The sequence below is a fragment of the Lytechinus variegatus genome, chromosome 7 (genome assembly GCF_018143015.1).
Source record: "Lytechinus variegatus isolate NC3 chromosome 7, Lvar_3.0, whole genome shotgun sequence".
Taxonomy (NCBI): domain Eukaryota; kingdom Metazoa; phylum Echinodermata; class Echinoidea; order Temnopleuroida; family Toxopneustidae; genus Lytechinus; species Lytechinus variegatus.
Window position 1 is genome coordinate 3,320,729 of NC_054746.1, and position 144,179 is coordinate 3,464,907.

A 144,179-nucleotide genomic window follows, 5' to 3' on the forward strand; every position below is an offset into this window, starting at 1 on the left:
GAAATTAGGCTTTATTAGTAACATTTTAAAACTTTAATAAGTATGTCCGATTTTAAGGCTGTATGATATAGATGTTAAGTGCATTAGAGACATTGTCCCAATGTGAAAAGTACTATATAAAAGTGGATTTTTATTATTCAGGATATTTCAAATGTTCAACATGACTTGATTCAGTGCAGATTTTTTTCCCATAACCCTAGTCAGAGGTTTACTGGGTCAAAAGTTAATTCTACTGGAATTGATATCCAGAAGTTAGTTGATTTCTTTAAAATTCCAAGCCATAAAAATGGATTGTATTCAGAAAACCATTTTCACACTGTATTCATAGGATATATACTTTAGTCCCTGATTTCCCATGAAAAGTCAGCCTTTTTTAATTAAAATGTAAGAAATTATAAGAAAAGTCTTTTGAAATTTAAGAATAGGAGCTGACATCAGTACACAGAGACATACAGCAATGGCTTCCAGTTGTATATAATAAAAGCATGTCCTCAACTTTTCCCCCATAAGATATTACACCTTTGAGATTCGGTGTCTTCAAATACCATTTTTAAACTGAGGGGAGTTTGTAGCTCCAAACAAAAGAAATATCTAAATACCTCATTTTATACTGAATTTCAAACTGCTGTAAAAATGGCACCTGTGATTGTGTGATGTATTTTTTTATATGTTGTGCAAAAAATATGGATTTTAGAGTATTCATTGCTTCTTTATTGTATTCACATCAGCAAAATATCTTGGAATATTAATCAGTAGATGCACAGGGAAACCCATAATGATGAAGGTATGCTTAGCTTGGATTTTGAGGGTGTAAAATGCAAATATCACTCTAAATTTCAAGGATTTAAAATAAATCCGGGGCCCAATTTGATTTTTAAAAAAGTTGCTGTTAGCAAGTCTGGTTGGAATGTCGGCTATTATGACAACAGTGAAAATTCTGCCTTGTGATTGGTTCTTCCACTGAAAGGTGATATTTCAGCAAGAGTTGTTATCACAGCATCTTTTTATGAAATTGGGCCTTGATTGGTTGTAAATAGTGGCGAGCATCATGAAATTTGTTTTTAATCCTAAGGATTTATTTTGAAATTTCAAAAGATTCATTTTCAAATCTCTTAGCTGTAAATTCAAATCTGCAAGGTCTGAGTCTTAATCCAGTGTTTGGCTGACCACTATTCACAGCCGATCTGGATTTTTTAATCTTAAAAATCCCTAAATTCAGAGTGTTGATAAGATTTCCCCTCTCTCCATATCAATTCAGTGCTCATTATTGCTTTTCTGAAAATGGTGCAATAGAAAATTTGTTTTATAATTTGCATTGGTTATTTAGGCAGTAAAATCAAAGTTCTAAAGGGAAGGGTCTTAGTTCCATCAGGTCCTAATTTTAAATAGCTATAATTGTGAAAACTTCTATTGAAACTTGATTTTAATGGGCTGTTGAGCCCTGTTACCATGGTAATGAAACTGGTCCCAGATGTTGAAAGTGACTATTTTCACATTGAAATTAAATTGTATATGAGAAGAAAGATATATTCATGATCATACAGATTTTCTAACAATTCAGAATTAAGAGGAAAATCAATTTTTACTTTTCCATGCTCTTCTTTCAAAATGAATTTCCTAAGTGATAAATTTATGACAATATTTGAGAATTACAGCTCATTTCCTATTTTGTCCATTTGAAAAAAAAATGGAAGTAAAGGTCTCTTATATAAATCAGTGATTAGATAAAAAAAAATCATTTAATATGTAGAAAAACTTAATTATTCCAAATATACATGAGATGCATCAATAGTTTGGCATAATTTTAGTTGGGTTGGGGGTTGCATAGGGGCAAGATTGCCCCTAAGTGATCATCACTAAGTAAAGTGACCATCAGTAATGTACATGTAGTATTACATTGGATCCACACACTTTTCACACATTTTGCTGACCTGTCATTTTTTTAAAGAGGTTGTGTGCTTTAGACTTTAGAAACCACTTCTTTTTACAAGATAGCCGTACCCATTGTTGTATTGGATTGAAGAACTTGATATTTTCAATTAATATTCATTTCCAAGTCTACTCCCTTTTATTGCTGAGCTGCATATGTATGCAAAATTTCCCTTGTTTTCTCAATTTTCTTGCCTTGTGGTTGTTATTAAATTATGGACACAATGCTTGTGTGATATTGAAAGTTCAGTTATGGTGTTCAATGTGTCATTATTTATTTTGTTTGGAGATCATTCTTTGTTGTAGGGAGCATTTCATAAAAACATATGGTTCTTTTCAATTACTGAAAATCCTTGCATCTGGTTGGCTCAAAGCAAATTATTCATAAATATCAATGATAAAACTTATCATGAAATTTTCCCTCTATGCATATAATTTTGCTCATGGTTTTCAATCCGCTTTACCCTTTCCATGACCAAATTCATTGCCTAAGAAACCAAAACTTATCTCACTCATTAATTTAGCATAACACCCTTAGCTTTGCAAGTTTGAAAGGACTCGCCACTGAAAAAATTGCAAGGTTAATTCCTGCCCAGCCTAGCCGAGCTTAGTCTCTCAGGAGGAGAGAAATGGGGGGGGGGTTGAGGTGGAGGGAGGGGTTGCTAAACGTTCTGTTGGCGCCTTTATCCCATGAACATACTTCAATTCAATTTATTGACCATTAAAGTCCTATTTATCCCCTATTCTCCTGACTCTCATGAGCACATAGCCTATAATGTAGGCGGAGGGGGGGGGCATAACACCCTTAGCTTCGAAAGGACTAACCACTCAAAAAACTATAAGGCTAATTCCAGCCTAGCCGAGCTTAGTCTCTCAGGAGGAGAGAAATGGGGGGGGGGTAGAGGTGGAGGGAGGGGTTGCTAAATGTTCTGTTGGCCTTTATCCCATCAACATACCTCGCCTACTTAAAGGGGAATGAAACCTTTGGAATATGTAGGCTTGTGCCGAAACAGAAAAATCAAAGAATAAAAACAAAGAAAGAGAAAAATCGGACAAATAATGAGAAAGTTATGAGCATTTGAATATTGCAATCATTAATGCTATGGAGATCCTCCTATTGGCAATGCGATAAGGATGTGTGATGTCACATGTGAACAACTTTCCCTTTGATGGACTATAAATTACCCTCAAAATGTCTCTTTCTGCTTTTTCTTGTGGTGATACAACTCTTTGTCCATGATGTATTCTTTAAAAATCTGTATTACATGCCCTCCTATAGAAAGAACACATGATCTACTGATAGATGTGATAAAAGAGGCAATTTAAGTGAAATATGTACTAAAGTAATGGGGAGAGTTGTTAACAAGTGGCATCATACATCTTTGTCGCATTGCCAATTTGAGGATCTCCATAGCATTAGTGCTTGCAATATTCAGATGCTCATAACTTTCTCATTATTTGTCCGATTTTTCTCAAACTTTCTTGGATCTGTCCTTTGATTTTTTTTCACACAAGCTATCTTGTTCCAAAGGTTTCTATTTATCCCCTATTCTCCCGACTCTCATGAACACATAGCCTATAATCTAGGCAGACGGGGGGATCAAAGCGAATTAAATGCCCATACTATGAAATAGCATTGGAAATAATTGCTCTTGAAATGTGTCAGCTTTCAAATTTATTGATAAAATTACAGTGCCGAGAATTTGATATTTTTAAGGGAAGTGCTTATCATAAGTTATGGCGCCATCTAGTGTTGTAGTAAGGTTTTCACTGCATAAAATCCTGAAATGGGGTTGATTTTTACATCAAGTGACCATAAATAATGATATAAAGTACATTTGATATATTCCTCTGTTATTGGATAGTATAAAAACAATACATATTAATTTCATTTTGTAATCCTTTTTGTCCTAATTCTAGTGCCAAAAAAGGGGGAAATAACATTTTAAGGGTAATGTTTTACCATTTTGGGGCATTTTTCGTAAAGTCCGCCCCCATATTGTAAAAGTGAAACAACATTGACATCAAAACATCATCAAATATTTATTCTTATACACCTCAGACAACTTTAGAATAAAATTGGCGAAGAAAAGTGAGATATGAGGTTGAAACCCAGGGGGCCACTTACATTGGCGAGTGGATACCATGCGCGACCCAAAAAACACGTAAAAAGGGATGTCTTTTTCAAGATAGGGCACGTTACGTACGTAAGGTGATAAGGGTGTCAAAAACACAAAAATAATGAAAAAGGGGTATCTATTTCGCTAGGAAAGCTACGTGTTCAGGGTCAAATTTGCGGGGATGATAAAACAAAATTAAAATGTTTTATAAATGATGTTCTTTTTGCCCAACGCTAGAGTCCGTTCTTTCACGAGGTGTGGAAGGTGGGGCCGTATACTAAACCAAAATTAATGTGTAAAGGTAAAAACCGACGACCAAAGGACCCGTGACATAACAATGTAATATTCCTGTACTTGTTTAGGGGTTCATTTCAAGGAATATTTGCCAAGCGTATATCGTCTTGTTTCCAATACTTTTTAAGGTAGGGTTTCACACGCCAATACTTGTTAAGGGGCGCATTTTCGGAATATAGAAACCAGGCGCGTAGCCAGGGGGGGCGGTGGGGGCGGTCGCCCCCCCCAAAACGTCCCCAAAAAGAAAAAAAAAGAAGGGAAAAAGAGAGGAGAGAAGGAAAAGGGAAGGGAGGAAAGGGAAGAAATGTAGCTTTGTGTTTTTTCTTTTTATTCTTTATTTTTTTCTCAAAAGAGAAACTCCTTCACTCTTCTTGCTCTAAATTATTATATGAATTTTGCTTCCGTGCTGCGCGCGGTTAAATGACAATATTGAAGTTCTCCATTGTTCCCCCACCTTAACCCTGTTTTTCCACCTCAGCTATGTGCTTCTTGCCAGTTAAAGTTAAAATTGTATACATAAGGGCATGAATTTGAGTAAAGTTAGGCCGAAGTAAATATATGAAGTTATTTTTTTTCAATTGATCGCGCAACTTCTGGTCTGGTCGGCTCCGAGCGGGTAAAATCTTTATATCAGTTTCTGCCGTCACCTCCATAAAGTCAGCTTCTCCGCTTTTCAGCTCATTACTATAAACAACCATAATTTGGGGGCAAACAGGTTCCTAATTTAAAAAGAGGAAGGTATGGAATTCGTGTCGTATTAAATAAAAAAGTACAATATTTTTTTATCAAATTGTATTAAACTTCATGTCATTTCCCTGTATACATTCATCTCCTGTCCTGTTTTGCGCCCTCAGTTTGAAATTTTGAATGACACTTAAGTTTCTTTATATTCAAAATGAAGCGCTTCAGGATAAGTAAAAAAAAAAATAATCATCCTTTATTATATAGATAGATAATTTCAATAAATCACAGAAGTTTCAACTTTATGCGCACTATTTTCCTTGTAATGAAGTTCAATAATCTTAGAAAATCAATTGCATAAGAGACGATTGGGTATTAGAGATATTTACATTTGATGAAACGTCCGCCCTTTGAAATTTCAGAGTTTCATTGCTCTGCGCGGGGAGGAATATCTTCCTCTACCAATCTTCTCCTCTGTTTTGCGAGTTAAAAGTATGCACTGATGCTAAATTGTTTGTAATCAAATCTGATCTTTCCAAAGAAAGTTTCAATATATCTTTGAGAATACCCTTTTCTCGGGACCCTTTTTATGGCAAGAAAAATTGATAAAACACTTTAGCTTCCGCGCTACGCGCGGAGTTATTATCATTTTAAGTTCCTCCATTGTATACCTCTTTTGTGTGTTCACAATCACTTTTGAAAACAAGGTTCAAAATCGCAATAGAGTCAACCGAATTGGAGGTACTAGAGACAAGAGAAACGGCTCCTTTTCATTTTAATTTATGAAACACTAAAAGCTTCGCGCTTCGCGCGGGAGGGGGAAACTCCCCCTCCCTGCACCCACCCCCTAGGGAGCGCGCTTCGCGCGCTCTGTAAGTGTTGGCACGCTTCGCGTGCATTTACCGCCCCCTCCAAAATGAAATCCTGGCTACGCGGTTGATAGAAACTACGTGTTAAGGGGGCTTTTCGAGACCCGATGGTCGCGCATGGTATCCACTCGTTAATGGAAGTGCCCCCCCCCCGGGGTTGAAAACAATGGATTATCATATTTGGCTTTGTACAAGCCAATATGGCGCCAAAAAGAACCCCAAGAAGGGAAGGAGGGGTCTGAAAATTTGAAACCCATCATTTTTGGTCTAAAGGGATCCTATTGAAGCAACAACAACCAAAAAAAAATCATTTTTGGCATAACAATTTTTACCATACCACACTAACTTTGTGAATAGTGTTTGACATATTGGGGAGCCGGCACCTTCGCATATTGCACTATAGATTAACAGATTAACTATAGATTAACAGATTAAAAAAAGCTATACACAGCAAACTACAAGACAGATACATTAAATCATGGAAAGACGCTCTCTGCAATGAACAAAGTACCGAATACTCCACCAAACTGCAAACATATAAAACCTTTAAACTAGAATACAAAATGGAAAATTACTTATCACTAGACATAGAAAAGTCACATGTAACTAAATTCACTAAACTCAGAATAAGTAATAGCAATCTTATGATTGAAGAAGGAAGATATAAGAAACTAAAACCAGAAGAAAGAATATGTCCTCTATGCAAGGCCGGTATAGAGGATGAACCTCACTTCCTTGTCACCTGCTCATGTTTAAAAGAGCCCAGGTTAGAACTATACTCTAAATTGAATGAAATATTACCGGATTTCCAAAGCTTAAACAATAATGATAAATTTAAACTAATGATGTCGAATTAATAGTTAAGGAAATAAGTGCAATGTTTGATAAACGTCTGGAGCTCTTGCAACATAATAAGTAATGTATTCATAATAAAAATAATGACAATAATAATAGTGATAATAATAATAGTGATAATAATAATAACAATAATAATAATAATAATAACAATAACAATAACAATACTAATAAATAATAATAATAATATAACTTTTTATAGCGCCTAATACTCAAGGTTTTTAAGTGCTTTACATTGTAATTATTTACCCTTACCTATACCCTTTTATTTTTATTTTTTTCACCTGAATATGGCTAATAGATAAAAGTAGAAAAATTTTGTTATTATTGATCTGCTTATGTTTTAATATTGTTGTTGTCATTATTATTGTTGTTATTATTGTTACCATTCTCCTCAAGCTCCCCTTCTTCCTTTAAATATCACAATGTACTTATTATAATTTGTATTAATTCATTATGATGTAAATATGTATTATTTCAGTAGGTCATGTGACCTAAGACTCCACATACTGTATTATGTTTATGTTTATTATGTATATTATTATGTAAAAAATTGTGCTATATCATATTATGTATCATATTAGGTATATGCCTATTATGTATTTTTATGTATGTTTTATTATAATATTATGTATATCATTTAAATTATTTTGTTTCTGTTTGTGTTTCATTGTATAATTTTGAGAACAATCCAACATGTTTGTGATTATAATCAATAAATTTTGAATTTGAATTTGAATTCTATAGAAATCTTGTTCATCATCAGCCTCCCCCCCCCCTAATCAGTAAAATCATTTATTTAATGATAAAGGCCATATTTTTTTATTTGAGGGGCGCGTCCTTAATTCCCATGCCTTTGTGCTTTATGACTGCTCCCTCCCATACAATGATTGTTATTACTATGAAACATTATTGTTAATTCATTTTATTCTGTATGTGGTCAATTATTCTATGGAAATAAAATAATCAATGATTATTATCATCATCAACGTCGTCATCATTGTCGTCGCCATATCATCAATCGTCGGGGCACTAGATTTCCACTAAATTGTTCGCGTGCGTGCGCATGCGCCGCGCGGCTGATTTGCTTTTGAAGTCGGGTGTTGTTGACGGTTAGCAGCGAACCAGCGAGTGACTCGGTACCAGACTGTAAGTTGAATAATGGATTAAGACAAAATCTTGAATTGTAGAAGATGAATTGATAGTATGAATTCGTATTGTGTGCGAATTGAGTCGATACAACTCCTCCAAATAAAAAAGAAGAAGAGATAACGTTAGCTTTAATCAGGAGTAGTAGCCGTTTGACAGAACAGGGTAAGGGGCCGGCTGATTCCCATCCATTGAGTTTTGTGTGTGGTGTGGATTGAACAGATGCGAACAGAAGAAAAGCTAAGCGATGCGGGCGCGGTCGGTCTTGCCTTATAATATGCATGTAAACTAACAACTGTAGTTGAAGTTTTACTTTTTTTATATATGTTTTATTAATTTTCAAAGGTTTACAGACATGGCCTTAATATCCTGATCAAATTTTCAGCAATTCAAATCGCGCTCTAGCCGTCTAGGCCTCTAGATCTAGGCCTATATCCCAAAATAATTGCTTATTTAGGCCTAAAATTGTTGATAAAAAATATAGTAGGCCTAGGCCCTAATTTATTTTACTTTTCAAATTTCAGCTGCGTGAATGCCAATTTTGATGATATGATAATTTTGATATAGATATCGGTAATAATGATAATTTACTTACCAAACGGACCTCTACTACTAGCTCTTTCGGCTCTGAACAAACATCAGACTAAAAAAGAAGGTCATTTTGTCAATCGTAATATTTGGCAAGCCCCCGACCCCCCCCCCCCATAAAAAGGTTGTTACTAAAATTTGACAAGCAAAAAACAAGGCCAAAAAGAGAAAAGAATATTAATGAAATATCCCCATGTCTGAACAAAAATAAACATTTTCACCAAATGACATAGTATTTATGCAGTTTTGGCAGTATCTCTATATTATTTGTTGGTTTTCTTCTATAAGTTGTTACAGCCGAAACAATTTACAGCGCCTTGCATTGTGGAATTTCCAGCAATCATTTGGGTAAAATTGCCTTCTTTTTTTCTGGAAATTTTCACAGTGAAAATGTGCTTCATGTAAACTTATTCATCATCATAATCATAATGATTATTATCACCATTTTAATGATTAGTTTTGTCAGGATCAAAATGTATTCCCATGATTTCTATGATAAATGCAATCAAGACCTTAAAAAAATCCATATTGCATCCATCAACATTAAATGAAAAGTTACGACAGACCAACTTATTTGTCCTCATGACAAATAAAGATATCAATATCATTAAAATTATTTAACTTTATTTATTCAGTGACACTGTCACTGTATACAGATAAGGTGGGAATAAACTTGCTGAACATTTGTATTAAACACTGCCACCATGACAAACAGTTGTTACAATATAGGAAGATTGGTCTACAAGACAATTGAATTTGAAACCATGTGGTGTTTTACATTTAGCATGCACTGCCACCTAGTGAGTCTGGAAATATTCAAAATCTTTGCACGCCTCAAATTTCTTGTCTTAACATATAGTCTGATTTTGTCATTTTCAATATAAAGGCCTGGTCACACCGCCCGAGCGTTGGAGCGGTCGTGGCGCGGAGAGAAAAAATCATCACCGCTCGCTCCTGTTCATCATTTTCGATTTCAATTTTTTTTTTTTTTTTTTCAATATTTTTCCCCAATTTTGTGAGCGAAATTCGACCCTCTCTCCTTACCACTCCACAGACCAGGCCTTTAATGTTTTTTTTTCTCTCTATTCAAATCAACTTGTTGAGCTGGACTTGGCAATTATGGCCAGCCCTATTGAGTGCCTAAAATTGATTCGTATTTTCTGATCAATATTTTTTATTCACAGCACAATGGCTAGTAGGAAAAGGAAATCTCTGTCTTCTGTAAGTATCTATTGCCTTCCAATCATTTTTCTTAGAAAGTGTTTGGAAATGGATCTACCGGAGGTGTTTCACAAAGATTTAACTATGACTTAGAATCACCCTTAAATGTCTATTTGCATGTGTTATAAGTAAAAAAAAAAAGCCTTATTGCAATACTGCAATTGGTTAGATCATGCCAAGAGGACGAATAATTATCAATAAGATTGCTCATTGCATATCGTATATGCATTGCCATTTAAGTGCGATTTAAGTCGTACTTAAATCCTTGTGGAACACCCCCCTGTATGTCTACTTAGGTCGGATATAGTTTGTACGACCATGTAACAGCAAGGAATAGTGTTTACTTTCCAAAAAGTGATCTTGAACAACATGGATCTGCTATTCTACTCTTATTAGGGAATGTATATAGTAAAATATACTTGAATTATGGTAAGTAATAATTTATGTGTTTATTTTTTCCAAATTTTGCATGCAGTAGAAAGTGATTACTCTCATTTTATTCCCTTTACAAGTTTCCACACTAGTACTTGTTATTCAGGGATTTTAAATAATACATGTACACGGCGACAGCCATGAATGAATATCTTTTTGATTGGCCATGGTGACTTGCTGTGCCCGCTTTATTTTTCCCCCAATTTTACTGAATGTGCCCAATAGAAAAATGCCCTTGCCCTAACTATAGAAAGTTGAGAAATTAAAATGTCTCATTAAAGTGATAAGATGATCCAGCTCCTTTTGCATGTAGATAATCATAATATACATGCCTCTCTGTTTAAACCCTTATGTAACAGGAGGGGGGTGGGCTCAATTTGCCCAGAGTGCCAATTTTTTTTTTACTTTGCTGCTTGCCGACTTTTTACTTTTAAAATCTTTTGCATCTTTTGAGACAACATTGTGTGGCTAATTTGAAGTTCATATCGGACCAGTAATTGCTAAAAATTTGATTTTGTGTACAAAATCAATTTATATTGTGTTTTCAACCAAAAATCCTAAATACATGATTATATTTACTTTTTCTGGTTTAAATGGAGATATTTCATGCTGTTTATCAGTGCAAAAGAGTTCCCGACAAAGTTAAGTGGAAAGTTCAGTAAACATCAAAAGGTTGAAAAAACAATGAAATGCATTCATACAATAAACGAAACAGTACTGTAACATACATAGTAAACTAATTATGAAGGGAGGTCAATTCACCACCCCCCCCCACCCCCAGAAAAAACCTGGTCTGAAATAGCACAGTTAATCTTAGGGTTAAGAGAGCAAATGGTAATCTGTACATGTAGTTGTGAAGAACAAGCTTGTACCAGTTATGCAAGTTTTTGTCATCATGATATGCAGTTCTTTTTTCACCCGTCTGCTTTCATATAGATACTGAAGACAGTGTCACCATCAAGGACTGCATTGTCGGATTTGAACCCGAATGTGAACGAACTACCGACTGATGAAACAACCCATCTAGATCTGTAAGTTTATGACTATGCTATGACCATAATATTTTCAATATTTTCTTGTAAAATGACTAAAGAGGATTTGAGACCACCATAGGACACCAAGCAACTCACTCCTGATGACAGTCTTCTGTATTACCAATTTTCATGATTTAATTTGTTTGATAAAATTTCCAATACTGTTTGTTTTTTATATTACAAATTATTTCAGCTTTTAATACACCTAAAGGGCACATGGGCGACCAATACCTGTTGTGTTATGAAATGAAAATGTTGGTCTTGATTAAGTGCTCTTGAATTGAAAAAGGGAAGAAATATTTCTTATCACTAAGGGCAGAGAATTCTTAAGAATTTTACCTCTTTGATTGCAAACGTAGCAAGTGTAAGGGGTACATGTAAGGGGGAGCTTGAGATAGTAATATGTGTGAACAAATTTACATTTATTCACATGACTATGTTGTAATAAACATTATTATTTTATTCTCATCAGGATAGAGAAAAAGAAGCGGAGGTCCTCTAGGAGAGTGAGTTTTGCAGAGACCTACCAAGTCAAGTAAGTATTCATTTGAGTTTAAATAGAGTCATTGTGTATAGACCAGTTCGTAGTTACTTCATGGGCAATTTTGGTCAAATGACCTTTCATTTCTTTCATCATGATAGGCAGATTTCAAAGCAAGATATTACGTAAGCTTGCCTTACATAGCAGGATGAAGAAATTGAATAGACCAGGTGACTAGAATAGCACACCAATGAACACTTATGAAGGTATTTGTTGCATTCCTACTTTGAATGCATATCTTAGCATGTTGCACAATGTACTTGACAAACTGTGAAATACCAGTCGTTCGTGGAAGCATTGTTGTTTTTTTGTGGATGTAAATGAAAACGACAATTCAAAAGAATATATGAATAATCAAGACATCAAAGTTGGTGCTTATCTCATTAGATTTTAAAGGACCATGTCACTTTAGTACAAATGACCTTCTGATCATGCGTAGAATCTTTTGATCATGCGCAGAAAGGAACTACGAACTGGCTTATTCCAAGATTATATCATTATCATCATATCAGCCATATTTAGCCCACTACAAGGCTAAGGCCTCCTCAAGTTGGTGCCAAAGGTGCTTGTCTTGTGCTGATGCAATCCACTTTGTGTCAATTAACTTTTTTTTTTATAATTCTGTTTTATTGAGAGAAAAATCAAGAAAATCACAATATTTACAAGAATTATTGCACAATTAGAGTACAAAATCAAGGAAACAAGAAAAGAAAATGAAAATAATGAAACATTGCAGAACAAAGACTAAAAAACATCTCTTATTCAAGGGTGAATTCCATATTGGATTTAAGCCCTTTGTGCCAATGAACTCTGTAAGCTTGGCACTCCATCTCAATTTTTGTTTCCCCTGATTTTGTGATCCTCGCCATGGTCTCCGTTCTGTGATGCGTTGGGTCCATCTATTGTCAAGTGACCTGGCAAGGTGGCCCACCCATTTCCATTATATAATTGTACATAATCTAATTCTTAGCGCTTGGGCCTGATTCAGAGCTGCCAAGTAGTATGGATTTTCAGTATAGTACTGAAAAAAGAGAAGAATACTGATGTTGTCATGCAAAATACTGATTTCTCAAGTTTTGGTTATATGTGTTGTCCTATGTATTTCTTTGAAAATACTGATTTCCTTGCCAAAATACTGATTTTCAGCTTTAAAAATACTGAAATGTTCTTGTTCAGGTTGGCAGCTCTGCTGATTGGAAAATCACAGTATAAGTAATAATAACAATGATGATAAGTTTGGGAAGCATAGTATCGTATTACATGCAGTGCATCAAAGAAAGCAACAAATTCAATGTACTTTTTTGCTATCATGATCATAAAGATAAGCTTCTCTTCTTTCATCTGAAACCCATCTCAACATTCATTCATTATGCATGCATGACTGAGTAAAAACAATGGAAACTGTTGCTACCAAATTATCATTTGCATGAGCAAATTATGATTTTGAGTGATTTTTTTTTGTACTGCTATCTATTAAAGAAAACAATGTTCATATTTAAAAATATCCATCTTCTCTTCTTTCATATGAGATACGTAAAATGTGAATATACATGGTCAAGAAAAAGTTGTGTGAAAGCTTGCTTGATTTCTACCTATTTGACTGATTGTTGAAAAACATGGAAGGAAAGCCCTTTATTGTTGGAATTATTTGGAATAAGCTGGAGTCTGACTATGGGAATTCAATGTTACAATACAGTCAGTCGGAAAGCCCTGAAAAAGTAGCTTCTTTTATCCAAGTGATATTCATGACTAGAGGGGTTTTGCATAGTTAATGAGCTTGGTGCGAACCAAAACACCTCTTTTTATTTGGCCATTGCTGCTCTAAATATTGACCAAATTTCATGTTTTTGGTATCTTTGTAAAGAAGAAGAATCATTCTTTCAGGTCATGTGTTTGGATTTTTATAAGAATGTTGTAATATAGGGAAAACTTTTGATCTTTTTTTTTCATGCAACACACTTAATTTCTGTTTGAGCACAAATAATTTTTAGATCATGATAAAGCTAAAGATCTAAGCTTTAATATGATATGATTTTTATAAGAAGATGTATTTTAGATGGGTCAGCAGCCAGCTTTTCATAGGTCAAGTACATTTAGCAGCTCAAAAACAAGAATACTGCGCTCTGATTGGTCACGGAGACCACACACCCACGCAAATTCCAATGTTCCCCACACTGGGCCTCTGCAAGGTCACACTCACCATGTGGAAATCTCTTCAAATTAGATGCGCCTGTTGTTCTGAAATGATTTTTCAGCCAATCAGAACTCTGGATTTTATGTTACTCAGAAATCTCGTCTTGCTTCTTGATGGAAAAAGCTGGCTGCTGACCCATCTAAAAGATGCCACATATCAAGAGTGACATTGTAAGAAAGTATAGAGTTTGAGCTTTCTGATGATATAAATAATGTTGGTGCCTAAAATGCAAAATGTTGCACAATTTGCAAGTGAAAACAGAGGAAGAAAATTCTGTTTGATGCATCTTTTCAGGTAAAAAAATCACTTATTTATCAAAATATTTCATTCAAAAGAAATGACCAATATAAAAGAGTAACATTTACTCTTGCCCATGGTACAAAAATAATCAATATTACTCAAGGAGAAAGTGGTTAAATTCTTTGAGAAAGAAAGTCTCACAATTCACGAGATTTTGCAGGGACATGAATTCAGCCACGAGAGGACTTGGATAAATCTTGCTCATTTGCTCATTAACACAGGGGCTTGCTGACTGACTGAATAGTGATAATTTGTATCTTAAACTTCTCTCAGTTATTTCATCTCTTGCTAAATTTAACAGGGGGTGGCGAAAATATGTTTGAAGGGGGTCAGTAAAACAGGCAGAAAAGGCGTACCACACTTTGTACAAGTGCAGAAGAGAAAGCCCCATTTGTTTTGTTTTAAGTGGGTCATCTCCTCCCCCCCCCAACATTCCGCTGCCTCTGCTTCAATCATTTCAAGCAAATTTTTTTCAAGTTAGGATGAATCCAAACATAACATTCAAACCTACTGCAAGATCACACTTGCCTTGCATTTACCAACAGCCCATTTTCCGTCGCTTTGTTGTGAAAACAAAGTGCTTGTTTTTCAACGAACTGTCAAATAGGTAGAAATTAAGCATGTTTTCATTCACCTTTTCCTCAAACATACCTTACTCATATCTCATGCATAAAGTCTCATATGAAAAAAGAATAATATAAGTATTTAATTTATGAACTTTCCAAATAGATAGCAGTAAAAGCCAGAAAAAAACTCACTCAAAATTGTAATTTGCTTATACAAATGAAAATTTGGTAGCACCACTTTCCATTGTGTTGTGTGTGCATTATGAACATTTGGCACCGAATCTGTTTTGGATTGTTACACAGATGCAATGATGCATAGGCTACACAAAGTTTGATCACAATTGTTTTAAATGATATACTGTATTGGAGTGTCTGTGTGGAGCATTGTGGCCCAGTGGATTAGTCTTCGGACTTTGAAACAGGGTCGTGGGTTCGAATCCCAGCCATGACGTAATTTCCTTCAGCAAGAAATTTATCCACATTGTGCTGCACTTGACGACCCAGGTGAGGTGAATGGGTTCCCGGTAGGAAGAAATTCCTTGAATGCTCGAGCGCCCGATCAAGGTAGCCGTGCTAAAGCCGGGGTAATAATAGCAGGGCCTGATGGGAGAACAGTTTTCGGAACTGAAGTGGCTACCCTGGGTAAATATGCCACTATTATTGTTCTGTTGTGTTTCCAGAGAATTTCTGAAAGATTCTGACAGGAAAGAATTAGGCCTATGGAATGATTCTCAAGATGGTACGACACACCAGGAATTGCCAGCCAGTGAACAGTAAGTATATATCACTTACATTAAATCTAAAGGCTGGGGACATGACAGCATCAGTTTACCTATAGATTGCATATTCATCATAAATATATTCCAAATATTGCTTAATTTTTCAATGAATTATTTTTCATCAGATTTTGATGAAATTTACATTGTTTTGCTCATTTAATTTCATTATAATTTTTTGGGTATTAATTTTAGTGAACTGGATTTTTTTTATTTAAGAAATTACAAAGATTTCAGTTAATGTACGTATGTAAGACTTGGTTATTTTGACGCTGAAGAAGATGGAGAGTGGGGTTGTTACGATCTTGGTTGTCTACCACACGACCATGACACAAATCGGCATGCATTTTAGTATTACCCATGACATAATCTACAGAACTGTTGGATTAACTTCTTCAGAAAAAAAACTGCTTCCTATTTGTGTTAATTTATGCATGAAATAAGAAAAAAGCTCAAATTCATTTAATGAGGCCCCCTAACTGATCATTTTTGATTGAGCATTCTGATCAAATGCAATTCAATATCACAATTTTGTCTTTATAGGAGTGGGCTATAAATGGGTGATTTTTGGTTTTACTGTGGGAACAGTTTTTATGTGTTCCTTTTACCTTATCTCAACATGAAATGACAATATTTTTTGTCTCTGGTCGGAGAAAAAAGTGTGCCGGGCCAAAATCCAAAATGGCCGCCAAAACCCCCCAAAATCACAGTTTGGGCCACAACTTCTCTATTCGGTGGTCTTTTTCTTTGTTTTTGGTGTCTATTCATGTGTTTGGGGGAAGGCAATTTGTTTTTCCTATAATTAGCACTTTTAAACCATTATTTGTAGAATTAAAAGGTAATTATACCTAAATTTTCCAATTTTTTATTGCCTTTTTTCAGCCAAATGTAGGTTTTATCGTCCAAGACTTCCTGGGGTGGTATTCTGGAACACTGTCATAACTTTTGTCATAAATTTTGTCATTTCTTTCCGAGATGTGACACCGCTATGATTGTCACAAATCGGTATTCTGAACATTGTCTTTTCCCTGTCATATCTCTCAAAGTTCCCGCCCATCTTTTCGGAAGCAATCCAATCAAATCATCGTTAGTTCCCAGTTGGAGCCCTTCTAGCCAATAGGAATGCCCCGTGACAGGTAGGGGATATCCCCAATTCTGTTGCTGGCATCGCGCAACTACGCGAATATTGATGCGCTTAATTACAAAGAGAGACAGGGAGCTGTGAAGGATTTTAGAGGAGAGTAGAAAAATAAGGAAAACAGAGAAAAAAAGGAGAAATTAATATGTAGGGCCTAACTAATTGTAGCATGACAAAATAATTCTAAAAATTGTCGTGGATGATGAGTGAAACTTATGCCACAATCTAATCTAAATGATATCGTTATATGCTTGACATTCAGTCGGCAGGGTATCGGGATATTTGGTATTAAAAGATATGACAAAATTTATGACTGCTACCCCCTGTCATAACTTTTGTCATATCTTTTGCTTGTATAAAAGGATTACGCGCATTAAAGCCGCGTATTTTTGGTGCGCGCCAAAGAGATAAGACAAAATTTATGACAATTTTTGTGACAAAAGTTATGACATCCACCAGAATACCGATTTTGTCATATCTCTGAGATAAGATAAAATATGGAGATAAGACAATGTTCAGAATACCGCCCCTGGATATTAGATGGTACAAGGTCAACAAAAGCAAGCAGCTTCATAGGGCTATATTGCTCTTATTCCTCTTCTGTGGGTTTTACGGATATTTGTGAAATCTAGATGTTAATTATCCATAGGGGCTATACAGTATACAATGTACTGTTACTGTACATACTACACTGGATATATATCCATGCATTGACCACCATGACATATGACAAGGCCTGTATATAAACTATAGTGTCATACATTAGAAATAAGCTCATAAGGTTTAAAATTAGATTTTGAATTGTGAATTTGATTGCTTGTCAGCTGATATACATGATGAAACCAGCAACGTTAATTGCACATGAAAATATCACATATATATCAGATACGTACATCACATATCTAGCCATATCTTCTTCATTTGGAAGCTTTTTAAAATCTGGTTGTGGTGTCTAACTGGCCTGTGTTTATGGGGTCAGGTAACTATCATGGTAACTTTGATCAACAGCCAATCAGATCAGAACCAAGGATTCCATGCAAGTTACCATTAAGTTAAGTTAACATAATGGTAAATTTTTATGCAACGGGGCCCAGAATAGCTACATGTACAGTGTATTTGCCATGATGTGGGGTTAATTACCTTCTCTGCCCCCTGAATTACTGTGGAATATTTCACAAAACATATCCTCAGTTTCTGAGACAAAACATATCTTCAGTATCTGAGGCATCTAATTCTAAACCTAAGAGCTCATTTCTACAAATGTACATGTATAACACTATAGTTTATGCAAGCCTTGTCATGCCGGCCAATGCATTTATGCAGTGCAGTATGTACAGTACATTGTATACTGTATAGCCCCTTTGGATAATTAACATTTTTTTTATTTAATAAGATATATTTCACAAATATCCGCAAAACTCATATTAGAGGAATAAAAGCGATATAGCTCAATGAAGCTGTTTCCTATTGTTGACCTCGTACCATCTTATATCCAAGAACCCCAGGACGATAAAACCTGCTTTTTGGCTGAAAAAAGGCTATAAAAATTGGAAAATTTAAGCATAATTACCCTTTAACTCTACAAATAATGGTTTAAAGTTACTAATTTGGGGGTTTGGGCAGCCATTTTGGATTTTGACCTGGCACACTTTTTTCTTGGACCCGAGAGAAAAAATATTGTCTTTTCATGTTGAGATACATTACAACCTGGAATAAAAAAAAACTGTTCCCATATTGAAATTACTAAAAAAGTATTTTTGACCCATGTATAGCCCACTCCTTTTAATATGTGTTTTATTGTTTTAAAAAATTCTTGTGTATTCTGTGTTTATCAACTTTCTGTTTATTATTTTTTCTGCAAAATTTATTTTAATTTGACCAAAATGAGATGAAGTCAGTTGAGTTTAATCAAATTTAGAAATAATGAAACATTTACAAATTTTGGTTAAAACTCAATCTGCATTTGATTTGTACACGAATTCACGAGATTGGTTCTGACGTGCACTTATAAAATGTGCTTTCAAAAGTTGTCAAGCCCTGAAAGAAAAAAATCACAGCATTTTGTTACATATTAATTGCAAAACTGTTAAAAAAATGTCTAGTCTAGGTTTATTAGAATTAAGCATAATATCTCATACATACATATTTATCGTAATGTAAAGCTGTTACTGCATCATCACAATACTTATTTTGCAAAATGTCTTAATCTTCATTATTTTACATAATTTTATTTTAATAGTAAGATCAATGATGCAGTTTGTTGAGGTCCAAAGCATGTTTTGTTTCCAATTTTTTCACCTATTTAATAGTTTGTTCACTAGTTTGAAGTTGACCAAGTCACTTTGTTTTTTATACAAACATAACGTGATAACATGCTGTTGTTTTTTAATGATTTGTTTCTTTAGAGCAAATGTTCAATCCGACCATGCTGGACCGAGTGGGAGTCATCATGATCAAGCCCCTTGTATTACAGGTATAGTATTTCTATTGCTATTATTTATTTTTGTCTCACCTGCATATCAGTGCGAGACTATAGGCGCCGTTTTTCCGACGGTGTTTAAGTTTTTGAAATGACATCATAACTTAGAAAGTATATGGACCTAGTTCATGAAACTTGGACGCAAGGGTAATCAAGTATTACTGAATATCCTGTGCGAGTTTCAGGTCACATGACTAAGGTCAATGGTCATTTAGGGTCAATGAACTTAGACCATGTTCGATCAATATTGAAATCTTAACCTAAGATTAAATTTTTGAAATGTTGTCATAACTATGTGGACCTAGCTCATGAAACTTACACATAAGAATAACAAAGTATTGCTGAACATCCTCTATGAGTTTTAGGTCACATGACCAAGGTTAAAGGTCATTTAGGGTCAATGAACTTTGGGCATGTTAGAGGTATTTGTTAGATTTCCATCGTAACTTTAAATTTGAATAGAGCTAGTTCAAAGAACTTGAACATAACTGTAATCAAGTATCACCGAACATCCTGTGTGAGTTTCAAGTCACATGATTGAGGTCAAAGGTCATTAAGGTTCAATGGGGGCGGCGGGCGAATTCGACCCGGAAATGCCTAGAGTCGCCCTCGAAATCACCCCAAATCATGCTTTTGGGGGCAACATAAAATCTTAATGTCGCCCCCGATATTATTGCCAACCGATAACAACTCTGAGGCACACAAGCGCCATATGCTAGAGCTCCGCTTACCATTTAAAAATAATTAAAAAATCCGCACTCAAAATCATGAACAAGCCTTGGAAAAAGCGAGGAGCACAGTTTCAAAATCTGGAGTTGCATCTTTTTTCCATACACAGGGTATGAAAAAAAAATCAACGCAACAGTCGGAAAACGGTTGCATATATTGGGGTCCATAATGACTACCACCATGTGTAATTTCTAATGCACATGTTCCCCCTACAGATATCACAAATCTGTGATAAAATAATTCGAATTACACAGGAAATAAATCCCAGAATCTAGTAGCCTCGCATTGCTGAGTTGTCAATCGGCTTTGCTTTTCAAAACGGCTTAGTAACATCTAAAATAACTTATCTTATTTGCTAATTATAACTTAAAAATCATTTGTTTTATTTTTCTAGGGGATGAGGTAAATATCAGACAATAAATCATCAAACAAAGCTCCATCTATTTTACTAGGCCGGCGGGAGGCTCATGCATTGGCGCTTGTACTAGCTAGCCAGTCTGAGCTCTGTCTCTCTGCCAGAGCTCTGGGGGACAATTCGCTCAGTAAAGGCCTCAATGATGGTGATTTTCTGTTTCAGACAGAGTTTACATTTTGGGTACATTATTCAAAACTACCAATAAAGTTTGATGATTTCTTCATTGCCATGTTCTTAAGTTATTAATGAGTTCACTCTCACCAAATTTAGACTCCCCCCAGAGAAATGCAATTTTCGTGGAGATCTGCGTTTTCAAAGAACTTCAGGTTAAGTTAGGGTATGTGGGCCTTTATTACATGGCCGAGTACAGGTTATTGTACTGGAATAGATGGAGTAGAAATTAGATATTGAATTCATTCATATCCAAGTTAAAGTCACACCCACACAAACACACCCACATCCAAGATTCTTAGCATGAAAAAAAATAACTTAAAAAATCATACAATATTAAAAAATAAGTAATGATTCATTAATAAGTGAACAGGTATTCCTCAAAATACAAAAACGTAGCATTTGAAAAGAGCCCCCGAAAGGTAGAAATGGAGCCCCCGAAATTTTACAAAAAAATTGAAAATGGAGACCCCGAAAAAAATAATTAATTTTCCCTGACTTTGAATGTTTATGGATCTAGTTCATAAAATTTCCATTATCACTGAACATCCTGTGTGAGTTTTAGGTCACATGACCAAGGTCAAAGGTCATTAGGGTCATTGAACTTTGGTCATGTTGGGTGTATTTGTTAAATTAGCATAACTTAGAAAGTTTATGGATCTAGTTCATGAAACATAGACATAAGGGTAATCAAGTATAAATGGTTGTTTTGCACACATCTTAGATCACATGATCATGGTCAAACATACCTGCAAAGATGCTCAAATTTTATAGTTAACAACCTATGACTTCTCTATTGTACCAATGCCTACTATCCATGCTGGGATTAATGAATACTGTGGCCTCATTGACTTTTTAAATGACTGCATCTGCTTTTGATATCTGACATCTTTCTCTCTGTTTTGATTTGTGTGTAAAGGTTTGGAAACCCTGTTGTCTGGACCCATTAAACAGGAAGCACATTCCATGACCTCGGAAGAGCAAGATCCTTATGGATCCACCTTTAAAAGGTAACTTTTACCTAAATATTTTTGTGATTAGTGAGTGACGTGATTGTTTACTGCAACTCTGAAAATTAAATGCTACTTCATTTTCAACTAGGGCTGAGTCAAAACGTTTAAACGCTGTTCAAAAGACCATTAAAAGCATGAAGGATGCAAGTACGATCTTTCAGAGTCAAGAAGGAAATATTCTTCATTTTTTCATGATAGTTTCCAACTAAATAAAACTAATTTCAGGGAAATTTTGTAAAATTGATGGGCATTTCATGGATTGTAAAGATATGAAATGTAACATTTAAGTAAATTTTGGGGAAGTTTTTTTTTTTGCGCTTAAATGTTTTTCAAAATAAATGAAATGACTCGGTCCTATAAAAAGCATGCATTAGGCAGGGCTCCACACTAACCTATTTTTTCTACTGGTCCAACCTATTCATGTCGGACCAGTAGATACCAGTTTTTCAAATTTTTTACTGTCCGAACGTAAAATCTACTGGTCCCAAAAAAAAAGAAATACATTTAAAAAAGGCGCAAGTTTATTTTTCTAGCCTTTTGTTACCCCCCCCAAATAAAAAGGAAGGAAGGAAGGAAGAAAGAAAGAAAGAAAGAAAGGAAGGAAGGAAGGAAGGAAGGAAGAAAGGAAGAAAGAAAGAAAGAAAGAAAGGAAGGAAGGGAAGGAAGGGAGGGAGGGAGAAGAAAGAAGAAAGAAAGAAAGAAAGGAAGGAAGGAAAGGAAAAGGAAGGAGGGAGGAAGGAAGGAAGAAAGATTGAAAGAAAGAAGGAAAGAAAGATAGGAAGAAAACAGAGGAAGAAAGCTCCATGTAAAACCATCATCATAAATATTTATCAGTATCTTTTTGGCTCAATTAAAGTAGCTACGAAAGAAAGTCAGAAACCAAGTGTATCAACACACACATAAATGCATATGTGGGGCTAATATGTATTCAGACGATGCCACCCGAAACCCGATCTGTTTGAACCAAACAGAAGTGAAAATTTTTCCTTTTACTGCTTACAAATGACAGTTACTCCAATTTTTAGGAAATATGGACATTATAATAGCCTTTCATAAGTATGAACCGTGAATTTTGACAGTTATGTGAGAGATTTCTGCCAGAGTTTAGCCAAGTTTCGTTCGCGCAGTAGAGAATTTACCATGTGGATCGTGTGGCTGGCTAGCTACATGTACACTGTATCTACTCTAGTAATACTTGCGTGTGATTCATTCTGTGTGTATTCTGTGTGTGAATGACAGAATTTGTCGGGGGGAAGTGGTTTGCAGTAAATTTGATCATTTCTGGAAAAGTTATTGGCCCAACAATGGTTTTTATTACTTTTTATGTCGGACCCTTAAAATCGTGCTATTTTCGGAAAAATTACTGGCCCGACAATGATATTTTTTACTGGTCATGTCGGAGCAGTAAATCTTCCTATTTCTGAAAATCTACCGGCCCGACAGCGATTTTTACTGGTCTGGGACCGTCGGACTGCCGCTAGTGTCGAGCCCTGCATTAGGGAGTTGCACTTGATTTTTTTTTGAGCTGCATTTAAAGTTATGCAATTCTTCCTGCAAGAGGCCCATGGTCTCATAATCAGATAAAAAGTGTTCAAATATTTATATCGATGCTAGAGTGGATAAGGCATTGATCATTACCGTGATGTCCCTCTAAAGGCGACCACACACCTTACGATTGGTCTGCGACCCGATTTCAGAAAAAATGTAGTAGAATTTGATGCTAGTATTGAGACTTGGAATATCTTACTGTGCAATGTTCTAAATCATCGTAAGAATACCTATATTCAAATCTATGACTATGCTATCATCCTTCTTAGAATAAAAGCGAATTTAACATCTCGTCGTAATGACGTCATAGCAGTCGTACGATTGGCTACGATTTGAAACTACTTTAGCCTTTACAATCTTTCAAAATTGTTATATTAGTATTCTTTCAATTAATTTAAACCTCAAATAAAATGAGCAAAATGCAAATTGTTTCAAAATTGGATCACGAACAGTCATAAGGTGTGTGGTGCCCTTTAGAGGTCTCAAAGTCTGAGTAATGTTTCTTGCAGTATAATGAGATTAGCAATTTACTTATTGGCCTGTATCATAATCCCGGTGCATGTGCTCCACCATTTTGTTCTGTTTGCGACTAATGAACATAGGGGACATTGACACTGCAGCATTTGCGATTGAAAGAGAGCAAATTGACTGTGCACATGCACCAGGATAATGACGATACTGACCAATAATATCAGATTTTTTTCAAATTCAATTCGGTTTTATTGAACAATACTCACCAAAAATTCAGAAGAGTAACAATGTCAGTTTACAATAAGAAAATACATAATAGAGGAAATAAATAAATATGTAACATGCAATGACCATTAAAGAATGAAAAAATATATATTGTGTTCAAAATGCAATAATAGTATAACAAGAAAACGAATGAGCAAGAAAATTGAAAAATACTGCTTTGTGCTATTATATAGTATCGTGAGGGTCTTAGATCTAGATAAAGGAAATGTAGGTCTTAAATTGGTTAATAATATATTATCAGTATTTGGTGACACTGATTTTCTTTGGTCATTCACTGCTCTTGACAGATTTAGCACAGTGACACCCTGGTTCAACTCAGGCTTAATTAGGACAATTTGAGTACCCTTGACTTTAAACCTTCATTTTTATTTTTATTTTTTTATAACTGTTACAGGGCTGCAAATCAACTTAATCAGTGTCCTCCAAATTACAACGTGGAACAAAGGAAGAATGATATCAATGAAAGTAGTGTGAAAAGCAGTTTCCTGAAGTCTGTGATTGCAGCAGATTCATCGTTTGCAGCGCCTGCATTTGGGTCTTTTGCATCAACATCCAGACAACAGGCAGAAGATCAGGAAGACAGACCTCAAGGATCCAGCTTCAAGAACACTTTCTTGCAAGCAGTTGTGGCTGCAGATGCACTTGGTTCAATGAAACATCAAAGCCAGCAGCAGAATGTGGATCTTGGTATGGAGTTCACAACTTGTTACGACCCCAGTGACATCACAAACAGATATGAAGGAAACAAAGAAAAAGTTGGAGATATCACAAGAATATTTGGAGGACAGGGAGATGGGTTTGAGAATGATAATGGGATGGATATGACCACGTGTATGGGAGGTTTCGAGACAATGCAGAAGAAGCTTGCAAGACCGGCAGCAGAATCAACAAGAATTTTCGATGCTGAGAACACAAACAAAATGGAACTGACAGAGTGCCTCAAGGATTTTGGAGGAATTTCATGCAGCACTAACAAATCCCTTGGAAGGACTTTGAATCAAACAGGAACCAATTTGAATTTTACTCAGGTGTTTGGTAAAATGTCAGAAAGTGATTATGCTGACATGCCCCATGAATCCACCGCAAGACTCCTCCAGAGAATTGATGATGCCATTGCTGGAAGCGATTGTAGTGGGGCCGAAACAACAGGGGTAGATAATAGCAAAACTGGCCACATGAATGCTTTGCACAGCACAAGAAATAATACTCGAAAGTCCTTAGCCCTGGACACAATTCAAGAGGTTTCTTCATCCACAGCATCGATGTTAAATTCAACCTCTAGGGATAAATCAGCAGTGGCTGCATCCTTTGTACTTGAAGCCTGCACGGAAGATGATGAAATGGATATAACCACTTGCAGTAATTACACAAAAGACATCAGGATCAGGTCAGCTCAGGAAGAAATGAACAGGTCACTGGATAAAAATGAAGCGATGTGTGATGTTGGCGATTCAGTATCTGCTGTAAAACCAAAGGTGGTGGTTTCATCTTCTGTTGTGGCAAAAGGAAGCAGTGGAGACCATACCAGAGTGCTTGACCAAGCTGCAGATGATTCAGCTGAAATGGAAATGACCTGTGCCATTACCCAGCCACTAATCAAAGGTAAGGAGGTAAAAGAAGAACTTCCAAGGGCTCCAGCATTGTCAGATGAAGACAGAACTAGAGTTTTTACCTCGGAGGACACTGCCATGATGGAAATGACATGTGTTGTGAGTGGAGCAAGTAGGTCAGCATTACATATTGAGAGTGTCCACCAACAAAAAACGATACCTTCATCAGTCTCAAGCAAAGTAGTGTCCCACACTCATTCTGCAAAAGATGCCAATAACTCAGATGATATGGAAATGACCTGCGCCATAAATCAAACACTGATGACAGGTAGTCAGGCCAAGGGACAACTCCCACAATTAACAGTCGTTGATAAAGACACAACCAGAGTATTCAACTCTGATGACACTGCAGCAATGGAGATGACTTGTGCCATGAATCAACCTGTTATCATAGGCAGTCGGTCAAGAGGGAAACCTCTAAGCCTACAAGCAACTTCTGATGAAGACAAGACCAGAGTATTTAACTCTGATGACACTGCAGCGATGGAGATGACTTGTGCCATCAATCAACCTGTTATCATAAGCAGTCAGTCAAGAGGAAAACCTCAAATCCTACAAGCAACTGCTAATGAAGACAAGACCAGAGTATTTAACGCCGATGACACTGCAGCGATGGAGATGACTTGTGCCATGAATCAACCTTTTATAAGCAGTCAGTCAAGAGGAAAACCTCAAATCCTACAAGCAACTGCTAATGAAGACAAGACCAGAGTATTTAACGCCGATGACACTGCAGCGATGGAGATGACTTGTGCCATGAATCAACCTGTTATCATAAGCAGTCAGTCAAGAGGAAAACCTCAAATCCTACAAGCAACTGCTAATGAAGACAAGACCAGAGTATTTAACGCCGATGACACTGCAGCGATGGAGATGACTTGTGCCATGAATCAACCTGTTATCATAAGCAGTCAGTCAAGAGGAAAACCTCAAATCCTACAAGCAACTGCTAATGAAGACAAGACCAGAGTATTTAACGCCGATGACACTGCAGCGATGGAGATGACTTGTGCCATGAATCAACCTGTTATCATAAGCAGTCAGTCAAGAGGAAAACCTCAAATCCTACAAGCAACTGCTAATGAAGACAAGACCAGAGTATTTAACTCTGATGACACTGCAGCAATGGAGATGACTTGTGCCATGAATCAACCTGTTATCATAAGCAGTCAGTCAAGAGGAAAACCTCAAATCCTACAAGCAACTGCTAATGAAGACAAGACCAGAGTATTTAACGCCGATGACACTGCAGCGATGGAGATGACTTGTGCCATGAATCAACCTGTTATCATAGGCAGTCGGTCAAGAGGGAAACCTCTAAGCCTACAAGCAACTTCTGATGAAGACAAGACCAGAGTATTTAACTCTGATGACACTGCAGCAATGGAGATGACTTGTGCCATGAATCAACCTGTTATCATAGGCAGTCAGTCAAGAGGAAAACCTCAAATCCTACAAGCAACTGCTAATGAAGACAAGACCAGAGTATTTAACGCCGATGACACTGCAGCAATGGAGATGACTTGTGTCATGACTGGAGTGAATACCTCTGCATTTTCCTTTAAGAATGCACACCAAAGCAAAATTTTGTCCTCAGCAGGGCTTCCTTCTTCAGAAAAAGAGCATGCTTCATCTTTTGTATCAGGTTTGACTCAAAGTGTGGACAATGATACCAATAAGACCGCTGAAGACACTACAACATGTTTTGAAAACACTACTTACTTGAGAAAACTACCAGAAGGACTGGCTTATCAGATGAGGACAAGGAAGGGAAAGCAAGGCATGGACATCTTGCAGAATGACGACACTGCGTTCATGGAAATGACTGAATGTGTAAGTGCACCTTTCTCTTCAGAAAACTCAGATCTTCCTACAGATGATATGAAGCTGACTGAAGGTCTTGATAAACAACATGGAACGTCTCAACCAAAGATGATGAGGCAGCAGGACTATGAGAATACAAAGATATATGATGATGAGAACACTGGACACATGGAGATGACAACATGTATAGATACACTTCCGTCAATGAAGGTAGAGGGAAAGGTGTGTAGAGATGATCAAACACATGTGTTCAATAATGAGGATACTGCAAACATGGAAATGACATGTGCTGGGGTTGTCTTACCCCCACTGTCAAAAGCAAAACAGATTCCTAAAAACAGTTCTGAGGAGCCAACACATATTTCTCGGTCTGATGATCCTTCTACAGGCATGGAATCGACAGCATGTGTGCTTTCCAGGAATTCATCATCAACCGTAAATGCACATGCAGGCAGACCTGTAAACTCTGATGTACTGGGTAAAACACTTCTTTTCAGCCAATCAACATGTGACGACACATCAGGAAAAAATCAGACCCAGTCTGAGACTTCGGATGTTGCATTTCCAAGAATGAAAGTTGAGAAAATGATTCTACCACAATTTTCTACTGAATCAGAAATGAAGAATACCCAACAAACCACTCGGGTTGCTGATGTCAGCACCTTGATCAATGCTGAACAGTCTTTGAGAGATATAGATGATTTCAAGATTCAACCAAACAATGCTGCTGAAGAGAAAATCCATCAGAAAGATGGTGAGATAAATATCAGTGGTGACATCCCTCATGACAAGACATCAGATACGTATACTCTTACTCACCCCGCTCTCCAACAGGATGAGGACAATCAACTAGGGGAAGAACTAGCTGCACAGGAAAAGCTCCAACAGGGTCGCAACTCTGACACTTTCACCATCAATAATTCCTCTGTGACAGGGTCTGGGAAGAGGAAATTGAGTTCACTTACAGAGGGAATCTCACAAAGATCTACATCTGCTTCCAGTGAGGAAGGCAAGTCCAAGGCTAATGAAGAGGGGTCCACTAGTTCACCTGACTCGGAATCGCATGCATCATTTGTTTTGAAGGACAGTATCATCTTGCCAGATTGGATTGATGCCGAAGATGAGAAAGGAATTTTGGATGAACTGCCCATTGATAATGACAACACTGAAGATTTGTGCATGACTTCAAACAAGAGGCAGAGAATTGAAGATGGTAAGCTGGCATTCTTGAATAGATACGTTTTTAATGAATAATTTTTGTCTCGCATGAAAGATGTCAATGAACTTAGATTATGTTTGGGGAGTCAAAACAAAATATTTACTTACGTTTTTTTTTAATGTCAAAACTTGAAAGTATATGGATATAATTCATGAGACTTGATCCCCCCCCCCCCGGGCCTTTTAGGGTTTAGGTCAATGAACTTGGGCATCATTATTTGAAAGTTTATGGATATAGTTTTTTAAATGTGGACATAGTCGTAATCGAATTTGGAAAATTGAATTTTGGAACACTTTTACTCATTAACATATAATGTACATAATGGAATACTGTGAATAAGAAATTGACAAAACATTGAATAGCAAAGGAATGGAATTCAAGTTTGACCCTTTTTTAAATTTCCACCAAATCCGTGCAAAAGATTTGATGATAATACACCTAGTTTTAGTGAAGTAATAACAGATATTCATGCATCTATTCATTATTTTATACAAAGAATTGCCTCGCCCATGATTCTACATAATAATATTTTTTTACAAGTATCCTGTCAAATTAATCCTATCGATTGAAGAAAAAAAATCTATTTGGAATAGCGCACATGAACAAGTGACTAGAATACTCATTCACTTACATCTCTGAACATGTTGTAAAAAATGATATATATCTTGCCTCAGAAGTTACTTTTCATTTTCAAGTATAAATTTGTTTTAATTTAGCAGCCGAATAATATCAGCTTTTGATTCAAATTCATTTATTGACAGCTGTCTTCACATCATCTTATATGGATGCATCCCATTTGACCTCTAACCTTTCCCATCTGCCCTTGTCATCCGAGAGGGGTTCAAGTTCAGTTGAAGACTTCTTGCAAATGTTATTCAAGTTCAACGACCTTCCTATGGGCAAACGTAGTGTCATGTGTCCCACAAAGGCAAGTACCGAATAATGAATGACATTACTTGGCAAACTGTACAATTTTAACCCTAAAAAGACTGGGGGGCCTTTTAGCCCCCCCTGTACATAAATCGCGATAACTTTTTTGCGCATGAAGCGTTCGCGTCGCCATTTCATGACTTTTCTCTTGAGTTTTGCGCAACTTTTGATACCAAATTTGTATACCCCCATGCCGCGGTTGCGGAGTTACGTAACATTTTCGTATCACATGTCACGTAAGAAATTGAAATTTGTATTCGTTTGTGTGTAAAGTGTATGGTATTTGAATGAATGTTATACACATTGTTTTCTAACTACATTTTTATTTGTTTCTTTCTATATTATGTCACTTATGAATTCAAGTAGCAGTTCTAGGATATGAAAATAATGAAAAAATTGCATAAAAAATAAAGAAATACATAAGAAATGCAAAATAAAGAAATACATAAGAAATTAAAATCAAAGAAAAACATAAGAAAAGTAGTGCAAAATACCAGAATCGCTTGCACAACTATATTCTTGGGTGCAGGAAACACTGAATAGACAAGTAATGTCACACTTTAGTTGATTATGCTATAATTGATATTGAATAAGTTATATATTACACAAACCCAAAATATATCTAGAATACTCAAGAATTTGCAAACAGGAATTTATGGACCGCAGTAGGTACCAAAATATGAAAAATTCAATTTTTTAATAAAAATTTGCATATTCGCATAATTAATTATGAATATAATTTGCATAAATTATGTGATATCTCCTATGCTTTGTTTTCACCAGCTAGTGTACATGTAACACATCACTTGTGTATCTTCCAAGATTGCTTTGTCTCATTGCAAGAGAGTGTAATGCAATAAAACATGCCAATTATTGTATTTCTCTACATAACGCATGCGGAGTACTTATTTGCATATTTAGTAATTACTAATTTGCATAAGCATATCTAATAATTCAAGCATGAAACAACACAATTCCATGATAAACAACCTCTTCTTACAGCTGAAAACCTTGAAACAGGAATTTATGGACCGCAATAAGTACCAAAATATGAAAAATTCCATTTTTGATAAAAAATTGCATATTCACATAATTAATTATGAATATAATTTGCATAAATTATGTGATATCTCTTATGCTTTGTTTTCACCAGCTAGTGTACATGTAACACATCACTTGTTTATCTTCCAAGATTGCTTTGGCTCATTGCAAGAGAGTGTAATGCAATAAAACATGCCAAATGTTGTATTTCTCTACATAACGCTTGCAGAGTACTTATTTGCATATTTAGTAATTACTAATTTGCATAAGCATATCTAATAATTCAAGCACGAAATAACACAATTCCATGATAAACAACCTCTTCTTACAGCTGAAAACCTTGAAACGGGAATTTATGGACCGCAATAGGTACCAAAGTATGAAAAATTCAATTTTTTGATAAAAATTTGCATATTCGCATAATTAATTATGCAAATATTGAAAAATACAATGAATATCAGTATTTTGACTATGTTTTCTTTTAGAGGACATGACAAAGGATGTGTGTGCCAAATTTGGTTGCGATCGGACGACCAACGGCCAAGATCTTAGGGGGGCCCAAAAGGCCCCCCCCCCCCAGTTTTTCTAGCCTCCAAAATAGCCCAGTCTTTTTAGGGTTAAATGTGTAATTTATTTCATACTGATTATGTGCACATGCAACCCAAATGAAGTAAAAAGAATGGTCATTGAAGGATATATAATAATAATACTAATAATTAGAAAATGAAGGATTTGTATAGCGCACGTATCCACCTTGCTAGGTGCTCAGGGCACTCCTATATTACCCCGGCTAAGCTAGTCTACTGATTCTGGTGCGCACAGTGTTTTGAGGAATTACTTCCTGCCGGTATCCATTTACCTCACCTGGGTAATAATAATACTACATATGATTTATACATCTTTTCCATTTTGATTTTGCTCAAGGCGCCTAGAAGAGAGCAAAACATAAAAGTAAAAGAACTTCGAGAAGTACAAGAAAGGGTAAATTTATTGCAAATGAGGAAAAATGTGTTCTAACCTAGTACCTGCTGGTGAACAAATGTAATTTTACATGTAGGTTGCCCTAATTGGGATAAATTTCTTGCTGAAGGAAAATATGGCTTGGAATTGAACCCACGTCCTTCAGATTGAAAGACGAAAATCTAGACCACGACGCCCCCACATTTATACTAGTATAAAGATGAAAAAACATGTACAAGAAAATGTCATAAGTTTCTTATTCTACATCTGATTTTGATGAAATGGTAAGTTTTTATAAACAGTTTATTTTGAAATAGAAATTTGACTAAACAGTGTTCTAGATAACAGACAAGCTATGTAGAGGAAAATCATACTTTTCACAATTGAGATCTCAGGGTTGAGGGGCTGATATTTATTTACTGGGGAGGGGGTGCCTGGTTCAGCCCCCCCCTCAAAATTTTTGAAAATCTGCAGCACAAATTGTTTTCACCGCGGCGCTCGCTGACATTTTGCTCTCATTTTTGCACGCAACTTTTAAGACAAAATTTGTGACCCCAGGGTATGCGGTTCCGAAATTACGCAAAAATATCGTAAGGGCATGCAGACCAAAAATTGTTCAAAAACGTGAACTTGTGTACAAATCCAATGCATATTGTGTATTTAGCAAAACTTCATGAATGTAACATTTCTCCTTTTTGTAGATTACGCAATGCGTAACACGCATGCCAATTTTCATCACGATCGCGTGATCGTTTGCCGAGATCATAAGGGGGAGCTGAATTAGCCCCCTGTCTATTTTGGCGTCCAGTAGCCCAGTCTTTTTAGGGTTTACCCATTCTTGTTGGGGTGGACTAGGTCTTTGATGATTGTAGTTGACTCCAAATGTATAAAGGTCTCTTTTTTTTGTCCATTCAGATTTCTGAGCCTTCTACACTAAGCAGCCAATTAGAAGATACCTGTGTCATTAAACCTAAAGCTGATATGTACGAATGGGCCATCAAATTTCTCACACCAACTGTTCAAGAGTAAGTTTTTTTTTTTTGCAATAATGACAATTTGTTTTCAATTCCAATACATATGTAGTCTTTAAAAGTTTTTGAAAAATATTGTTTTAAATTAAAAGTTCTATGTGAGTGCTTGTTTCAAAATCACACAACATTTTGTTAAGGCATGTCAGACCAAAATTGCTCAGAAACGTGATTTCATGTGCAAAGTCAATGCAAATTGTGTTTTCAACCAAAAATCATAAATGTATGATTAGTTTTAGTTTTGCTGGTCTAAATAGATTTATTTCATGCTATTAATGATTTCAACAGAGTCCCTGAAAAATATCATCTAAAAACAATGAATAGAAGGTCTAAAAAACACATAAATACATACGAAATTTCTCTGATATCTATATTTGAAAGTTTATCGATTTATTTCATGAAATGTTGACATGGTAATCAAGTATCACTGATCATCTTGTACAAGTCTTAGGTCACATGATCAAGGTCAAATGTCAATTAGGCTCAGTGAACATAGTATTATAACAATGGTGTGTATTTTGTGAATGATTATTTTATAGTCGTTTTTAAAGTCGGCACTGTAATACAGGCAAGACTGCTATAGGGGCTCCACTTGTTAGCTGATGAAACCGATAATACTAAGTTGCGCAAAATTCATTAAGTGCCTAGTGTATTGCAATGACTCATAAACTGATGTGAAGTCTACTTTTGTTAAAGGGGAATCCAACCCAAATAAAAACTTGTTCTTAGGGGAATAAGAAAAATCAGACAAGTTGATAGGTGAAAGTTTGAACACTATCTGACAAATAATAAGAAAGTTATGCTTTTTTTAAAGTTGTGAATATTGGTAATCCCTAGATCCATGGAGACTGCAAATTGGCCACATATGTGATGTCACAGTGATGTAAGGCAAGGACTACTCTTCCATGTACTCCAATACATAAAATGGCTAATATGTCATTTTTTCAAATGTTTTACTTCAAATTTTATTTTTCTTTCATGAGGACATTAAACAATATACTACCAGGGTTATATTTAGATTGCTGCCCCATGGGAATGGGCAGTTAGGAGAAAACCACAAATCCCTGATAATTAAGTACATGGCCTATGGGAAAGTTGTCCTTGCCTCTTGTCATGATTTACTTACTCAGTTGCCAATTTGAAATCTACATAATCATAGGGATTTCAATTTTAAAGCAGCCATAACTTTCTTATTGCTGGTCCGATTTCTTTCAAACTTTCACCATTCTGTTTTATTTATTTTTTCCTTTCCAACACTACATTTTATGACCAAGGCTGGATTCCCCTTTAAAGCCATTGACATTATTGAATTGCATCTATCATTTGTGTATGTTATTTTATATTATACACTGCAAATTAATATTTTTTTAAGTCTTGTAATTAAAGCTCAGTACTACTGAATGATTTGAGGATGTCATATACATGTGATAATGAGGCCTTTTGTTTTTATGATTGTACTAACACAATGCTTTGACTTTCTCTTTGTAGGCTAAGGAAATCGGTGGCATCACAAGATCCAAAACACTTTGAAGAGAATGTTCCCATTGTCAAGGAATTGCAATCTGCTGGTCCTGAAAGAGTAGGTTTTTTTTTCATTGATAGAAGGGTCAGATATTGTCAAGGGATACACTATTTCAGGGGAAGCGGGTTTTGAATGTTACAACAGGGCTCCACACTAACCCATTTTTTCTACTGGTCCAACCTATTCATGTCGGACCAGTAGATACCCAGTTTTTCCAATTTTTACTGGTCCGAACCTAAAATCTACTGGTCCCAAAAAGTAAAGAAAACATTAAAAAAAGGTGCAAGTTTATTTTTCTAGCCTTCGTGACCCCCCCCCCCCCCCCCCCCCCCCCGTAAAACGAAGGAATGAAGGACAAAAAGAAAGCAAGACAGAAACGAAGAGAGTAAGAAAGAAAGAAAGAAGGAAAGAAGGAAGGAAGGAAAGAAGGAAGGAAAGAAAGGATGGAAGGAAGGAAGGAAAGTAAGAAAGGATGGAAGGAAGGAGGAGGAAGGAAGGGAGGAAAGAAGGGAGGAAAGAAAGGAGGAAAGAAGGAAGGAAAGAAGGAAGGAAAGTAAGAAAGGATGGAAGGAAAGAAGGAAGGAAAGGAGGAAGGAAGGAAGGAAGGAAAGAAGGAAGGAAGGAAAGAAGGAAGGAAAGTCAGAAAGGATGGAAGGAAGGAAGAAAAGATGGACGGAAAGAAAGGATGTAAGGAAGGAAAGAAGGAAAGAAGTAAGGAAAGAAGGAAGGAAGGAAAGTAAGAAAGAAAGAAAGAAAGAAAGGATGGAAGGAAGGAAGGAGGGAGGAAGGAAGGGAGGAAAGAAGGAAGGAAGGAAAGTAAGAAAGAAAGAAAGAAAGAAAGGATGGAAGGAAGGAAAGAAGGAAGGAAAGAAGGGAGGGAAGGAGGGAGGAAAGGAGGAAGGGAAGAAGGAAGGAAAGAAGGAAGGAAAGAAGGAAGGAAAGAAGGAAGGAAAGAAGGAAGGAAGGAAAGAAGGAAGGAAAGAAGGAAGGAAAGAAGGAAGGAAAGAAGGAAGGAAAGAAGGAAGGAAAGAAGGAAGGAAAGAAGGAAAGAAAGAAAGAAAGAAAGAAAGGATGGAAGGAGGGAAAGTAAGAAAGAAAGAAAGAAAGGATGGAAGGAAGGAAAGAAGGAAGGAAAGAAGGGAGGAAAGGAGGAAGGAAGGAAGGGAAGAAGGAAGGAAGAAGGAAGGAAAGAAGGAAGGAAAGAATAGGAAGGAAAGAAGGAAGGAAAGAAGGAAGGAAAGAAGGAAGGAAAGAAGGAAGGAAAGAAGGAAGGAGGAAAGAAGAAGGAAGGAAAGAAATAGAGAAAAAAAATAAAAGAAAGATTGAAAAGAAAGAAGGAAAGAAAACAGGAAGAAAACAGAGGAAGAAAGCTAAAACTATTATAAATAATTTGTTTCTTTTTTGGCTCAATAAAAATACCTACGAAAGAAAGTCAGAAACCAAGTGTATCAACACACACATAAATGCATATGTGGGGCTAATATGTATTCAGACGATACCACACCGAGACCCGATCTGTTTGAACCAAACAGAAGTGAAAATTTACCCTTTTACTGCTTACAGATGACAGAGTTACTCCAATTTTTAGGAAATATGGACATTATAAGAGCCTTTCATGAGTATGAACCGTGAATTTTGACAGTTCTGTGAGAGATTTCTGCCAGAGTTTAGCCAGGCTTCGTTCGTGCGGCCAGCGGAGAATTCACCATGTGGATTGTGTGGCTGACTACATGTACACTGTATGCATGCTGTATAGTACTCTAGTAACACGTGCGATTCATTCTGTGTGTATTCTGTGTGTGAATTGCAGAATTTAACGGGGGAAATGGTTTGCTGTGAATTTGACCATTTCTGGAAAAGTTATTGGCCCAACAATGGTTTTTATTACTGGTCATGTCGGACCCTTAAATCTTGCTATTTTTGGAAAAATTACTGGCCCGACAATGATATTTTTTACTGGTCATGTCGGACCAGTAAATCTTCCAATTTCTGAAAATCTACTGGCCCAACAGCGATTTTTACCGGTCTGGGACCGTCGGACCGCCGCTAGTGTCGAGCCCTGGTTACAATATGAACATTGCAAGTAAATACAATCAATAGGAAATGTTAGAACTCAAAGTGATCTTGCAATTGATAGCAAATTTGCATTCAATACAGATTCTGAATTAGAATCGATAGCTTGTTGATTTTCTGATTATTCTTGAATATTTTTAGTGGCAAATCTTGGGGCGACTCTAGGAAAGATACTTGTTCAAATTTTTTTTTGAAAATCCAGGGAAATTGGACTGTGATGAGGGGAAAATCCCCCTGATGTATGTCCTACACTGCTATAAATGATAGTAACTTGTATTTCTCTCCACCAGTGTTCTGAGATACTTGAGAAAGGGAAGAATCTAGAGAAGTATTGTAAAGCATCCTCTAAAACCAAGATGAAAGGTTGGAGGCTACAAATGATCAAGAATACCACGACAACCATGCAGGTAAGAATATCATGTGTTGAGATCAACAAAATAAAGTAGGACAAGAAATGTGCATACATTGAATCGCCAACGGTCCAATATCTCCCTAGTCTGAGTAGCTTCTCAGATAATGCAAAAAATATATACCTCCTCCAAGTATGAGTTTCAGTTCACATGATCAAGGTCAAAGGCCATTTAGGGTCATCATATAAATGTTTCTTTTTTATGATAAATTTTGTTTACATATTGTTTGCATGTTAATTACCCTGGTCATATGACTGTCTTGCCTGTAAACAATGTACTTTCTCTACTCCCTGGGGAGCATTCCAGCTAAAATTTCAACTCTATTGATGAGCATACTGCATTGAATGAAGACTGTCAGATCCAGCCTTCTTGGATAAAATGAAATTTCATAGGCTGCTCTGTTTTTGCACAATATTTGGCCCCTAAAATCTATTGTGTTTATTGGCTGGAGCTATGCCTGAATGAAGGCCATTTCGGTGCATTTCTTTGGCAGGATTCAAGCCAGCACTTTGGAAACAAGCTAGCCAAGGTGACAAGTTCAATATCTACAATTGAGGAACTGTTGCAGCAATTACACTCTGGTAAGTCTTATAGTCATAAGAGGTAGGCTATAAAATGATGTTTCAGTTTGCTTTAGGGCACCAGCTTAAACAAAGAAGGGCATTTTCCTGAGCTTTTTATACCTCATTTATCAAATCGGTCCAAAATTGAGATGGTGCCGCCCAAAGTATTTTGTGGGTACCATGGGACCATTCCCCATTGAAGATGTGTATATTGTGTATTTTTGGACATATTTTGTCACCTTTTTTTGGGGGGGGGGGGGGGGCAATAAATCCTCTCGCTGACTTTTTACTTTCAAGACTCCTGCAACTTTTGAGACCAAAATTTGCGACACCTGGGGTGTGCGGTTCTGAAGTTAGGCAACATTAGGTAAATAAATGTCAGTCTCAACATTGCTCAAACATGTGATTTCATGTACACTGTACAAATCCAACACAAATTCTATTGTGTAGCCAAATTGGAAAATTTTTCATCATTGTTTGCTTTTACTGACTAAAAGCAATTGATTTGATGTTATTTATGACTGAAATAGTATCGCTGATGATGTTCATAACAAACAATAAGTAGGAAAAACCTAGAAATACATAATGTATGTCGAAAAGGAATGGCTGTCTGCTGATCTCTCCCAGCTCTGCGTATGACTCCCAGGGGGGGTCTCCAATTGACCTGGGCCCGACTTGAGTATAAATGACTTAAAGAGAAATGCCTGTAGTTACAGTAAATACTGATTTCATGAGAAAATCTGTAAAACAAGGCTTAATTGTCAGTATATCATCGAGGATCTAGATCTGGTACAGTTACATAAACTGAACTTTGTGAAATCTTGAAATCTACGCTGAAAAATGTTCATACTGAAGATCACCAACACAGATAAGCGCACGTGGGACAGGGTATAATTATTGCCTTGAATGTCGTGACGACGCTTGACCCGAATCCTGTGCTTATTTGCTGATTTCTCAGCAATTACACAATTTCTTCCAGAATCCTTTGGCACATAAGTTTTTTTATACAAACAGACACTTTGGTGGTCATTTCATTGGATTCTGTACGAACTCATTTTGATTTCGTTATCACAACTGGAATTTACCTTTAAATACATAAGAAATGTAGAATTTCCCCAGTCAGAAAATTTTGACTGGCAGTGTGGTCATGAGATTTGTCGAGGGCATGGGTCAGAAAATTTTGACCGGCAGTGTGGTCATTAGATTTGTTGAGGGCATGGGTCAACCCCCCCCCCCCCCGCCTGCTAACTTATTGCAGTTATTATATTTATACATTTTTTATTAAATTTATAATGTACTATGATATAGATTTATTGTTATTGTTTTTTAGTTGAGAGTTCATTGGATGATGCAATCAAGAGCATAGAAGAAATGAAATTGCCGTCTGAAGAAGAGAAATCAGAATGGATTGCAAATCAACAACGATTGGAATTAATGGAATCAAATCTCAAAGAACAAGAACAGGCAGTACAAGAGACTGAATGGTTTGTTAATATCTTCATTCGAAATGATTAAAGTAGAAATATATTGAAAATCGTAAAACTGGAGAATCATATATCACAATAAAGGAGAAAATAAGGAGAACACGATGGTGTACATCATTTATCATGGAGACGGATGAAACTCAGTTAATTGATAGTTTAAAGTTCTCTCTCTGAATGCTTCAAACACGCAGAATTACGTCCGCGAAATTGGGGAATTTTTTATGACGTCACTGTCTGTACGAGAGGCGTGATTGGCTCTCCCACGTGAAGCTCCACTTGCATGCAAAACCTGTTGCAAGGGTACATTTTCTCCACATTGTCACTGAATACTTCGATCCCGAAATGATCGAAAGAAAACCCAGAATTTTATCTAGATTTGGATTTTCAAATTGATGATTTTGAGATGAAGAGAATGATGATGATGAAAATTCAACTTGCAACACAATCACAAGTAAAGTCATGTACATACTGATTCGCTACCAATTCATGCTGCTGGAAGTGCTAGCTACACCGCGCGGGCCAAATTGAATTCATGCTGAACATGAATAACCACATCCAGACAGTCTATCATAAGAAGGAAAATGATATAACTGTACTTACAAACAAGTGAATAATCCGAACCTGAAGGCAAATCAACTCAACGAATAGTACCAGACGATATGGCATATGCACTGACGATAAACTTCATGTGGCTGGATAGATTGTCACTCGTTCTGTTAGATGTAACTTTTATCTCATTAATTTGACAAAATTACGAAACTCGGGGAATTATTATTCTATATAAAATATAGTAACATCTCATCATTTTTTGAATTACGATAAAACCTGTTTTTGAAGAAAACGTTGAGGTAAATTAGATGTAAAAGATCATCCCATCATGCGTAGCATTATGTGATCGTAAACAAACCATCACAACAACACATGCCGTATTGTTTGCTCGCCTTGGCTGAGACTGAGAGAATAGATCTATGCACGTGTTGCACAGCTCTCAATCAGCAAGGAAGGAATACGTGCATGTTTGCGATGGTTTGTTTGCAATGACATACAAGCTACGCATGTTGGGGGGGGGGGATTTAAAAGTAATTTTAGTTTATCTCAACTTTTCCTTCAAAAGAGGTTTTATCGTAATACAAAAAATAATAAGAGATGTTACTATATTTTTATATATATAAATAATTCCCCGAGTTTCGTAATTTTGTCAAATTAATGAGTTACAAATTACATCTAACAGAACGAGTGACAATCTATCCCAGCCACATGAAGTTCATCGTCGGTGCATACACTGGCGGCGGAAGCCAATAAATTTAGGGGGTGTCCACCTGAAATTTTGGGATGGACACATGTAAAAAAATAGGACAAGCGACCCAAAAATTTTTGAGAAGCAAAAAAAAAAAAAAAAAAAAAAAAAAAGGTTGATGGGGGACAACACACGTGTCAAGGGGGTCCACGTGAATTTAGGGGGGGACGCAGGAAAAAAAATTGACAAGCAAAAAAAAAAAAAAAAAAAAAAAAAAAAAGGTTATCAAAACAAAATTTAGGGGGGGACCGTCCCCCCCACCTAAAATTTAGGGGGGACACGTCACCCCCGCTTCCGCCGCCTATGGGTGCATATCGTCTGCTGCTATTCGTTGAGTTGATTTGCTTTCAGGTTAATTCGGATTATTCACTTGTATGTAAGTACAGTTATATCATTATTTTCCTTCTTAGATAGACTCTCTGGATGTGGTTATTCATTTCATGGATTTAATTTGGCCCGCGCGGTGTACGTATATAGCTACCACTTGTAGCAGCAGCTGCATGAGTTGGTAGCGAATCGGCATGTACATGACTTTACTTGTGATCGTCAGGCAAGTTGAATTTTCATCATAATCATCGGCATTGTTCCCCATTATTTACCTCCAACTACCTCACTGTGTTGTTCACTTCATCATCATTCTCTTCATCTTTAACATCATCAATTTGAAAATCCAAATCTAGATAAAATTCTGGGTTTTCTTTCATTTCGTGATAGAAGTATTCAGTGACAGTGTGGAGAAAACGTACCCACGCAACAGGTTTTGCATGCAAGTGGAGCTTCACATGGGGAGCCAATCACGCCTCTCGTACAGACAGTGACGTCATCAAATTCCAGTCAATTCAGAGACCGATGCGAGGCATATTTCGGAGGGGCATTTTAGCGTTTTTTAATCGGCGATTTTCACCTTTTTGTATTATTTTCGGTATTTTTGAATGACCCACTGATGATCCCCACATCATTACCTTTCCATTGATATATAATAAGACCACATTCATAATCAATATATTTCTCCTTTAACTTAAAAGCTAACAAGTACTGTAAGAGCTGTTATTTTCGCATATATAACTTTTCGCGAATCGCCGGGGTTCCAAAATTTTTCGCGGGTCGCTGGATTCGCGATCAGAAGACATGTACTCCAAACACGTCCATAGCATTTAAGAGCACTAATAACAGCGCAAAAAGTGCAAAAATATGCTTTTCAAAGTCCTCATGCTGACATGTATTTTGTACATAAATATGTCCACATAAAATAACAGTTAGTGTGAAATTAGTGGTTTAAATTTCACTTTTTGTCTCGCCCACCAGTGAGGACGAGACTTAGGGATCCAAATGTCTTCCGTTGTCAGTCCTTCATATAAATTGTTACACATAACTCCGCAACCGTATATCACTTTTCTACCAAACTTGGATGGTAGATGTACTTAGGGGACCTGCATGTTGTGCTGCAGTCAGAGGTCACAAGGTCAAAGGTCATTTTCAGGTCAACGTTAAAAATTTTCATGCAAGACTCTCTTATGACACGTAGCTCTGCAACCGTAAGTCTTTTTTCAACCAGACTTGTGGATCTAGTTCATGAAACGTGGACATAAGAGCAATCAAGTACATATACTGAACATCCTGTGCGAGTTTCAGGTCACATGACCAAGGGCAAAGGTCATTTAGAGTAAACAAACTTTGGTAATGTTGGGGATATTTGTGAAATTGTCATCATACATGTAATTTCAAAAGTTTATGGATCGAGTTCATGATCGAGTTCATGAAACATATTTAGAGCAGCAATGTGTCCCTGAATACCCTGTGCGCATTTCAGGAACATAGCTAAGATCAAAGGTCATTTAAAGGTCAATGAACTCTTATATGTTATATCCCAGACTGATCGATACATAGAAACTCACACACATTGTTCAGGAGGGAAAGATTTGGTGTGCTTAATAAGAATATTATCTTTTTCATTACTGGACAAATATTTGACAAATCTATTTTCTATTTGATATTAGCTCCTTGTTAAAAGTTTGTGAGTTTTAACATGATTTCTTTTGATGATTTGCATATTCAAAGAGTAAATTATAAACTGCTCATAATGTCTTGAAATCATATTCCATTTTGACTGCTTCATTTTGGAATAAAATTTGGTTTTATGTGTTGATTGTGGAAAGCTCCCACTTTTAACATGATGGAATTAAAATGAAATGATTTTGACTTATGTTTGCAGCAAGAGGAGAAGGTTAGAAGGAGAGATAAAGAGTTTAGAGGAAAGTACGATGAAGCTGGAGGCAGAACAAGAATTATTGAGCAGACCTGGAAAGGTAACCAACCAATCAGAGGCAGATATAGAGAAAATGAAGTCCGAGATCCTCCTCCTCCAAAGGTAATAATATTCATCATTTCATTGTCAATGTTTCAATCAAAATACACCAATATCAAGTAACCTATCACTTGCATATGAGCTTGTTATTTTTCTGAATTTGTTAATGTGACTCAGGCTCAGATCCACTTATTTTAGAAGCAAAACTAACATTTTTGATGTAAAAATTCCATTTAAACTGAGGTTATCCCCCTCTTGAAAGTGAAGACCTTTTTTTTTTTTGCTTGTCAAATTTTTTTTGGGGTACGAAATATCTTTTTATTGTTGTTGAAAATCTTTTTTTGGTACAAAATATATATATATTTTTTTTGCTTCTCAATTTTTTTTCGGGTACGAAATATCCTCCAAAAATTTTGCCCCCTCCCCTTTGGAAAATCCTGGATCCGCCCCTGATGTGACTCATTAGCATATGCAGGATATGTAATGTCATCTCTAAGTTTTTTGGTTTGTTTGGGGAGCATTTCATAAAACAAATAGTGATTTTGCAGACAACTGTTATAAGCTACTGAAATCCTTTGCATCTGATTGGCTAAGAACAAATTAGTCAGTGAAAAGCCACTGGCTCCTTGCTTACATGGAACAATATCCAGCTGCAGTTAGCACTCCCCAAATCAACGAGAGCATAATTTCGTTGTTTTTGTGTATAAAATAGCGATAGAATGCAATGGAACATTTACACGTATTTGTACATGATTGTCGTGGCAGGATCTTATTGTTTTAAGTTGCGTAACAAGCTGCCATCTTTTCCCCATACACCTTCTACAGCCTTCAAGAATGGAGACTGCAAGCTTTCCAAGAAAATAATTACAAGTTTTCATCCCTTGGCAAGTCAGTATTGCTCCACGTAAAGTATGGTGAGTGAAATTAGTTTTTCAATCATTTATTTCACACCGTTACTTAAAATATGGTTTGTGGATGCCCCATTATTTGTTTATTGTATTCCTGGCACTTATTTTTCCTAGATTTATTTTGTCAAAAAGAAATATAGAAAGCAAAGCTTAATTTTTGTGTAGAAGTTGATTTGTCCCAAATTTACAAATAAAGTTTTGTAACCTTGGGATTATTTAAAAATCCCTCCTCGTATTGTTGGTTTTATGAAAACGACATGGTGAGAACATCTGGCATTGCAAAGAAATTTAAAGGGTGACTTGATCAGTCACCCCCTACCTCCCATTTTTTGTCTCGCCTGCATAGCAGAGCAAGACTATAATATGTACCGCTTTTCCGACAGCAGTGGTGTCAACATTGAAATCTTAACCAAAGGTTAAGTTTTTTAAATGTCATAACTAGTATGAAGTATATTGACCTTGTTTGTGAAATCTGGACATAAGGGCAATCAAGTATTACTGAAAATCCTGCCTGTGTTTTAGGTTGCATTACCAAGGTCAAAGATCATAAGGGTCAATGCACTTAGATTATGTTGAGGGAATCAAACAAAATCTGACAAGGTCAATGAACTTTGACCATCATAATTTAAAAGTTTATGGTTATAGTTCATGAAATGTGGACATACGGGTAATCAAGTATCACCGATCATCTTGCACAAGTCTTAGGTCACATGATCAAGGTCAGATGTCAATTGGGGGTCAATGATCATGGTATCTTATTATCATATTAAAAACAAAAAATGTGAATAATTATTCTAATGTCATTTTTAAGGATGATGTTATATTGAACCACGTATTGCAGGCGAGACTGCCAGAGGTACTCCACTTGTTTCTTTTTTAGGGTTCTATATTTTTATGTAATGTTGGCCATTGAGTCTGAATATAGTTCTGCATTCAGATTTCTTCAGCAAGCAATGATTCATGTATTCATGTGTAAATTCTGAATTGAATATGGCGGGGGGGGGGGCAATTCCATAAACTAACTGACATTTTTGTATGTCAGACCCCCATTTTTGTCCATTCATCCTTCGCTTCATGAAGTGCTCAAGCAAAAATTATTGAGAGGTTTTTCAACATTCATGTGAAGAGACAAATCAGGAAGACCCCGGTCAGATGTACACAGTCATATGTAAGTTTATTCATAATTTTTCTTCCATATGTTCAATAGGTGGCAAAGAAACAGGAAACAAGTTGATTGATGTCACATTACATAGTGTGCTTGCACGTAAGTATCTTGAGTGATTCTTTCCAATATAATAACTCATGTGTTTTTTTTAATTCAATATTGTATTGGAAAAAACCCTGAAAGCTTTGTTTATATATAACTTTTCCAGAGGATACAAAGCTGAATTATATTACCCCAGCTGTAGCTTGAGTTGCCTCGTATCCCTACTTAGGCTGGGGTATTTTGGGAGATCATATGGTCGGGGGGGGGGGGGCTCCCAGGCTATAATCTACAAAATTCTGCATTATTTCATTTCATGCATATTGCTATTAATTGATTATGCTAATTTATGCATAATTAGTAGGCAAAATTATACTTTTTCCTCTAACTTCCTAAATAAAGCTCCAAATTTTTGGTGTAGAAGCCGAATTCACAAAGGTGGTTTTGAAAACTCATGGTTTATGCAGATTATCTGTTTAAATTATGCTTATTTTACGCTTTATTTTTTGTTATACACATGCCCAATATGCGCTAAATTAAGCGTAATTTATACAGGAAATCTGCATAAACCATGGAGTCAACTGTGGGTTTTCAAAACCACCTTTGTGGTGTTCTTAGCAAATGTACAGGAAAAATTATGATATCAGATCAATTTCTTATGTACCGGGTATTACATTGTTTTTTCAATTTCTTATGTATTTCTTTGTTTTACATTGTTTTTTTCGATGAACTTTGTCAGGGACTCTTGAGATCTTAAGCAGTATCAAATGAATCCGTTTAGACCAGCAAAATTGAAATTATCATACATTTATGATTTTTGGTTTGAAACCACCATTTGCATTGACTTTGTTCACAAAATCATATTTTTTAGAAATTTTTGATATGACATGCACTTACAAAATGTTGCATAATTACTAACTAGCGTACCGGGGTGTCACTCAAAAGATGCGCAAGACTTGAAAGTAAAAAGTCAGTGTGGTAAAAAAAATTTCATGTGGGGAAAATATTGCACTAATCGTTGAGGGGGCTCCGAGCCACCCCCCCCCCCCCCCGGCTAGATTTAATAGGTTAAATTTTTGTGCATATAGTCATAATGCATTCAATGAATTAATACTGCCATGTAGCAATTTACCTCACTTAGGTTGAGGGCAGCAAGATGTTGGTAAATTTTTTGTTGAAGGAAAACATGCAAATGCTGGTATTCAAGCCCACAGCCTGTCTGTTTGAAAGATGGGAGTTACAACCAAGCTTGGTTCATTGATTTTTGTTGTTTTGCTTTTATTTTTTTAATTCTAGATGATGCCTGTAGCTCAGCTAAACTTGCCCATTCACTATTCTTCAGCAGTGTAAATACAGACCAGTTAAAAACTCTCTATCCAACTTATGATGACCTTCCACAGGTAAATCTTGCTCGTTATTTCCCCTACCTCCTTGTGTCTCTATGTCTGTCTATTACAAGGTTCGCTCTTATGAATGACTTTGCCTTTTTGTTATTTTATTGTGGATATTTCTGACTGGTTACAGAAATATGCTTAAATTATGTACAGTATGTGAACCTCTATGCAATTTTTAGACGCATTTATTTTTTTTAATCACGCACAAAAAGTGTTTCTTTACTTTTTGTCTCACCCACCAGAGGTGAAGGCAAGACCAAATGTGGTCCTTCCGTCGTCCGTCCGTCACAAAACTATAATGACACATAACTCCACAACCATAAGTCGCTTTTCTACCAAACTTGGATGGTAGATGGACTTTGGAGACCTGCATGTTATGCTGCAGTCGGAGGTCCATGGTAAGATCAAAAGTCATTTTCAGGTCAACGTAAAAGTTTACATGCAAAACTCTTATCTAACTCCGCAACCATTAATTACTTTTCAACCAAACTTGGATGGAGGATGGACTTAGGGGACCTGCATGTTATGCTGCAGTCGGAGGTCACATGGTAAGATCAAAAGTCATTTTCAGGTCAACGTTAAAGTTTACATGCAAAACTCTTATCTAACTCCGCAACCATTAATTACTTTCAACCAAACTTGGATGGAGGATGGACTTAGGGGACCTGCATGTTATGCTGCAGTCGGAGGTCACATGGTAAGATCAAAAGTCATTTTCAGGTCAACGTTAAAGTTTACATGCAAAACTCTTATCTAACTCCGCAACCATTAATTACTTTTCAACCAAACTTGGATGGAGGATGGACTTAGGGGACCTGCATGTTATGCTGCAGTCGGAGGTCACATGGTAAGGTCAAAGGTCATTTTCAGGTCAAATGAAAGTCTATGTACAAGGCTCTTATGACAAGTGTTATTCTATCCCAGTCATTTCACAATGAAGTTTCGATACAATTCTGTTGCGTGCCCTCGCAAATCACGATATTTCTGATTATTTTCATATTTGGGCGAGACACAAAATTGCTTTTGCCTTGTTCTTGGATAGTGGTACTGGTGTGTTTTTTCTCTCTCTGGTCTCATAGAACTATGTGAGTAAGGCTTCAACCGAATTTCAAACCTTGCCTACTTATAAGCAAATGGATGCAAATTTTACATTTGAAAAATTTGTGTTGCACCAAATCTGCCATCCACACAATATAAGGAAATTGTAAATGAATTTCAGGATATTCTTTTTTAATGACCATCATAAATGTATGTTAATCTGGTTGCATCAAATGTTTGCTTTCTAGATGATGCAACATATGTCAGAGTTGGTTGGTCAGGTCAGGTTGCTAGAGGCCGAGGTTAGTAGAATAGACTTCTGGCATCCAGTTACTACAACACACAACAGGTATGTCTGCTGCTTTCATTTGTTTTCCCCATTCGTCATAGCTTGCATGTAATGAACAGTCCTGGGTTCTTATTAAAGGACAAGTCCACCCCAATAAAAATTTGATTTGAATAAAAAGAGAAAAATTCAACAAGCATAACACTGAAAAATTTATCAAAATCGGATGTAAAATAAGGAAGTTATGACGTTTTAAAGTTTCGCTTCATTTCACAAACAGTTATATGCACATCTCGGTCAGTATGCAAATGAGGGAACTGATGACATCACTCACTCACTATTTCTTTTGTATTTTATTATATGAAATATTTTGATTTTCTCGTCATTGTCATGTGAAATGAAGTTTCATTCCTCCCTGAACATGTGGAATTCCATTATTTTAACATTTTGTGGTCCAGGCAAGGAGGTCCTAATCGTCAAATTCGTAAAAATTGTATTATTGTATAATTCAAACAATAAAAAACAAAAGAAATAATGAGTGACATTATCGACTCTCTCATTTGGATGTAACTGGCTCGTTCATATAACTATTTTGTTAAAAATAACTTTGAAATGTCATAACTTTCTTATTTTACACCTGATTTTGATGAAATTTTCAGCATTGGTGCTTGTCTGATTTTTCTCTATTGATTCAAATCAACATTTTTCTGAGGTGGACTTGACCTTTAATAACAAGGATCCATTGAGAGATAAATTGTAGGTGCAAGTGTAGAAGTGATGGTAATCTCATTACTTTGTATGTTAAAGGTCAAGTCCACCACAGAAAATTGTTGAATTGAATAAATAGTGAAAAACTTAACAAACGTAGCATTGAAAATTTCATCAAAATCAGATGTGAAATAAGAAAGTCATGACATTCTAAAGTTTGCTTATTTTTCACAAAACAGCTATATGTACAACTCAGTGTTATGCAAATGAGAGAATTGATGATGTTCATTACTCACTAATTGTTTTGTTTTTTATAGGCTTGAATTATACAATATTTCAATTTTCACAGATTTGACATTAAGGAGCAACTTTACTTAACCATAAAATGTTAAAACAATGTAAATACCACATATTTAGGAAAAAATAGAACTTTGTTTCACAGAACAGTGAAGAAAAAATAAGAAAATTTCATATAATAAAATACAAAAGAAATAGAGAGTGGATGACATAATCAGTCCACTCATTTGCATACCGAACAGGATGTACATATAACTGTGTTGTGAAATTAAGCGAAATTTTAAAATGCCATAACTTTCTTATTTTACATCCAATTTTGATGAAATTTTCAGTGTCATGCTTGTTGAATTTTTCTCCTTTCATTCAAATCAGCTTTTATCAGGGGTGGACCTGTCCTTTAAAGTTAAAGGCCACAGAGAGCATAGTTTATCCCCAAAATGTTTTTGTTCTCTGATCTTTTGATATCTAAAGAACTGTTTGAGGATTCAACATAAAACTTGGCTATAATGTGTTCAAAGTGATCTGATTAGATTATTTGTTCAAATGTTGCAGGTCATTGCATGAACATACTCGGTAATACCTCATTCTTGCGATAATTGAACAGTTTAAAACTTGGCTCATGAAAGCATATGTCCGTGAGGGAGGGTGATCTGACATCATTTGAGGTTACAGGGCCAAACTTCACTGGGGTCAGTACTTGAAAATTGTAGAGAAGGTAGGGGTGTAGTGTATTCTTGATCTGGCAATGGCACAGGCATAAATTGTAACTAAGTTCAGTTGAGAATCAATCCAGTTTTATTGTATTGCCTGCATAGCAGAGCTAATAACCCAGCTCTATTTGGGCTAGCATACTTCAACATCTCATTATTGATGATATAGAGACAGAAGAGTGATTTCTATGGTGGAAATACAAGGCAATTATTAAAGGACAAGCCCACCCTAACAAAAAGTTGAATTGAATAAAAAGAGAAAAATCTGACAAGCATAACACTGAAAAATTCATCAAAAATCGGATGTAAAATAAGAATGACATTTTAAAGTTTCGCTTAATTGCACAAAACAGTTATATGCACATCCAGGTCAGTGTGCAAATGATGATACTGATGATATCACTCACTCACTATTTTTTTTGTATTTTATTATATCAAATATGAAATATTCTTCTTTTCTTCTCATTGACATGTGAAACAAAGTTTTATTCCTCCTAAACTTGTGGAATTACCATTGTTTCAACATTTTATGGTTCAGTCAAATACGTCCATATTCTCAAATCTTTAAAAAATGAAATATCTAAAATTCAAACGATAAAAAAACAAAAGAAATAGTGAGGGACATCAGCGACTGTCTCATTTGCATGTCACTGAGTTGTACATAAATAATTAAAACTTTAAAGTGTCATAACCTTGTTATTTTACATCCAATTTTGATGAAATTTTCAGCGTTATGCTTGTTTGATTTTTCTCCATAGTAGGTCCATGTTTAAATCAACATTGTTCTTGGGTGGACTCGACCTTGAACAAAATTTGATTTCTTCTTGCTCTAGATTATCAATTGAGTTTTCAAGTATTGAAAACCACTGTATGTTGTGCATTCATCTGGATCTACTACCAGGCCAGTATCCAGTCACAGCAATACCACACAGCTCTATCATCAAGATAGGTAAAATAAGGTAAGAATTTCACTATCAAATCCATGAACTGATGAACAACATATTTTAATATAGGCTACTGTATGTAGAGGGGGCCTATTATTGAAAGAGTTGCTCTGAAACACAACTACTAGCATTGGCACAATCCATTATATGCATTTCATTGGTAAAAGTCAAGTTCAAATTTAATTCTTTCTGCAGTTGCCCACTGATAGATTTTCATTTATTACATTGCTTTTGTGACAAAACTTTACACATTTCAGCCATGTTGATTAGGCATTTTTTGTGAAGTGTGGGTTTGATGAAAAGAAGGCTTTGTTGCTGATCAAATGTTTAACTTGTAGTTTAGAAAAATCTTTTTGATAGTGATTACAAAGGTTTATGTCCATTTCGTCTACCAGCAAATAATTCTAATTCTCAGATCGTCTATCATGGCTAACCCACTTGGTCTTTTATCAATTTGGGATATGATTTAGTCTAATAGGACAGGGGTCCGTTTAAGATAGAGTTGCGTTTAAACGCAAGTAAAAAAAATCATTCGCAAGTCCCAAATGCGCACTCTTGATTGGTTGAAAATCAAGTTGCGCATGATTTTTAGAGTTGTGATTGATTGCAACTCTTTCTGCAACAGGCCCCTGTTGGTCTAATCAAATTACTGATTTCATTAATAAACAAATCAAATGTTTTCCCCTCTCCAAAGGGATTTTATTAATGTTTCAACACATACTTTTGTATTTTAATATTTCAAGTGATTAATTTTATCAAATGACTAAATTTTCAACTTGACTCATTTTGTGAAATGAGTCATTTATTCTAATTTTTCAAATAAGTATAAGTATTTATTTATTGTCCATAAATGGAAATTCTTCTAGTTTACATGCCTTGCAAAATGATAGACAGACAACAGATTGTACAGATTTAATGTGAACAATGCAACATACATTTGGAACATGACAATAGACATAATATATCTTACATAGTAATTCATTATAGAGTATTTTAATAACATGAAAGGCATTATATGAGTTCACTGAAATGACTAATTCATCACAATAAAACTATTACTTAGTTTCATCACAATGACATGACCAATTTCATCTCTCATATATACTCTCATCATTTTTCAGTGAGAAGGCCATCAGTGACACCATCGATGCAGTTCACCTGGATGGGCGTACATCACAAGAATCACCAAAGGCATTGAACAGCTTCTCAAGCATTCAACATGAGAGATTGTATCTATTTGTTGGTAACGTAAGGCGACCGCACACCTTACGATTGGTCTGCGACCCGATTTCAGAATAGAATGTAGTAGAATTTGATGCTAATATTGAGACTTGGAATATCTTACTGTGTAAAGTTCTAAATCATCATATGAATACCTCTGTTCAAATCGGTGACTATGCTATCATCCTTCTTAGAATAAAAGCAAATTTAATACCTACATGTAGTCATAATGACGTCATAGCAGTAGTACGATTGACTACGAATTGAAACTAATTTGGCCTTTTTATTCCAAAATAAAGGCTTGCAATCTTTCAAAATGGTTATATTCATATTATTTCAATTAATTTTAACCTGAAATAAAGTGATATGTTCCATTCACATTTTCAGAAAATGACCAAAATACGATATATTCTAAAATCGGATTGCGAACAGTCGTAACGTGTGCAGTGGCCTTTAGCTATTGTTATTATTCATATAATTAGAGTGTAAAAAAACGTGTAAATAAGAGGAAATGACCATTGTGAGATTAACGCTGGTTATCGCAGCTTTATGTGTTGTCAAGTGACATTGCACTCTTTTGTTTTTATTTTGCATGTGTTTTGTGGTGTGAGGATACAATCGGTTACTTATGTACTTTATATAGAGCATCCTATGAAGTACCAACATATGGAGATAATTAATGTGAATATTAAAATTATATTACAATGCAAATAGATGTATAGCTTTAGCACAATGAAAGTAAATGGTAATAATGCTTGTAATAATAAAGACATTTGAAATTTCACCATTGGAACGTAAACTTTTACAAGTAATACTTGTAGATGGTAATTCATGTAATTACTGTGTAAATCTATATTGTGGTTTCATATGGATTTTGGTGGATTGGGACTCTGGAAGTCAATGTGTTTAATCATCTACATGTATTCTTTTGCCCTATCCCAATGAATCTGAAAATATTGTATTTCGACTTTTAAATAATAGATTAAAGATATTAGTTTTGCATGCCCAAATTCTGATATTATGCACACCCTAGATACCTGAAGTTCATGCAAATTGATCAATAGACAGCTGGGATTATTTTTTCATACATGATAATTTAAATCAATTTCTTGTACAGTGCTTAATTATAACTATTATGTAAAGTGAATTATTTGTACAGACAATATGGTTCTAATTACTAGAAGTCCCCCTCCCCAGTCAGTGCATTTTGTTAATAGTTGCATTGGTAAATATATCTATCACAGATGGTTCACAGGTCTAAACCTATCACTATTTGTGGATCATGATACTAGTCAGGATTTGTTCTTTACCATTCTCTTTTTTTTTTAACAGGTTTTTTGTCTCACCTGCATAGCAGAGTGAGACTTTAGGCGCCGCTTTTCCGACGGCGGCGGCGTCAACATCAAATCTCAACCGATGGTTAAGTTTTTAAAATGACAGCATAACGTAGAAAGTATATGGACCTAGTTCATGAAACTTGGACATAAGGTTAATCAAGGATTACTAAAGATTCTCCTCGAGTTTCAGGTCACATGACCAAGGACAAAGGTCATTTAGGGTCAATGAACTTAGACCATGTTGGGTCTAAGTTCATCAAAATCTTAACCCAATGTTAAGTTTTTGAAATGTCATCCTAACTTAGAAAATATATGTACCTAGTTCATGAAACTTGGCCATAAGGGTAATCAAGTATTACTGAACATCCTGCGTGAGTTTTAAGTCACATGACCAAGGTCAAAGGTCATTTAAGGTCAATGAACTTTGACCATGTTGGGCATATCACTTGAATTACCATCATAACTTTGAAAGTTTATGGATCTGATTCATAAAACTTGGACATAAGATTAATCAGAACATCTCATGCGAGTTCAGGTCACATGACCAAAGTCAAAGGTCATTTAAGGTCAATGAACTTTGGCAATTTTTGAGGTAATTATTAGATTGCTGTTATAACTTTCAAAGTTTACAGATATAGTTTATAAAATGTGGATATAGGGGGAACCAAGTACCACTGACAAGTCTTAGGTCACACGATCAAGGTCAAATGTCATTTATTGTCAATGAACATAGTATTGTATCATTATATGAATGGTGTTTTTTGTTTTTTTATAGTAGTTTTCAAAGTCAGCACTGCTGCTATATTGAATCACGTGATGCAGGTGAGACTGCTAGAGGCGCTCCACTTGTAATGCATAGGATGTGATTATTTGGATAGATGTGTGTTAATAGAGCTTATATTTTTAACCTCTGATTAAAAGAGTCTAAACTTTGATTTAATTTATTATCAGTTGTTGGAAATCTTTGTACATGTATTTACTTATTTTTGGCCTACATATCTGGATTTTGTATGTCAATTCCTTTAAAATGAAATGAACACAGAGAAAAAGTGAACTCCCTTTTAACAAAACATTTTGATGAAACAAATATTTTAGCAGGAGTGTTCTAAACTTTGTGAATAACTTGTATCTAAAATCTACACAGACAATGAGAGGACAGCATGAGTGAGGAGCACGTTTAGATATCTTTTGCCGAAATAACGGTAAAATATAATTTCTTCCTTAACCATAGAGTGTTCTTATTTAATCATGACTTGGCCATGTTTTAAGAAATATCTGATTTCAATAGTGCAAAAATATTATATTTTTTTTTAGATTTGAAGTCACTGAACTATAATCATTTGAATTGTCTCTATATTATATATGGGAATCAGCGTGCGGACGGGCTGTCCATTGCGAATCTTGCGCTTTGAACTTCTTGCTCAAGATTCATTTTCTAAATGTGGAAACTGCATTACCATGGCATAGGCGGGGTATCAATCAGCTTCAGTGATATATCTATATGCCTTCAGCTTTGACAATGACATGTACTTATAAATGATGTGGCTTGAAAATGAATGTAATATTCTCACAAAATGTATTGAATGAGTTATTGATACTTCTGCCAAATTATTTACTAAAGAATATTTCATTAAAAAGGGCTGGTAGTGTGAAAAAGGAGGGAGTAAATCTTTGGCTGTCTTTAATTAACCTCTAAATTGAAATTTGTGTATATTTTTTGATGGTATCCATTTCCTGTAAATAAGAATAAAAAATAATGAAATATATGAAATGACTTCAGTTGCATGCTTTTGTGTTGTGTAGTTGGTACCCATCATTTTTCTAGATTTTTACTTTTTCCTCATGAACTACTATTGTTGAAAACATGATTTCTAACTAAATATATCGCATATTGGTCATATGCTGTACTTTGACATTCAAAGTGGCCGCCATAGGTCCTAAAAGTATTGTAAATGGGGGCAGATAATTTTGACAAAATTTGGCTTTGCTTGACTATAAATTGCATTTGATTGTGTTGTATGAGTGAAATATTGTCTGAAAACAAGGAGACATGATTATTGTATTTACAGGATTCATGTATCCTCTACTGAAATACGCTTGCCCTGTTTGACTCTGTTCGCTGACCTCAGCTCAAAGCCAAAACATTGTAGCTGTGTAGAAGTAGGCAGGTTCCCAAAATTGGCTTCTTTCATCCAAGTAATATTCATGACTTTGCATATTTAATGAGCTTGATGCGGACCAAAACACCTTTTAATTCGGTCATTGCTGCTCTAAATATACATCAAATTTCATGATCTTGTTATCATTGTAAAGAAGAATTCTTTCATATCACGTGCTTAAGTATATCGTTAAGTATGTTGTAATGCAGGTGAAACTTTTGATCTAAAATATGCTACAAAATGATCATTTTCACATGACAAAAGTTATTTTTACACTTTCTTTTTAGTTTGAGCCCAAATGATTTTTAGATCATGATAAAGCTGAATATCTATGCTTAAAAATATGGTAAAGGTTTCAAAACAAGAATTGGTTTAATCGGGTCAAGATCACACTTTTCATTAGCCAAGTACATTAAGCAGCTTGAAAGCAAGAATACTGCACTCTGATTGGTCAGAGACCACACACTCAACGGTTCAGTGCTGGGTTCATGGCAAAGTCACACTCCCCATGTGTTGTTTAGAAGCCTTATCAAGCCAATCGATCAGAACTCTAGATGTCTTGCTACTCCAAAATTTTAGAAATCTCGTCTTGTACCTTGGTGTGAAAAGTGTGATCTTGACCTGATTAAAAGGTGGCGCATATTAAGAGAGACAATGTGAGAAAGTACAGAAATTCAGCTTTGTGGTGATAGAGGTATCTTCGAGGCTCAAAATAAAAAGTTTTGTACAATTTGCAAAAGAAAATTCAGTTTGATGCTCATTTTCAGGCCTGAATTTCACTTATTTCTCAAAATGACCAATATTTTAGAGGATCATGATATGAGGTCAGAATAAAAAGGTTGTGGTACAAAATGTATCTTAAAGGTATTGTTTAACTTTGTGAGCAGCCGATTTAAAAAATTCTCAAACCAAGATGAAACATGTGTACAAGTGCATGTATTGGAACTAATAAACCCTGAAAACTATTCATTTATTAACTAATTATTGAGAATGAAAAGCTAAAACTACAAGGCAACCCCCGATTTTGTAAATGGGTGTCTTATAGATGCCTAAATACTACACATAAGTGTATTGGATGAAATTAAGATGGTGTTTCCGGTCACTTTATACCGGTATTTCAATTTTTGAAGCACTAAATAATTATTTTCGAACGCAATTTTTTCTGGGCTTCATTTTTGTAACATATCACAGACACAGGATTTTTAAAAAGTCAAACCAATGTTAACCAATCACTTTAATGGCCTTTTGAAGTTGCAAATTGTCTGAAATGTCATGTCTGTATTGAATTTCCGAAAAGTTACTGGCTCATAATCCATGTTACATTTACCTTTGTGTACAGATCATTCTACCTCAATGTCATCTTATTTTTTGGTATTTAATCCTTTCAAGATAATCTATGATTCCGTTTCTTGCAACTATTATCACCATCAACACATTTCTTCTTTAGAATAGTATACAAATAATGAATGTTTATGAGTGCAATGGACAGAATACTTCATGAGGTGAAAGATGAAATGATCCATTCAACTCGGCTATGCCTCGTTGAATGGGTTATTCATTTCATCTTTCACCCAATGAAGTAATTTGTCCATTGCACAATGATAAGATCATTCATTATTTGGTTTATATGACACTAAAAATAAATTCTATTTCATATGAAATGTATGAATTCGATGCAAAATAATTATGTTCATGCAGTGCGAGCTCGGTCTGTTGATTGTCGTGTACAATCAACATGCGCGTGTGCAATGGACAAAATCGTATGGATCCAAAATGCAGTTTATGTGACGTCATTGTAAAATGGGCTGAATGATCGATATCAAACAACTAATCAAATGACAAGGATCTATCTAGGTGTCATATAAATGTCTTCAAGCATACCGATAACAATCCCAAACTGAATTACTGTTGAATACCTTTTGTAATGAATATACCTTTCCCTCTTTCAATTCACCCCCTTTTAAATAGCTTTCATTTGTTTTTTCTGTTTTTTTGTTTTCTTTAAAAAAAGTATTATTTCTTACAATCCACTCTTTACAAAGTGAGAAATTACACAGATGGCATTGTTATCATTTCAATATACATGTATATTTATAACTTTAATCTACTCCTTATCTCTTCCCATTCTTTTGTATACATTGCTCTCTTCATCCCCCTTCCCTATGTACATTTTAATATACATGTACGTTGTTGGTTTTTTTTATTATCTGTTTGTACTTAGAAATTTTATTCTGTACAACTTCACGCAACTCAGCCTTTGGCTGCGAATTGAATTTTATCATAAATAATATTTATCCATCTATCTATTTATCTATCTATCTAGCTAGCTATCTACAGTATCTATAAATCTATCAATCATCAAAAGTAGATTTATCATGTACTACTGAAAGTTTCTGAAATTGATAGTCTGGCTGTAAAGGGGCCATTCCATGCTAGAAAAATCAGCTATTTTCACAACATTTTTCAATGTATTTCCAAACAAAGGAAGAACTTCAATTAGTTTTGTGGTAATAATAGAGTACTACTGGGCAGACATATGAAAAAATGAAAAAAATATGAAAAACTGACAACCGACAAAAATATACCGTCCATGGGTGAATTAGAGGTGAAAATGTTGTGTCGTACGGGACATTTCTGAGTCCCGTACGACACACATTTTGGCCTTAATTTAGCCATAATCAATTTATTTTGGTAATCAGTTTTTCACATGACTACCCACTTTACCGTTAATATTGACTAACAATAATTTTTCATTGGTCAAGCAATCAGCTAAGAGACTAGAATTGTTGACAAAATGTCGCGTACGACACCTATGGAATCGCCAAAAGATTCTTTGCCTACGCTCTGACATCTAAGATGATTCATAGTGGTGTTTGCATAGTCTACATTACACTAATAATGAACTGCTATGAAAGTCCAATGGGAATCTCAATAAATCAAATTGCAAGATCTGTTGTTTACTAATAAATATACCATAAACATATTTTCCATTACCGCTACAACGTAGTAGACATAGATTTAGACAGGTGTTAATTTTCAACCGGGGGGGGGGGGGCCATTACATTGAAGAGTGGATACCATGGGCGACTAAAAAAAACGTAAAAAGGGTGTCTTTTTCTCAAAAACACTAAAATAATGAAAAAAGGGTATCTATTTTCGATAGGAGAGCTACATGTTTTGGGTCAAATTTGTGAGAGTATAAAATATCAAGATTAAAATGTTTTATAATTTTGTACTTTTTGCCCTAATTGAGTCAGCACTACCTGTTTAGCACGTTTAGAGTACGATTTGCGCAATTGGGGCCGTACTAAGCCCAATGATGTAGGTAAAGGTAAAACTGATGTCCGTGACATTAGAATATCACTGTACTTGTTTAGGGGGGTTCAATTTAAAAAAATGCAATACCAATAGTATGGTTTTGTTTCCAATACTTGTTAAGGGTAGGATTTCACATGCCAATACTTGTTAAGGGGTGCATTTTCAGAATATGTGTTTCAGGTGCTTTTTCAGATCTCATGGTCGCACATGGTATCCACTCGTCAATGGAAGTGCCCCCCCCCCCCCCCGGGATTTTCAACCAAGTTAAAACTACATTACAACAAGTGGAACACCTCTGGCAGTCTCGCCTGCATTGTGCGATTTATATAAAAACTATTACCGACTTTGACAATAACTAAGATGAATAACTATGAAAAAAAAAACACCATTCATACTGAGTTAATTTACCATAAATGACTTATGACATGCAAAATGATCAGTGTTATTCGATTATTGCAATTCCAAGTTTCATGCAATAGATCCATTTACATTCAGAGTTATGATGACATTAACAAAAAATACCCCCCAATAGTCAAAGTTCATTGACCTTTAATGAACTTTGACCTTGGCTGTGTGACTTGGAACTCAGGCAATATATTCAGTGATATTTGATTACCCTTATGGTCAATTTTAATGAACTACGTCCATACACTTTCAAAGTCATGATGACATTTCTAAAACTTAACCTTAGGTTAAGATTTTGATGTTGATTCCCCAACATGGTCCAAGTTCATTGACCCTAGATGACCTTGGTCATGTGACCTGAAACTCAGGTAGGATGTTCAGTAATACTTGATTGACCATGTACAAGTTTCATGATCTAGGTCCATATACTTTATAAGTTATGCTGTCATTTGAAAAACTTAACTTTCGGTTAAGATTTGATGTTGACGCCACCACTGTCGCAAAACCGGCGCCTATAGTCTCACTCTGCTATGCAGGCGAGACAAACACCAGAAGCAAAATGTCATCAAAGTTTCTTAGATGCAGACTTTCTTACAATACTACATGTATGTCTTTCTATTACTCCAAGACTATGGGAAATTAATGTTCTTTACCTTCTTATAGGGGCTGCTTACCTTGTGCCCCTTGCCTGGGTGAATGACCACAAATAACCTGTCGCTTGATAAATGATATACACATGATAATTAGCATAGTCAATCAGCACACTCAGTACAGTAGGATTACTGGATAGCCATTTTATGTATTGGAGTACATGTATGGAAGAGGAGTCCTTGCCTTACATCACTATAACATAACATATGAGGCCAATTTGAAGTCTCCATGGGTAGAGTGACTACCAATATTTACAGCCTTTAAAAATTCATGATTGTCTCTTATTGTTTGTCCGATATTGTTCAAACTTTCACCTAAAAACTTTTCTGATTTTTCTGTTTCCTCTAAAAAACAAGTTTTTATTTGGATTGGATTCCCCTTTAAAGAGATTATACATAATAATCATAGATACGAGTGTAGGCATACACATAATACAGAAAAAACATGTCGAGTGATTCAAATGTAAATATGATGACCACTGACTATCGGTATATAATTTCAAAGAATGCTACAAACATGGTCATTGTACATGCTCCACTGACCATTCTTTGTCGAAACTATAGAAATAAATACCAACTCAATTTGTCAAAAATAAAAAGAACCACATCAGGAAACTTAACATAAAGTGTCCATGTGATGAAAGATAAATTCATATTGCTATCTAATTGTGCAAATGTCTCTATTTTGTTGATAGCCTATATCATTGATAGTCGTGACCTGGTACACTGTCCTTGCGAAACATAAGACTGCTCTGGTACTTAGACTGAGCCGTGTGGAACTCTGGCCTAAGAGCATCATAACGTTCTAAGACTGGATGCTTGGACTCCACCCTCTCTCTTGGCTCTACTTCATTCATGCGTTCTCGTTTGTCCAGGAAAAGACTTTCATCGTGTGGGCCTTTGGGAATGATGCCACTCATTTCGCAGTTCTGTTGAATCAAATGCAGAAAAATACCCTTCATGACACGAATCGAGGAAAATATACAGCTTAAAGTACAATATTGGAATGTGAGAGTCTGATGGTGTAGAAATTAGAAAGTAGATTTAGTGATATAAAGTCATTAACGAACTCAAAATATGAAAATCAAAAGTATTGGAAGATTACATGAATCATTTACAGAATCACATATCTCTCTGTTCTCATCCCTCGCTTGGTTCAGAGATTGTCGGTCCAACCCGCATGTTACGTACATGTATCTTGAAGACTGAATGATAGTGACTCATCAGGCCAGGAGAGCACTGGAGCGGCTCTTATGGATTTTTTAATAGCTTGGCATTGATATCCAGGGGGAGCTTTGAGTCATAGGCAATAAGAGCAGCTTGGGTGAAATTGTACTTGTAGTTAACAGCTGCTTTATCAGAATACCATTGATATCATCGATACCTGATATCATTCTCTATGTATATGATTTTGTTTCATTACAGGGTAGTACTAGTAAGTTCAATGTAAACACAAAAGTTATTTGATTCACTTACCATAACAAGCAACTCTCTGTTTTTCATATCATTCTTCCACTCTGGTACATATCTTCTTGGGATTACAGGATGTAACTTTGAAAATCTAGGAATGCTGTTAGAAAATGAGAATGGAGAGAAATTATTTAATACAATTTCAGTTTGTTTAGTATTTGAAATAAAAAAACATAAGTCCATATCAACTTAGCTGGTTCTGACTGCTCTTCCTTAGCATTTCCATGAAAGCAGAATTGTCTTGTAGGATGGGGGGGGGGGGGGGGGTGGGTGTCCGGACACTTTATATTTTTGAAGCCTTCTTTTTTGTCTATTGATTACACTAAAAATACAAATTCAATAGTTGTAATCATATTCTATTTTGTTACTCTATAATATTTCCAAACATTTTGTACTAAAAATGGATGAAACTTTGCTTGTAAATTTTTCCAAATGACTTTCTGAAATTGATCATCTGGACACACAACAACTGGGTGTACCATATATTGTCAGAACTGTCTTGATGAGCTTTCTGAAAATATGATGATGGGCCCCAAGTCTGTGCACCTAACAATTTGAGTTAAGATTTAACATGAGTTTCTTCTTATTTCACAAAATCTTTTGGTTAATAGTGTTCCTTATATTATTAAAAGTGTACCAAATTTCTCATTTAAAATGAAAGAAAATATAAGATTTTCTTGAAAAAACCTTCGGGCAGTCACTTTCAGATTGAAAAAAAAAATGGTACCCCATGTCTGCGCACTCATTCACTTTGTACACGATTCAGGGATTTTGATGACAAAGGCTGCATTTTGAGGCCGTCACATGAAATGCCCTGAATTCATTATTTTTCCACCATTTTGAGTCGGATTTTTTCTATGAATACACGTTTATGTATTGCATGTGTAAAGTTCGTGCTCATTGCGCATCTAACTAGAATCGCGCAGATACGCGGGTGCACAGACTTGCACAGACGCGCAGACACGGGGGAACTGACCATACAAACTGCACCTTAACAGCAGCTCGTTATTTGTTCCTTAGTCAATCCTGCTTGGTTCTACTGTTTATCAGTTTACTTAAGGACCATCATCACACCTAATGTATGGAACATTTATGACCATTTATGATGATAAAGATGTAATTAAACCTTCAGTTAAAGTAGTTAATTAGTTTAAAATGCAAACGATGATAAGTCAAGTGCAACTGCAGCCCGGGGGGGCCACTTCCATTCACGAGTGGATACCATGCGCGACCATGGGGTCTCGAAAAGCACCCTAAACACGTAATTTCCATATTCTGAAAATGCACCCCTTAACAAGTATTGGCGTGTGAAACCCTACCTTAACAAGTATTGGAAACAAAACGATACTCTTGGCAAATATTCCCTGAAATGAACCCCTAAACAAGTACAGGAATGTTTTATTGTTACGGGTCCTTTGATTGTCGGCTTTACCGGGGCTTTACCTTTTTAGTTTAGTACGACCCCACCTTCTACACCTCGTGCAAATAGGACTCTAAACACGTAGTGTTGGGGCAAAAAGGACATCCTTTATAAAACATTTTAATTTTGTTTTATCATCCCCGCAAATTCGACCCTAAACACGTAATTTTCCTAGCGAAATAGATACCCTTTTTTCCTTATTTTTGTGTTTTTGACACCCTTTTCACGTTACGTACGTAACGTGCCCTATCGTGAAAAGGACATCCTTTTTACGTGTTTTTTTTGGTCGCGCATGGTATCCACTCGTCAATGTAAGTGGCCCCCCCGGGAACTGCAGTCTCAAACTTGCAAAACAGGCCAAATCGTGGTTTTGGGAACGACTTGTTGATATGTATACAAGCACTTGTGTACAAAGTGAATGGAAGTGGAAATAGGGAACAGTGCGCGCGTGTGGACTGAATTAAACTGAAAGCGCTGCTGTATGGAATTGGAAACAGTGAACGGTGTTCCCAATTTCACGATAATGCCGCATGCCGCAAAACCATTAAATAAAATATTATAAAATGTTTATAAAGTCCAGATGGAATTCATCTGTCTAATTAACAGTTAGTGTACTGTTTCATGCAGTCCACTCAATCAATGACTGAGCATCACTATCACCCACGTTCATGACTTTGTCATTGACTGATTGAGCGCCTGTCCGCGCCAAGCCTTGCCGGCCTAAGCGCCAGCCCGCGCCCGGGATCCGCCGGCCAGACTCCAGAGCAATGCCCGGCATGCAAGCCGTCGGGTCGTTGGGCTTGGCTTGGGCTTGGGCACGTCTGGACGTCCTGATCCAGCGCGCAACGCCAAATTTCAAATTTAATAATACCTTTGATAGCTTGTTCCATTCTGCTTCTTTTCTGCCATGACAATGGATTTCTAAAATCTATTTTAATCCCGGCGACGGCTGTGTAAGTTTCAATGGGATTTTGGTCGTGGCATCAGTGGACGTTTGTAAACAAACTGGACGCGGCGCGTACGTTGTCATGGTTGAGGCCAACGAACGTAGAGGGCCTTGTGGGCGAACTCTGACGGCGAAGCATTATTCACAATTTTATCGATATGAAGTTCACTTTGTGACCCTCATGTCTCGAGACCAGGGGCACTTAACACAAAGCTTTGCAATTATCATAGAAGAATATCTTTACGAATGATCGCATTGACCATAATGTACAATCAATCGTAAAAATCAAGCGTAAGATCAATTTTTAAACTTTGTGATATAGGCCTACCCTTGCATGCTTCTGGCCTGCAGAGTTAAATTCCTACAGAGTTGATTCCTTTTCTTTGAAAGGCATGAGAAACTACGTACAACATCAGGGTTAATGTGATTTGCAAAATACTCTCGTCACATCATGCTCAGACGTCTGCTTTATGAAATGAACAGACTTTAATTCCATGTTTATCCTAAATAACAAGGATGATATTGACGCACAGAAAGCTAAAAGAATTGATATTTGCATTGGTACACTATGTAAAGATCATTAAAAATATGAAGACGTCATTGGCTTTAGGTTACAAGTATAGCAAGGAAAGGATAGGCGAGTTCAATGTCATTCTTGGTTTGATCGAATGATTGTGTATCACACACGGGTGAACTTTCAATCGATCAGAACTACCGTCATTCGGAGGGGGGATGAGGACCAACGGAATGTTTTGGGCCCCGTTTTGGGGATCAAGAGTCATGATGATGCGAGACAATGTCGGGGTGATGTCAAAATTGGGAATCGAATGACACGTCATACGAAATCGTATATATCCTCCTTTTTCCTAACCTGTCCACTGAAAGCTCCGGAAGCTGAAACCAGATGACGAGATGGGAAGACGAGAAGGCGGGTTAAATGAGTAGAAGACTAATTGTTTAAACTCTGAAGGTCTACTTGTTTTTTTTTCTTGGCAAGATGTTGAATCTTGTTTGTCGACTTGCTTGAGACAAGAGAACAAGATGACGAGATGTTGAATCTTGTTTGTCGATTGACTTGAGACAAGAGAACAAGATGACGAGATGTTGAATCTTGTTTGTCGACTTGCTTGAGACAAGAGAACAAGATGACGAGATGTTGAATCTTGTTTGTCGATTTGTTTTGGGACAAGAGAACAAGATGACGAGATGTTGAATCTTGTTTGTCGATTTGTTTTGGGACAAGAGAACAAGATGACGAGATGTTGAATCTTGTTTGTCGATTTGTTTTTGGGACAAGAGAACAAGATGACGAGATGTTGAAACTTGTTTGTCGATTTGTTTTGGGACAATAATAATAAATAATAAACAATTTTTATATACCGCAAAATCGCAAAATTGCCTCTAAGCGGTTGAGAGAGAGGAAAATGAAGTATAAAGGAAATAGAAATACATGTACTTCGCACAACAAAATGTCACCAGATCATGAATAAAGAAATACCATCAAATAGGCCAATAAACATATAATATTAAGATTTTAAAAGATGAGTTTTAAGCATAACTTTAAATGTATTAACGCTATTTGCATTGAGAATTTGTAGGGGGAGATTGTTCCAAAGAAATGAAGCTGCATAAGAGAAAGAACGCTGACCATATTGTTTGTAAGAAGTATGAGATCGAGAAAGAAGAGATTGAGAAGCAGAACGTAGAACTCGAACTGGCTGATATCGAGGAAGGATATCAGAAAGGTATGAAGGAGCTAGACCAAGAGAACAAGATAACGAGATGTTGAATCTTGTTTGTCGATTTGTTTTTTGGACAAGAGAACAAGATGACGAGATGTTGAAACTTGTTTGTCGATTTGTTTTGGGACAATAATAATAAATAATAAACAATTTTTATATACCGCAAAATCGCAAAATTGCCTCTAAGCAGTTGAGAGAGAGGAAAATGAAGTATAAAGGAAATAGAAATACATGTACTTCGCACAACAAAATGTCACCAGATCATGAATAAAGAAATACCATCAAATAGGCCAATAAACATATAATATTAAGATTTAAAAAGATGAGTTTTAAGCATAACTTTAAATGTATTAACGCTATTTGCATTGCGAATTTGTAGGGGGAGATTGTCCAAAGAAATGAAGCTGCATAAGAAAAAGAACGCTGACCATATTGTTTGTAAGAAGTATGAGATCGAGAAAGAAGAGATTGAGAAGCAGAACGTAGAACTCGAACTGGCTGATATCGAGGAAGGATATCAGAAAGGTATGAAGGAGCTAGACCAAGAGAACAAGATAACGAGATGTTGAATCTTGCTGGCGACTTGTTTTGAGACAAGAGAACAAGATGACGAGATGTTGAATCTTGTTTGTCGACTTATTTTGAGACAAAAGAACAAGATGACGAGATGTTTAATCTTGTTTGTCGACTTACTTGTGACAATAGAACAAGATGACTAGATGTTGAATCTTGTTTGTCGACTTGTTTTGGGACAAGAGAAAAAGATGACGAGATGTTTAATCTTGTTTGTCGACTTACTTGAGACAATAGAACAAGATGACTAGATGTTGAATCTTGTTTGTCGACTTGTTTTGGGACAAGAGAACAAGATGACGAGATGTTGAATCTTGTTTGTCGACTTGTTTTGAGACAAAATGGAGTCATGTTTCAACAACTCAACATCTTTTCTTGTCCCAATTAAGTTCCAAAAACTCGTCATCTTGTCCCAAACAATTCGACCTAGCGAGTTCCAACAATTCCTCAATCTTGTCTTCTTGTCCAAAACAAGTCGACTTGCCGTGTTCCAAGAACTCATCATTTACTTGTCCAAAACAGGTCGACTTGCCATGTTTCAACAACTCAATATCTTCGTGTCTTCGAATAGACTATTTGTAGACTAAACATATTCTGTTATATTACCAAAGCTGTGGAATCAATTGCCTATCCAATTACGCAAAATTTCATCAACAGAAACATTGAAGTCCCAACTAAAAAAATATTTGTTCCTCTCCCACAGTTTAGTGTGTTTTATTCCCGGGGTTTTATTCAAGATAATTCAAAATTCAATTCTTTTTCGTTTTCTACTTGTGTGTATGTATATGTTTATTTTTCTTGACGAGCCATGGGCACCGAATGGTGGACCTTTGCGCTTTAAAAGTAGCAACCATTATTATTATTATTATTGTTATAATAATAATAATAGACAGTTCTTGTATAGCGCATAACACATTATAGATAACGTCTCTATGCGCTTCCAAAGGACTTGGATATTATTACCCTGGCTTTAGCCCCGCAGACTTTTATAGCGCTGGGGTATTTCAAGGAATAAATTCCTGCCAGGTACCCATTCACCTCACCTGGGTTGAGTGCAGCACAATGCGGACAAATTTCTTGCTGAAGGAAACTACGCCATGGCTGGGATTTGAACCCACGACCCTCTGTTTCAAAGTCCGGAGACTAATCCACTGGGCCACAACGATCCACGCGTTATTATTATTATTATTGTAATTGTATAATACATTGTCCCTTCTCTATCCGGTGCAATATCGACCGGATAATCATTATAAGACAGTAATCCTTATGACGCACCATTCATTTTCATTTCATTTATTTATTCATTGGTATAGATCAACATCAAGCTAGAAAGATACGTTGACAATAATTACTGTAAATAACATAAACATGAATATATCATTGTCAATTATATACATATTTAGGAAAGTACAAATTTCAAATACGGGAATTATAATTTTAAAAAATCAGTAATATCGAATGAAAATGTTAAATGGTACATAAGCATGATAAGCACACATGCAGAAGACTCTCCCAACACAAATCATTTAACTAATGGAATTAGAAGGCATGTGAGCTGACAGAAACTCAAGTTTGTAGGTTGATTATATTGATGATGCGCGGTATCTATCTGTATTACACTCAGTCCAGGGCCCCGTCTTACAAAGAGTTGCGATTGATCCAATCAACCACGACTATGGAAATCAAGAAATATCATCATCTAAAAACGATTTTGGAGCTTTATTAAGTTCAACCGAAGTGACAGTGGAGGAATTTCCCATCTTAAATCAGCTGGAAAGAAGCTTACTGACCCCACTGATAAGGCCAATGCACTCAACCATCAATTCCAATCAGTATTCACTGAAGAGACTCCGGTGCCTCCTGACTTGCTTCCCCCTTCTTCGCCTTATGAAACCATGCCAGATGTCATCATCACAACGAATGGTATCAAGAAACTGCTTGACAACCTGAAGCCAAGGAAAGCACCCGGTCCTGATGGCATCTCTCCTCGAGTAATCAAGGAGCTATCAGGTGTTATCGCACCGTCCCTGAGGGATATCTTCAGGAAGTCCTATAGCACCGGGGAGATACCAGAGGACTGGAGAAATGCCAACGTAGTGCCTGTCTACAAGAAGGGAGATAGAGCGGAACCAAGCAACTACAGACCCATCTCACTAACCTGCATCGCATGTAAGTTGATGGAGCATATCCTTGCAAGTAACATCATGAAGCATGGAAACCACCAGGATATTTTGTACCCTCTTCAGCATGGCTTCAGACAATACAGGTCATGTGAGCTACAATTGGTAGGACTGGTAAGCGATCTGACCAACAACCTTCAAGGTGAAAAGCAGACAGACATCTTAGTGCTGGACTTTAGCAAGGCTTTTGACAAGGTTGGTCACCAGCGCCTTCTCCGGAAACTGGAGTTCTATGGAGTTAGAGGACATAACAACCGCTGGATTGCTAACTTTCTTCATAACAGGAAACAGCAAGTACTCCTGGATGGTCGTAGTTCATCTCAAGTCGACGTAACTTCAGGCGTGCCACAGGGCTCTGTCCTCGCCCCCTGTCTCTTTCTCTACTACATCAATGACCTGCCTGATCAACTCAAGTCAAGAGTTCGACTGTTTGCTGATGATGCTATCATCTACCTCACAGTTCAGTCAGATGCTGATGCTGACCAGCTACAACAAGACCTCAACAGACTATGTGAGTGGACCAGTAAGTGGATGATGGAATTGAACACCAATAAGTGTGAAGTCATCACAGTCACCAGGAAGCGAAGCAGGATTATACACCAGTATAAACTCAAAGATGCTATCCTTACTCCTGTAGAAGCAACAAAATATCTTGGTGTCACTATCACATCAGACCTGAAGTGGAACAGTCACATCAGCAATGTTTGTCAAAAGGCTAACAACACCCTTGCCTTCCTACGAAGAAACCTGCGAGTAAACTCTCCCAAGTTGAAAGCTACAGCATACCAATCACTCGTCAGACCTTTGGTGGAATATGCATTTACTGTCTGGGACCCATCAACCTCCAAGAACATCTACAAGCTTGAAATGATCCAACGCAGAGCAGCTAGATTCACACTGAATCGATATCACAACACATCAAGTGTGTCATCGATGCTGCAGGAGCTAGGATGGACATCCCTTTAACAACGACGGGAAATCTCTCGCCTTGTGATGTTCTGCAAGATCCACAACGAGCTTGTCCCATTCAACTCTGATGCATACATCACCAAATGTACCAGATCAACAAGAGCTGTTCACACTCAAGGATATCTGATGCCTCAATCAAGGACCCAACAACATCAATGCTCCTTCTTCCCCAGAACCATCAAGATGTGGAACACTCTCCCAGTAAATGTTGTGACAGCACCATCAACCGAAGCCTTTCGTCTGCAACTGACGAAAGGCAACAACAGCTAGATCAATACCTGTTTTTACTTGCACCATGTATATATTTGGCACATGCACTTTTTCCTTGTGACACACAACTCACCAAGTTCTGCAAGAATCTTCAGGATTGAAGGAGGCAGACTACACAGAAGAAGAAGAAGAAGAAGAAGAAAAAGCATGTTTGTTCGACATATTTTATAAATATGATGTCCATTCTAAAATTCATAGTTTTCTCGAAAATTCGGTGTGCTTATCTTTTTTTACAATGGATATTGTGCAAATTTCCTGAAGAAAAATTTATGACATCGACGGATTTCCGTATACTTGAGGTTGATCGGATCAGTCGTAAATCTTTGTAAGATGGGGGCCCAGGGGGCGTTTCATGAAAGGACTTGTCGGACGTTTTATCCGAGTTACCATAGTAATAATACCTCTCAGCCAATCAACATCAGAGAAAGATGTCAGATCTTACAACTTGTCGGATGAAAATGTTGATGAAACACTCCCCATGTGTCTGCTTTATCTACTATGTCTATACCGGTCATCATGGAGTAATTTATCTTCCAAACTTGACACTCTTGGTAAGAGAGATAACTGCAAACAACTATCTATCCAATTATCTACTGGCACGTTATAATTCTCACAGCTAGTAGAACGTTGTAGTAACGGTTCAAAGGCTCAACAAGACCTTCAAGAACAATATTAAAAGTTAAACCAGATAATGAACAAGATATGATCATTTGACGTAATCTCATCAATGTGACCTGCAAATCGGAATCTATATTCACTTAGCAGCGAACGAATCAAAAGTATGGTCTTGTTCGCAACCATTGATGGTATGACTGGAGTTGATGGTTTAGCCGGCTCTATGCCGAATTCTTTAATCATTTCACGGGTAAAGTACTTGAATGTTTGGATTTGTCATTTTTAGCTCCTGCAATGCCTTAAGCGACCATGATGAATAGTTGGAGGTGTTTTGGAAGGCGAGTATCCAGGCAATCATGATGATGCTAAATTATTCGTTATTTTCGTTAATTTTGTTACATTCATTAAAGGACAAGTCCGCCCCAACAAAAAGTTGATTTGAACAAATGGAGAAAAATCCAACAAGAATAACACTGAAGCAAGGGCGCCGGAAGCGGGGGGGGGGGGGGGCAGGGGGGGCACTTGCCCCCCCCCCCCCCAAATAAAATTTTGGGGGGGCAAAACGAGATTTTGCCCCCCCCCCCAACTTGCTCCCCTGAAACTATGAAAAATGATAAATTATTTAAGGACAAAAGTAAATGAAGGCACTTTTCTGCCTGAAAATTGTCATTTCTATTGTCAAAAATGAAAAAATTTTGCCCCTGACGGGGCAAATACATTATCATAGTAAGCCTCCCCCCGGGAGTGGTCCACCAATGATTAGGTTTATAATTCTATGATGCTGGCTGTGTCGTCTAACAAACGCGCGGTCGCCCAGAAACGCTCAGACCGGACCCGATATCACTAACGCGCGTGAACACTAGTTACTCGAGCAAGATATGGAATCTATGTCATAGCTGTCAAGCCCAGAAACCATAACATCTCGAGAAACTTGTTTCAGTTATTTCATTTTCAACTAAATATAAATTGAGTTAATACAGTGATAACAAGAGAGCGGTGTTGGCTCAGTCGGTAACGCGTCTGCCCGTCGAAGTCGAACCAAAGATCGTAGGTTCGAGTCCACCCTGGGCGGATGACTGAAGTCAGTGCGTTGTGTGTAAACGTCTCTCCCATGTTTCATAGATGCAGGCTATGTTACAATGGAAAACACTCCGTCCCTCGGATAAGACGTTAAATGGAGGCCCCTTGTAGAGGAGAGTCACCACCTTTGCACGTTAAGAACCCACTGCACTATTCGTATAAGAGTAGGGGGGAAACCCCGGTGTCGAGGTCCACCTGCATCCCCCATCAGTTATATCGGGAGGAGAGACCTGTGGATCATAGTGATTCAGTTCTCTTTTCGCCTCCCAGGCACAGGTGACGCCAAACAAATAATAATAACAATTCAGTGCCCTAAAGAAAATACCAAGGTCATTTCAACTCAATATAGACATGTTATCAGAAAATTACACTCAGAATAATCATGTGTAGAGGTTTATAATTTGTAGAAATGGTGAATCCCACTCGAAAGCAACTTAGAGATAATGTTTAGACATGAAAAAAATAAAATCATTTGTGAAAGTGTCTTCCTGACCGGACTCAAATTATCCGAGATATGAATAAAAATGTAAAGAATATAAAAGAAAAAAAATAAGCGTTACAGTACTGCTCTACTATAAAAAAATCTTAAGATATTTTCACAGCCCCGTATTTTCCTCTATTCATTTTCATTGGCATGATTGGAAGGCGTTTTGTCTGATACTATTTCAGCTCATATGTATTTTAGATTCCAAAGCTTCTTCCCATTACCTGATACTAATCAGATCGAGATGGCAGCTATGTTTTCTGGTTCATCCCAGCTTTTGTTATTCATGGACGTTTGCAAAAATAAAAAAAAAAAAACCGGGAGTGGGTGGGGCTGCAAGACGGGTCGTGTGGTCCAGTGGTTAGAGCATTGGACTCATAATCGCAAGGTTGTGAGTTCGAATCCCAACTCTGCCATTGTCTCCACTTTGATAAAAAGGCCCAAGAGTGATATCTGTCGTCTATTACGTCAGCCACTATGACTGATTTTCGGATTATCAAACCTTTGGAACAACGAACCTTCCGAATAACGTCACAAATGTCCTGATTAACGAACCCTTTTTTGTTTTCGGATTAACGAACATCGAGGTATAGGCAATATACGTGTTTCGGAATTACGAATTTTCTGAATTGTATAACCATCACATCAACTGTTGCCCGACAAAGCAAAAGGAGTTCCAGCTCATCTTTCTTGTTACAAAGAGACTGGCAGTTTAGGCATAGGCGGCGGAAGCGAGGGGGACGGGAGGCCGGGGGACCTGTCCCCTCCCTAAATTTGAGGTGGGGACGACCCCCCCCCCTAAAATTTTAGTTGAGATTCTTTTTTTTGCTTGTCAATTTTATTTCCTGCGTCCCCCTCCCCCTAAATTGAGATGGACCCCCTAAATATTTTTTGGTCCCCCTAAAATGTTCGTTGATAACCTTTTTTTTAACCTGTGTCCATCCCCAAAATTTCAGGTGGACATCCCTAAATTGTTTGCCTTCCGCCGCCAATGCCTTTAAATATAACATGGTGCCCATTGCCCAGATTGATACTCTTTTGAATCTTTTAATCCATCTCATTACCAATGAATAAACTACATAACAAGGAATCCAAATCAATTGATGAATTCGTTCTAGCAAGCTAGCCGAGAGCGAACAAAACGTCTTGACTTAAGGAACGCTACACACCTGTTACAAGGTATTGTGATGGGTCAGAAAGTATTTTACCTATGCCAACAACAATGTATGTTTCACTGATCAGGAGAGCATTTCACGAAACAAGTTATTTACAGACTATTGTGATAAGCTACTAAAATCCACGAACCTCATTGGCTCAGAGTCAATCAGTCATTGAAAATCATTGACTAATTGTGTCATGAAATACCCCCCTGTCTTGGTAATGACCAGTGAAAATCCAGGTGAATAAAATATTTCGACGTCAAACAAATCTTTTGGTAGTGTTGCCTATTCAACTGACCGTTTTACTCAATTCGAATTTATTTATCCGACTGAACAAAAATAGTGCATGGACCACGCCCTGGGCAATGCCACATTGGCAGGGGGCTGCAGGGGGATAGCCCCGAATAATAGTTTAACGAAATACAAATGGGTTAAGATTATTGTGATCTCCATTAGTCAACTATGCAGATTAATTTCGATTTTTTTTTTCTTCTATATATTACTGAAATTAAATAAAAAAGGAAATTAAATTTAAAAAGGGAATATATTGATACTGATGAAACAACAACGTCGTTCTATCCGGGGTCAATTCTTGGGCTCTCTCGTCCTATCTGATCAAGTGGGGGGGCAATCTACCCCCTAAAATGAAGGAAATTATGCAATTCTTTAACATTTGGGATATCTGGAAGACAGTGGCGGACCGTGACCCGAGGAGACAAAGCATTGGAGGGGCACTCTATCGTTTGTGAACAATGCTGTGCCCCTCCAATGCTTTGTCTCCTCCGGGTCACGGTCCACCACTGCTGGAAGATATATTTATCAATTGTTTCGTGCCCCTCCCCAATTTATGATATGCAGTACCCGCCCCTAGTGACCACCAAGAAGACCGCATGGTCTGAATGCGAAAATGTATTAATCCGCGCCTTTTCAGCTCCTCTTCAGTTCAATTGTAGTATGTTTGGATGAGGGCTACAATTACACGTTTATCAGTTTCATCCTTCAAATTTAGACAATTAATGTCATCGGAAAGGCAAGCTAAGAGGTTAGTTTATTATTTAAATCTTTTATTTTTGTGAAATAATATAAGGCATGAAGTGACTTTTTGATCATTTTTGTTACTTGACACAGACAAAAATTATGCTAATGTAAAGGGCATGTACTAAGCATGTGAGGGCTATGGTCAAATGCATTTTACATTTCCATTGAATCTTGAAGATAGATAATGAATCTAAGATAATGAATCTAATTTATCGAAGGTTAAATTTTAATGTTATGATCAATTTACCTTTACATTGGATTAAAACAGACGACGGAGCTTCTTTATTGAACAGTTAAATAATTGTGCGATAGCGATACAGTAAGACTTTGAATCTAAGTTTAACCAGAAGACGGTATCAGTCAGAAAAAGACAAGATGTCCACTCCGATAAATTAATAAAACATAGGACAAAAGCCTTTTAAATCTTATCTGATAAGACAAAAGATTTGAGATATCTACCCCTAACAACAAAAAAAATGTTTAGATCTGAAAAAATTAAAGACTCTAATTTTGACTGGCCATTGGTATTTTTTTATAGGTTAGGTCGGCCTCGAAACATCAGGAGAGATACTGAAGAAATTGAGACAAGGAATAAACTCGACAGTTATTGTAAGATCAGCCGTGAGGACATGACATCTTCCTGCCTTTAGCCTATCCTGTACTTAGAGCCGTGGAAGGACTTGGTAAGTGAATACTTTATGATGGAAGCATCTTCTACAATTAACTTGATACCACTTTTATATCCTTTTTAGAATTAGATGCAATCAGTTTCAAAATCGTGAATTTTGACACCCCCCCCCATGGTACAACTTGGAAATAATTTTAAAAAGGATAATGAAAATATGTATGGACTTGTAATCATCTTTACAAAGTCAATTATGTGCTTGAGGTTTCCGCAAAAAATCAGCACATTTTTAAGAAGGGGGTCTTAAATCATCGATTTTGAAAGAACGAAATTACATGAATATCATACTTTTTACACGTGCACGTGGAAATCCTGTAACTCGAAAGACATTTTGTGTTTTCAATTGCTAGAATAATGACAGTAAAGCGTAAGGAAGGAAAGGAAGGTTTCTCCACTTTAGGATGTGTTTGTGTGCGGTTTTTTTTTTAAGCTGGGGCGGGGGCAGTGAAGGGTAAATGAAAATGTTTTGGGGCAAGAGGATGGATTTACTTTACATCTTTTTTATTTTTTTATTTCGGGGGGGGGGGGGCAATTTCCTTTAGGCTTATGCGCCCCTCAACCTTGTTGCCGTCACTGCTCGTCCCGCTCTCTTTTCTTTCTCTCTTTCACATTCTTCGATCTCACTAGCCCAAATTGGCTGTTGTAATAAGCTGCAAGTAAATATATCAAATAACAAGCAAGGTATTTCAATTTTGCGTTCGATCAGAGAAATTTGTACATTTCACAGATACAAGCACGCGCTCATTAAAAAAGACGTAAATTTCCCGACCCATTGGCCATGTTGAAGGATGAAGTGTGTGCGGCACGTGCGGACTGTCATATCACTTTACCATGAAGCTATTACACAGAGCTCTATCTGATCTATGTGTGATTAAATGACATAAGTTAAATTTGATGATATTTTGACAACATAACGTTGGTATTGACGACTAAAGTTTAGTACTAGGCTTAATATGCAATCCGTCATGAATATGCATTGTAAAAAAATGGGCTGATATTAAATACCCATTTTCACTTTTTATTGTATTCCATATTATTGTAACTATTGCATGATTTTTGTATTATACAAACAAGAAGTAAAATCCGCAGCAAAATGCTGAAAATCTCATAAAAATCGGAAAACAATTAACGGTTATTGAAATTTAAAGATTGGCAATATTTTTCCGACAAGTTTTATGAATTTGTCACGAATATTCATTAGGTGAGTTAATGTAATGTCCCTAATTTCTCCTTATGTCATTACATGATATAATTATTTCAAGTTTTAATATGTGTGCGTGTATAAGTCTCCCTCATAATGAAATCAGCATAAATATCTAATGCAATGATTCGGCTGTCGTACCATTTTTTTATTCTTGGACACAATTTGAATAAACATAATAAATCATGATTTATTTTATATACAATAAAATATAGGAAAAGTGGGATATGACATAAAATTTGCCTATCAAATATTGAAATGCATTAAACTTATTCACCAAAATAATGCAGATCTTTATCGTGCATGAATTCGATATTCCTTGTCAAATTTTGATTAAATCTTCAGTGTTTTGTCCGTCTCAATTTTTTTTATCTGTTAAAATCATTTTTCAGCCTGCAGCAATCCCTTGATTCAGGATACTAATACAAATTTTGGCATAATGCCGATAAGTAATTTTAATTAATGTTCTGGTATTCACAACACTTCTTTTTGTGTGTTTTATTTGCAGTTTTGACGGTTTTGGGGAGTTCGCAAGTTATCCAGAATTCGCTGCAAAAGTTGGAAATGAAGATGGAATGAAAAGTGCGACACACTTTTTCTCAATAAAGACTTGGCCTGTGTTCTAATTCAGACATTGTCGACTAATTCATCACAGCCAAAACACCACACCTCCAATGCTGTAACATCAGTGAGAAGTGCAACCGGGGAGACCTGGTGGCTTCAGATAAGAAGGCTGCATCTGTAGACAATGGACACGAAGAACGGAGAACTTGTTAGTAACATTATTTACGATACATTCCTTGCTCTACTGCACAGGTGCATGTAACGCCATTGGCGCCAACTGCATCCAGCTAATCATATCAAAATTAATGCGTCATATTTTAAGTCACGTGATCAAGCAGATTAGCAGAATCCTTTCTCCCTGAGGACAGACAGGCACACGGGTCCAACAATACAGGAGCTACTCAAACGGGATGTAATTTATAATTAAGAAGATATCTTTGGCAATCGGCGAATATTTATCCATTTGTAATATCGACAGAAAGAACTTGAGATGCAGGATCACTTAGCGAACTTTTTCTTGGCCAGAAACTCTTCAATTTTATGTGCGGACGAGAGTGCGGACTAGAAAATCATTTCTACGGCAGAGCTTCGCCGAGGCTAATCCGAACCTCAGCCCAAGCTCAGTCACTGGAGGTTTGTTGATGGGTCTCAAGACGGTTGTTCTGCCCTTGATTTATAAATTTGAACTTAATTATTTTGTGACCATCAGCGGATAGACACGTTTATGGAGCTTTAGAGAAATATTTCTTTATTGGATCATATGAAAAATTGTGAAGTTACTGAATATGTGTTGGATCATGGATGCATGGCGACGCCGTCAAAGAGAGGACAGATGAACATGCTGAGACTGATCAAACGTTGCTGTATGAGTGAGTCCTTTTACCCGTAGAACAATACAGCAATATCACTTAATGGTCTTAATGAAACTTTAAAATCTATGGAAATTGGTTAAGTTTAGGTTTTAGTGCCAGGATTCGTAGCGTAAGTTTATGTAGCCCCCCCCCCCCCGTAGGCGTAGAATAGGCGCCTGGCCGAAACTTATTCTTTAGCCCTTTTCCATAAAATTTAATGTGTCATGTCAAGAAGATTGCTGTGTTGTCACCTACGGGTAATGAAATTCAATTCATAATTTTATTGAATGTTCGCCGAAAGCTTTACAACTTTTTTTTTCACAAAAGGTGGTAAGGCTTTTACCCTTTCCCGACAATTCTCGTAGAATTGTTCGTTGGTGTATTAAATCAGGGGCGGTTCCACTTGCAGAGGGCACCTAGGCTCTGGGAACGATTTTTGAACAGGATGTGCCGATTTAAATTTGACAAGCAAAAAGTTTTCAATACAAAACGAAGGTCATTTTGTTAATGATAAATTTGACAAGCAAACCAAAAAAAAAAGGTTTCGCTACAAAATGAAGATTTTTGTTAAATTTATGTTATTTGGCTTACCTACCAGATTTCTAGGGATGCTGCCTATGAAGAATAACAGACCTAGAACCCCCGCCTTCCAGAGCGATGGGCAGGGGGCCTTACCCCTGATGAAAAATCAAACACAATAGAGGATAAGAAACAAGAACGATAAGACAGAATAAAATACTGTCACCGTTTTGGTAGTCTTGCCCCTAATACCTTGGCACCGCCCCTGAATGAAAAAAATATCACATGCCAAGATATTGGCTGATGAAATTTGCTTAAAAAACGATATTCGATATTTCGGGCGTTAAATCGATTTCGCATCCGAAACTGGACATCACGTTTGTCCATATCCGATCCATATTATTCCAAGGTGAGTTTCATTTAATTTTTGCTCTTGTTCTAATATTGTAATATGTAATATTTCATTTGGGCATGGTAAGTATATTCGTTGGTTCTGAATAATACATTTCTTCATTAACAATAACGTGGTGCAGTGCACAGTCGCACAATTCAAGACCATGGCAGAGTTATTTCGGTATAAGTCAAGTATAAGTGAGATGGATGGTTTATTAGATGATAGCTAGAATGAGTGACAGAGATCTAATATTCAATGTCAAAAGATGAAAAAGGGCAATAGTTCATAATTCCACAAATTAATATATGTTAGAACCTAGATCTTTTTGTCAATTTATGCTCAGATGGTAATATCCGTACTTCTTGTTCTGCAACAGTCCCAAACACAGTCCCACACACGTAATAATAGATCTAGAGATTGTTCCCATGGTTGTAACTCACAGGATCGTGGATGGGAAAGGGCCATGGGTGCATAAAGAGGGGTAGGTGGTAATAATGATAGAATACTTGACAGAAACCTAGCTTTCTTTCGGTTTTTTAGAACCTAACAAACAGAAAACCTTGCTGAAACAAAAAGGTTTATGATTATTATAAAAGTAAAATGTAAATGAATTTTATTTAGAATCTAACTGAAACAGAAAACCTTCCTGAAACGAAAAGGTTTATGATGATGATGATGAAAGTGATAATAATGATTGTCAAATATGACGGACGATAAAGTTTATTTATGTTGCCAAATACGAATATAAAAGACCATGTAGTGTATTTAGAATCTAACCCAAACGAATAGGTTTATGGTGATTATTATCAAAATTATGTTCATTAACAAATATGAAACACAATGTGGTGTATTCAGAATATAACTGACAAAAAACTTGCTAAAACGAAAATGTTTATGATAAAAATGATTATGATTATTGTCAAATATGACAGACGATGAAGTTTACTTAGAATCTAACTGAAACAGAAAACCTTGCTGAAACTAAAATGTTTATGATGATGATGATGAAAGTTATGATTGTCAAATATGAATTAAAATTAACTTTATTCATAATCTAACTGAAACAAAAGGGATTATGATTATTATGAAAGTGATTATAGTGATATTTGTCAAATACAAAGAAAATGGAGTTTATTTAGTACATATCTGATTCAGAAAACCTTCCTTAAACAAAAATGCTTATGATAGAAGGTTTAAGATGATTATCATAACAGTAATGATGATCATTGTAAAATATGACATACTATGAGATTTATTAGAATCTAACTGATGCAAAAAACCTTGCTGAAACAAAAAGGTTTATCATGATTATGAAAGTGATTTGATGATTATTGTCACTTATAAAAGACAAGGAAGTTTATTTCGAACCTTGCTGAAATCATGGATCTACTACTAAAGTCTATGCTAAAAGTGATTATGATTATAAAAGTGATGATAATGATGATCTTTCCGAAATATAAGACAAAGAAGTGTGTTTTATATGCTAGATCTAATGCCTAAGTCATTTACTAGATTAATGATTTATCAAAATCAAGCTATTTCATTAACCTTGTTCTTATTGTGTGTTTATGTTTCAGGTATGGAATGCTCAAAATATCGACATGATACACGGACACGTTTAGATTGTAAAACAACAAAAAATAGTTGCATATCTTTTCTGCCTGTTTACCTGAGTTAACCCCTGGAACGTGAGCAACATTCTGCAAGAATTATTTACCTTTAGAACAATAAAGTGATATCACTTCATGATCTTAATGAAACTATGAATTTTATCGAGCTGGTTTGTTAAGGCCAAGTTTAGTGTCAGGATTTATAGGCAAAATTTATACATTAGGTCCCCGATAGGCGCCTGACAGTTTAAGCTTGTTCTCAAACTAGCTCCTTAAAATTTGTTATTTCATGTCAAGAAGATTGCTGTAACGTTACCTAAAGGTTGCTTATTTTCAGCCTGATTGGGATAGACTGTTTCGAATAAATGTTGAATATCTTAGCGTTTTTTTGTTTACCTTATGACGTTAGACTTTCGGTAAGCAAAATTTCCGCTGTTAACAATCGTTCATTCGTTAATTCTCTTCGTGCGATCGTATGTTTCTCGCTTTTAATCATTATCCTCATCAGCTCGATAAGCACATCATAAATCATCGCCTGTCTCGTTCGTTTGAATGATCATGGTGAGTTTAAATTCCTTAACAATCTTGATTACTGCTATAAGTATATATATTTATTGATTTATTGCTGTTATTCAGATTTTCGTAATTTTAATTTGAAATTATTTAGAACATGCGCATACATATAATCTAGTGACGGAGACGTTGTTCTTAAATAAGTTAGATAGCCTTTAAAACGGACATACTGAAGCTTTCCGACATGCACTCATCGAAGAAAAATCGCATGAATTACCAGAACGCTAGAGAGAAACAATATATTTTGGAACCGAAAGACACAATGGGACGCTAAACGGCGAGCTGTGATTGTCAGTTTGTCCGTTTTAAGGCAATTTTTCAATAAGTTTCTTAGTAAAATTATTTTGAATTTTAAACTAGTTATACAAAGCACTCAATTTTATAATGGTGATTATGAAACTACGGTAGTAAGAACATTGATTTGATATCAGTTCTATTTTACAAATGGAAATAACGAGTAGGCCTAGAAAACATCAATTGACAATATTCTATGGAAGTTTATTTATAATTCAAGTGTAATCAAAATGCCACTCGATCATCATAAAAAAATTCATCTTCTTGTTTGTTACAGATCTGTAATGGAAGGTCAATACGTCCTCGCGCAGTTTTGGAGAGAAGTTTCTGCAACCATAATGACTAGGAAAAAACCTCGTAAAATGAACCAAGCTCTGCGCAAGCCACATGCCTATGGAACATAAAGGAATGTCACTGCAACGCACATAAATGAACATTTTATGAAATTTTTAAAGAGGAATTAGAAACAAGGGTTTTAAGTAAACCAAGTACATTATGTGTAGAGTATGATTGAAATTAGGTTATTTTGTTCGACACGATAGAACATAGGGTATACTGATTATTTTATTTTATACCATAGCAACTAGGTACCTTTCTTCGTCGCCCTTTCATCATATAGTAACACGGGACATTCCAACTACAACTATTTGTCGCCCTTTCTTCATAAAGCAACAGGCCTTTCATTTAGAACTCTTCGTCAAACTTTCATCAAATATCTACCACTTGTTGTCTCCGTTTTATGACAGAACAACACGTCACCTTTCATCCACCACTCTTTGTCACCCTTTCATCAAAGAACATCAAGTCATCAATCATCTTCCTTCCATATCTCCCTATCATCAAAGAACATCGTTTCACTTTTCGTCACCCTTTCATCAAAGTGCATCGTAACTTGTCGTCACCCTTTCATCAAAGATCATCAATTCACTTTTCGTCACCCTTTCAACAAAAATCATCAAATCATCATTCGTCACCCTTTCAACAAAGAGCATCAAGTCTCTATTCATCTCCCTATCATCAAAGTCACTCTTTGTCAACCTTTCATCGAAGAATATCGAGTCACTCTTCGTCATCCTTTCGTCAAAGAACACCCAAGTCACTTTTCATCACCCTTTCATAAAAGAACAAGTCTCATTTTCTCTCCTTGGCATCAAAGTGCATCAATATGCCTTTCGTCACCCTTTCATCAAAGAGCAACGAGTCACTCTTCGTCACCCTTTCAAACAGGAGCATTCAGTCTCTTTCCGTCTCCCTTTCATCAAGAAGCCTTAAATCTTTTTTGTCTCCTTGTCATCAAAAAGTGCATCAAGTCGCACTTCTTCACCCTTTCATCAAAAAGCATAAAGTCACTCTTCGTCACCCTTCGTCACACTTTCGTCAAAGAGCAACGAGTCACTCTTCGTCGCCTTTCGTCACCCTTTCAACAAAGAGCATCAAGTCTCTATTCATCTCCCTATCATCAAATAGCATCAAAGTCACTCTTTGTCAACCTTTCATCAAAGAATATCGAGTCACTCTTCCTCACCCTTTCTTATTAGAGATCGAAGTCACTTTCATCACCCTTTCAAAAAGGAGCATTCAGTCTCTTTTCGTCCCCCTTTCATCAAGAAGCATTAAGTTGCCCTTCGTCACCGTTTCATCAAAGAAAATCAAGTTGTCATTCATCACCCTTTCAACAAAGAGCCTTAAATCTCTTTTTCGTCTCCTTGTCATCTAAAAGTGCATCAAGTCGCACTTCTTCACCCTTTCATCAAAAAGCATACTTTTCGTCACCCTTCGTCACAATTTCGTCAAAGACCAACGAGTCACTCTTCGTCGCCTTTCGTCACCCTTTCGTCAAAGAAAATCAAGTCACTTTTCATCACCCTTTCATAACAGGACAAGTCTCTTTTTCTCTCCCTGTCATCAAAGTGCATCAATTTGCCCTTCGTCACCCTTTCTTAAAAGAGCACCAAGTCATTTTTCATCACCCTTTATTAAACGATATTAAAAGATCAAGTCTCGTTTCGTCCGACTGTCATAAAAGAGCATCAAGTCTCTTTTCGTCACACTTTCATCAAAGAACATCAAATCGCCCTTCATCTCCCTTTCTTCAAAGAGCATCATAACTTTTCGTCCCCCTTTCATCAAACAGCACCAAGTCACTCTTCGTTACCCTTTCGTCAAAGAACATCAAGTCATCATTCATCACCCTTTAAAAAAAAGAGCATTAAAGTCTCTTTTCGTCTTTCATCAAAAAGCATCAAGTTGCCCTTCGTAACCCATTCGCAAAAGAACATCAAGTCACTTTTCATCACCCTTTCATAAAAGAACAAGTCTCTTTTCGTCTCCCTGTCATCAAAGTGCATCATTTGCCCTTCATCTCTTTCACCAAAGAGCAACGAGTCACTCTTCGTCGCCCTTCGTCACCCTTTCATAAAAGAGAACCAAGTCGCTTCCATCACCCTTTCAAACAGGAGCATTCAGTCTCTTTTCGTCTCCCTTTCATCAAGAAGCATCAGGTTGCCCTTCGTCGCCCTTTGATCAAAACAAATCAAGTCATCATTCATCACCCTTTCATCAAGAAGCCTTAAATCTATTTTTCGTCTCCTTGTCATCAAAAAGTGAATCATGTCGCACTTCTTCACCCTTTCATAAAAGAGAACCAAGTCATTTTCGTCACCCTTTCATTAATGAGCATCAAGTAAAGTTTCGCCACCTGTTCATTAGAAAGCATCAAGTCGCCCTTTGTCACCCTGTCATCAAGTCATTTTTCGTTAACCTATCGTAAGTGAAAGTCTCTTTTCGTCTCCCTGTCATCAAAGAGCATCAAGTCGCCATTCATCACCCTTTCATCAAAGAATATCAAGACGCTGGTTGTCATCCTTCCATAAAAGAACACCGTCACTTTTCGCCACCATTTCATAAAAGAGCATTAAGTCGTCCTTTGTCACCCTTTCATCAAACAGCATCAAGTCATCCTTCATCTCCCTTTCATCAAAGAGCATCAAGTCACTTTTCGTCACCTTTCTTAAAAGAGCATCAAGTCGCACTTTGTCAACCTTTCTGCAAAGAGCATTAAGTCGCCTTTCGTCACCCTTTCATAAAAGAGCATCAAGCCACTTTTCATCTACCACTCTTCATCTCTCTTACATAAAAAAAAAGCATCAAGTCGCCCTTCGGCACTCTTTCATCACAGAGCATAAAGTTACTCTTTATCACCCTTTCATCAAAGATGATCAAGTCATTTTCGTCACCCTTTAATGAAAAAACAAGTCTCTTTTTGTACCCGTCATCAAAGAGCATAAATTCGCCCTTCGTCACTCTTTCATCAAAGAGCATCAAGCCACTCTTCGTCACTCTTTCATCAAAGAGCATCAAGCCACTCTTCGTCACCCTTTCATCAAATAGCAACATGTCATTTTTCGTCTCCCTTTTATCAAAGATCATCAAGTCGTTTTTTATTTACTTACTCTTCATCTCCGTTGCATCAAAGAGCATAAATTCGCCCTTCGTCACTCTTTCATCAAAGAGCATCAAGCCACTCTTCGTCACCCTTTCATCAAATAGCAACATGTCATTTTTCGTCTCCCTTTTATCAAAGATCATCAAGTCGTTTTTTATTTACTTACTCTTCATCTCCGTTGCATCAAAGAGCATAAATCGCCCTTCGTCACCCTTTCATAAGAGAGCATCAATTAACTTTCGGCACCCTTTCAAAAAAAAAACATCAAGTCACCCTTCGTAACCCTTTGATAAAAGAGCACTAAGTCATTTTCGTCACCCTTTCATAAAAGAACATCAAGTCTCGTTTTGTCCCCCGTCATAAAAGAGCATCAAGTCGCTTTCGTTTATCGGTCATCAAAGAGCATCAAGCGCCCTTTGTCATTCTTTTATAAAAGAGCATGAAGTCGCCCCTCGTCACCCTTTCATAAAAGAGCATCAAGTCATTATTCGTCACTCTTCCATCAAAGAGCACCAAGTTGCTCTTCGTCACCCTAAAAAAACAATGAGCATCGAGTCACTTTTCGTCACCCTTTCATCAAATAGCAACATGTCACCTTTCGTTTCCCTTTCATCAAGGAGCAACAATTCACTTTCGGCACCCTTTCATCAAAGAACATCAAGTTGCCCTTCGTCACCTTTTTGTCAAAGATCATCATGTCATCCTTCCTCTAATGAAAAAGGTAAGTTATAATTGATAGTTTTAAACGATACATATTGGTTTGACAGTAATCAAATCTATAATAGGGTTCAATATATGAAACACACATTTAACGTGTTTAATGAAGTCTATTTTCAATAAATATGAGCAGGGACGAAATTTCATTAGATGAAAAAGTGAAAATTGTCACGTTTCTGTAAATTTGAATGCATCCCCAGATACTTCGAATTTAATTGAGAAAGTAAAAATATTAACATATTTCATTACGTTTAGTCCCTGAATTTGAAAGGAAGATCGAAAATATATTTGGTCGGGCCAATTTAGAATGAAAATGCCTATATTTATCATTTATAGCATGTAAGTTTAACATCATTGTTATATTCAGGAGACCTTTTAATGGTGACAACATATTTGGTATGATGGCTTCCATGGCCAATGAAAATATTGATGTACAGAAAATATCTCTTTGATAGTCAAGAGCTAAATTCATATATCATTCTCATATATCATTCTCTGTACAGGCAAGACGTGACTGAACCTAATAATGATAATTCTTATCTACCAAGGGTAGCCACTTAACTCCAGCATAATTTGCAATCTTCTTCGAGAGTGGACCCTGTTTGGATACTTTTATATTGTTTGTATCCTTTATGATTAAGTTAATTATGTCCCTTTTCCCTCTGATATCTAGCTCAGCTTTCCCTCTGATATCTATCTAGCTCAGCTTTCAAAAGGAGAGTTGCTGACAATTCGCTTGCATTTCCGTTTCACATACCTACTGATACATTCTCTTTTCAGGTTGAATGAGTATTTACGCATGCTATATATAATGGCTCATATCAATCAGTTAGTAGCCAGATAGGCTTTACTGCAAGTCTTTCAGTGGCCCTAACAAACTTTCAATTGCCTAATTTAGCAACTTGAATTTTTGGCCGCCATCAGGTGATACTGCATCATAAAAAGGCAGGGGTGCGTTTAAGAAAATTCTATTATGTGGACTTCCATGGTATAATCATTCTCTTTTCAGGCTGGATGCGTTTTAAACATATCATAAATGTATCTTTCTTATTTGCCCGAGATAGCCACTCTAGCTTTTGTTTTTCAGATGATCCTGTTAAGCATTAAGTTATTTCCCGGATATAGTGATTCTTATTTACCCAAGGTAGCCTCTCCGTGGTTTTGTTGGTGATCCTCCACCTGTATTGCTAACAGAATGAAGTATATGTCCATTAATGTGGGACTCTTATTTATGCAACTTCAGTGCTTACTACCGGACTTTGAGCGTATTCACCTTTCACAAACTATAATAATTACCATTATTTGAAAAGGGTTCTTATTTACAGAGGGAATCCACTCCAGCTAGTGCAACCGGGCTCTACTCAATGTTTGTCCCGAGTACCAATTTTAGCTTTTTTATTGGCGGTCGGCTTCCAATGGCCCAAGTAACGTATATTACTTGCTTATAATTGCTTTTATTTACCCAATGTAGCAATTTTGACATTTCTGGCGGCAACTCGGTGACACTGAAACATCTTAAGGCAGAGGTCCTATGTTTTTATAGTATTTTGTGGAATTCCACGTAACTTGTGATCATTGTTCTCTTTTCAGGCAGGTTGCGACTTAAACATTATATTGATGTCTTTTTTCCCCAGGAAAGCCCCTCAGGCTTTCTTGGCCGTTTTTCACCAGGCCCTGCTTAACAAAGTTTTTATTCCCGTTAAAGAGTAACGCTTTCTTTTATTAGAGGGCCACTTCGGATATTCGTTGGCAATCTACTAACTGTATTACTAACAAAATGGAATTTATTTTCTTAATTAGCCACTGATGATTTTCTAATGGAGATTAATATGATCATTTCTCTTTGTCATTTAGAGGGTGATCAGGAGACAAAAAAAAATTAATGTCTTATGATTCAATATACTTCTTGAAATGTAAAATTATCAGGAGTTATTGCATTTTCTTTTTTGCTTGCTATGTCGAAATTTTATTCTCGTTCAGGATTGGATAACTTTAACGCAGATGAACGGTTGCGACTTCAATGTTTACTCCCGGGCGACATTCTGCGTACTTGTCTTTTTATCCATATCAATTAAGGTTCTTATTTACAGAAGTAATCAATTCCAGCCAGTAGCAATCACCGAGCAGGCTTTGTTTAATGTTTGTCCTGAGTAGTTCATTTTTTTTTGTCCTATGTCATTTAACTTTTTTTTATTTATCCCGTGTAGCAACTGTGACTTTAAATTTAGGCAACATTCCAATGACAAAAGTTTCTATTCCTGTTAAAAAGTGACCCTTCTTTTTCTCAGATTATTATTGGCGACCTTCCAGGCGTATTGCTAACGGAATTCAATATTTCATTCTTGATTATGACCCCTTTTTCTCCAGGGGAGCCATTTCGCTTTTTACCGATGGTCTTAAGTTTTTCTAATTCCTATTTCCCTTTCCATTTTTAAAATCAGTGATAAGCAGAACCGTTTTGATACCATAAAGTGCGATATTACTGAGATGTATAGTTATCCTGGATATATCTGTATAGCATTTGTTTTTACTCATTTCATTGAAATATTATCTTTCAGGGCTAGATGCCTTTATTTCACTTCAATATTATGAATCCCCATGATAGCCGCATTCCAAACAGGTCCAATAATGCACACCTTTTCTTTTGATTTGATGCAGGGATAACATCTCATTATTTACTATCGGACTTTCAGCATAAAAACAAAATTTAATCATCTTGTTAATAATAATGGTCCTTAATTACCAGATTATTCACTTTGAATTTAGGTAACGGTCATACGCGGGCTCTGCTTCGTGTGTTTTTTTTTAATGAAAATCTTTTTTAACAAGGGTATACAATTCAGCCTCTACTGGTCTTCCAGCTGAGTCCGGTAACCACTGTTTAATTATTTTGTGTCCTAAGTGATAATGCCTCTATAATTCTATTCATATATACGTACCAAATCCAGGCTAGGTACTTTCGGCATTTATTCGCAGTTTTCCAGCATGCCTAATTGCTGGGCATGATTAAAATTTTATTTCCTAAAGTAATGAATAACTTTATCTGAGGTAAACGGTCGTGTTTCAGTGGTAGTCAACGAACCCAGCTGATCCTGCTTGACATAACCATGATAACAAGTACGACATGGTCATTATTTTCATTTTCCGAAGTATGTCCAAGTTGGCTTTTGTTGGTGGCCTTCCATATGGCCTCGTTAAACATAATTTTATTTTCAACCTTGATAACTATTCTTCTTTACTCATTTCAACTTTTTGTGAGTCCTCGAGCAGGCCCTGCCTTTACCTTAGAAGCAGACTGGTGGCTAGTTTGAATCAAGTGCACTTTCCTGGTAGTAATTTGTTCTATTTTGACATATATATCGTTTTGATCATTATTTTACGTGCTACTGTTCATTTTTACGCTTGTTTTACAGAATCCCAGTGACATAATGGAGGTCAGCGTCGTTTGATGTGTTTCCTGATTGATGTTGTAATTGAACAACTAATCATGTTTATCTCCCTTTCAGCTTACAGGCATTCACCCTCAGCCGTGTTCGCCTGCTGCCTTCGCCCTGCATCTCCAAGTTACCGACATCATGATCAAGGCCTTTTCGCCGGTCGCCCTTTTTCTCGTCACCCCCCCCCCCCCCCGTGTATTTTCCCATCGCAGCGGCGCTTCCGCTGTGGCTCCGCTTTGCTTGCTCCGAATTCGTTTGTTTTCGCCGATCATTTTTGTGTACATGTACACAAATGTTTGTGTAGGCCTATATTTGTGAATATCTTTGTTTCCGTGTGTCTCCGCATGTATTCTCTCATCGCATCTGCGCTTCCGCTGTGCCTCCGCTTTGCTTGCTCCGAATTCGTTTGTGTTTTCGCCAATCATTTTTGTACACATTTACACAAATGTTTGTGTATATTTGTGAATATTTTTGTATACATGTCTGTCTGTTGCCTATGTTTATATCTGTGCGTCGTTGTGCCTATTTGTGCCAGTCACTGCCTATTTGCGTATATTTGTGCATAATTGTGCATATTTGTGCGTTTATATATCTGTTTGTGAAATTTGCTATACATTTATTTTTTTATTCGCTATCCAATCATTTGGTTTTTTCATACTAACTTTATTTTTCATTACATACTTTTGTTCTTTATCTTGATTTTGGATCACTTTTTATTTTTACTAATCCGGGGTCATGCTGCTACCTTCACGTGGTGACTCTGTTATTTGCGAGGGCGTCACTAGTAATACCCTCTTGGTGGGTACCAGAAGTAGACAACTATCCCAAGATTCAAAGTCAACCAGAATTTTCCCACAGGCATTTGAAGAATTTATTTCTTTATATATACGATTAAAAAGAATCCTAAATTGAAATGATCTAAATGCAGAATACTAATCCAGATGCATGAGTTATTGCACAAACTCTGGTGACGTCCTTGCGCAACTAAAGCAGCCAGTGATTGACTTTTATCCATTTTATCTCGCTTGTTTGTTAATAAAATAAGAACTCATTTCACAGCACTTAATGAACTGATCAGATAACGATATCTCGGACCTCATGTCTAAATCCTCAACAAAAACTTGATTTGAATAAAAAGAGAAAAATTCAACAAGCATAACACTGAAAATTTCATCAAAATCGGATGTAAAATAAGAAAGTTATGACATTTTAAAGTTTCGCTTCATTTCACAAAACAAGTTATATGCACATCTCGGTCGGTATGCAAATGAGAGAAATGATGACATCACTCACTATTTCTTTGGATTTTATTATATGAAATATGAAATATTTTTTTCTCTTTATTGTCATGTGAAATGAATAATCTAGGAGATAGGAGGCTTTATTCAGAATTTTTGGTGGGGAAGGTTTGACAAGCTTATCCGGTGTAAAATTGTGCGCTGATTCCAAAAATGTCACTCTTATAGACCGTACTCGCGCCATTTTGGCAATTTTGATCACTCTTTGGAAAATGGTCCCTCAACAGACTGCTTTTGTAGCCACATGCAATTAAAAGGGTATATCTTAAGTAAAAATGCACCCAGATTCCAGATAAAGTGGTTTCATTTGCCAAATCACAATAGCAGTGGTCATTTTGGCCATATCTTCACCTATATTTTCCCCGATCAGTCACTTTTTAGTTTTATTCTTATAAAACAGCATAAAAACATGAAATAATCTCATAAGCCTTATAAAAAGTGCGAGCGCGAAGCGCGAGCGATTTTTTTTTTTTTTTCATGTATTTTGTCCTGAAAATTTAATATTCTGGGCAATGTTATGTGTGATCCTGAACAAGATTCGTAATTATGTAACTAGATGGCTACTGCGAACGCCCAGCGCGGGCAGAAATTTGTATCAACTGTTCTATAGCATTATCGAAAAGGGACCTGTTAAGGACTGCTTACTGTTACCCACGAAGACGGTATAAATTTCAATAATGCGAGTGCGAAGCGCGAGCAAATTTTTTTGACATTTCGACCTAAAAAATGGTCTTTCCAAGCACTTTTTGTATTAATAAATGGGATAGGTATGTAACTAAACAATGTGAGCGCGAAGCGTGAGAGGAAAAAAATTGAGATTTAAGACCAAAAAGTGGGACACTCTATTCATATTTTGTAAATCATAGATAGGATATAGTTAATTGGGTATCATTAATAATCGGATCATGAAACTTGAGCAGACAATTATTGATATTCTGATGTGAAACTGGATAATTTAAGTACATTTTAAATAAAGAACATGCAAGCTATCGCGCATGTTTTAGATTTAGACCTAGAATCTGGGCATTCTGAATACATTTGTTTAATGAAGCAATATGCAATACACGTAGACAATAGGAACTTGGCACATCAAACAAGGTGACCACGCAACTTGAGCTTAAAAATGCTGATATGTAAAGTATAAAACGGACATTTTACAGCTAGAGCACTTAAATTTGTTAATGAAAAAAATATAATGAAAGCTCGATGTCCGAGCTAAAATATGTTTTGTATATTGACTTCAAAACTTGCTCCATATCAACCTATTATTGAGCAAGATATGAATCTCATCGAACAGGCAATTCTGGCGCGAAGCGCAAGCAGAAGTTTTAAATAGTAAATATGAAATATTTGTGTGTTTTTTGCAAGTCTTCCTTTAACATTGTTTCATTCACTCGTGTTCCTCTTATTTTTTCTGTCTTTTCCTTTTTTGTTTTCTTCTTTCTCCCTTTTTCCTTTTATTTTTTGCTCTGCCAATTTTTTCAGGGGGCACACCAAATCTCGGGGGGGGGGGGGCACGTGCCCCCCAGGCCAGGCTCGTCATTTGCTAGAACTGCGGTAGTTTGTTAATCAGTTCATGATTATTTACAAATGGATATTTCCTCAGCTGGATTTTGATTTATTTATCATTTCCTAGTTATGGTCACATTTTCCCCAGAATATGTAAAGAAAAAAGAAGATTTTGAAGGAGTCTACATCCAAAATTGCTTCCCATCAAACATGCAAAAGGAAACCATAAATCGAGTAATGTGTGTTGCTGCCCTCTATACGTTCGTTGATGCTGCTGGCCGGCCGGCCGTCCGAAAACCTTCGCCCAGTTTAGCTGCTGCCCAATCAAGAGTTCTTCGGAAAAAAGACTTAGGTAAACAATTTCTCGTTCTTTTCCAATATAAATTTGGCGAGACTTAACCTTCATAATCTGTCTGTTTTAGATTTAAAGCTTTAGAACAATAGTTTGAAGAATTTGCTGAAAATTTGGGTTCTGTGCCTCTAATCACTCGAGCTCGAGCGAGGTTCGTGCAGGCTCCTCTCCACTTCACTACCGGTAGCGTACCGCTAGCGGTAACGTATGCCGTGCCGTAGTAGAGTGAGTGCAGTGGAGCCTGAACGAACTTCGCTCGAGGTACGGTCCCCAAGTCTGCTCACCTAACAATTTGAGTTAAGATTTACTATGATTTTTTTTTATTACTTTACAAACTCTTTCAGATAATAATGTTTCTTATATTATTATGAGTAGGCCTATGTGTCCTAAAAATTTGAAAGAAATACCGGTATAGGATTTTCTTGGAAAAAACCTCGGGCACTCATTTTCAGATTGATTGGAAAAAAAATGGTACCCCATGTCTTCGCACTCAGTCACTTTGCACACGATTCGGGGATTTCGATGAGACAGGCTGCGTTTCAAGGCCATTACATGGAATGGCCAAAATATATTTTCTACCATTTCGAGTCAGATTTTTTAATGAATATCTGTCTAGAGTCTATGTATTGCATGTGTAAAGCTTGTGTTCTTGCTTATCTTCTTTTAGTTTTACTAGAATCGGGCAGATACGCGTGTGCGCAGACTTGGGGGAACTTGCCATATAGTTGTTCTGCTGAACTGCTTTGGCTCCACTCACCAAATACAGAGACCGAAGTTCTAACTTAGTCTTACTCTTAGCTCCAACGTTACAGCCACAGGGACTCAATGGCGATATGTTTATGTATTAAGTTCGGATAAAACAGGGAAATGAAGTTGCGCGACAGCCAAAGTTAGGCACTGTTTCCCCATTTTTGTACATTTTTTTAAAAAATAAAGTAAAGAAAAAAATCGAGCCCCGTCACGGGGGAATTGCATTGTTAACCCGTAATGGTGGCTGCACGATAGTGAGCTGTCTGGGTACGAGGTGTCTAGTGCCATGGACATGCATGGAGATCGTGACTGCATCGTGGACGCATGTATGGTGCGTTGGGTCGTGATCTCAATGGGTGATTTCGTGTTCGTTGTTGGTGTTGAGAGCGTAAAAAGACCGCTATACCGAGCTGGGTTCAGAGGAACGATACCAATTGCGCTATCGATAGCACCATGAAGTCATGCCGCTGCACTGCTAAATCATCTCAACAAAAAGTCTCAATGAAATCAGATAGTAATGCATTCAATTCTCATCGTACAGAATATACCACTGCTTTAATTCAAGAATTCGAAGAGTGAACATTATTCTTCATAAAAATATATATAGCTCAAATGATTTGTACTCATCTTAACTGTAAAAGCTAATAACAATAAAACGGTAGTCATAATAAAGTAAAAAAATTAAATATCAACAAGAAGTATTTTTCAGTTGAAAGAAAATATCACTTTAAACGAATGCAGGAGACTACCATCGTGAGCGGTTAAGCTTGAAATGATATTGGCCTGGTATAATCATAACCATTATTTACCTGTATCGAGAATTATCACATATGTAACAACGAAAACAGCAGTGATGAAAAATAAAATTTATTGTTAATGTGTTGCAATCATGGCTAATGATGGTAATAACAATATTAAAGGACAAGTCCACCCCAACAAAAACTTGATTTGAATAAAAAAGAGAAAAATTCAACAAGCATAACACTGAAAATTTCATCAAAATCGGATGTAAAATAAGAAAGTTATGACATTTTAAAGTTTCGCTTCATTTCACAAAACAGTTATATGCACATCTCGGTCGGTATGGAAATGAGGGAACTGATGACATCACTCACTCACTATTTCTTTTGTATTTTATTATATGAAATATGAAATATTTTGATTTTCTCGTCATTGTCATGTGAAACAAAGTTTCATTCCTCCCTGAACACGTGGAATTCCATTATTTTAACATTTTGTGCTTCTGGCAAGGAGGTCCTAATCATCAAATTCGTAAAAATTGAAATATTGTATAATTCAAACAATAAAAAACAAAAGAAATAGTGAGTGAGTGGCATCATCAACTCTCTCATTTGGATGTAACTGGCTCGTTCATATAACTATTTTGTTAAAAATAAGCGAAACTTTGAAATGTCATAACTTTCTTATTTTACATCCGATTTTGATGAAATTTTCAGCATTGTGCTTGTCTGATATTTCTCTATTGATTCAAATCAACATATTTCTGAGGTGGACTTGACCTTTAATGATAATGATAGTAATAATGATTATGATAAAGATTTAAAGTGATTTGACGACAGGAATAATGCTGACATATCTGAGATTTTGACAAGAATTTTCATAGCGAACTCTAAAGAATGAGAACAAGGTTGATTTCTATTCCATTAGGAATAGAAATCAACCTTGTTCTCATTTAGCTATCAGTGGCCAAAGTTACATTTTATTGTTCATTCTGCCATGCACTTATTAGTTTTTGTCTCGCCCACCAGAGGTGAAGGAGAGACTTAGGGATCCAAATGGTGTCCGTCCGTCGTCCGTCCTTCACAAATCTAATGACACATAACTCTACAACCGTAAGTCACTTTTCAACTAAACTTGGGTGGTAGATGGACTTGGAGGACCTGCATGTTATGCTGCAGTCGAAGGTCACATGGTAAGGTCAAAGGTCATTTTCAGGTCAACATTAAAGTTTACTAACTTTACTTGCAAGGCTCTTATGACAAGTGTTATTCCATCCCATTCATTTCACAATGAAGTTTTGATACAATTCTGTTGCGTGCCCTCGCAAATCATGATATTTTTGTTATTTTAATAAGTGGGCGAGACACAAAATCGCTTTTGCCTTGTTAAATCAGTTATCATTGTCTGTTACCAATCTTTTGCACTTTTCATTTTGTTTCAATAGGTCAGTCTTCACAATCATGTTTGAGATTTTGACAAAAATGAGACCACTTCTGTCATCTGCTTGCTGGTTGTGTCGCCACCATTCTCCAGTCCAAGGTAAGTTAGATTGACCTGTCTTCAACAGAGATTAAAAAATCCTGGATGAGGTAAATTTTATAAATATATATATATATATATATATATATATATATGTAAAATTTATCTTATCCATAGATATAGAAAGCTTTGGATCTAGCTCATGAAACATCGACATATTGGTAATCAATTATGAGTGATTGTTTTGCACATGTCTTAGGTCAGATGATCGTGGTCAAAGGTCCTTTTGTGTGAATGGTTTTGTTTTTTCTTCTGCGAATTATTATTCATTGGCTGTTTTCAGAGGCAGCACTGCTCCTATATTGAATTTCGTAATGCAGGCGAGACTGCCAGAGGCGTTCCACTAGTTACAGATTTGACAATAAGAACCCTTTTATTAGAACCACCAAATATTGAAACAATGATAATTACACATTTAAACTGGTTCAAGGAGGAATAAAACCTGATATCAAGGAAGAAATTGGATTATTCCATGCAATGAATACAAAAGAAATAGTGAGTGGATGATGTCATCAGGCCTCTTTGCATACCGACCAGGATGTGAATGTAACTTGCGTGAAAAGGCAAAACCTTGAAATGTCATAACTTTTTCATTTTACATCCGATTTTGATGAAATTTTCAGTGTTATGATTGTCTGATTTTTCTATTTCTATTCAAACCAACTTTTTGCTGGGGTGGTCTTGTTCATTAAAGAGAGTTTGTTACATAGTTGAGGGGCTTCATATTGAAATGCTCTTTGCCCATAGGAGAGTGTGGATAGATTAAGAGTGACAAACACTTTCTGTAACTTGAATGTACCTGCCTTTTGGGGTCAAACTCAATGAAAAGCTGTTGTAAGTAAGGAGGGGCCAATTTTTGCTGACATTTAAGTGCCACTACAAGAAGTTTGAATATCAAAGCGCAAGTCAGGATTTGTAAGCGGCTCCTATGTTTTCCTGGTTGAATTTATGCTCCACAGGATGTGGAGAATGTGCACACATTTTGTGCAGTTAAGACTGACTGAATGCAGTAACTAGGGTGTAAGTGCGATCTAAATATCAATGTGTAGGATATAATTTATATCCAGTTGTGATGATTCTTCCCACAACTAGGAAGTTTAATTAGTATAGTATAAATGAATAAGATTCGTATACACATTATATCCTGTTATTTCTTCCCCCAAACTACAGGAATATCTTTCTTTGGATCAATAGCCAGCTCATTACAGGGCTCTATATTCCAGCCCACCCTTCAAACAGTGCGAAGCATCACCATCAATCAGCTCCATAGAAGAGGACCGCTGCGCAAGAAACCCAACCCCAATAAGACATTTGCAATGGACAAGCGACCCCAAATGAAGGGGGTGGTACTGAAGACCTTGATTCGTAAGCCGAAGAAACCCAATTCAGCCAACAGGAAGTGCGCCAAGGTGAGGCTCAGCAATGGTCGAGAGGTAGTGGCCTTTATCCCAGGAGAAGGCCATAATCTTCAAGAACATAACATTGTCTTGGTGGAAGGTGGCAGGACGCAAGACTTGCCTGGTGTCAAACATACCGTCATCAGGGGAAAATATGACTGTGGACATGTCGTCAAGAGGAAATGAACTATGGATTCATTGTAAAACAATGTTTCGCACCATGTTGGATCAAGTTGAGCTTCATCAGAAAGATCAACAGTGATATGTCGGGTACATCTTGACAGTTCCCGGGCCTGCAGTGAAGGTTATTTTATACATCGTGTTCTTATTGTTAACATCGAATGCAGTATGTATTGGGTCTTCCAACCTTGGAAATGGAAACATCAATTTATTCAAGATGAGACTCATTGCAGAATTATTAATGTATGAGAAGTTATGTGAGGGGGTGTATGTTCATTTCACAAAAATTGCAATATCATCCGTCACATGTTATAATTGATCGAGAACCTATATCTATAATAATGGTAATGAAATAATAAAGGTGTTATTTTATAAAGTGCACACGCTGTCGAAATACGCTCATGTTGCTAGCCCAGCAACACTCCCTTCAGGTGCCCTAAACAATTTTATTACTGTTTTTATTATTATTTTTTGTTTCCTTAGCTAGTTTCATGTACATGTATTTTTCATGTTACTTGTTTTATTTCACTATTCCACCTCTTTTTTTTTTAATAAGAAGGGGGTTGAAACATACATAATGAAAAATAAAATTTGAAAAAAAGGCCCAAGGAGTTTTTCTATGTTCAACATGGGACTTTACAAATGTTTGTTATAATTAGTGATATAGCTATTTCTATATCATAAAATTGCACAAAATTAGGGTTTTCCCCCATGCAAAATGTAATAACTTAAATACTAATCATTGGATTTGCGTGACATTTTGAGGAAATGTGTATCTTGAAGAGTACAGCAAAATAGTGATAGTTTTGTGCATGGTACCGGCCCACAGGTGGAGTAGGGTGCATGTATAAAATTCTTATCTTAATTTCCCATTATCTGATCTCTTGTTTAATCCATGATTTCTACGATTCTACTCTGAATATTTCTTAAACCCATCATTAATTCATTACAAAGAAGTCAGAGAAATAAGATAATCTATCAAATATCTATCAAATCACCCCCTGTGTTGTGGAATCATAACCATAGGAAATTAATTTGTTGAACTGAAAAATCATTATTTTCAAAGTCATGACTCTGAATGACCATATTTTGCTCACGCTTAAACAAATATTTCTGTAGATCAGCTCACAAGCTTTCCAAAAATATACAGTTTGTTGGGGTTCAGGTACTTAGTAAGAATCCTGTGCTTTATTATACACCCGTAGTCATTTCTGCATGGTAATACTAATAGGACAACTGGCACCTTAATAAGATATACAAAGAAAAAATATGTACATGTCAACATATTTTATAGCTCTTAATTTAGAAAATACAAAAAGCAGTACTTGGAATGCAATTTTGTATCACTGTCCATAATTCATACATCCTCAGGGACCTAGTGCCATCCTGCTTGCTGCTCCATTCACTGACAATTTACAGATGAAACCTGGGGGGCATTTCCTTCCGACAAGTTGTCAGATCTGACAATTTTCCTGGATTCTGATTTGTTGAGAAGCACTGTTACTAATACTATAGTAACTGTCGGATAAAACAGGACTTGTCGGATAAAACGTCTGACAAGTCCTTTCATGAAACGCTCCCCTGATGAGCTCTTTACATGTATACAAGCATATTTTATTTCATCTAAATCTGGGTTAAGTTTTCGAAGGCATTATGCTGAACAAAGAGGTCTTGAGATGCACTTTAAAGGTGTCATGCACTTTAATGCTGCAAAGTGACTGAGGAAGTTTATTCTTGGTTGCAGCATGTGAGAAGGACATATCCCCCATGAATGTCGCATATGAGAATGTAACTTGTGGATCTTAAAGTATGATTCGGGTTGTATGCAGGGGCGGAAATCCCAGGGGGGACGTGTCCCCCTTACTCAAAATAGTAGGGGGGACACAATATCAAATGCCCCCCTACTATTTGTGGTGTTTTATGATGGTAAGAAATACATCATTAAAAATCGAAATAAAACATTTTTAGGACGAGATGACCTTACTTTTGGGATAACCCTTTTTTTTGCTTGTCAAATTTATTTTCTTCGAAATGACCTTAAATATGGGGTGATATCCTTTTTTTTTATTGTCAAATTTTCCAGCCTATTGTCCCCCTACCTTTTGGGAGGGATTTCTGCCCCTGGTTATATGTATAAGTAGTGTGTCTTTAATGTAATGTGGGGACATCCCATGAATGGTTTGATGGACAAGTGACATGAGCTTAAAATTAACTCTCTTGTTAAGAGGTGATCGGTGCATTGAAAACTATATTATATTCTATGAATATTCATGATTATTCATAAGTGTCTGAATAAATAAACCCTGTTTCGTACCATTTATGTTAATTAGCCCTCTGTGCCAGATGAGCTTTTGCTGTTGCGTGCCGTCCATCTGTCATCTGTCCACAATTTCAAAATTCTTCTTTGTCATGTCAAGTCTGATTTCAATTCTGTTTGCTTTATATGATAGCACTAGGTGGGGGATTCAAAACTTCTACACAGAATTTTGAAACTCATTAAATATGCTAATTTATGCACATTTTTCAAAATGCTTCTTTATTTGTTGATCAATTTTGATTTTTTTTTCTTCAATCTGGTACAATGTACAATGTTTGTAATTATTTGTTTTACCCAAGCATATCTGAGATAATGCTGAACCACAAAATACAGCATGAAAATATTCATGGGCATCAGTGCTGAGGATTTATGTTTTTCTGGGGGGTGGCATCTATTGTTGCACCCCCCCCCCCTAAAAATAGACAATCCTCTGCGCTGATGCCAAAGACAATACTTGGTAACTGCTTTGCAATAATCTGTAAATGTATGTTTAAAAATTCCTATATTTCATTGTTAACAAGTGAAAAGGGACAAAATATAAATACAAAAATACCACACATAATTGTTTGTATTATTATAATAGTAGTGTGATAATTCAAACCAAAAGAGCATTGATCAAAGAAAGAGAGGGAAAGAGAGAGAGGAGAAGGTAGTGAGAGCGGGACACCCATGTGAATTTAAAAATCCAAAACCATTTCTTGTTACAGTACAAATGTGGTTTATTATATATACATACATTGGATATCCAATGTTTTTATTGCAAAAAAGTGCTCAGTAAATCAATTATTTATATCGTTAAAAAAAAGCAATCTTCAAATAGTAATATATTTATACCCTTCCTGTTCAAGGTTACATTGCTTCGAATGTCTTTTGTTTAGGTTTAAATCTACATTAAAAGCTCACGTCGTGCTTGGCGCTCTAAATTTGTGTTCTTTTGTAAAAAACGACCGGAATACCACAAGTTTTCAACTTGTGCTTTGCACTCGCATCAGCTGTTTACTCTGATACCTATCCTGTCCATGATTACCAAAAAAGAAATACTTAGAATGTTCGTTTTCCCGTAGGAGTATCAAAATTTTGCACTTGCATGACTTATTTGATAATACTCATTTTGTTCATGATTGCAAGAAGTGCTTAGAATATCCCGTTTTCAGGACAGAAAATACAAATTTTAGCTCTCGCTTCACGCTCACATTATTTGATTGGTGAGATATGAATTATACAGTGCGTCCCAGAAAAAAAAGAAACCGAGATAAAGCGAAGATTTATCAAAACTTAATCACAAGTACAATAGACAGACAAATGACCTACCGGTGTAAAGCTTAGAATCTCCTCTTTCATCTGATATTACTTAGACTATTCCCATTCACGCATGAGTGAGCAAAAACAATTTGAAGAAAGGGTACCAAAAACTCATTTGGCGGGGGTATCTGAATTTCCAAAAGAAAATCACATGCCAAAAAATTTCAATATGTACTCTTTTATTTGATACCTTAATCACAAAAAATGGTCAAATAAAAAAGTTATGTTCCCTCGAAACAATGCTTGTTGGTGGTTGGTGTTGGAGCTAAGTTGGCGCTCTTCAATCTGGTAGATTATCTGCGCCAGGTCGTTTCCGAGTTTATTAGTTCCCTCGAAACAAATGCTTGTATTTTCATAATTTTATTAAATAAACGCGTTTTCACCAGTTGCCCACAGAAGCTATCGCATGGTTAACAAAAGACTTAATGCATGGCTGATCGTCAACAAAAAGGAGTGTCAAGTGAGTTTGAACGCTAGCCTGTAGAACCTCTTAATTTTATGAAATTATTGAAATTCAAGCCTTATTTCAAATAACCATAACTTTGTTATTTCTTTACCATTTTCTGCAATGGAGGTATCAAATTAAAGAGCATATACTGAACTTTTTGAAAATGAGGTTTTATTTTTGAAACCCAAATACAACCCACCAAATTACTTTTTGGTATCTCCTCTTCAAATTGTTTTTGCTCACTCATGCGTGAATGAGAAAACAATCTAAGAGTAATTTCAGATGAAATAGGAGATTCTAAGCTTTACTCTGGTAGGCCATTTGTCTATTTAATGTGTGGCTAAGTTACAATAAATCTCGGTTTCGTTTTTTTTGTGGGACGCACTGTATAGTATTAAGATATTCATTCTAGTCTATGAGTTACTGCAATAATCGTATTTAAAAAAAAATCGGCTCGCGCTACATGCCCGCATGAATTGTTTAATTGTACATGACTACCAATGGTGCTTTCAATGAGTTTTCAGAACAGAAAATCAAAATTTTCATCTCTCGCGATTCGCGCACGCATTATTTGATTGGTGGGATATGTATACTTTTCATAATATATCATCTCGGCACGCATCGATTGTTGAGTTATGTACACATTCTGTTAATGATTTCAAAACATTCTTTGAATGTCAAGCTTTCCTTTTTTTCTTTTTTTTTTGCATGAGTTTCTGCATTTCATTCATAAATCAATAACAAACGAAAAAAAACTTAATACAATAACAATGACATAAATGAGTACATTTTTGCGTGACAATCGAAGAGATAATGTATAAGACTGAAAACTGCATAGATATAGCGTGTGAAATAATAAGTTGGGTAAAAATGCAAGGGCCAGCTACAATAAGCAGGTAACTGCTTGAAACAATAGCAATCATGTCTGAAAGTCAAATATTTTCAGCTCGCGCTCCGCGCTTGCATGAATAATTTAGGTATAATCCCATCCTGTTCATGGTTACAATGTTTTAGGATTAAATATAACTATCGAACATCAGCTCGCGCTTAGCGCTATAATGCTACAATGTTCTTATAAAAAACAGGCTTGAACTGTCAACTTTTTAGGTCTGAATGTAATAAAAATCCACTCGATTAATTGTTTGATTAGATACCCATCCTATTTATCTAGTTTTCGACCAGAATCTTACAAAATTTCATCTCGCGCTTCGCGCTCGCATTATTTGATTTGTGAGATGGATATTCTGTTCACGAGTCACTGCAAATAGTCATCAATTGATCTGTTTTTTCAATGTTTACATTTCATGTTTACATGACCTGTACCTCTCTTTTTATGACTTTCTATCCAAATATTATCTTCCTATTTCTTTCTCTTTTTTCCCCTCCCCTTTTCAATGCTTGAAATCATAGGGGCATCGCGGCGCACCGACATTGAAATCAAGGTACACATGGATTAGTCGTTTTTCTGTTTGTGTCATGAAGAGGCGGGAGGAAATAAAATTTTCTGGGTTTTTTCTCCATTTCATTTCCGAAACCATAAATAACATCGCAATATGTTCTTGGATCTATGTCTTGTTTTTGCACAGCAAAGACCTAAAATCGTTTTCTGTCATGAATATTAAAGAGCGCCTCCTACTGTCAATAAAATGTTTAAGCATCATAGTGCACCATCTTATGGAAGCTTAAAAGTGCCACCGAGATGTTGAGATAATTATCTCGGGAAGTCGACATCCTGATAGCAAAGGATAAGATGACGAGATCCCAGATCTCATCATGTCGACATCTTTAAGAAGAGATGATGAGATGACAAGATCCTGGATCTCATCATGTCAACATCTTTAAGAAGAGATGATGAGATGACAAGATCCCGGATTTCATCATGTTGACATCTTGTAGAAGAGATGATGAGATGACAAGATCCCGGATCTCATCATGTTGACATCTTTTGGAAGAGATGTTGAGATGACAAGATCCCAGATCTCATCATGTTGACATCTTTTAGGAGAGGTGTTGAGATGACAAGATCCCGGATCTCATCATGTTGACATCTTGTAGAAGAGATGTTGAGATGACAAGATCTCGGATCTCATCATGTTGACTTCTTTTAGAAGAGATGTTGAGATGACAAGATCCCGGGATCTCGTCATGTCGTCATCTTTTAGTAGAGATGATGAGATGACAAGATCTCGGATCTCGTCATGTCGACATCTTTTAGAAGAAATGGTCAGATGACAAGATCTTCGATCCATGATCATGTCATCTAATCATCTCTTCTACAAGATGTCGACATGAAGAGATCCGAGATCTTGTCATCTCATCATCTCTACTAAAAGATGACGACATGACGAGATCCCGGGATCTTGTCATCTCAACATCTCTTCTTAAAGATGTAGACATGACGAGATCCAAGATCTTGTCATCTCATCATCTCTTCTAAAAGATGTTGACATGATGAGTTTCGGGATCTTGTCATCTCATCATCTCTTCTAAAAGATGTTGACATGATGAGATCCGGGATCTTGTCATCTCATCATCTCTTCTAAAAGATGTTGACATGATGAGATCCGGGATCTTGTCATCTCATCATCTCCTCTAAAAGATGTTGACATGATGAGATCCGGGATCTTGTCATCTCATCATCTCTTCTAAAAGATGTTGACATGATGAGATCCGGGATCTTGTCATCTCATCATCTCTTCTACAAGATGTCAACATGATGAGATCCGGGATCTTGTCATCTCATCATCTCTTCTACAAGATGTCAACATGATGAGATAATTATCTCAACATCTCGGTGGCACTTTTAAGCTTCCACACCATCTAGATACAATTTGAATTAAAAAAAACCCCGAGTCAACACATTGTTATTCATAATACGGCATTTTCATTTATTTGATATACGATAAAACAGCAATGTGGATAAAATACCTTGCTCAAAGGCATAATAAAAGGAAATAAGGAAAAGAGAGATTAAAGGTCTCCAGAATCCAGCCCAAGTACTCACAAACGGACCTCGTTGATCAACAGGAAAACGAAAGAGATTGAAAAGTGTACGTCACAAGATAATCATGTTTGATTTAAAAAAAATACAATAGTTTTGAGCGATGGAGAGTTCATTCAATGGTTATCTTGGAGAAATTTTTTGAACTTGTATTTGAAAGAATTTAGGCTTGGTGATTCTTTGATGTTCCCCAGAGTCGAGGGCCTTCAAAAGTAAAAAATGATTTCGCAAGGATGTAGTGGTAAATGGAATTCATTGACGTGTGGGATATTTGTGAAGAGCTTTGCTTTTGTTAGATGAAGAATTAAATATGGTTTGTAACATATTATTGTATAATTGATACATGAATTGTATCATTTGCCAACCTTTTCTCTTTATTGTAATTTTATAATTACTATTTTAAATTTATCATTAGTATTTTTGTTATTGTAATTATAGTCGCTTATTCACTTTATTTTTTTTTCATATTTTGTCGATTTCTTGTCGATTTCTTGTTAAAAGCTCGTCTCAGTCCGTCTTCATTATTGCCTTTTATACAAACTTTGCTTTTCTTGGCAAGTCGTTCGGTTAATTATCCTCAATATTTGTTATGAAATTTCATTGAACTGTCTGTATCATTTTAAATATGTACTGTTGTAGGGGCGGATCCAGCTCCCGCGAAGAGGGGGGGGGGCGAAATTTGTTTTCACCCGAATTTTCCCCGACCGGCCGCTCAAAGTTGATTTTTGTTTCTTTGAAGGGGTTATCCCAGTGGCGTAATGAGCCAAAAAATTTGAGGAGGCTCGAAATGGCGTATCGCGTAAAATTCATAAGTTACGAGCGAGCAAAAGTTTTGACTTTTTTTTTACAAAAATCCAAGTTCGTGATAGATTTTAACAGAATATTTGAAAAAAAAATTTAATTTCACCTTTTTCCCTTTCCTTTTTTCTTTTTTTTTGTGATCGTGATTTTGATTTTTTTTTTTTTTTGGGGGGTGGGGCAAAACGCCGATGTCCTAACAATAATTTCTTAGCTTTATTCTTATAACAACATAAATGTGTAATAATTTCATAAGCCCTAATAAAATAGCGTGAGCGCGAAGTGCGAGCTAAACAATTTTGAAATTTTATGTATTTTGTCCTGAAAATTAATTTTAACATTTGATTCTGGGCAATGTTTGTAAACATGAAGAAGATGCGCATATAACTAGATAATTACTGCGAGCGCGAGCAGAAATTTTTATAAAGCGTTTTGAAAATTTTTGACGTTCCGTCCTAAAAAAAAATATGCACTTTTTGTAATCATGAACGGTATAAGTATGTAACCAACCAATTGATGCGAGCGGAAAAAAATAGATTTCAAACCTAAAAACGGGACACTCTCTTCACGTTTTGTAAATCATGGGAAAAATATTGGTCTAACTTGGTATCTTCTTACAATAAATTTTTGATATTCTGATCTGAAACTGAATAATGATTGAAATATAGAACAAGCTGCGTATACATCTGAATAAACAGGTGTGCTCGTGTTTCAGATTTCGACCTAGAATCTGGGCATTCTAAATAACTTTTTTTTCATCATGAAAATCAATAAAGCGAGCGAGAAGCTCGAGCATAAAATATTTGATATTCCAATCTGAAAAAAAGGTCAAGCACTTTTTAAGAAAATTATGAGGTGGAAATGAATTACAGTTTTTTAAAAATGTGATATGTTTCATTATTATTACTTTGAGTTTTGACACAGGACAGGGGCATTCTAAGAATATTATGTCATATGAAAATGATGACTAGCTTTCTCTTTCTAAGTGGAAGATAAAGCTTGTCGATATTCTATTTTGAAAAGGAGGAAATTCTTTATTAAATAAATATCTTATTTATCAATCTAATAAGCCTAATGAGAGCGCGAAATATGTTAACTTATCATGGCCTGAAAACTGGACATTCAAGCACTTATGTAATTATAGAATAAGATGCATGATTATATATATTTTCAACAGTCAATGCGAGCGCTAATCGCGAGCCGAATTTTTTTATAAACTGTCATGAAATGGGGATATTTAGTAGTTTGTTATAGAATTAATATTGAGATATACTTATCAAATCACCAATCAAAATGCGAGCGTGCAGCGCTAGCTATTACGTATTGACAATTTGACATGAATAGGGATATTTGAAAATTATGGAATACTGGAAAATAATAGGTACCTAAAAAATCAAATTTTGCGAGCGCGCAGCGCGAGCAGAATATGTTAATATTCAGAAGATAAAACGTATAAGTTCTTACACAACACATTTTAAAAATCAGTCTGTAAATGAAACAAAATAATGAAAGTTCGAATATCCGAGCTGAAATATGTTTCGTATATCGACTACAAAATTTGATATTTAAGCTCCATTGAGCAAGATATATATAAATCACCTAAAAGGCAATGCGAGTGAGAAGCGCGAGTCTTCTCATCTTATTTTATTCACTCGCCTTCCTCTTATGTTTCCCCTTATTTTTTCTCCTCTTTTTCCCTTCTTTTCTTCTTTCTTTCACCCTTTTTCTTTTGTTTTTGCTCCGCCATTAGGGGGGGGGGGGGGCTCCCCCTGGATCTGCCTGTGACCTGTGCTTTTCTTGGCAAGTTCGGTTAATTTAACCTCAATATTTGTTATGAAATGTCATTGAACTGTCTGTGTTATTTTTGAATATGTCCTGCTACTTCGATTGATTTTTCTTGAACGAAAATGAATAAATCTAACAAAAGAAAGTTTAGAATTTAGACTACATAATTCACTTAAAACAGAGAAAGAAAGAAATGGGTCGTTGTATTTGGGTCGGGTTTATTGCGGTCTGCATACCCGTTGTCCTCGTGTTGTGACCCTGACCTCAACAAGCTAGCGCCCCCCCCCCTTCTCTCTCTCTTTCTCTCTCGTTTTTGCTAGGCCACTCACTGGAGTAGACTGATCGAACCAAAAAAATTATGATCTTTCATTTGGAGTGGGATATTCATTTATAATGGCGAATTGGCGATGCAAAGAAAACAATCATGACTTAAATAAATCCTTGCAAAATGGTGGCTAGGCCACAATGATTCGAAATGATTTTTGCTTATTGATATATATTTTTAATTATGAGAGAAAAAATATTAGCACAGGTGCCCGTAACGCGCTTAACGTGTTTTGGGGCTCACTATTCACGTCTTCACCACTTGTGTGTGTGTGGGGGGGGGGCTTGGGGCACAGAAACCTCTCCCGGCCAAGTCCCCCCCCCAAAAAAAAAAATAAATAAATAAAAATAATAGGCCTAAATAAATAAAAATAATAAAATAAAGGGGGTAGGAAATATTTCCAAGAGAACGAACAAAAGAGCATTACAAACAAATAATTTTCACTTACAAAGTTGATAAATAATTTGTATGCGGATTTTTGATGTTATTTGATATGTTTTGAATGCAAGTTTTTCTTTGAGTATTGAAGGAAAGCATGGTAAACTTCCCTCTACTGTGATCTACTTCCCTGAACTACATTTGATTTTATGGTCTTTAACTGCAGAATGTCATTTGAAACCGTCGGCTGACCCAAACCTGACCTGATTAAAATAGTCTTGAATATCAGTCCTGAACTTGAAGAATAAGCAGCAAACTTGCAAGTCAGCGTTACAATAGGCTCGCATAGGCTGCAACAGCCATGTTATGTTATACCGAGGTTTTTAACCTGACTGCTACAAAAAGCACGATTACTTGTGAGCAAGCAACCAGGGGACCAACGGCTTAAGGTCCTCTCCGAGGGACCTATGAGGATAAGCGCCATACCAAAGGGCACTAGCGCACGACTTGGGAATCGAAAGGGGTCACCGGAATGAGGCTGAGTTATGTACAAAAAGCAAGTTCAAAGTTCTAATATATTTCTCTTTCTTTCCTCTTAACATGAAAAATATAATACACAAAACTTTAAAATTAATGACATTTAAAAAAACCAGAGAAATAAAAAAGAAACAGAATAAAGGTATGGCACTGTATGTATGTATGCATGCAAAGAACATACATAACCTCAAGGAAGCATAGCTTGTAGAAAAAGGGTCATAAAAATAATCGTGCACATCGATATCCATGACAGTGCTTCCACTCTTCCTGGAATCCAGGAAGTTCCAGGAATTTTTGCTATTTTCCAGGATCATTCCAGGAAGAAGTGAGAAATTTCAGGAAGTTGTCATTTTCAGGAATGATTATTTTCTGAATATCATTTCAAATTCTATCACAAAATTTGATCTTTTCAATTAAAATGTCAAAATCTTTTGCTCGCTCGCAACTCTTTCTAAACTTTTGTTATTTTATTTTTTGTGTGTGAATAGAAGAGAATTATAAGTTATGGAAGACATGCAGGAGAACATTTCAGAAAATTCCAGGAATTTTCAGAGTAAATTCCAGGAAGTTCCGCTTGGAAAAGTGGAAGCACTGATCCATGTTATGATACTTTTTTTGGATTAGCCGATATAACGTGTATAATGTATTTACCCCCCCCCCCCTTTTTTGTAGCCACGATAAGATCTAATGTTTGGAAGCCACGGTATACGGTATCAAAATAAAGTCTTATTCGGCAGATGAATATTGATAAAAACGATGTAGGCCTACTTGTCTTTCAGTCTTTGTATATTTTGATACTGATAGTGATAAAAGTCTTCTAACCCCCCCCAAAAAAAAAGAAAGAAAGAGAGAGAGAGAGAGAGAGAAAGCTCTTGCTTATCGCTGTCACAATGCTGCAGGATGGTTGACGAATAAACGAATTTATGAAACACAAATATTCCTACATCATAATGGCAAATTATTTCAATTATCAGTTTATGTACAAGAAGGTGGTGTGATTTTTTTTTCAATTTAATTTCAGCCGGTAATTTACAGAATTTCTGCAACGACTTGGTACAAATCGTCGGGTAATAATACATCATGGTGTATTGTTGAGGAGGATGGGGTCAAAGGTCATCCACGGGTCAAAAGATTTTGAAGGATTTCGTACTCTTTCGGTGAATTTTTTTTCAATGAAAAATTATATAGGTTTTTTTCGGCATCTGCCTTTATCTGTGACCCTTTGCCGCGTATAACGCATGATTTTTTTAATGAACAGTTGACAATAAAAGAAAAAAAATGGTCTTCAACAAAAATTTGAGGTCGTTTCGTACCCCCCTAAAAAAGATTGAAGGGGGTTTGAAACCCGGTAACCCCCCCCCCCCCCACCCTGCTTATGCTACTGTGCGTATGGCCATGAAAAGAATAACACTGAAAGTTTCATCAAAATCGGATGTAAAATAAGACAGTTTCGCGTAATTTAACAAAACAGATAAATTTTATATGCCACATCCTGGTCGGTATGCAAATAAGAAGACTGATGACGTCATCCACTCATTATTTGTGTTTCATTATGAAATATTAATATTCTACTTTTCTCCTCATTGTCATTTGGAACAACGATTAATTCCTCCCTCATCGACTGTCTCATTTTGCATGTCACTGAGTTGTGCATAATTATCACTGATTTGTGAAAAATAAGCGAAACTTAAAATTTCTAAACTTTCTTATTTTACATCCGATTTGATGAAATTTTCAGCACTAAGCTTGTTTGACTTTGAGTATTTCGAACAATAAAATATGGATATTCATTTTTCATCTTTTAATAACATGACAAGGAGTTTCTGCAAAAAAATAGGACATTTGGACTTTTATTTAGGGAGTCAAAAAGTATTATTGTGCATAGGCTGCGTAAATTAGCATTATTAATAATTTTAATTGAAGTGTTCATGAAATAAATATAACTATAAATTTGAAGGTTATAATATTACGAGATCACAAGGGGTAGGGAAGATTCCCTCCCCCCTCCCATATGTTGTCCCAAAATACCCCGGCCTAGATAGGGTTAATTATTTTCAATAATGATACTGTTATCATTTTTTTTTTCAATACAGTTATTTACCTTATCATCATCAGGGGGGGGGGGTGTTAGTTAGTCCGGGAAGTTAGTTTGTTTTTAGTGCAACATTATTATTTGGACGGTAGTATGAATCTATTAATATGGTGAGAACTAAATTACAGCTCGCATGCTCTACCTATAAATGTTATGGTGCCTAAATTACTGTATCATATCAATGCACATAGCGTTATTCGACCGAATCGCCGTTGAATCATATATTCAAATGACAGAGACCATGACTCGTTTGAGGAGAGAATAATGCAGTATATATATACTGCCGAGGCAATGGTATACACCATAGACTTTGCGTAATACACACAAGTACAGTATACCCAGTCTGTATATTACGTGTGATTATAGAGCTAGCTTGAGCACAATCCAATCTGACTCCCATATTCTAGACGCTCCGTGTCCTTAGGTCACCCTAGATCGTTGTCCTGAAATACATTACGCAATCACTCTGGTATGCCCAATCATGTACCTCCTTACAAACCATCGCCAGACGCGACTGTTTAGTACGATGTTGACGATTGGCTGTACGTCAAGCTCAAGGCCCCCACAACGTAGTCCTTGTATGCAGCCTAGTTCACGTTCAGGTCATCGAATAGGAAAAAGACTCGTTGTTCACTCGATGGTGTCAAGGGCTAAACAGCTCGCATGCTCTCCACCAGACATTCTCCACTACAAAGTGTGGCAAACGGGGAGTACACACCGCTATCATTTTATGTGATCGTAAGGAAATTATCTTAGGAATTATCGGATTTTCTGCGGATTATTTTCTGCCATATACATATTTCAAAGGGATTCCCGCGACTTTGTTGCTTTGGCGGGCTGGGAGACTTCTTCAGTGCGAGGTAAGAATCATATACACACACACAACGGACTTTGTGTATGTGTCTGTGCATGGACATGTATATATACACAGGAATAATATTTTAACCCATATAGTTACGTAAGGGTGTGTCGATTTTAGCCCTTTCCCATGCCGAAATCATAGCCACCCGAAGAAAACTTCCCGCGCTAACTTGTCTGCAAGAAACTTTCCTTCGGTCTTATTGGTTGTCAAATGACCAAGGAGCATTATTACGGGTTACGTAACATTGTGTAATAATCTTGGTACCGTTATTTGCGATTCGCTGCAGCCATGTCTTGGTGCGGTGACGGACGTATCCGTGCATACGCGGCGACCATCCATATAGCTGCCTAATTTGCATACATAATGCGCTGCGAATTACTCACTCGCTATTCGTCCATTTTGTCGAGAATACTGGCTCCCGAGACCCCGGGTGTCGTGGGTTTTCTTCTCTTTGTTGGAAAAATATTATCACAGTCGTTTTGGCGGGGAATTTCTGACAGTGATCTCTCTAGCGTAGTACCGTATTGACAATACATATTTTTTAAATTCAATTAATATGATATTTAAAACCAATTCGAGACGGAAACTCAGGATTTCATTTCTCTGGTCTTGTTACTCGCATATTTTGATTTATAGGAGAATTCTCTCGATCGTCTAGCTAAACCGACATTATTGTTGACCCATAAAGTTTTTTTTCCTTCCAATTTTCTATCCCACTCTTTATACATGTAGGAGAGTTATACATACATGTAGATCTAGACCCATTCTTATATTTCAGGAAATAATTATGCCCCGTTGATTTAACGATTAATATAACGCACGGCAAGCAGATTTTATTAAACATTTTATATTTTTTTCTCTTATTTCGTTTTGGAATACGGAGATGGAAGATAGAAATGATGCAAATGATTCAGGTTCGATAAGACGATGTCGACAATCAAACAACGAGCAAACCTATATATACATTTCACTTTGAAATATGAAGCCCTCAAGTTATAAAATTTATGTCGAGGTCGGAAGGAAATTGTGATTGATTTCATGAAATTCTCCCGTCACTAGGCGTACTACATTGTACTTCGATGTATATATCTTTTTACTTCATTTTTTGCCTTTTGCACTTTTCGGTTGGGAGTTTACAAAATAAAGAGTTTATAAAAAGTTTCCTTTATTTTTTTTCAAATCTTTGAAATGTATATAATTTTAATTGTCATTGCAAAAATTGTTCATTATTTTACGTCATTTATTATCTCCATCTGCAGTGAAGGTTTATAAACTAAAGTTACTAAACATTTTATGATGAGGGTTCCAACGTGGAATGTGGTGCCTGTGCAGCACCCAGTCCCTTGAATTAGAAATCATGTTGGTATGGTAAGTGCAGAAATTTGACCAAAATCACTTTTTGGTGTTATTTCATCTTATTGGCCGATGATACGAACAATTTGCTATCTCACAAGAATTTACCAGAATTTATAAACAATTAATTTAGAATTTAAAAAAAGTTTAATCATGGTTTAAATGCAATAAGTTTGCACTTTACCATGAAAACTAATATTAGGTCGCATGTCAAAAGGTGGCCCAATTTCGCGAACAGAGTAAAAATGGTTAAAAAAAAAAAACAAATCAATTTTGATATGTCATATGTATTACCATTCTGTAAATAACAATATGAAAAAAAATTAAGACCTAAAATGGCTTGTTTTTCCTTAAAATGACTTTTTAACTGCTTATCATTACATAAACGTCAATTTAAATATGAATTGTCAAATGTGTACTAATCAAATTTGATCTACTGCACAAAAATGATGTCAAAAGTTATTGCAATATTGGATCACTAGTATTTTTGCAAGTTCAATCTTGTAACATCAATACTTAAATCCATAACAAAAAACAAATAATTAGCATTGTATGGATATCAATTACACTCATTAATTAAAGCTTTTTAATTCCAAATTTTCCCCAAAAAATACATGTATATGCTTAGCAAATTTACTGCATCTTGAATAGAAAAAATGTTACAATGATGCAAAACTTTTATCGTTAAAATTCATTTTTACAAATTAGATAATTAACCAAATTTCTCCATATACTTATTGATAAGGTTGCAGATAAGTGCTAACATGTAAATCAGGGGTAAATCCAGGATTTCCAAAGGAGGGGGGGCACATTTTACCCAAGAAAAATTTGACAAGCCCCCCCCCCCCCCAAGAAAAAAGGTCTTCACTTGTGTGTAAACAACATATTCCTATTAACATGATCATGCTGTGACTTTCAAAGGGGCACACGTACATTTACATTGATTTTTTGTTTGTTATGACTGTCTAAGGGGGGCAGATGTCAAATAAATTTTAATAGCATCTATGTTTCTTGCTTTTAAAACGAGTAGATCAGACAGTTATTGTTACACATTATATAAGGTAGTTAATTAACTCTAAAGGTCAAGTCCACCCCCAGAAAATGTTGATTTGAATAAGTAGCGAAAATTCAAACTGGCACAACGCTGAAAATTTCATCAAAATTGGATGTAAACTATCTGAGAAAGTTATGACATTTAAATTTTCGCTTATTTTTCACAAAACAGTGATATAACTCAGTGACATGCAAAATGAGAGAGTCAATGGATGGAATTATATAAATATTTAATTCTTTACAGAATTAACAGTATTGAAGGACCAATTTGACTGAACTATATACGGTAGTAATAGCTGGAGGAAAAAATTAAAATATTCCATATTTCATATGATAAAATACAAAAGAAATAGTGAGTGAATACGTCATCAGTCTCCTCATTTGCACATCAACCAAAATGTGCATATAAATGTTTTTTTAATTAATTAAAACTTTGAATTGTCATAACTTTCTTATTTCACATCCGATTTTGATGGAATTTTCAGTGTTATGGTTGTTGGATTTTTCTCTTTTTATTCCAGTCAATTTTTTTTTTGGGGGGGGGGGTTGGACTTGCTACATCACAGCATCAAGACCAATTATGTTGACTAAAATCTCAGTTTGAAGCTAGAACTATATACAGTGCGTCCCAGAAAAAACGAAACCGAGATTTAGTGATGATTTATCATGACTTAATCATAAATAAAATAGACAAATGACCTATCAATGTAAAGCTTAGAATCTCCTCTTTCATCTGGTATTACTTAGATTATTTTTCATTCACGCATGAGTGAGCAAAAACAATTTGAAAAGGGGATACCAAAAAGTCACTTGGCGGGCCGTATCTGTGTTTTAAAAAGAAAACCACATTTTTAAAAAGTTCAATATCTGCTCTTTAATTTGATACCTCAATTACAGAAAATGGTCAAGAAATAACAAAGTTCTAGTTATTTGAAATAAGGCTTGAATTTCAATAATTTCAGAAATGAAGAGGTTTTACAGGCTAGCGTTCAAACTCACTCGACACTCCGTTTTGTTAACGATCAGCCATGCATGAAGTCTTTTGTTACCGTGCGATAGCTTCTGTGGGAAACCGGTGAAAACAAATTTATTTAATGAAATTAGGGAAATACAAGCATTATTTTGAGGGATCATAACTTTTTTAATTTTCGACCATTTTCTGTGATTGAGGTATCAAAGAAAAGAGCAGATATTGAACTTTGTATTCATGTGATTTTCTTTTTGAAATTCAGATACCCCCCGCCAAGTGAGTTTTTGGCATCCTCTTTTCGAATTGTTTTTACTCACTCATGCGTGAATGAGGAATAATCTAAGTAATACCAGATGAAAGAGGAGATTCTAAGCTTTACATTGATAGGTCATTTGTCTATTTTATTTATGATTAAGTTATGATAAATCATCGCTAAATCTCGGTTTCGTTTTTTCTGGGACGCACTATATATAGGCTAAATATAAATTATAAGAACAATATAATAATCAGGATTGAAAACTTCAGCACATTACGTTTGAAGTTACAGGGGTAGAGTACCGGTGGATGTGGTGAATGATAAAATTTTACTTAAAGGTCAAGTCCACCTCAGAAAAATGTTGATTTGAATCAATAGAGAAAAATCAGACAAGCACATCACTGAAAATTTCATCAAAATCGGATGTAAAATAAGAAAGTTATGGCATTTTAAAGTTTCGCTTATTTTCAACAAAATAGTTATATGAACGAGCCAGTTACATCCAAATGAGAGAGTTGATGACATCACTCACTCATTATTTCTTTTGTATTTTATTATGTGAAATATGAAATATTTTGATTTTCTTGTCATTGTCATGTAAAATGAAGTTTCATTCCTTCCTAATCACGTGGAATTCCATTATTTTAACATTTTGTGCTTCAGGCAAGGAGGTCCTAATAGTCAAATTCGTAAAAATTGAAATATTGTATAATTCAAACAATAAAAAACAAAAGAAATAGTGAGTGAGTGACATCATCGACTCTCTCATTTGGATGCAACTGGCTCGTTCATATATAACTATTTTGTTGAAAATAAGCGAAACTTTGAAATGTCATAACTTCCTTATTTTACATCCGATTTTGATGAAATTTTCAGCATTGTGCTTGTCTGATTTTTCTCTATTGATACAAATCAACATTTTTCTGAGGTGGACTTGACCTTTAAGTAAAATTTTATCATTCACCACATCCACCGGTACTCTACCCCTGTAACTTCAAACGTAATGTGCTGAAGTTTTTCAATCCTGATTATTATATTGTTCTTATAATTTATATTTAGCCTATATATAGTTCTAGCTTCAAACTGAGATTTTAGTCAACATAATTGGTCTTGATGCTGTGATGTAGCAACAATCTTTTCAAATACCGACCTTCAAAATGTGACCAGACAATCTTTTATATCCTTTGGACAGGAAAATAAATGAATATGAATGACACTATTAATCTTCGAGTAGCACTTTTTATGCATAAATATAACTATGACATACTTCGTCCAGTATTCTCAGATTGTTTTTCATATAATACTTAACTTAACATTTACATCCAAGAACATGCATAAGTTTCACTTAAATAATTCTAGGTCACTATTTTGCACATACAACACTACTATCATGAAACTGATCTTTGGAACGCTTTACCAGATTCACTCAAGCAGGCAAGATCATTTGAAAGAATCACGGTACCTAATTAATGACTTTAATGTTTTTATTATTATTACTAACATTGCTATTTTAATAAGACATTGACTTTTGGCTATAACATGTATATATTTGAAAAGAAAACAACAACAATTTGATCTAAAATTTCATTCTAAGGACCAACCACCTCCATACCCCCCCCCCCCTTCTGCTACCAGTCCCTTAATGCACTTGCACGTTTTATGACAGTAGACATTAATTATTTTGCCTATTATTCTGACCACCCTTGCAACGATCTTATTCATTAACAGAAAATACCACTTAAATTGGTTTGTATTTGTGATACATTAAGTTGATTTACATACAAAATAATTTGTTCATTATCTTGATGTCATATTTTAGATATGTATTTTCTTTATTTTTGTTTATGAAAAATGTTGCAAAACCAAATAAATAAAATGAAATAAATGAAAAAAATCGTTCCCATGCAGGCCCTTGCCCCTTCCCCCCAATTCCCTCGTTAACAAACTGTACTATGTTTGTGCATTGCATGTATTGTACTGTCTGTACATTTTCAGGTTGCCCATACAGTGAGGTCACTCGTTCGCTTAACTTTTGTAAACATGACCTGATACCCATCCAAAATGAGGTCAAAAGAGAGCTAAATAATACCTCTTAACATTTCCAAGATTCATATCGGTGGTTTGAATAAAAATGAATAAAACGGTAAATGAACGAATAAAAGGGCAATTGTGACTGAGAGATCAGATTCCTTATTGCGTCATTCTGTTAATATTAATCCCGCTACCCAAACATACGAAAGGTAAATTGTGAGCTACACACTCCTGACACTGTTAAAAAAACGATTTTACATGAAATAAAAGAAGATTTTGCAGAAAGCAGAAAGCAATAACAGAATCAGTCTGTAAATTCATAAAACAGGAATTTTTCTGCAATTAAACAGAACGGGTCTGTTTAAAAAAGGAAAAAGGGTGTTTTATTAAAGGAAATTTGTAAGGTTACATACACCAAATACCAATTTCCTGTAAGATTACGCAATCTGGTAATAAGATTACATATGTTTTCGAGACTGCTGCAGGAACTTCTTTTATTTTAAGGATACATTTTCTAAGTGTACGAGGTTAAAATAATAAATAAATCGATCTATACTTAAAAGAGTAGGCCTACTCCAGGCTGAAAATTATAAATCGAAGTTATTGAATATTAAAGTTTGTTACAATATTTTGCGAGACTGTTTTAGATCATAATTATGAGTATACAAGCTCAGAGGCTTATGTTTATGTTCCCACTTCCTATTTTCTTCTATAACATGAAAATTTATTGTTCTTTTGTGAATCATAATTATATCTGTTTCAGCAATGATATTCTTACATAATTGAAATAGAAATGAATCCTATATTTTTATTTCATTCTCCTGTTAGAGGACAACATTAAATGATTATAATTTCATGAACACAAAAAATAAGCATTTAGAGAATAATTTATGATAATTTGAAAACAAAACAAAACATGGAGTTCAAAGATACAAGAAAAGGTTTATGATTAAGTGGCAATACTACACTGAAATAAATTAGTTTACTGCAAAATATACATTATGTACTACAGAAATGCAAATATATATCATCATCATCACCATCATTCATGCCTTTAATTTAGATAGATAAGGCAAGGTGGTTTTTTTTATGATGAAATTTTTAGCATCTTGGTCAGTGAATTTTACTCTCTTTATTGAGATATAGTTATTTTGAGCCCGGAGTATCCCTTTAACTCGAGTGAAGGGTTTGCACATCATACAACATATTGTGGATAAAATTATGAACATTGATTCAACCATGGGGTCATCGAAATAAAAAATTAAGAGAAACACTAAAATGTTTCAAACGTGTAGAGGGCGCTATTATAGCTCTGACAAAACTTGGTGCCGTGGCTGAGTGGTAATTCCGGGTTCGATCCCCGGCCACGGCACCTATGCCCGTGAGCAAGGCATTTAATCGACAATAAAATGCTCTTTTATTCTGCATTCAAATAAATGAAAATACTATAATATATGTGCATTCTTGGTAACTAGGCGTGCACTTGTTTGAGAAAAAATAAGAAGAACTTAAAGACACTGTATCATGCCCATGCCGGTATCATTGCATATAGGTATTACGCGCGTAAAACGTTTGAAAGGATACTCCGGGCTTAGAATATTTATATTTAATTGAAGGGAGTAAAGTTTACAGAGCAAAATGCTGAAAATTTTACTAAAATCTGATAACAAAAAACGAAATTATTGAATTTTAAAGAATTGCAATATTCCGATGAAATTCTACATGTTCTACGTATGTCTCCATGAATATTCATTTGGTGGGCTGATGTCACATCCCCACTTTCCTTTTTACTTATAGTATACATGAAACAATTATTATGATTACACGAAGTCAGAGTTGTTTCCTATTTTATTTAATATGTAAATGATGTGTCTCAACTATGATGAAATAAGTTGCAGTAAGAAATAAATAATGCTTTTAATAAGTTGTCAATCCAATTGTTTTAGTTCTCGACTTGGTAGAATTATTTTTGAAGAAACCTAATTTCATATAATAAAATACAGAATAACAAGTGGGGATATGACATCATCATCCCACCTAATGAATATTTGTGTCAATCAATATGGCTTATAGTGAACGCTATTTTACTTTTTCAAGAAATAATTAAGGTCGCATTTGATAAGTTGGGTATGCAAAAAGGGTGGCGGATGAACAATTTTCCACACGGTGCCATGGATAAATTGTTGCTATATCACATAATCTTGACCAAATTTATTGAGTAAGATTTCATTTTGAAGGCTAAATATATTACTATAAATCAGATCATTACAATATCAAGAACAGAACGTATATAGCACATTAAGTTTAAAATAACAGAATTGATGAAGCCGCTGGATGCGGTGATTGATGGAATGTTAATTAAACTTAATTAACAACTTAATTTAAATGTGATATGACTGTCAGCCTCATATTTCTAGGCAGTTTAAAAGCAGGGACAACTAATTTTTTTTTGTTGAAAATATGAACGAATGAAATACATGTATGTCAGCTCTGATCTGCAACCTAATCAATAGAAAACTGGAGAAATTTGTTTAGAAATCTAATTTGCAATCTTAATTTGTAGTATAAATGTTGTGTATCATTGCAACAAACATTCTACCCATGATGTAGTCATTTTGCCAAGCATAGATTACAGTGACATTCTTTTTGGGGTTAATTAATTAATTAGTGTAATTAATATGCATAAATTGGCAGATACTTATTCAATTTTTGTTACAGATATAATTATTGATGTTACAAGATTAAAAATGCAGAAAACTAGGGGTGATCCAATGTTGCATTAACTTTTGACACCATTTTATGTGCAGCAGGTCCAATTTTAGAAAAAAACACATTTAAAAATTCATATTTACATAGACGTTTATGGAATACTTAACTGTTCATTAGTCAATTTAAAGAAAAATAAAAGTATTTGAGACTTCAAACTGCTTCATTATTTACTGAATGGCAATACCTATAACATATTATAAAAAATTGACAATTTTTACCCTGTTTGCGAAATTGAACCACCTTATGACATGAGACCTAATATTCTTTATTCTGTTTTTAGGTAAAGTAAGTGTAGAAGATAGAAGAAATGAGAATTATAATTTTAAAGTGGTTGTAAGCAGAAAACATGAATAATGACAATAGTTCTAAAAATCAGCATTTGAAAATTTGAACTTGCGCTTTGTGTACTCTCTTGCCCCACGAAAAATTCCCTGAAGGAAAAGAATGCCCCTCTTCCAAAATCGAAAATGCCCCTTTTCCAAATGAAATATGCCCTTTTTCCAAATGAAGTATGCCCTTTTTAAAAAAGAAATACCCTTTTCTTATATAGTAAAACATGATAGTATATTTTAGATTCTAAAAAAAAATGTTTAGAATGTCCAGTTTTCAGGTTGGAATATCACAATTTTTTGGCTCACGTTCTGCACTCGCATCAATTATTGATAAGTAAGGTACTCGTTCTGTTCCCGTTTACACAAAAAATGGTTAGAATGTCAAGTTTTCAGGTTGGAATATCTGAAATTATTTAGCTCGCGCTTTGCGCTCGCATTATTTTATTGGTGAGCAATGATGTATCCTATTTAATGAGTCACTAAATGCAGTCCTTTACATCTTCCTTTTCTGGTCAGTATATCCAAAATTTCAGCTCGCGCTTAGCGCTCGTGTTAATTCTTTAGTTGGATACACGTCTTTTTCATGATAACAAAAACAGCTCAGAATATTTTATTTTCATGTGTTATTCATGAAATGTCCAGAAGTTTGAACTCGTGATTCGCGCTGCATGGCAACATTTCGCAAAAAAGGCCCTCTTAGCAGTAATTAGAACTATAATATTGCTGTGAAAACTATTTAATTATTTTTTTTTTGCTTGTCAAATTGTTACAAATTTTTGGATGCATTAGATATTCATTGCTCAATTCATTTTATTTTAAGGGAGGCATGTCATACATACAAGTATGATACAATTATGATTTCATGTAGGATATAAAAAGGAAAGTGGGAGGAAAGCGTGATAATGATGTGTGATGTGTCATCAGCCCATCTATATGAATATTCATGACGACGTTGAATTGTTTTCACAAAGTATTGCTAATATTAAGAAATCAATACCTTCGTTATTTGTTATCAGATTTTGATGAAATTTTCATCATTTTGCTTGATAAAATTAGGAATATTAATTCATTGATTAAGATCTAATCATTTCAGCCCGGAGTACCGATTTAAACTGTTTTGGCGCCGCTTAAAAGAATATGACCCCCGCATGTTGCCCGAGTTGATGGATTCTTTTGACTGACCGAGTATTACTTTGTTGTTGCTCTCCTTTTCAAATACAGGGATATTCAACACAAGGACACGACTGGTTGAGAGGAAGGCCCAGCCTGTAGGGAGACAGGCAGACACCATACGGTCATTTAACATACCCTCGGTCACCATACGGGTCATCATACCAGCATGCCGTCAAGGAGGAAATGTGCTCATACGACCAAAATCGAGCGGGTTCCTAGCTATGCCGTCTACCATGGCGAGGAGGACCTGGATGATCGACTTAGTAATGACGGTACACTCGACCTTAGCATGAAGAAAATCAAAATGGAGCCTTCCGATGACAATATTGAGTTGTCTGGAGAAGGGATGTACCTCGGGGATGAGAACGAGGTGGGGGATATTGATGCGGGAATTTCTGGAAAAGTAAGTGGGTTGAGTGGGGAAGAAGTGCCAGAGGATATTGCGCCCCCTAGCGACCAGTGCGAGGCAAATGGGAAAACGGGAGCAGACGACACAGTAATTGCGGACAAGCCAGCTGGAAGTCATTCAAGCAAACAAACCCCGGCCAGCGCCAGCGAAGGCAACAGTGAGGAGCAGATTGTCATAAATTGCAACGGACAACCACTGAGCCCAGTTACAGGTCTACCACTCTTTCCTCAGTCGAAAGGAAAATCAACCCGACCATTTAAACTTTACACTTCAAATCGTGATCTTCTTTCTGGTATAACAACTCAAGGAGCCTCTTCTCTCGCAACGTACTCCGTACCCGTGGCTCTGACACCAGCTGTACCGGGAGCCGTGCCCATTACTTTCGCTTCCCTTCCCCTCGTATCAGGCGTACCAATGATCCCAACTACGACGTCTCCCTCAACCACTACCTCCGCTTCATCGTCCAATGCATCGACGGGCGCTGGTTCGACATCGTCCTCCACCTCGTCTACCTCCTCTACTACCACTACTGTGGGTGCAAAGACTACCTCGTCGACTACCGATGCTCACCTGATGACGCTAGCAACAGAAGCAGACAAGATCCTGCGGGAGAGGCATGCCTCGGAGGAATCATCCACCGGTGCTACGTCGGACATGGAGGCGACTACCGGCGATACTTACAGCAGCAGCGGAGGGGAAGAAACCGCTTTACTTGCAGGGGAAGTTCTCAAAATTCCCTCGTTGGCCGGTAAGTCGGGTAACATGAACTCACTAACTTTCATCCAGAAGCGAGCCGTTGAAGCCGCCCAGTCTGTCACGAACCCACCGAAAAACAAGAAAAAACGATTAGCCCTCCCCGACACATTGAAAGACATTGCATATTGGGAGAGGAGGAGGAAGAACAACGAAGCTGCGAAACGATCCCGGGATGCTCGGCGGGCCAAGGAGGATCAAATCGCCATCAGGGCTGCCCTACTGGAGCAAGAAAATATGCGCCTCAAAATCGAAGTGTCAGCGCTCAAGGAAGAAACGGCCAAACTTCGATCTATGCTCTACGCAAACAACAATAGTCATGATGACAGTTGAACAAATTGTTTTGATTTTGTTACGCTTAAATTCGCTGCATATTTACTGTTTTCCCTTTTGTAAATGAACTTTGCCGACCTCCAGCTTTATCATGGATGAAAATTCCAAATTTCACAATGAACGCCCCAAGTTCTTTACGGGACATTTCATGATATAAATGCTGCATCCATTTATCTTTATAATATCAACCAGCTCTGAACAGTTATTGCTACATCTACACACTCTTGGAATTCGACGCATTTTCTAACGTGATTCGTGTTTTTATCGCCATCGGTATTCCCAAGCCCCCAACCAAAGTGTATACTTTTGAACGTGAGTTCAGTTGCACATTTTGATAGCAACGATAACGAAATCATGTTGTTTTTTGTATTTTGTAAAATGTAAATATTACAAATCATTGCCTTAACTTGCTATCTTGTAATGTAGTACGTAGACGAGGACTAGTCCTGTAGATAGAGCGTACGTACTGAGCTGACTGAGCTACATTATGTAATATTGCTGCAAACATTGCTAACATGGGATGTTTTTATCATGTGTATGATTCTATTGAATTTGTCATAGCTCCTTTTTTGTTTATTCATGTGGTATGCTAGTGACGTCATTGTGTATATTGTGAATAAGGCCATCTCTCATCTTGATTCCACGATGTTCTCCAAGAACCTCTTCATATCTGTACTTGTTAATCTGTAAATATTTTATTTTAGTATACGCATTTTTTTTTAAGTTCATGTAACCATATATACACATAACTCACTCAAGTTCTTAGAACGACAGGATTTGTCAATCAAATTAATGTTCATTTCTCTTGGCTTCCATGTCCGCCTTACTACGTACCACAGTCTATTATTTATTTCATTCATTCATGAATTTCACTCCTATTTATTGTGAATAACCATTCCATAAATGCTTTGAAGATATGTTGCATAGATGAAATGGCTGTCTCAGAGAGAGTAATTATTTCAAGGATGAAAAAGTAACTCACGTGATTTAACAACCCTCTATGTACTTTGAAATGTCTTTTTTTTAACAATTAACTGCAAAAAGAGTTATCTTGGAAATATTCAGTTAACAAAACCGTTTTATAGTTACAATTAATGGTTGTTCCTGCAAATCAAGCAAAATTCGCATATTCGAATTTTGAAGGAGAGAGCAGTGTTTCTGTATTAAATACATGAATCTATTTTTTTTATTCAGCATTAACACTACTCTGAAGTATCGTATTTTAAAAAAAAAAAAAAAAAATTCTCAATTTTCACAATTATGATGGGTAAAATGAAAAAAAAGACTAAGATATGGTGTTTTATACAGTTCGTTGAAACAAGTTAGAAATAAATGATATTAAGATGATGGTTAAGTACTTCTGTTAACTGAATTAATCATAATTCTTATAAAAATCCTGCGATATTTGCGGCTGATTTGTACATGTACTAGTTCCTAAACTGTTTTTTTTTTCTTCTTGCACAAGGTTTATGGATACAGCCATTGACATTTTCTGCTAATATTATCCACGGTAAATTAGGAATGGTGGAACTCTATGTATAAATACCTTTCATTGTTGAGAGGAAAGTCGTAAAACAACTTTGTTGCTTTACTAGCGTAACTTATCATTTATGGAAATAGCTTTCTGATTTCGCTTATGCTCGCTCATTTGCTTCGTTCATTGTAAATCCTTTATTTTCATAAATTATGGCGCCAAACAACATTTTGTAGATTAAAATGAATTCTTGTTGAAATTTGACTTAACGCACATTACTATCCGAATTTGTATATCGCATTCCAGCAGTTGTGGATCATTGTTTGGTGATTGTGGCGACTGTTTTGTTGAAAATGTTGTACTCGAACTGACATGTCGAGAGTCGACGTCCCTCCATGGTGATATATGATCATTTACTTTATGGATTTTGCGTCATTGTGTGTTGTACCTTATGAAATAACAGACATCATGACAAATGAACTATATCGTTGGAGGAAAATTCTAGAGAAACAATGGATTCCAGAGATGATGGCGATTGCACTCTTACATAAGACCGTGTCCCTCATCCACAAACCGCTGGTCGCGCGTTGCGCAATATTATGTAAGTTGTAATGTTGCCTTGAATGGTATGTGTCCTCTCTCTCACGTCGGCTGTGGCCAAAGAAGTAAAGAAACTATTACGTAACAAGGTAGGGTAGTTGGGGAGTCTTTTACCCGTGACACGGGATAATGTGGGTGCTCGATTGGGCGAGGTGAGAGGCCAACATTCCAAGGTCAACATATAAACACAAAAAAAAAAAAAAGTATTTCATTTCTTCCCTTTCGCCCTCACCCCCCCCCCACACCCTCTCCCTCTCTATTCAAGGAGCTCTAGCTTATTTCTCTCCATCTCCCAATAATATTGTTGGATTTGACTTGTAGTAAAGGTGACATGATCGCTTCAAATTTAAATAGGCCTATATCATACAAGTCAAGCTAGACAGTTATGAGAAAATACAAACTGGATACAAAATAATGGTCCCAAAACTAGAAAATGTAATCCTGAATTTAATATGAAGCATGGACCTATAGGTTCATGATATGAAGGCATGATGTGACTAAAAGGTTGAGATTTAAGCCCGGGAGTGAAACTGATGTAACAAGGGTAAATGATGATGATGACGATAATGATGGTGATGACAATGATGATGATGGTGGTGGTGATGATGATAATGATGATGACGATGATGGTGATGATGATGGTGTTGGTGGTGATGATGATAATGATGATGATGTTGATGATATTATTCACCAACAATATTGATTAACATGTTCACAAATATTAATTGCAGGAATGTTTTTGTGTCAACACATTAATGGTTGAGCACCAGAAAACAATCACCCTACTAGTACTACTTATAAAAAAAATTGCACGTTTAGTTTTCGCACTGCGACCTTGAACGCATATATGAACACAGTAAATTTATTGCAAATTGATGTGCAGTATACGTCCTAAGTTTCGGAGCCGACCAAATGGCAAATATGTCAGGAGTCATGTGATTCACCTATTTTCGACAAAAACTTCTTGGTTGCTATATAGGTCCATGCTCATCGTCGTTGTGGACATTAATCCTTTTCTTTTCAAGTCGCGGCCTATAGGGGAAAATGTGGATGAAAATATTACCCCCCCCCCCATTGGCCAAAGCTGGATATGCCCCTGTTTGACATCATAAAGCATCGAAAATCAGAGGAGGTAGGGCTAGAAATTAATACATTGGGGTGGGAGTAATGCAGGAGAATGGCAGGCAAATTTACGATCAAAATTCAATGAAGCCAGATGTAATGTCAAACAAAAGCCTCGGTGTTTACGTTATATTACGTAATGTCGATTCTTTATCAAATAAACTATGTTGCAATGCCATCAGCTGCATCCTCAATGAAGTGATAGTTATGTTTAAACAATATAATTAGAGTGGCCTGATTAAAAAAAAAAGTAGAAGGGATTGAAGGTAGGGAGATTTTTTCAAAAATCTTGCATGAAAATGATTTTTTTTTTGTCTGTATATGATAGTGCAATACATAACTGTTATAAGGACAGAGGTCCGTGATTGCATCCCAAATATAAGCAAAAGGAGCGTAGTGACCGAGAGCGAAAATTGACCAGTGGAACATCTTATTGTTTTTTTCTTCGAAAATCGATAATTTCAGAAGAAGAAAGTCTGCTGTTCCCCCCCAGTAAAACATAGCATTTTGATCCCACAAGGTATACGACACTGAAAAGCCATTTTGTGATTTTTTTTCCGTGTAAATAAAATAAGCATTTTGAATTATCACCGTGATATATTTACAACACGCATGGTATTGGGAGCTGAAGTGAAGGGGGTGTTTTTTTTTTTGGGGGGGGGGGTTAAACTGAGGCACAGGAGGATTAAGTATTACCCTGTTAAAGTTTTTTTTCTTTTTTCATTTAATAGTTTTCTGCAACACTTTTTCTTAAACACATTAATAAAGAAAATACAATAATAATATACGTATAACTGATAAGCAAACCATTGAACAAAATTACATTTTCCAATAATACATATCGATTTTAGAAGGTTGCAGGGGTTGCCAAAGAAATTGTATAAATTGAGGATCACCAGCCCTACCAATCCAATCAATTTTTTTTACTTGTTTTAAATGATTCTTTTTTATAGATCAGTTCATTTATACTTTCAATAGAAACAACATTATGTTCTATGTAATAGTATATAGACACAATACAAACATATGCCTATCAAATTATATGCTGCAAATAACTATGATAAAAGCAAAAGCAAGCAAACGAGCAAAAACATGAGAGAAGTATATCTTGTACACAGCAAAAACTGTGGTGTTAACCGGTGTACATAGAGGACCACACCAGTTATTTTACACCGGTGTTAAATTGGTGGTGTAAGTTTTACACCTATAGGTGTTATTACAACACCTATAGTTGTTACATTTACACTCTGGTGTTATGTTCAATCTCTAGGGTGTTATTTTTAACACCTCAGGGTGTGGTCCTCTATTAACACCAATTGGTGTCAGTTCTAACACCACAGTTTTTACAGTGTAGGTCACCAGCATGCGAGCAGGGGATGGGTGGGTGGGAAGGAAAAGGGGACAGGTACTTAAAACTATTTTCTCCCCTTTCCTTTATCTTTACCTTGCTCGTTTATCCGTATTTTTCTCTTCTTTGCCCCACCCCTTTGCCCTCTGTCCCTTGTCTAAATTTTCGTCATTTCCTCTAGCTCTCTCCCCCACCCCTTTTTTTTTAACTCTTTCTCCCTATACATCGCCTGTTTAGAAAGGGGAATTTCACCAACACATAAAGTTTATTGTAAAAATACCAGAAAAGACAATGAAAGATATTGGTGAAGGTTTGAGGAAAATTGATTATAGATTTAAAGGTTATTAGAATTGATTAATTTGTGACGTCCTATGCAAGGAGCTCCCCCATTTATCGTGTAGTAAAAAAAAATGATGAAATGTCATTTTCTCAAAAACTTGAAAATTATTTTATACAACCTTCAGAATATCAACAGGCGAATTATTTCGCATCTGCTCCTAAAAGAAATCGATTTTTAGTCATCATGGCCAATTAAAAAAATTAAGCATATTATATTAAAGGTCAAGTCCACCCCAGAAAGAACGTTGATTTTAATAAATAGAGAAAAATTAAACCAGCGTACCGCTGAAAATTTCATCAAAATCGGATGTAAAATAAAGTTATGACATTTTAAATTTTCACTATATTTCGCAAAACCGTGATATGCACAACTCAGTGACTCAGTGCAAATGAGAAAGACGATGATGTCCCTCAATCATTATTTCTTTTGTTTTTGAATGTTTGAATTTACATACAATATATAATTTTTTATCGATTTGACAATAAGGACCACTTTGACAGAACCAACATGTTCAGGGAGGAATTAATCGTTGTTTCCCTTGACAATCAGGAGAAAATTAAAATATTTAAAGGACAAGTACACCCAAACAAAAACTTGATTTGAATAAAAAGAGAAAACTTCAACAAGCATGACACTGAAAAATTCATCAAAATCGGATGTAAAATAAGAAAGTTATGACATTTTGAAGTTTCGCTTCATTTCACAAAACAGTTATATGCACATCTCGGTCGGTATGCAAATGAAGGAACTGATGACATCACTCACTCACTATTTCTTTTGTATTTTATTAAATGAAATATGATATATTCGTCATTGTCATGTGAAATGAAGTTTCATTCCCCCTGAACACGTGGAATTCCATTATTTTAACATTTTGTGCTTCAGGCAAGGAGGTCTTAATCATCATATTCTTAAAAACTGAAATATTGTATAATTCAAACAATAAAAAACAAACATAGTGAGTGAGTGACATCACCGACCCTCTCATTTAGATGTATGTGTATATATGAAAATAAGCGGAAACTTTGAAATGTCATAACTTTCTTATTTTACATCCGATTTTGATAAAAAATTTCAGCATTGTGCTTGTCTGATTTTTCTCTATTGATTCAAATCAACATTTTTCTGAGGTGGACTTGACCTTTAATATTTCATATACTGTAATGAAATACAAAAGAAATAGTGAGTGGATGATGCCATCACTCTCATCGTTTGTATACCGACCAGGATGTATAAATATATATTTGATGAATTAATTATGCTAATTTAACTCATGAAATCATACTTTTTGCTCTAATTCACTAAATAGAGCTCCTAGAAAGTTGATTTTTGACTGTCAGGACAGTCAAGGGACAGTCAACCTGTCCAAAACGTCGAGTCTCTCTACTACTCATCATCTCTACTCGCCGACTCAAGCCAGCATCTCCTCATCAGCTCTACTACTCAAGCTGTTCTCACTCAACATTCCTTCTGGTTAACAGTCCTTTTCAGGACTACTTTCAAGAAAGAATACTCTACTCTCAAATCTCCACTTTCTCGCCTATATCCATATCTTCTCTTCTTCTATCCACTGTTTCTATAACACTCCAAATGATGTAACGTAAACCAAATCAGCGATTGAAACAGATTTTGTATTGACTTTGTACATGAGATGGGAGATATATACGTTTTTGTGCAATTTTGATATTACCAAGGATGCACTTCCATAATGTTGCGTAATTGCGTAACCGCGTAACCGCGTGCCAGGGCATCACAAAAGTTGTGCAAGACAAAAGTCAGCAAACGATGCGGTCAAAAAAAAAATGCGCAGTGGATATTTCGCGAAAAATGTCGAGGGGGGCTGAAAAGGCCCCTCCCCATGGAAGTTAGGGTTAAAACGTTCCATCTGGGGCCCCATGTACAAAACAAAATCAGCTCGCGCTTTGCGCTCGTATTGCTTCATTTGATTTAAGGGAACACGTGGCAAGATTGCGAAACAAAAACTAATATTTAGAACGTACTTCTGAATACATATATTTTTTCAACAAGCTTGCATGTGCTTCGCACTCTCATTATTTGATTAGTGAGATCTTTCTGAAGTCCTGGAAATTGTCCTTAAACTAACTCTCTAAGGCCAATGGCTATTGAGCGTGCTTTTCGCACTCACCAATATTACAAGTGACTCACAATTTTTTTCTCCCCCCCCCCATGCCATGACCCATGGTACGCCAATGAAAGTGCATGAATCGCACCAAAAGTCAGAAAAAATACTGACACAAAACGGACCTTTTCATCGTCTGTAAAGGGTGTTGTTTTCTTGCACAAAGAACAAGCATTTGAATATACAGATATTTATAGGTAGATCAGAAGGGATCTGAATGGTATTTGATATTCGTCAAGGTAACACTTTAGCAAGTAACACATTATAACACTGTCCTTACGTAATCAGACAATTATGTACAAGAGTATATATTACGTAATAATCGGTAGAGTATTTTTCCTAAATTTAATTTCGTCATTGTAGTAAATAAATCTTTCTTGGGTGACAAAGTGAGCTATATATGAATCTTGATAGTATTTGGCTTAATTGCCTCCCTATCATTTAGGCCTGAAATTTTGCATCTCATAAAATTTGCTAGCTAACCATCCTATCGAAGACATGATTCTGGTGGCGATGGTCTGATTGTTGAAAGCCATGCTCTCTCACTTGTAATTGTTGCTCCTAACTGCAGATTAAAATAACATTATTCATGAGGAAATTTTTGACTGATAATAATGATATTTCATCACTGTTCACATAAAAACCGAAATCATACCGGTTTACATTGTGTAACAGGAGCACTTCTTCCATTAAGATGATTGGTTAACATTGGTTTGACTTTTAAAAAATCTGAGCTAGAAGGTCACACTTGTCACCCGTGTCTGTGATATGTTCCAAAAATGAAGCCCAGAAAAAATTGCGTTCGAAAATGATTATTTAGTGCTAAAAAATTGAAATATGAAGTGACCGGAAACACCATCTTAATTTCATCCCATACACTTATGTGTACAATTTAGGTGTCTATAAGACACCTATTTACAAAATCGGGGTTTGCCTTGTCGGTTTAGCTCTTTATTCTGAATAATGGTTGTTTTCAGGGTTTATTGGTTCTAATACATGCACTTGTACACATGTTTCATCTTGGTTTGAGAATTTTTTAAATCGGCTGCTCACAAAGTTAAACAATACCTTCAAGGTATGGGCTGTGGCATCAGGGCCGACCCTTTTAGGATTATGATAATCAAAAACTTATTCTAAAAAAAAATCGCAATTTGTGTTTATATGCAAGAGGACAGGTGACTTGTAATCGAATCTGTCGGAATCCTCACAAGAAAAAGTTCCAGTTCAGCAAAATAGATCCATATGTGGAAAACTAAGGCATACATCTCCCTTTGGATGAATGAATTAAATTATTGGGAGAGGGATGGAAAAAGATGAAGAGTTGCCTAATATTACGCAACAGTATTGATCAATGGACTATGCATTTGGGACGTGTTTCGAATCCTTGCTCATCGGCCGGACTTTTTTTTTTTACAGACGTTGTCTTTTTGATGTTCATCTCACCGGTTAAGACTGTGTCTGCAAGATTACGTAATCCTCTTGATCCACGTGATATCTTTGTTTGTATATCTTCGATGTTTCAGAAATAAGAGAGAGAGGAGAAGGATGGTGAGAGATAAACAATTAGATACGGAAGGATAGTACGACTGATATAAAGATATAGAAACTAAAAGACAGTGAAGGCAGATTGATCGATGAAGCTTGAAGCAAGGATTGACTGATGTACGAACGGACATTGTTTATGTATTTTTTTTTTTGTTATACGGTTACTCTCGTAGGAACTCGGCAGGACAGCATTTTGCTGGTAAACGCCAAGCTGGTATTTAACCAAATTACCTAGGAAACATTTTACGTCTAGGTTAATAAGTCATAGTGGCTTACCTTCTACACGACTGATATTACTCTCTGGCCGTTTTATCAAAGTGGAGACAATGGCAGAGTGGGGATTCGAGTCCAATGCTCTAGACCACTGGACTACACGTTAGGAAATGAAGCGACAAAATTATGACGGAAAAATAAAAGAAACGTCTTCTCATAAGGAGACGTTTCTGTTATCTTCATGTCATAAAAAGTTGAACATTGTTGCTTACATTATAAACAGAACAACCATAAATAAACAAGGTTGTATAATACACAATTTGTTATTGTTTTTACTCTATATAATAATTTATTTCTATTTGGTGATTTTTTTACCTGAGTGCTAAGAAAGCATGAATGCTTGTAAGCAAGCGACCTGAGGCAGGCGCGTAGCCAGGGGGCGGTGGTGGCAGTCGACCCCCCCCCTAAACACTCCCAAAAAGCTTCTAGCCAGCATCATCCCTTTCACATTCTGAGCTATATTTTTCTCCGTATTATGTAAGAAATATCACAATTAGACCTGGTTAAAACTTCAGAGAAATTTCTAAAATTCAGAGCTTGAATGCCATTCGCAGGAAGAAATATTTCCTCCCTGCATATACCCGCTTTCTACGTTGTGTTGCGAGTCAAAGAAATTTAATGGGGCTAATTTTTTACAATACAATCTGATGTGACTAAGGTATGTATTTTATACCACTTCTGTTCTCTTTTTTTCCAAAAACGTCCTAGCTTTCGCGCTTCGCGCGGTAAGAGGATTTATTTTGAATTCCTCAATCTTTTCCATTTTGTGGGCGCTCATCTTTTCTTTCGAAAACAAGTTTTGTCTTTAATCACAGCAAGTCAATTGAATTCGTGTTGATAAGGGTATTAGAGACGCAAGAGATGTTTTTTTTATTTGAATTTGATGAGGTATCTAAAACTTCGCGCTCCGCGGGGGGGAGGAATCCCCTCACTGCACCCTCCCCCTTAGGCAGCGCGCTTCGCGCGCTCTGTAAGTGTTGGCACGTACCGCCCCCTCCAAAATTAAATCCTGGCTTCGCGGTTGACCAGAGGGACCGACGAATCTCTCGGAGAGGACCAAAGGACACTAGCGCGATCGACAAATAATCAGCTTTATTTTTAACACTGAACAGTGCACCGCTGATCCTTGTGTTTTGTAACTGAGTTTTCAATCATGATCCTTTTTGCTGTTTATATTAAGATATTGACTTTGACGAGTTAAGTCAAAGGGGTACTCCAGGTTGAAAATAACATGATTTGAAAAGATAAAGAAAAATAAGACAAAAAAAAAACACTGAAAATTTTATCTAAATCGGACAAGGAATAACAAATATATGCTATTTTAAAGATTTGTGTTATTACTGTAAAACAGTTCTAGGCCGGTCTCCGTAGTTATAATTCAATGAGAAAACTTATGATGACATGTCCCAATTTGTTCTTTTGTATATTATTATATGAAATTAGGTTTATTCTCATTTTTTCTCCAAGAGCTATAAAAATTGGACTGACAACTGATTTAATGCATATCGATATTCACTGCTGTAACTTATTTTATTATGGGGGAGAGTTGTTATTCACACATGTATGAAAAAAAATATTAAGCAATTATGATTTCATTTAATAACATAAGAAACGAAAGTGAAGATGTGACATCATCAGCCCAACTTATGAATATTCGTGACGACGTGTATATAACTATTTTCACAAAATATTGCTAAACTGATGATATCACTTCCACACTTTCCTTTTTCTTATATAGCTTATTACATGAAATTATAATCGCTTCATTTTTTTCATACACGTGTAAATCATGAAATAACTGAGTTGCAGCAATAATTACTAATGCACTCAATCAGTTGTCAATCCGATTGTTTTAATTCTTGGTAGAAACATTTTGAACAAACCTAATTTCATATGATAAAATACAAAAGAACAAGTGGGAATATGACATCATCGGTTTGTTCATTGAATATTCATGAAGACATGCCTGTTTCACCGGAGTAATAAAGAAAATCTTTAAAATTCAATAACTTAGTTATTTGTTATCCGACTTTGATCAAATTTTCAGCACTTTGCTCTGTGAACTTTACTCTATTAATTGAGATATGAATATCTTCAGCCTGGAGCATCCATCCCTTCAATAATTTGACTTAAACGCAACTCGTCAACGTGCCCCTAACCTGGGCCCCGTGTGTTACAAAAAGTTTCAATGAACCGATCATGCTTAATTTTACGGAAATCCCAGTGTCGTATTTTTTCTACATCATGAATTTGCACAATGTCCTTTGTAAACAAAGAGAAGCATACATAATTTCCCACAACAACCAATGAATGCATGAATGTACAACACATGAAGGAAATATTGTATATAAACATGTATTTTAGATGTTGACGTTGTGGGCTTTCCATAGTTGTGATTGATTGGATCAATCGTAACTCTTTGTAAGACTGGGCCATGATTTACACAGAGGGAATATGCTTCCGAAAGTTAATGCTCAAGAAGAGAAGCAATCCTATTGGAAAGAGTAAAATTGAAGAAACAATTTTTTAAAAGTTTCATCAAAATCGGTTATGAAATAAGTAAGTTATGGATCTTTAAAAAGTCTTGTTGTACTTTCCATGTGGATCCTCAAATTGGCAAACATGCATCAAAATGGCTGATTTTGTGGACAACTCTCCATTTGTTTTCTACACAAATTTTCAGATTTTCCCCTTTATTTTACATATTTCACATTATCTCCTCCTGACCTTGACATATGTAGTGTGAATTATATTTTCTCATGAGATATGTTGTGCTCAGAAGGAGGCAAAATGCAATTTGAAAGATAATGAGGACTGAAAATCTGAAAATTTGTGTAGAAGTCAAATGGAGAGTTGTCCGAAAATCAGCCATTTTGGAGCACGTTTGCCAATTGAGGTCCATATAGAAAGTACAACAAGAGTTTTCAAACTTCCATAATTTGCTTATTTCATAACCGATTTTGATTTTTTTTTTAATTGTTCCTCTCATTTTACTCTTTCCAATAAGATTACTTCTCTTCTTGGGTTTTGGTTTCCTTTAATTCTACTTAATTTTTGCTTACGTGTTTTACTTTATTTTCTCGAGAATTTCGTATTGATGTCTGCATCGATTTTTGCATAGTTTAGGACTGAGGGGGAAGGGGACAGATGCTCAGTAAATGACATACATAGATTAGACTTTACCCGGAATAGGTAGGGACTTTGACTTTCTTTGACTTTCCATGATATGTTACGTAATAAATGGTTTTAAAGTAAATTAGATGAAATTTTATTGCGCTATATATATATTAGGTATTACTCACACGATACAATTATTTGTTCTCCTTTCTTACCCTCTCCGTTTCTTCCTTTATCTTTCCTTCTTTTTGCCCTTGTGTTATCTTTCTCTTCTTTCTCCCTGTGTCTCTTTCTCTTCTTCCTCTTCTTTCCCCTTTCCTTTCCTTCTTCATCTATATTTCAACTGTCATGTAAGCTATATATCCGTATACACTACAGTTTGTTTTCCCTGCCATCGGCATTTAGTTTCTAGCTTTTCCTGCCAGGGACTTCGGGCTTTAATTATATTATTTCGATTTAAATGTTTTCATGTTATTTCCGTCTTTATCAAGTCTATTTTGATGTATTGTTAATGTTTTGTTTTACGGCAAATGGCAGATAAAGATGAATATATCAATTAGGTAGGTTAAAATATCGATAGTATATAGGTCCCATAGTTAAAACCATCCACCACGTCGAAAGAAATAGAATATAATGGTTCTAATCTCAAACATATATATATATATATAGAGATTACCATTTATTACATAACATATTTTGTGCATGGTGGATAGTTTAAACCCTGGAGCTACTATAGATGTTTTAACCAACACACCAGCGCAACCATCTCGTTTGAAGAAGATATCTTCCCCGATGTCGATTGCACAGTCCAAGCACTGTATGTAGGGTCGAGTGATTAGATGGCCGTATGTTCCCTGAACGGGAGCATTACATTACGTAACATTACATGACCGGTGTAAGGACATTCAGGGATAAGAATATAAATTAGAGCAAGGTTTAGTTTCAAAAAGAAATTATAAAAAACACGAAAAGCAGGGCATGGGGGCCTTCTTCGGGAGGTTACATACCACCCTGTTCATACGGTCACACCAGTGATCTCCCCACCTACGAAACCCGCGAAACCCATTAATTTTGTCTCATGATAATTGGTAATATTAACGTGATAACTTTTGTTTTGAGCTGCTTCGCTAATGAGGATAAAGTTTAGTCTCTTCTCACTGATCGCCACAACGTTAGTCCAGGCGGTCTATGGTCCAGAGAAGGAAGTCCGATTGGGGGTGGTAGGGGGGTTAATTCGGTATCCGTTTGCTCCCTTTCTGGGAAATGTCCTGAAAGTGATGTAGGGGCCTATTTTTGAAGTAATCTGAACCATAATTTATATATTAACAAATAAAATTACAAGCAGATTTCACCGTCTTGAACCCTCATGAAATCATATTGGAGTAAAAGTAGTAGCTCCATGATTTGACTTCTTCAGACGACCTTTATCCTCAGACAGTCAGCCCGGTTTGTTGCTATCATTGACCCAGTGATTTATTTATCCCCTATCGGGCAAGGAGAACGACGCAGAATGTTTTAAACACCACATGGTCATATTGTTACGTAATCCAACGCCGACGATCGAGCTGCCTTAGGAAACGTGAGTTTTTTTTATAACTTGGAAAATGTGGTTTGTATCCAAAGAATCCGTCTGAGAGTTTGTCAATTTGCAATTCACCTTTCCGACTATTTTTAACTACACCATTATAAGTAATCAGTGGTATTTAGTATCTTGGTGGGTTTTTTTCAGAAATGATTCAAGTGCTGGTTTCGGCTATAAAAAATACTGAAAATCACTGCGTCATCAATATGCAACAGTTGGTTTATGATATGTTATATTTCTTCAGAATCAGTAGATTCAAAGCCACTTGTTGGCCTGTTTTTTTTTTGGCGTCACCTGTGCCTGGGAGGCGACAAGCGACCCGCAGGTGGACGACACCGGGCTCCTTGCAGTGGGTGCTTAAAGGGGTTCTCCGGGCTGCAGATATTTATATGAAAATAAAGATAGTAAAAATTCACAGCGCAAAATTTCATCAAAATCGGGTAACAAATAACAAAGTTATTGAATTCTAAATATTTGCATTATTTCTTTGAAACAGTTCTAGGCATGTCTTCATGACTATTCATTTTTTGTGCTGATGATGTCACATCTCCACTTTTCTTTTTCTTCTGTTATTACATGAAATCATATCATTTTGTTCATAAATGTGTAAATGATGTGTTTCCATTATGATTAAATAAGTTGCAGGAAAAATAACTAATGCAGTTGTCAATCCAAATGTTTTTAGTTCATGGTAGAAAATTTTTGAATGAACCTTCTTTCATAAAATAAGATACAAAAGAACAAGTGGGGATATGACCTTCTTGGAATGTTTATGAAGACATGCCTGGAATTGTTCTACCGGAATAATGCAAATTTTTAAAATGCAATAACTTCGATATTTGTTATCCGATTATGATCAAATTTTAAGCATTTTACTTTATGAATTTCACTCTATTTATTGAAATAAATATCTTCAGCCTGGAGTATCCCTTTAACGTGCAAAGTTGGTGGTTAAGGCCTAGGGTCCAGGGCGGTGGAACGTATTTTCGTTTAGGGGAGGGCAAAGCCAAAATGGGCATTTTGGTGCAAACGGACATTTTCACTATACGATAATCATCTGCGTGAAGTAGTTATGTGTTTTGTAGTAATTAATAAAGGGATGGTCCAGGCTGGAGATATTTTATGTATTATTACTCATGAGGAGGATACATATCTCACCAAGTGCGAGCGCGAAGCGCGCGCTGAAACTTTGATATTCCACCATGAAAACTGGCCATTCTAAGCATTGTAACCAGGAATAGAATGAGTTCCTTACTAAATAATAAATGAAAGAATAAAAAATAAATAAAAATAAATAAGCGAGCGCAAAACACGAGCCAAAATTTTGTGACATTTCAACCTGAAAACTGGACTTTTGTAGCCGTCAACAGGATGAGTACTGATGCGAGCGCGAAACGCGAGCCAAAAATTTTGTGATTTTCTAACCCAAAATGTATTATGCTTTACTCCAAAAAGGGCATTTCATTTTGAGAAAGGGCACATTTCATTTTGAAAAAAGGGAATTTTTCTTACTACTGGGATTTTTTTGGGGGGGAGGTGTCCCCCTGCCCCCCCCCCCCCACCCTCCTCCGGTTTCGCGACCTTTGGTTCAACAGGCAACAAATAACATACAAAAGTGAACCAATAACGAAACATTCTATTTTTTAGTAGGCCTTCTTTTTTAAATTCTCTTGTTGAACTGTGAATGCACTTAACATATGGATGCGGATTTTCAATAGAGTATAGTTCAGCCAGGGGTGTGCTTTTGAAGATGAATAAAGCAGGGAAAACAATCCAATATTGGTTAATTTATGTTGGCTGTGGGGCATGTTTCTCATTTGAACCTAATAATTGCCAAATTATTTTGCCTTTTCTTCTGCTCTGTTTTATTCTACAGTCCCACTCTCCTTTTCTATGTAGAATTTTCCTTTCTTCTTTTATTTTCACCAGACTTTACAATCAGCATTGCTGAACGGCCGTATGTTTCCATATTACGTAACCTCACAATTACGCGGTTACACGATACTTGCAGAAGGTTGCACTACAGAGTTGTAGGTCCATGATCCTTGTTCACAATCAGCCCGCGAAGATTGGAGAAGACGGCCCGGACTCTGCTGAAGAAGATGTAAAACTAATCCAGGAATACAGAAAATTACGGGGAGGGTTTCGTGGGGTCAGTTTTTATTTGGTGCATGGGCGGGTGGGGGATGGGGATGTTAAAAATGAGTGAAATAAAGAATGTGATACGGGAGTATTGTCTGGAAAGAAATCGGGTTAAGCAAATAAATTGGTCCAAACAAGATTCTACGTATAAAAAGATCGTTTTAATGTAATGGGCCGATGCAGGGGCGGATCCATGTCCCGCCAATAGGGGGGGGGGGCGAGCCCTTCGCCCCTGGATCCACCTACTGGCCGATGACACGGATAAAAATTGAGCAAGAGAAAAATGAGACAGAAAAAAAATGAGTCAGCCCATCTCACGAACAAATGAATGAATAAACGATGAGACAAATAAAAGGACAAGCACGCTGCAAAAACTCCGATGTTAATTTAACCGGAATCTATTATGTCCACACCAGAGAAGTGTTAAACAACACCAGTTTCGTTCTGGTCTAACACCAGAAAGGTGTTTATACAACACCAATTAGTATTAAGACAGCATCGCTTTGATTCCAAACTGGTGTTGTTTCAATACTTCTCTGGTGTGGACATATATAGATTCCGGATTGGTGTTAAATCAACACCGGAGTTTTTTGCAGTGCAGAGATATATTAGGCAAAAGAGATAGGTTTCGGGGAGGAGTGATGTTGTCTTTACAAAGTTCTCTCTTTTTTTAACCCATTGTTGGTTTTCATTATATTTTATGTCAAGTATGTCAATTGGTTTTGTTTGTTTTTTGTCATGTATAACAGTATCTTTTTATTATGTATGCTCTGGACCCCAAGGAAGAACAGCGTTGTTGTATTAAAGAGAAATTCCAGTAGTTGCAGTAAACACTGATTTCATGAGAAAGTCTGTAAAACAAGGCTTAACTGTCAGTATATCATCGAGGATCTAGATCTGGTACAGTTACATTAACTGAACTTTGTGAAATCTTGAAATCTACGCTGAAAATTGTTCACACCGAAGATCCCCAACACAGATAAGCGCACGTGGGACAATGTATAATTATTGCTTAGGGCGTCGGGCCCGACGCCCTACCCGATTTATGTGCTTATTTGCTGATTTCTCAGCAATTACACAATTTCTTCCAGAATTCTTTGGCACATGCGTTTTATTTATACAAACAGACACTTTGGTGGTCATTTCATTGGATTCTGTACGAACTCATTTTGATATCGTTACCAAAACTAGCATTTACCTTTAACTAAGCCGAATGGGCTTATCCAGCCACTATTCCTTTCATTCTATTATGTACATAAATTAATACCTTTTATATATTGTTTTTAATATTGTGATATAGAAAAAATAAGTACCAATGCCACTACCAAAAACAAAGACAAAAATTCAGCACGTTAAACAAGGATGTGAGAGAGACAAAGAAACAAATCAATTTTTTATAGCATCATTGTATTTGAAAAAAAGGGAAATATCTGACAAAATTAAATGAAAGGAAATCGGAAATCGAAAGGAGTGCAAAGTTGCATGATTATGGGATTACGTAACATCGGTAGGTCGATGGCCAAGCGACGAAGGACATGTTGAAAGTCGGCAACATGAAAAACAACTTCTGCTTATTGTACTCACAATCAAAACTTACACAACTTCCTTTATGCCATGAAAAAATAATTGACGTATGAAACAGATTTTGAAATTGTAGGTCTATATAGAACAATGTCATTCGCTTCACATGGTATTAAATATACAGCTACACTTCGTAATTCCGAAGGTTCGTTAGTCCGAAAACGAAATGAACAACGAACCTCATTTCGTTTTCAGAAAAACGAACCTTCGGAACAACGAACCTTATTTCGTTTCCGGATTAACGGACCTTCGGAACAACGAATCTCACTTCGTGTTCGGATTGTCGAACCTTCGGAACAACGAACCTTATTTCGCTTTCGGATTAACGAACCTTCGGAATATCCGAACCTTCGGAATAACGAAGCTTCGGAATTACGAATGTATACGTTTATATACAACTTATCAACTTATCCAACTTAGATGGATTTGTCAAGATTTCAAGATTTTTTTAAATTTCATTCTCATTTTTCATTTCTATATAATGAATATAATATTTTTTATGAATTTCCTACTCTATGTATTCTCGTCTCAAAATTCATTTACACAAATACATCGTAAAGGCATCAGGAGCAATGAATTTCGATGATGATTCAGTTGATACCGTCTGGTAAGACTCCTTTCAGCAGCTTCCAACTGCGTCTGGATTGTGGGCACAATGTTGTGTGCGCCCAACCGCGTAGCCAGGATTTAAATTTGGAGGGGGCGGTAAGTGCACGCGAAGCGTGCCAACACTTACAGAGCGCGCTCCCTAGGGGGGAGGGGGGAGTTTCCCCCTCCCGCGCGGAGCGCGAAGTTTTTGATATCTCATCAAATTTGGATCAAAAGAAGACGTCTCTTGCGTCTCTAATACCCTTATCAACTCGAATTAATTTGACTTGCTGTGATTAAAAACAAAACCTGTTTTCAAAAGAAAAGATGAGCGCCTCCAAAATGGGAAAAGATTGAGGAATTCAAATAATTCCTCTTACCGTGCAAAGCGCGTAAGCTAAGACGTTTTATAAATAGAAATTGAGAACAAAAGTGGAATATAAAATGCCTACCTTAGTCACATTAGATTTTATTGTAAAAACTTTATCCACATTAGATTTCTTTAACTCGTAAAACAGTAGAAGCCGGTATATGCAGGGAGGAAATAGTTCTTCCGCGAATGGCTTGAAGCTCTGAATTTTAGAAATTTATTTGAAACATAACCGGCTCTAATTTTGATATTTCTATAGATAATACGAAGAAAAATGTAGCTCAAAATGAGAAAGGGATGATGCCCGGATGATGCAATTAGCTTGAACAGCGACTTTTCCTTTCCCATGTACGCGAAACACGGAAACTTCTGTGAGTTATTTTGGAAGAAAAAAAATTGTGTAACTTCGCTCATAATATTAAGCGCTTTCATTTGTATGATTAAGAAACTTCTGTGATATTCAAAATTTCAAATCAATGGCGCAAAAACAGGACAGGAGATGGATGTGCAGCGATATAAATTTAGAATAAAGTTTCATCGTACCAACGTTTGCATGTAGCACGACACTAATTCAATGCTCCCCCTTTGAGCAGAACTTAGCCAAAAATTGCGTTCTGAAAAGCGGAAGAAATAGCAATTGGTGATTTCGGGATCGAGTGACGGTATAAAAGTTTACCCGCTCTGAACAGAAGAGCCGAAAGTTTGTGTCAGTGCAATTAAAAAAAAGATGCTTCTCATACTCTTCACACCCATATATACTTTATAATTTTTGGCAAGATTGCAATTCCCATGGCTGGGAAGGAGAAAAACGGAGTAGAAAAAAAAGGTATGGGAAACAAAGGGAAAGGCATTTTTTATATTTTCCCGCGCGGAGCAAAATTTTGTATGAAGAGAGAGAAGAACATTTCGTTTAGGTTTTTATTCTTTTGACAAAAAAGAAAGAAAAAACAATAAAAGCTATACCCTCCTTCCCTTTTCTCCCTTCGCTTTTCCTTTTTCTCCCTTTTCCCCTTCTTTTTTTCTTTTTGGGGGCGTTTTGGGGGGCGACCGCCCCCACCGCCCCCCCCCTGGCTACGCGCCTGTGTGCGCCTGTAATCCAGGCTGCGAGGGGAAGTTACAGATTGATATAGAGGTTCGAGGTTCGAGCCCTGGTCAAGTCTTTAGGATGCCGGTTCGGATGGTGACGTTAAAGGTCGGTCCAGACGTATATAATCATATATGATAGATACACGTCTGTAAATACTCAAAGTCAAACACCCCCCGACCCCAATCAATGGTATTAGGATGATTTGTAGTCGAGCGCCATCTCCTGTCTTAAGCGTTTGATTTACATGTATGTATTTCATTTCCTATATTAAATGAGTAGTGAATTTAAAATATTTGAACATCATAATGCCATTTCCAAAAACAGTGCACATACGTAAAATAGGAAAATTTAGATGAGTAGTGAATTTAAAATATTTGAACATCATAATGCCATTTCCAAAAACAGTGCACATACGTAAAATAGGAAAATTTAGATTCGGCTTATCTTCAGTACTTATTGATGTTTATATATAGACTATATGATGCGATTTTTTTTAAAGTGTACATGCATATTTCATGAATTCAAGCTTGGACGAAGGTTTGAATCCAAGTTATGGCGTGTATTTCTTCAGTAAGAAATTTACGATTAGCTTAATTTAAATAACTTCATTCACGACAGTTTACTGCAATGAATACTATATAACTTTTTAATATACAAAATGGGGGGGCTCCACTTTTTATTGTAAGTAAACTAAAACGTCACTGTGGGCTGGGCTTATGCTGCACTTGCGTCCATCCCAGTTTATTGGCTTTGATTTAGAATGAGCTGAAAATTGATTAATATTCTTCAAGGTTCCAGGTTGATCATTCAATTCTACATGTTCTAGTCAATCTATTTTTTTTCTCGGGAATTCATGTTCGATTTTTTTATGCGTCCCAACAGCTAAAAAATATTACAGTTTTAATTGTATGTGCATCGGGATATAATGTACCAGTAAATTGAATAACATGAATTATTATTGTGCGGAGTTAATTTGTGGACATAAATTATTACAGTGTGGAGCGTTGTGGCCCAGTGGATTAGTCTTCGGACTTTGAAACAGAGAGTCGTGGGTTCGAATCCCAGCCATGGCGTAATTTCCTTCAGCAAGAAAGTGATCCACAATGTGCTGCACTCAACCCAGGTGAGGTAAATGGGTACCGGTAGGAAGTAATTCCTTAAAAAGCTGTGTGTGTTATGAACGCCGAGCTTAGCCGGGTAATATAGGAGCGCCTTGAGCACCTAACAAGGTGGATATGTGCGCAATATAAATATCCTATATTATTTAAAAATATCTCCTAAAACATGTAAAATGGATTGAAGATCTGTGATGTCTCCTACGAAAAGTCTTTGTGAATCAGACCATGCATGACCTATGAAGAGATGGATTTTTCGAAAGTTATATCGTCAAATATTATAAATATAAACATTTTATAGGATTATTTCTAAGTAAAAACTTTTTTTGAAAACAATGTAAAGGCAATTTTGTGATTGTTTGTTTACCATCTAAAAATTTCATTTTCCCAAAGTTCTCCAGAATATTCCAGATATACGTGTCCTGACATAACGTGTATAAATCGTATGAAGTCCTGATGTGTGAACATAAGTGAGCAGATCGAATTATATCACATAAATCGTCTTATTCTCAAGTTTTCTGCTACTAATGTTTATTGAAAGGCATTATGTTGAAACAGAGCATCAGCTAACAAATATCAAGACAGGTTTTCTTCTGGGGCAAGACAGGAGAACAATATTGAAAATTTTAAAAAATCAAAAGCAACAGAGCGAAGCGATACGCCTTGGTAGTCATGGTAACTGCTCTTGTCATATCACCTGAATGTTCTCATTAAAAAATCGGGTGACAGTGACTATCATTGGATCAAAATAATGCTCGCGTTAATCGTCCATCGTCCATCTCAGACAGAGCTCTCATTCATTCTAATTAGAATGACTATAGCGCCACCACGCTACCATGTTACCAATTTCATTTCATTTCGTTTCATATCATCTCGAAAAATTACATTAAAGGACAAGTCCACCCCAACAAAAACTTGATTTCAATAAAAAGAGAAAAATTCAACAAGCATATCACTGAAAATTTCATCAAAATCGGATGTAAAATAAGAAAGTTATGGCATTTTAAAGTTTTGCTTATTTTCAAAAAAATAGTTATATGAACGAGCCAGTTACATCCAAATGAGAGAGTTGATGACATCACCCACTCACTATTTCTTTTGTATTTTATTATATGAAATATGAAATATTTTTATTTTCTCCTCATTGTCATGTGAAATGAAGCTTCATTCCTCCTTGAACACGTGCAATTCCATTATTTTAACATTTTGTGCTTCAGGCAAGGAGGTCCTAATCGTCAAATTCGTAAAAATTGAGATATTGTATAATTCAAACAATAAAAAAACAAAAGAAATAGTGAGTGAGTGACATCATCAACTCTCTCATTTGGATGTAACTGGCTCGTTCATATAACTATTTTGTTGAAAATAAGTGAAACTTTGAAATGTCATAACTTTCTTATTTTACATCCGATTTTGAAGAAATTTTCAGCATTGTGCTTTTCTGATTTTTCTCTATTGATTCAAATCAACATTTTTCTGAGGTGGACTTGACCTTTAAGTAGTTTTCTATCGTATATTGACAGCAATAACCATAATTGGAAACAACTATGTCCAACACAGATAAGGTGTTAATATATTGAAGATTTAAAAAGTTATCAGACATTTTTTTGTATTTGTCATGTCACAATATGCGAGCAGCTACCCCATAGTTAATAAAACAATCAATGAAATGTTTTTTTATTAGAATTTGTTATATTGCATCTTCAGTGTATCAACAGACAAATTATTTCCCATACACCCGCTCCTGAGAGTATGTTTAATCATCATGAAGCAGTAAAATTTGGAATTTATACATTTCTTATTATAAGGGGTATAGCTGCTCGTATAAAATGAAAAAAAAATACATTCTAATGACTTTCTCAATCTTTGATGAATTTTCTTAATACCTTTCACTAATGTTTATTTATTATTTTCCTGGTATTTCCGGCCCAAAAATATCTGGGTGAACTTCCCCTTTAAAAAAAAAACTTTAGTGATGACTTATAGCGCTGATAGCGACTACACACAGATATCATATCCTAACAAAAACAAAACAAATCCAGTTAATGCGTTTGCCAATCGAATGTTTATTAAAAGTCTCAAATTTTCGACTTTCCTATGAATAAGACGAAAATCGTCAAAAATTTGAGGTTTTCAATAAACATTTTTGATTGGCTAAAGCATTAACTTGGATTATTCATATTTATTTAAAAAAAAGAAAAGGAAGAAAATCGCAAAATACATCTACACCATAACACTTATCAGATTGTTTTCATCATTGTCCCTCAGTATTTTTTGTTTATTTTTCTAGATAAAGGACATTTAAATTTTTTAAAATCTATTTTTAATTTCCTACAAATGTATTGATTACAGTGTGAAAGCTATTGTATACGACGATTGACTGATCAAGCACATTCTGTTTCTTAATCGGTTTACCATTGTTTGATGTATGTGCGTGTGTGTGTGGGGGTGAAACCTTGCTAGGTTTAGCTAACCCCAGCATCACTGTGTGTGGGGGGGGGGGGGTGAAGCCTTGCTGTGTCACTCACCAGCCCCTAGCTAACCCCAGCATCACAGTGCGTGTGTGTGTGTGGGGGGGGGGGGTGGCGAAGCCTTGCAAGGTCACTCACCAGCCCCTAGCTAACCCCAGCATCACGGTGCGTGTGTGTGTGTGGGGGCGGGGGGATGGTGAAGCCTTGCAAGGTCACTCACCAGCCCCTAGCTAACCCCAGCATCACAGTGCGTGTGTGTGGGGGGGGTGGCGAAGCCTTGCAAGGTCACTCACCAGCCCCTAGCTAACCCAGCATCACGGTGTGTGTGTGGGGGGGGGATGGTCTCAAGCCTTGCTAGGTCACTCACCAGCCCCTAGCTAACCCCAGCATAACATTTTGTGTGTGGGGGGGGGGGTGGCGAAGCCTTGCAAGGTCACTCACCAGCCCCTAGCTACCCCAGCATCACGGTGCGTGTGTGTGGGGGGGGGGGGTGGTCTCAAGCCTTGCTAGGTCACTCACCAGCCCCTAGCTAACCCCGGCATCACTTGACACTATGGTAAATCCACATGGCCAATCCAGCATCGTGTTTTACAATTCACGGGAATCCACCATCGTAATACTATCCATCAAGAATTCCGACCCAAATATTTATCATATTTATCGGAGTCGATTTAAGTTATTCAATCCGGTTGAAATAGAAGATGGCTATGAGAACAAGAAGCTTAGGAGATGGACATGGAAGGATAGTGAGGATATTAAAAAATAAAATATACTTTTTATCTAACATTCCCAAAATGAGTACAAATTTCGACTTATTATTGTAACCTTTTTTCAAACATATCGAGTTCCACAGTGAAAATAAATTTTATTGCCTTTTAGCAAAGTTTAATACTGATCTGTTATCATGGTTATATTTTTGTGTATAAATCCATTGTTGTGTTTTTTTTTTGTTCTGTTTTATTCAAACTCAAATTAAATAATTCCATGTTTTACTTGAGAACTAATTATTATCTTATTATCTCATCTATGTTATTTAAGATATTATGGGCTCTGCTTAGTCCCTACTACGTATTCTTATCCTCAAATGTAAACACTATTTATTGTCAAGGTGTATATTATTATTACATGATGGCATAAAACAAACAATCAAATCAATCAATAAATACGGAGATACATTGGTATATTCACCAGACTTGGACAGATACGGGTAAGAGCGGAAGGGAAAGGGGGGGGGAAGCATTGAGTGGTGGAACTTTTTGACATTTTACATGTTTCTTTCTATTCTCATCCCTTATACAAATTTTCATACATTTTGTACAAATTTTGATTTCCTCTCTCATAAACATTGTGTACACTGTGGG

The 144,179-nt window shown here is 36.2% G+C and overlaps 4 protein-coding genes across 5 annotated transcripts; 3 read left to right on the forward strand and 1 right to left on the reverse strand.

Moving 5' to 3' along the window:
* The first annotated feature begins 7,827 nt into the window (after positions 1 to 7,827).
* On the forward strand, positions 7,828 to 51,410 carry LOC121418230. The gene is given in 22 exon segments (XM_041611976.1): positions 7,828 to 7,897; positions 9,670 to 9,706; positions 11,075 to 11,169; positions 11,645 to 11,707; positions 15,454 to 15,546; positions 19,093 to 19,160; positions 21,401 to 21,491; positions 24,193 to 28,445; positions 29,213 to 29,379; positions 32,298 to 32,407; positions 33,899 to 33,989; positions 36,296 to 36,412; positions 36,909 to 36,996; positions 38,309 to 38,462; positions 41,972 to 42,127; positions 42,890 to 42,978; positions 44,180 to 44,236; positions 45,473 to 45,576; positions 46,857 to 46,957; positions 49,443 to 49,568; positions 50,675 to 50,706; positions 50,709 to 51,410. Coding segments are annotated over 21 exon segments (6,156 nt in total). The 5' UTR covers positions 7,828 to 7,897; positions 9,670 to 9,673; the 3' UTR covers positions 50,777 to 51,410.
* Positions 51,411 to 58,660: 7,250 nt separating this feature from the next.
* Positions 58,661 to 62,543, reverse strand: LOC121417945 (testis-expressed protein 43-like). The gene is made up of 3 exons (XM_041611657.1): positions 62,405 to 62,543; positions 60,120 to 60,213; positions 58,661 to 59,572 (listed from the first exon to the last, which is right to left on the reverse strand). Exons 1-3 carry the CDS (start codon positions 62,440 to 62,442, stop codon positions 59,345 to 59,347), a joined length of 360 nt encoding a protein of 119 aa, XP_041467591.1. The 5' UTR covers positions 62,443 to 62,543; the 3' UTR covers positions 58,661 to 59,344.
* Positions 62,544 to 89,957: 27,414 nt separating this feature from the next.
* Positions 89,958 to 95,161, forward strand: LOC121418231 (28S ribosomal protein S12, mitochondrial-like). The gene is made up of 3 exons (XM_041611977.1): positions 89,958 to 90,039; positions 92,975 to 93,069; positions 94,240 to 95,161. Exons 2-3 carry the CDS (start codon positions 92,991 to 92,993, stop codon positions 94,650 to 94,652), a joined length of 492 nt encoding a protein of 163 aa, XP_041467911.1. The 5' UTR covers positions 89,958 to 90,039; positions 92,975 to 92,990; the 3' UTR covers positions 94,653 to 95,161.
* A 12,844-nt stretch (positions 95,162 to 108,005) lies between these two features.
* LOC121418232 (serine-rich adhesin for platelets-like) lies at positions 108,006 to 120,960 on the forward strand. 2 transcript variants are annotated; one of them, XM_041611978.1, is made up of 2 exons: positions 108,006 to 108,489; positions 118,477 to 120,960. In XM_041611978.1, exon 2 carries the CDS (start codon positions 118,595 to 118,597, stop codon positions 119,921 to 119,923), a length of 1,329 nt encoding a protein of 442 aa, XP_041467912.1. In that variant the 5' UTR covers positions 108,006 to 108,489; positions 118,477 to 118,594; the 3' UTR covers positions 119,924 to 120,960. The 2 variants fall into 2 exon arrangements, with proteins under 2 accessions (XP_041467912.1, XP_041467914.1); XM_041611980.1 differs by lacking the exon at positions 108,006 to 108,489 and adding an exon at positions 109,813 to 109,859.
* Positions 120,961 to 144,179: the final 23,219 nt, after the last annotated feature.

What these genes read in the sequence shown, in the direction of transcription:
- LOC121418232 (XM_041611978.1), top strand. Translation starts at nt 118,595, where the DNA reads ATGCCGTCAAGGAGGAAATGTGCTCATACGACCAAAATCGAGCGGGTT.
- LOC121418231 (XM_041611977.1), top strand. Translation starts at nt 92,991, where the DNA reads ATGTTTGAGATTTTGACAAAAATGAGACCACTTCTGTCATCTGCTTGC. An exon ending in CCACCATTCTCCAGTCCAAG is followed by an intron (nt 93,070 to 94,239) that starts GTAAGTTAGATT and finishes CCCAAACTACAG; the next exon opens with GAATATCTTTCTTTGGATCA.
- LOC121417945 (XM_041611657.1), bottom strand. Translation starts at nt 62,442, where the DNA reads ATGGCAGAAAAGAAGCAGAATGGAACAAGCTATCAAAG. An exon ending in AATGGAACAAGCTATCAAAG is followed by an intron (nt 60,214 to 62,404) that starts GTATTATTAAAT and finishes ATTTTCTAACAG; the next exon opens with CATTCCTAGATTTTCAAAGT. An exon ending in ACAGAGAGTTGCTTGTTATG is followed by an intron (nt 59,573 to 60,119) that starts GTAAGTGAATCA and finishes TTGATTCAACAG; the next exon opens with AACTGCGAAATGAGTGGCAT.